The sequence below is a fragment of the Magnolia sinica genome, chromosome 14, assembly GCF_029962835.1.
Source record: "Magnolia sinica isolate HGM2019 chromosome 14, MsV1, whole genome shotgun sequence".
Taxonomy (NCBI): Eukaryota; Viridiplantae; Streptophyta; class Magnoliopsida; order Magnoliales; family Magnoliaceae; genus Magnolia; species Magnolia sinica.
This window is the reverse complement of record NC_080586.1, coordinates 43335462-43479640: the sequence shown is the minus strand read 5'-3', so window position 1 is coordinate 43479640 and position 144179 is coordinate 43335462. Positions and strand designations below refer to the sequence as shown.

The following is a 144179-nucleotide window of genomic DNA, read 5'->3' as shown; positions in this document are numbered from 1 at the left end:
TGTCTGAATGTGGGAGTAAACAAGAAAAGGTGGTAGCGCACAAGCTCTCTTCGAACAGGAGCGCACAAAGCCTCCTTGAGAAGTGGCGCAGGGGGTCTTTCCTTCAGACAGGAGCCCATAAAGCCTCCTTGAGAAGTGGTGCAGGGTTTCTCTTTAGGCATGAGCACACAAAGCCTTGAGAAGTGGCGCAGGAGCTTCTCTTCAGATAGGAGCGCACAAAGTCTCCTTGAGAAGTGGCGCAGGGGGCTTGGTATTAGGATAAGAGTCCCCTTGAAGTGGTGCACAAAGCTTGGTATTAGGACAAGAGTCCCCTTGAAGTGGTGCACAAAGCTTGGTTTTAGGACAAGAGTCCCCTTGAAGTGATGCACAACCAAACTTCTTCAAGACAAGAGGCCACTTGAAGTGGCGCACAACAAAACTTCTTCAAGACAAGAGGCGCACAAAACTATTTTCTCTCCACTCAAAACGGCGCACAAGCTTAGAGCGCATAACCCATTTCCTGAGGAGGGGCGAACAACACTCTCCAACTTCTCTCCTCCTCTAAATGAGGAGAGGGGTGCAGTATTTGTAGACCTCTCACATGTGTGAGAGGGCTATTTGCGCACAACCTTATAGATCTTCCGTGGGGCGCACAAAGCTCCTTCTTATGACAAAAAGCCACTCAAAGTGGCACACAGCCCATCTCTTCTTAGGACAAGAGACCAGTGCACAACCCTTGCTTCATTCTCTAAGATAAAAACCAACGCACAACCCTCTCTTCTTTCCTTAAGACAAGAGCCAACGCACAACCCTCTCTTCATTCAGACAACGCACATCCTTCCTTTATACAAGGTGGCACACATCCATTTCTTCATTCCAGATGACACACAAGCTATCTTCATTCCAGATGGCGCACAAGCTATCTTCAAGAGGAGGGGCGCGCAACAGAGATGTAGACCGGTTTACTCATCCAAAGGTGCACCACAGGAGGGTTTCAACAAGAGAGCTTCTTCAGTGCTATGAGATTTTAACTGGGACAAAACTTAAGGCGCACCACTGGTATTCATGCAGGAAGCCTTCAACTCGTGAAATAGAAAGATAGAATATATTTATTTTTGTGCCTCAATAGAGAGTGAGGGCTTGGAGCTCTTCGATATTCTTATTATTTATAGAATTTTGAGGCAGTAGCTAAAGAGAGATCTTCGTAACCACTCATCACGACTACTGGTGTGGAAATAATCATCTGGGCTTGTAGATAGTTATGGTATGTTATGAGATGCCATCTGTGCCAGTCGTTTGTAGTAGGATAGACATTGGTTGCTCACACATCTTGCTCTTATTATGCGAATGAGAATTCTTATCATAATGGAGTTGGTGAATGTTATCTCTTTCTTTGCACTAACACGTACAATGCATTGTGAAACTCGTTCAACTTGGCATTGTTGTTACATAGCTTCTTAAGCAGTTCTAGTTGTAAGGACTTATTCTATGTGATTTATGGTGCATTGGCTAAATCCGTCACTAGTAATAACCATATTTTGATCGACACCCACTTTTAGTCATTAAGTTGAAATTTCACACGTGGCGTAATAGGTTTACCATGGTTATGCATGCAGAAACTTTGCAAAGCTAAGAAATGAAGGCTATGTCCTAGAGGGGGTGATTAGGGCCAATAAAAATTTTCACCTTTTAAAACATAATTGTCTACCTTAAACTAATTTCGAATTAAACTAAACAAGACAATTTAACTCTAAGGCTTCTTAACACCCCGTACTTTTCGGTATGGAGTTATTACTATGAGAACCAAATTTAGTATAAACACAACCTGATGTATCTGAATGTTTAGCCCCATTCTAGCTTGATTTGACGGTTGGGAGTAATCTCTGTCCATAGACCAACCTATCCATCCGTTAATTTTCAAGATGGGCCATCATGTCATCCCAAAATCAAATCATACACCATCAATCTTCGGTCGTAAATTGTGAGATCTACCGTCAACTACATCCTTGACAATCCGGTGATCAATCCAAACCTAAAACCATGCAATCCAGCTAATAAATACCTAGGTAACTGTCTAATCTAACCTAAGATTCTCTTAGGGACCCTAAGTGTCACTAATGACCAAGTTAAATATGGATATGACCATTAGAATGATCGTTAACGACAATATAGCTCAAAATTCACTAAGTGTGGCCCACCTAAACCTTGGATTTTCCTGAACTTTGGTTTGATGTCCTAATAGGACCCATATAGTTTGATGGACGGAGAAAATATAATATGATCACCATGTTGAACCCCACCCTACATGGTGTGTGTACATAGCAGGTGTAGACCTGCGCTGCACCGAACCCGAAAGCCCGGTCAAATGGAGTCTGACCCGACCATACCTGAACAAGGAAGGGAATTTGACCGTACTGGCCTCGATGTATGGTCAAATTCCTTAAAGGGATTCAACCTTTCAAATATTCCAAGGGTGGCTTTTTGACAAGCTTTGAAAAAAATTCAGACCAAAATGCCCTTGTCTTTGGATCAGTAGTTGTATGGTTTAGAGTGCGGAAGAAGTTACATGTTTTTTCAACAGAAGCCTTTTTAAGCATGGGTAAGGCCTAACTCGTGGGGCCTGCATTGATGTATGTGTATAATCCACGCCGCCCATCCTTTTTGCTTGTCATTTTAGGGCTAAGGCTCAAATATCAGCTGTAAACACCCCACCCAGGCTAGCAACTTGATAAAGCATGGATGATCCTTAGGAACTGAACCTAAACCCCACACCCTACATAAAACCATGGCCGCTTCCCAAACCTGATCCAAACCCTAGACAAACCTGAGTCATTCCATTACCCTAAACCCTAACTTAACTGAAGCCATCACCCAAGCCAAAGCTTGCCTAAACCTTTACCTAAAATCAATTCATTTTTCAAGCCATCTTTGGGTCATAGTCAAGCTAGTTTTGAGCCAAATATTCAAAACGGGCTTTGGGCCACTCTCAGGACTCGAAATAAGCCCATTGGCTAAACCTCAGAGACAACCACATGGAAGCGGTAATTGGATTACCACCAGAGGTAATCCGATTACCACCCCCTCTCAAAAAATGTGCGCGAAGCCAGCTGACTGAGTTTCGGATAAGAACAGTCAAAGGCGATAATCCAATTACTGTCAGTGGTAATCCGATTATCGCCTCCTCTCAATAGATGTGCCCAGAGCTACAACTATTTCTCTCTTCGAAAATCAACTCTGCCTAGACCTCTTTGACCCTAAAATTCTTACTATTTACCATTTTACCAAGCCCTTCAACTTTTAAGAAAGTGCCACGTGGCATCTCCCTTCCCTCCACCAATCTTATGCTGCCACATCAACATTTAATCCTTAAAATTACCTAAAGACCACCCCAGAAGGTTATAAATACCTCCCCTACTCTCTTCATTTCAACCAACCAAAACCAACAACAACCACAAAAAAAACCAAGAGTGAGAGAGAAAGTGAGTGAGAGTGAGAGGGTGTGCTTGAGTTCTCAAGCTCCCCATCTTTTTAGCCCCATCCAGCCATCTCTTAGCCTCCCAGTCCTATTTAGGCCAATCATTCTCAACCATGGTGCACCTAAACATCCAAGTCATTTCAAGTGCAAGCCAAAGATCACACAATCATCACTAGCATTTATATTATATCAATCCCATCATTACTTCCCTTCTCAACCCCCCTGCTTCTCTAGGTTGCCATTGAATGTATGCTCTGTGACTTTTCAGAACTCTAGATCTTATTACATGAAAGACTCATGGTAGCCTAGTCGTCTTACATGTCATTCTAACATCATCATCTTTTCTTAAATCCCATTTCTAGACATTCTCTGGATGTATGCTCTGTGGCTTGCTAAAATTTCGGACCCTACCACATCAGAAATCTAAGTTTGCCTAATCTCATTTTAATACTTTGCATCCTATCATTTTTATCTCCTATGATCAGCTTACCATACAAAGTAGAGATCGTACGCCTGTACGGGGTAGTGAGGGTGCCTAATACCTTCACTCTCTATAACTAAGGTCCCTTACTCAGAATCCCAAGTCGCAGATCAGGAATCAACTTAAAGAAAGGGAGTCCCCGGGTTCTCTGGCTTTTATTCTATAGGTTCTAGCCGACTACGGGATTTTGAGTTAATTGGCTAGCGACGATTCCAAGTCTACTGCATAATCAATTCGAATCAGCCCACACAACCCCAAAACAAACATAAATCAGTGTGGGCGCAGATTTCGAGCGTTTACAAAATGGCGACTCCTCTAGGGATTGCTAACTCGCACTAGCTGAGACCCAACTCGAAAAAGTTTGGTAATCTAATCTTAGGGGATATTCTACATGTAAATATTTGCATTCATACCTTGCATAAAAAAATAAAAAAATAAAGATGAGGATCGATCTTTAACTTGCACCCATTTAAGGCTTCTGTTCACCCCATGCTTACCCAATCCAAAGTTGCCATGACAAACCAAAAAGAAGAAACCATTGCGCCTAAAAGGTACCCCTCGGATCACTTGAGCTCATGGCTAGTAATACTACAACCACCTCATCTATGGATGAAATAGCCCAATATCTTAAGGTTTTGCAGGACCTTCATGCCCAACGTATTCAAAGAGGTGTTGCCCAAATTATAAATTTATCATTGCCTAGTTCCCCAATCATTTCAACTTTCCAGCATCCTCCCGACAATGGGAGTCACCTTCAAGGCCAATTTTTCCCAGCAATGAATCCTTTCCATCAGCCTCTCACTAATGAGAACTGCCACCAAAATCAACTTCCCGCAACCAGGAATCTTAACCAATTTCAACATCCTCTTCCTAGTATGAGATTTGGTCAATTCCAAAGGGCAAAACCCCTCTCATCTGGTCCCTCTGAAATCGAAGAGCTCCAAGAGAAATTGCGAGAGATGCAGAGGAAGCTACGGAAACAATAGAGGGTAGATCTCATATCCACCAAATTCAGGGATCTTTGTCCCTTCCCTGATGCAAATGTACCTCAAGACTTTGAGGTACCAAAATTCAAAAGATATGATGGTACAGGGTATCCCATGGACCACTTAAGAGCATTTTGTGGAGAACTTAATGATGTGGCAGGTAATGATGGAGTGTTGATCCGTCTGTTTCAAAAATCCTTGAAAGGCGATGTGTTAGATTGGTACACATCATTAAACTAACAATGAATCAAAACTTGGGAAAAACTTTCCCAAGCATTCATCAACTTTTTCGTGTACAATCTTAATGTAGCACCTAAAAGGGCAATCTTGCGCATCAAGGCAGAGGAATGACGAGTCATTATCAACTTACATTGGACGATGGCAGGCTATGGCCGCCAGAATGAAAACACCCATTAACGACGAGGAGGAAATCTCCATGATCGTCCATTCGACAAACCTGAGTATCTTTGGATACCTCATCTCATATCCATATGCCAACTTTACCCAACTCATCCGTATCGGGGAATAAGTCGAAGCTGGGATAAGGGACGGAATGATCTCCCCTTGGTGGCCTCATCAGGCCTCCCCAGTACAACGGATAGTGGAAGGAAGGCCTACTAGATATGAGAACAGTAACAGAAGTGTTCCTACGCATCCATCTCATCAGGAACCCCTACCAACAATATTATTCAGGGAGAATCATCTTGTCATCCAGTCCAATGCATCCATTCAATCACTGCCAGTCCAACACCAAAACTCCCAATTCTACAAGGGGCGCACCCACCTAGTCCAATCTCTGCGCCCTTAAATATGCAAGGGGCACACCAACCTAGTCCAATCTTTGTGCCCTTACATATGCAAGGGGCATCTTCAACCAATCAAATCTCCATGGCCCCAAGTCTACAAGAGGCACACCTAGTTAGTTCATTCCATGCACCCTCAGTTTTGCAAGGGGCATCACCTGTCTATCCACCCCCAACTCCAACCGTCATACTCCAAGAAAATGCCCCTTCCCCGATCAACATACCGCATGCCCTAACAAAATTAGGGCCCAAGTTCAATCATGTGATGACTTTCAGGAAGGACATTCTGTTACTCAAAGCAATTTCCCTAGCTCTGCTCAGTCTTCAATCCTTCAAGAAGAGGGTTTAAGATGAGTGGTTCCCGCCTCTAGGAGAGAGGTCGAGGGAGAGATTAATGTCAAGATCATGATTAGTCCCAAATCATCAACCATCACTTTTCAGGTCTTCGACATCACAGCTTCATTTCATATGCTCCCTAATCGATCTTGGATTCACAGAGTCAATGTTATCTCTTTGACTCTTCACCAAAAGGTCAAGTACATTTTCAAAGACAAGGAACTAACCATTCTAAATGATCTCAGACAAACTTTTCTGTTAGAAGCAACCAACCATCAAGAGCTACATATCCCGATTATAGACATACAATGCTCTGGTGAGGACATCCCATACCTACTCTCAAGATTGAGACTATGAATTACATTCTTCTTACATGTCCCATCGGATCAAACTATGTCTTCCTTTCAGTTAAGCGCCAACATTTTTATTATTATCAGCTCGAATATCAAGAGAATGCAGGCATGAGAGGACTAAAATATAAGCCTCCTATGGGTGAGATAGCAAAGCACAGATGTATCGAAGGAGGGTAAAGTTGGTAAGAGGAAGATGATCCCTTCATCCACACATCAATCAAATCCATCAGAGAAGGGATCATCTATCCAGTTAGTAGGCCGAGATCCACCATGGAGGATCAAATGAGTGGAATGGGCCTAACTGAGCTGTTTGAAAATGACTCGGGCAAGGGGCAAGAATTTCTCCTGATTGACTGGACCATAGTTTAGATCCCACCTGAGCTCGAAGAATCCAAAGAGTCATAATGCATTGGGGATGCGCTAAAAAAAGTGACATCCAACACCAACTCAAAGCCCAATCGAGAATTCATTAGACGTTTGGGCACAACGATGAGGGCCCACCTACTGATCCATCTGGCCTTGCCTCCTAAGGGAAGGGAATGCAGGGTAGTAGCTGGTTCACAGTCTGATAGCACAATAAAAAAAAAATAATGTTTGGTTCCCTAAGCCGAATCAGGCAATCCTTGGTTCACAGCGCCATCTTGCTTAGGTCCCTTTAAGAAAAAAAATAGAAAATTTCAAAAAGCCAAAAACACTACATATTTCTAAAATGACAAAAAATTCAGATACTTGTCAAAATCCTTTAAAAAAAAATTAGAAAATTTCAAAAAGCCAAAAATGTTAGATATTTCCAAAATGCCAAAAATTCAGATACTTGTTGAAATCCAAAAAAATAAAAAATTTCTCAAAACACAAAAACATTAGAAAATCTTTAAAAAATCAGAAGTAATAAGGTGCCAAGTTTGTCTGTTAAAACACTTGAGTATGAAGTCAACTCATATGATTTCGATCTAGAGTTAGACTTTAAACTCATGGGTTTGGATGAAGCATAGGATGCAGAAAATGATGATCCGACTCTCGAGCTAGAGGATTCCCTCAGAAAGTTCGAAACCAAGGCCAATGTCATTATGGACAATTTTGAAATTGAGAACTTGGGATCCCCCAAGCTCCTTAGAAAGTACACATCAAGAGATCCTTACCTCTTAAATACAAGCAGACGATGATAGAATTCCTGAGGCTCGGGGCTATCCAACTTTGGGTTCTCCTATGAAGCCTTACTCAGATCAAATGAAGAACTAATCATACACCATCTTCTATGAAGCGTAAAGTCAAGCCCATCAAGCAAAGCTGTCAAGATCATGTCTGAAGTCCACGATGGAGTCCACAACTTGCACATAAATGAACATGCAATGTCCAAGAAGAACTTGTGACTAAGCTGTTACTGATGAACAATTGAGATAAGCTATTGTAGCATGTCAGGAAGTGCTTTAAGTATCTAAAGCTTGTAGAACGGATCCATGTGCATGCTTTGAATCTTTATAACATGGCAACACCATAGCCCCTTTCATTATGGGGTGTGGACATCATCGAAAGAATGAACCCAAAGGCATCCAATCACTACCAGAAAAGGGGTAAAGTTGTAGCTAAAGACCTATGGCTATGGTTATCGTCCATAGCACAACTGTGGCAATTGGTACTGTAGCCATACGTCTAAAAACTATGGCTACGGATTCAATCTGTAGCCATAGACACCAATGGCTATAGATATAATCCGTAGCCACACTTTCTGTAGCAAAATGTACATACAACTACGAATAATATTTGTAGCTAAAAATATGATTACATCCGTAGTTATAGGCCGAAGTTAGAAATGGCTATGGTTTTCAGACATATGTCTATGACTAATATCTGTAGCCATTTCCTTTTTAAAAAAATAATAATAATGCCATCTCCTACCATTGTTAGTATATGCCCTATAGATCTACTCATCTAAAAATTCCAGATTCAACAATAAAAGAAACCAGTGCATGCACAACAAAGAATACATGAGCAATGCTTTTATGTAGAGAGTACCAAAAGCTCAAGCTTCTCTTTAGTAGCTTCGCAAGCTCATAAGACTTAAATTCTCTCCCAAAGCATAAGCTCAGGTCCGGAGGCGTCTTTCCATCCTGAAACATGATAGCAAAAAAAAAAAGTTTAAAAGGCAAGGAAAACTACATTTATACTATGTTCTGCATGCCTTCATACCACTTGCATTTGCACTATAATGGAAGTACTTCCAAGTTTCTTATCCATTCCCCTCCCATGTTGTTGTTGCCCACCAAAAAGAAAAAGAGCAATGTATTGATTCATGAGAAGATGAAGCTGTAACAACCTTTAAAAAAAAAAAAAAAGAACTTTTAAAATAAAATAGCCATCCATAACAAAGAAACAAAAGAAGGGAAGTGTATTTATTGCCTTTTCTTGCAATGAATCACTATGGTTGTATTTTCTTATGTTCGAGTTTATATATGTAGCTTCCATTCACTAAAAAAATGAATTTGACTACATGATAGTGAGTTTTGTTTAGCCCCATAGGAACCCACTCTAGATGCGTCTAAGTCGTTCATCAAGTGGACCACATGTGTTTACTGAATGTAGACATTACATTCATTCCGTTCCTTTTAAACCGTCCACTACTTCATTGATGAGTCCCTAAACCTATTGCTTTGAAAATGTGTCATCTAACCAAAGTGATTATGTGGAATCATAAGCATTCCGCCATGTGGCCTATCAAATCGATGTTTTAAGATGATGGGTATGCCTAATTTTTCTTTCCTTGGTGTAAATTGTCCATTTCTCCCCAATCTAGCAATGAGCTCATCTACAAAAAGGTGCAACTCTTTTAAATGTCAATCTAGAAATTGGCAAATTAATAGCCCTTTCTTTAGATGCTCATTTAAAAATCGCCAAGGATATCCAATCCAATTGTGATTGGGGTGTATACAAACAATAGCTTAATCATTGCAACTAACCCAAACCATAATCAAAGAGAGAGATCACCAACCTAACAGCCGCATTGAAACCGATTGCAACCATCAGTGTCCATAGATCCAAGTTCATACTACCAAAGAAAAAAAAAGGATTAGAAAGGTGAATTTGGGTCTGGAAGAATTCAAGAACCACTAAAAAAATTACATTAAATGCGAATGGGTTGGAAATGTATGAGTAGCTCACCAGATAGAGATAGCATCAACAATTATTTCTAGCTTATTTTTCAAGGAACCCACTAAAAGGATCACTGCAGTATAGTACCAGAATTCCAAGCTATAACCAAATTGACAATGTCTTAGCGAACAATTACAGGATCACAAAGATATAAATTAAGAACACAAATTAGGAACACAAAGATATAAATTTACAAATAAATAAATGATAAAGAAAGCACTATCTGCTAATACAACACTTTGATTGGAACTTCATATGTATGTAAAATGAAACATAGGCTACCCACCTAATAGTAAATATTAAGATGTAAACTGTAAGTGTCACTACAAGGAAATAGGGCAAATCCGACACTGGAGGGAATATTTTGCCAACGCTATTTAATGTCGGGTGCTGGCAAAACATTCCATAATGTCGGGTGCTGGCAAAACATTCCATATAAATACAACATGAGAAAACCCTAACCCATATTTTTGGCAATTTTGTCCCCGCCCTGACTCTCTACTTCTCTCCCCACCCCCATCTCTCTCTCTCTCTCTCTCTCTCTCTCTCTCTCTCTCTCTCTCTCTCTCTCCATGGCTACCGCTTCAGTAACTCCCATTTTCTCCATTCTGAAAATCTCTTCTTCTTCTTCCAAACCCCTCTCAATCCCTTCAAATCCCCCCGAAATCTCCTGCTAATGGCATCAAAATCTCCCCTGCAGACGAGAATTTCTCAAGGGTCTCCATACTTCCCATCGTACCCTCAATCGCCAAAGATCAAGAGGTCGAGGTCGGCTCTTACCTGCATCCCTCACTGTCCGATCCATCTTTCGTTCTCTTCAAGGCCACTCCAAAGGATACTCCCGCTCTTCATGCAGGTACCGGCATTTCCTTCTTCCCTCCTTTTCCCTACATTTCATCATAAGGTCAATTTGGTAATTTATTGTGATTAAGACCGTCCAAATATTGGGCCACTTTGTGGATGGTGCGTTAGCCCAGGAATGAAATCGATTGGATAATCTTGATCCCTACCGTCAGATTTCGACTATGGAATTAGGATTCTTGGTGATTTTATTTTAATCACCCAGGGCGACATCCATCGATTGGGCAGTGGGGCTTGTCTGATCAGTGTGGTTTTTAGATGATGGTCCATCCACAGTTGGGCCTGCAATTTAGGTGGTCTGGATTGAAGTGAATGTATGCATTTTGTATCATTGATGTGTTTCTTATGTCACTTATTTTCAATGTGTAGTGTGCTCACACCTTAGTTGAGTATTCTTCACTCCTCCATCACATATGAGGTTACCTTGTTTGATTGCATCTGTCAAACTGGTGGACCTATATTTGCACGGAGCATGAAGCGAAGAAGCAATGGATTTGGGTGTGGAAGTGTCAATTTCAAAATGGTAGTGAGTATAAATAGCTAGGACACTTGAGCAGAGTCTGAGTATGAATCACTATCCAAAGTGGAAGTGGAACTTGCTTAGAAGGATTGTCCAACTATAAACCCCAGGTTTCCCACCATGCATGGACCATGGTTCAAAATTTCCACTGATTGGAGGATTAGGTACAGCCAACGAGCATAACCTACAAGTGAATAGTGAAAGCTAAATGGGCAACAATGCACATTATACCCTAAAAAAAAGTCTATTAAGTGGGCGGTTGTGTGTGTGTGTTGGTTCCTTCATTGTTTTATAAGCTTAAGGATCGAACAAAATCTCAGGTGGAAGTCCCCATCTTGAGGGAGGGAGCAAGGGAGGGTGAAGTGGGCGGTTAGAATCGTCTAGTCCATTGCATACATATGGTCTTTATATGTTTGTGCTTCACAACTTTCCTAATTCAAAATTTCTTTGTTAATATATGTGCAGACATGATTTTTAAAATTTTTAAGTTTATGACTTTCTGGCTTTTTATATGACGTTTGTGTTTATATGAATGAATTTTCCTTTGACACTGTTTATTGATTTGATAATGTGTCAGAAACTAGGAAGTATTCCTTGTAGTTTTTCATTTGGTTGTGCTAACTTAAATTTGAATTATCCAGTTTTCTGCATCAGTTTTGGTCGATTTGTAATTATTGAGGTCATTTTCTATAGCCTGGATTATCATAGTTCAGCTGGAGTAGTGAAAATGAAAGAAGATGAAAAAAATGGATGGTGATGGTGCACTTTATTACAAACTTATCGTAAATGATGTTGACATGATTCAAGAGGCTGATATAGGTGTTGGTACCATGCACGTTTGTTGTTCCTGCAGGCTAGCGTCCCATATATCTTCCAAACTATAAGTCACATGTCATATATTTGGGTCATGCTCATACTATAGGATCTTGGCAGCTCTACGACTAGGAGTAACAAAATCACTAACACTTAGGTTGGTTGCACCAAATATCATGATATTTGGTGTGACCAGACACACCCTTAATATTTTTCAGAATCAATATTTCCTTTGAAGTGGCTTCAAAGAAACAAGTTCTGTTTTAGTTGCTATGTTCTTACAAAATCATATATGTTTATCAACTTATTTTCTACATCTATACGATAGGTGTATCTCAAGTTTTTTTTGGAGCCCACTCAAATGGATATACACGAATTCCCCATTATCAACAAAATTATAGGTGGTGTACTCCTACCGAGAACATGTTCCAACCTGATGGATAGACCATATTTATTTTTAGGACAAGGTATGTTTACAATGGATTGATTTTTTTTTCTATTGATTTGTCTAGACATGGCATACAGTCAACCTGATTGCCGAAATGAGAATTAGATGGTCATGATCGTAAAAAGAAATGGACCCAATCATTTATATATAATAGCTTACCAGCCATCTAAGAGACTCTGGAATGAAAAATAGACCCAAGAGTAGAATTAAGCATGGAACAAGTCCTGCATGTGGAAACCCAAATTAGTCCCTTCTCACATTAGCCTTTTCCGGTACTTTAGCTGCAACCAAACTGACGATATCATAGTCTGTCTGTATCTTTTTACCAGGATTCCTCTCATTTCATGATTTACAAAGATAATCAAATGTCACAAATTTTATTGGGAAGTACAAGAACTACCAGTGAGTGCCAATGTGTGCCATGTTACGACCACCCCCACCACAAATGCAACGGATAGCCCAGAACAGATCATGAGCTACGGAATAGATGAATAATGAGTAAATGTGATTTGAATGGTTTGGATGAACATGTGAATCAGATTGTTAGATTAGTTCAATGAAGTAGAAATGACCCAGTTGCATTCCTTTCAAGTCCAGACTGAAACAACAAAAAATGCAATCTAGAATGTAGTTTTAAATTTGGCCATTTCAAGGAACTTGAACATATGATCGCAATTCAATTTAATAGTGTATCCAAACGCAAGCTTAACTACTGACCCACTATTTCTCTCTTTTTCTTTTCTTTTTTCTTTTTTCTTTTTTTTTTTTTACGATTTTCACTGTTGTATCTTCTTCTTTGAGTTCTTTTATATCAGTTAACATGTTGCAAATAGTTCTTTATGCCATTGACAAAAGTCGCGTCTCTGTGTTTTGTGCTTACTCTATGCTATTTGACTATTCATGTATTATTTACACCCAGATCCATAGCTCAATTGGCAGACTGAGTGGAGATACCTCGTTTCAACACTTGAGGTCTTGGTATCGATCCCTAGTGGGGGTGGCTAACATGGAGTGTGTGTACTGACATGGGTGTGTACTAACAAGCTAACCATAAAAATAAAAAATAAATAAATAAGACTATTCATGTATTATCTCGATTGTATTTTGAAAGTTTTAAGTTTGTTGTTTATTTCATGCAGGAACCTGCATCAAAGATACAAGACAAGATTTTATTTATGATTAATAATATTTCAGCTTCAAATATGGATGTGAAAGCAAAAGAATTTACTGATGTCCTGAAAGAGCAGTACTATCCATGGTTTGCTCAGTATAAGGTGATGAAAAGGTGAGAAAAATCTTATGAATAACCTTTAGTTTTATCAGTTGATTTTTACTTTACTAGGACATTATATTTGACAGAGTAAGCATTGAGCCAAATTTTCATAAGCTGTACTTGAAGTTCTTGGAGAAAGTTAAGTCAAGATTGTTGAATAAGGAGATTGTCAATGCTACTAATTATGAGAATTGCAAGGTGCCTTAGCAAAACTTTTTTGTTACCCCTGGTTGTCATTGTCACCATACACATTTTCCAATCTCCAATGGACACGGACGAATGAGGTCCAGCCAAAGCTTCTACAAGGGACCTTCAAGTACTTGGAATGCAGTTTTGTCATCAGGAATGTCGAATAGCAATTCAAATACACTGAGGTGAATTCGACTCCATTCTTCACAAATTGTATTTTATCGATTTTTAGCCTTCAATATGTTAGGATGAGATGTTTTATTGTGATTTGCACTTTTTGTGTTGGGACTATTGTTCTTGCAAACTGCCATGTACATGGTCCATAGTTTTAAAGGTTTGATTTGAATTACTAGTAATATATTAATGTTCAAATGTTTCCAAGCCCACAAACATGCATGAGGCATCCCACCTATGTGCACATGTATTAGTGGCCAGTTGTGATACTCGATCCAGGTGGGTCTCACTATGTAGGTACCCTGGCCTAAAAATAGGCTGCTCCACTCATCATGTGGGCTGCAATTTTAGAAACAATTGGAAAACTTTGAAAGCTTAATGAAGTTATTTCTATTATGTCCATTTCTGCCTAACATTGTGTCCCTACCCGATCGATGTACCGGCCTGATTTTTGGGGTAGATCATCTTCGCAATGGGATCCACTTCTAAGCTATCTTATCACACACACACACACACACACACACACACACACATATATAGAATTGATCATTAATCATTAAGAACTAAAATCTACACTTGTGTCACTTGTAAATTTATGTAGGAAAAATTTGGAGGCCTATTCTATAAAAGAGTTTAGATATCTCTCTTATCAATGCCTTACTATGGACAGTGAACAGCAACCATTACGGTTAAATCCTGCTAAAGTCTATGAGGTTATAGCTGCAATTTGCTCAGAGATCTCTTCACTAAATGTGAATCTTATGACAATGTCATCCAGATTAACTAACCGCAGTGGAAAGCCTTCCATGGATGTTGCAGTCAGTGTCCTTATCAAGCTTGTAATTGACATGTATGTTAACCAGATTTATGGCCGTGGGATACTTATTTCCTTAAAAAATCTTTGTACAGTGGTAAAAAACTTTGAGAAACTGATGAACATCTTCAGATTTCTTCCAGTCTTCATCACTTGGCACGTATGCATACATTTTATTGCACGCCGCAAGTTCAGGGAATGCAACTTTAAATTCTAAAGTCGTATCCAACATTTCATAAGTGGAATTCTAGCGAGTGCAGACATTCAACTTCAACTGCTGCTTAGATTTCAAATCCAAAAGTTGGATTACATCATTCCACGTACTCAGTCTTGAAGGTGAACCCCCTTATATATTTAACGACATCTCGTATGTTGGCAATCGTTAAATCAATTACTTTCAGCCCTTTTTGCATAATCAAGTTGAGTATTTGAGCATAACATCTAACTTGGAATATTTTACCTTTGAAGAATAAATTTTCGGCAGCCTTGAATTGAGTACAATAGAAAGAAACCAAAGTATCATTGGACGAGGCATTATTTAAAGTAATTGAAGAAATTTTCTTTTTAATGCCCCACTTAACAAGACAGTTGTAAATACAATTGGACAGTACCACACCGGTATGAGGAGGAATGTAGCGAAAGTTTAAAATCCTCTTTTGTAGTTTCCAATCCACATTAACGAAGTGTGTGGTCAATGACATATATCCCTTTCTCTGATTCAAGGTAGTCCACATATTCGAAGTCAAACATATTCTGGATACGAATGTCAGGAAAGCTTTCAAGTTAGCTTTCTCAATAGCATACATCTTCATGCACTATCTTTTCATATTAATATGAGAGACCTCACATCTGGGATTTAGAATTTTATAAAATCCCATGAAAATCTTACTTTCTACTATGTTAAATGGCTTCTCATTAACTATCACCAACCTCACAAACTACTCTTTCAATTTATCTGGATCATAGTTATATGTTAAGAGTGCAACTTGAGAGTCGTCATCTTCAGAAATGGTAAATGAAAGCAGTTGCTAGACTCTACCCTTCAATTTTTTTGATCTCTTCATACATTTATCAAGATGCCTCTGATAGTGAGTTGTAGAAGAACCAGAATGCTTGCTGTAAAGATTTTTATAAAACTTCAATCTAATCTTGACTTTACCATTTGGTTGCTTTATCTCATTAAAAGATTCCGATATCGCCAATCTTTTTTTCTCTTTTAGTGAACCTGAAGCTGTTTCAAACCTGTTTTCTAATTTTTCTTCATCCACAACAAAAAGATATGTGATTGACGCACCTGGGTCAGGAGTACTTGGGTTTTCTTGTCACGCCCCAAACTCAGAAACCGAGCTCACAGAATTTTCGATCACCGAATCCAGCGCCGACAACCACCGTAGTACCCCATTCTCGGCTCTCAGCACCCATATGCCAGGTTTCGATCCCGGTATCATACAAGAAGGATTTTCAGCCTGAATTTCTTTTCTTGTAAAAGAGCATAACCACAAGCATAACCAAGTCACAAAACAACATCACCACATATCCACTATAATAAATCATTGAGTACAATGCAGAAAGGGAAATACAAGATGATTAAAAAGCTCCAAAATAATTTTCCTGCGCTCCTGCCTCAGCACTGCTACAATCTAACATCACCTACACACAATGGTCGTGCATAAGCTTATGAAATGTTTAGAGGGTGTGTGCATGTGTGCGTAGTGCATGTACCAAGCTTACAATGTCACAACAAGTGGAAATACTGGTAAGTCCAAGATATCACCGAGGTCTAGTACACTCCACACTGGCTGCCGCCTCCTTAGTCGCACAACCTAGTGAGTGGAAGAGACCTCACTACCCACCTGACCAGTAATCTGTCAATACCTACCTGGTTCGTCGATAGCGGACCCAAGCTAGTCAAACTCAGCCTAACTTACAACCACCTCACTCAGGCGAATGAGGCCACACCCCCTTCCAACCGACCACAACATAGTGGGAGATGTGGCCTATTAGTATTCGACACTCATGCACTCATGTATCCACTCAGTCTAGATGTTGGAGCATCTCCTGGTACCAAAAAGGTTCTGGAATTTTCACCCAAGGACATCATATGTGTCCACGGTGCTAGAACCAAGTATTTCTGGTATCCAATCCGACCATCCACGATGTGCCTATGGAGGCCACGACCCTAATGTCGCTAGGGCGTACAATAATCATATCACACAAATGCGAGATGCATGAGTCATACCATCTAGTCATGCATCAGTCCTGCACGTACTGCGAGATCATGTGGGGCACTCTGTCTCACAAGGAGTCCCATAAATGTCTCAGCCCAATGGCATATGCTATGATCAATCATTCCTCATAACAGGCATACAAATGATGTGTATGGGCATGTATCATGATGTAATATTAATCATGTTTTCGGTGTGTCCTACTAGACTAAGCAAACTAGCATGATTATGAGATGGAACAGACAATAACTGGTATATCACATACAAGGCATAGGAGTGGAACGATAAGCCCCATTAGGCATGAAGCAGTCTATATGGTACGGCCCATATTAGACTATCATAACCTATTCAAGGTACTAATGTATCATGTATCCTAAGGCAGGGTCCATTGAAAGGATGGTCGATCTAACCCCACGAATCGAGATAAGCTTCAATGGTGGATGTACCAAATCTGATGGCACATATTCTTCCATCTACGGCAAGAGGTGATGATGTAATAAATAGTGGAAAGCCTAGGCGCCATACTTACATCAAGAATGGGCCTCATGGGTGAGTCAAATGGGCATACAATAAGGTGGGCTCTGTGGTTTGGGTAATCCTATGAGGTATGGCAAAAGGCACCATTATCAATGGGGGCCCAATAGTTTGGGTTAGCCCAATGGGTATCACCAACGTATGTGGGGGCCCAACGGTTTGGGTTAGCCCACTAGGGTAAGGGTGGAAATGGACTTAACTATGGTCCCTAGGGAGGTTTACAATGTGGACATTTAACCACTGTTGCTCCTAAGGTGCGGTCTATTTGGGATTGGAATCCGAATCACAACGGGGTCCACGGCCCTCCAATCACCTAGAAAATAGGTGGATAACGTGTATAGTACATACATCAAGGCGGGCCTCATGAGGCAGCCCATGGCTGGGCGTATAACACATACATCATGATGGGCCTGCATAAGGCGGCCCATAGTCTATCTAATAAATGGATAGTGAGCATATAACCCACACATCATGGTGGGACTCATACCTCACCACAGGCCTCATACAATCACAATGGGCCTCATACAATCACAATGGTCCTCATCTCATGGGCCTTACACAATCATAAGGGTCCTCATACCATCACAATGGGCCTTACACAAGCATAAGGGTCCTCATACCATCACAATGGGCCTTATACAATCATAATGGGGCTCATACCATCACAATGGGCCTGACACAATCATAATGGGCCTCATACCTTCACAATGGGCCTCATCTCATGGGCTTGCACTTCACAATGGGCATCACGGTGGGCCTACACATCAGTGGGCCTCAGGGTGGGCCTACACATACCGCTGGTGGGCCTCACATGCAGCAGGTGGGCCCTGCACATCCAGCAGGTAGGCCACACAGATGAACGGTGTAGATATAACACATACATCACTATTAGGTCCCACTGTCCAGCTGGATGGTGTGGACACCACACGTACAAGGTGGGTCCCATGTCCAAATGGAGGGTGAGGATAAGACACATATATCATGGTGGGTCCCACCGTCCCAGCTGGACAGTGTGGACACCACACGTGCATGGTGGGGTCCCACGTCTAGATGGATGGCGTGGATAAAACATTTACATTACGGTGGGGTTCACGTACAGTGGATTGGATGATGTGGATAAAACACTCACGTCATCGGCCCCACATCCTACGGACGGACGGTGCAGATGAAACACATACCTCAGGTGGGTCCGCATGTGTGGCCCACCAGCTTGATACAAGTTGATATTTGAATTTTCCCATTGTCTAGAACCCATCGTCAAGAGGGTCTGGATGCAACACGTACATTAAGTGGGGTCCACATATGTAGCCCACTAGCTTTGGAATCAAAGCTGATATAGGGTGTTGCCGCTGGACAGCCAGCAGGGTGGCCCTACTTGGACGACGGTGTGGATGGGATACACGCATGGTAGGGTCTACGGATCAAGCTGGTATTTATGTTTTCCTGCGCCCAAGCTGGCCTGAAAACGACCGGCAAGGATGGCAGCAGGGTGGGTCCCCAATTTGAACAGCGGATGCGGTCCGCTAAATGGACAGTGTGGATAAAATACTTACATCATGGTGGGCCGCAAATAGGGAAGTGAGAAGGAGAGAGAGAGAGAGAGAGAGAGAGAGAGAGAGAGAGAGACATGTGATGGAGGGCTCTGCCACTATGAGCCCTCTTAGGATTACAAAACATACATCAGCTTGGGTCGTAATTCTTATGGGCCCACAAATATAAATCAATGGCGGAAATCCATTTCTCACCAAATTAAAAGCAAGGTCTAAATGACCTTCTTATAATAGGAAAATAAACATCATGATGGGGTCTATGGAGAATGGCCTCATCATGGGATAAACATATGAATTATTGTGGGCCATCAGCCACACCTAGGGTCCAAAGTGAGATCCATACCATCAATCGGTATGCCCCACTTGGCCCATCATCAAAATCACAAATCTAGTCCTATAAACACCCCCTGATAGTCCTCTTCTTAGGTCCTTGGAATCCTTGGCTCCTAAGCTCTCTCTTTGATGGAGGATGGTGAAGGTTGAAGGGTTAGATTGAGAGTTTTGGGGTACGAAGTGAGCCATACACCTGGTTAATATTCTCTTTTTGGAGCTTAGATGGTCAATCTCTCCTTGGGTTGCTTGGGGAATGGGTAGAGAAAGAGAGAGAGGATGGTTGTAAGGGAGATGGGATGGAGTGATGGGTGTGAGTGACTTGAGAGTTGACTTAAGGGTAGGTTACTTGTATTGGGGAGAAAGAAAGCATGGCTAGTGATGGGATGTGTACTTGACGAGTACTTGATTGATTAATGTGATAGATTGAGTAGAGATTCTCTTGGGATTCGCAATGCGCAGCGTTTCCTCGAAATATACGCAAGCCCACAACTCTTTACTTAAGTATCGATTGGTGTGTAAGACACGGTATTGAAACCGCAGCGACGGGCGGTCGCTCGGGTACAAGTTTCGAGTTGAGCCTACTTAGATCTAGGGGATGCAACTTAGAGTCGCGCGTAAACGCTCTCTACAGGTCGTGAGTCACTGAAATTGACAGGGAGGATAGTAAGAGTCTAAGGAATGGTACAGACTAGGATACAGGCCTTACAACTCTCCCTTCCTAATAAAAATTTTATCCTTGAAATTTACACTAACACGCAATTAGACATAACTCATAAGGGAAGAAGAAACATAGCATCATATATAATCAGAGACAGCATACAAGATATAACATATACTCAATCATCGAAGAGATAAGGATAGCGTTCGTGAATCTCAATCTCGCGCTCCCAAGACGCCTTATCTACACTATGATGACCCCACTGAACCTTCACCAAGGGAATGACCTTGGTCCGGATGACCTGCTCCTTTCGATCAAGGATACAAACTGGCTGCTCAATGTAAGAAGTGTCCTCATGAACCTCCAGCGCCTGCCAATCAATAACAGGAACGATGTCTGACCCACACTTTCGCAATATAAATACATGGAAAACGTTGTGGATGCTAGACAATTGAGGTGGTAAGGTAAGCTTATAGGCCACGACACTAATGCACCCAGTGATCTCGAAAGGTCCTATGAATCTCGAGGCAAGCTTACCCTTCGCTCCAAAATAAACCACACTCTTCATGAGTGAGACCTTAAGATACACATGGTCCCCAATGACAAACTCTAATGAATGACGCCGGCGATCAGCAAAACTCTTCTGTCGACTCTAAGCTATGCGCATCCTCTGCCTGATGATATTGATGACCTTTGATATCTACTGCACAAGCTCAAGACCTAGGAGATGCTGCTTTCCAACCTCGATCCAACAACTTGGAGATCTGCACGGTCTGCTATATAATGCCTCGAAAGGAGCCATGCCAATGGTCGCCTAATAGTTGTTATTATACATGAACTTAGTCAAACGCAGATGCTCATCCCAACTACCCAAGAAGTCAATCACACAGGCCTGAAACATATCCTCAAGGATCTGGTTGACCCTCTCGGTCTGCCCATCGTTCTATGGATGATACGCGGTACTGAGCTGCAAAACACATCTCATCACCTTCTGAAAACTCCTCCAAAACTGAAACGTGAATCTCGGGTCTCTGTCAGAAATGATCGAAACTGTAACGACGTGCAATCTCACAGTCTCCTCGATGAATATCCTAGCAAGCCTGTTCAAATGTCAAGTCGCAAGAATCGTGAGAAAGTACGCCAACTTCGTTAGAAGATCAACGACAACCCAGATGACATCATGACCACACTGAGTCCTCGGTAAACCTATGATAAAATCTATGGATACATGCTCCCACTTCCATAATGGGACGCTCAACGGCTGTAATGGACTTAGGGGTCTCTGATGCTCGGCCTTGACATGTTGGCACGTGTCACACTCAGCCACAAAACTGACAATCTGGCGCTTCATCCCCGCCCAAAAATACTGCCTCCTTATATCGCGGTACATATTCGTGGAGCTCGGGTGAATAGTAAATCTCAATCGGTGTGCCTCGGTCATCAAATCTTTGGGCAACTCTGGACGTCTGGGACACACAATCTGCCTTTGAAACAAAGTCCACCATCAGAACCAATCTGCCAATCCGACTGCTCCTCAGATGCAGCCTCTGCTCGATAATCCTGTAACGACTCATCTTTCTACTGAGCATCAATCACCCTTGTGATAAGAGAGGGTTAAATCGACAGGCTTGATAGTTATACGATAGTAAACTGCAGACCAAACTCAAAGTCATACTTTGCTATATCCTCGAGCATCCTCCACTCCTGGACCATCATATGTGCCACCAGGCCTAGTGACTGATGGCTAAGAGCATCACCACATTCAACTTGTCAGGGTGGTACTGAAGATCAAAATCATAGTCCTTCAGGAGTTCCATCCAGCATCTGTCTCATGTTCAACTCCGACTGAGAGAAGAGATACTTCAAGCTCTTGCGGTCAGAGAAGAGCTCGAACTTAACCCCGTAAAGATAGTACCTCCACACCTTCAGTGCAAAGACCACTGCAGCTAACTCTAGATCATGTGTAGGGTAGTTCTATTCATGAACCTTAAGCTGGCAAGACACGAAGGCCATTGGTTTCCCATGCTGCATCAGGACAGCACCCAAACCAATATGCGAGGCATTGGTAAAAACCACGAATCCATCACTCCCAGAGGGAAGAGTGAGGATAGGTGTGGACGTCAGACGGTCCTTCAACTCTTCGAATGCTACTCACATGCGTCGCTCCAGATGAACTCAGCATCGTTCTGTGTCAACCTGTAATGGGGCTGCGATACGGGAGAACCCCTCAATGAAACGCCGGTAGTAGCCCGTCAAATCAAGGAAACTACGGATCTTAGACACATTTGTGGGCTGGCCCCACTGACGCACAACATCAATCTTCGAGGGGTCCACTATGATGCCTTACCTCGTCACCACGTGACCGAGAAACTTCACCTCCTCCTGCTAAAACTCGCACTTCTCAAGCTTCGCATAGAGCTGATGTGTGTGAAGGGTATGCAAGGTAATCTTCAAATGATGCTCATGCTCCTGACGAGTCCTTGAATATATCAAAATATTGTCGATGAACACCACAACAAACTGATTGAGATATGGATGGAAAACCTTATTCATCAACTGCATGAATGTCCTGAGCGCATTGGTCAGTCCAAAGGACATGACATGGAACTCAAAATGACCATAGCGCGTCCTGAATGCTGTCTTTGGGATATCCTCCTCTCAGACCCGAACTTGAAGATAACTAGACCGCAAGTCCATCTTCGAAAAAAATTACGCCTCCTGCAGCTGATCAAACAAATCATCAATCCTTAGGAGCGGGTACTCGTTCTTAATTATAACCATGTTGAGCTCGCGGTAATCTACGCAAAGCCTCAATGAGCCATCCTTCTTCTTCACGAAGCGTACCAATGCTCCCTATGGCAAACTGCTCGGATGGATAAAGCCTAGCTCTCACAACTCGTCCAACTGCTTCTGTAATTCCCACAACTCTAATGGTGCCATGTGATACGGGGCCTTTGAGATAGGCGCAGTACTGGGCACGAGGTTAATCTGAAACTCGGTGTGTCGGCCGAGTGGTAAACCCGAAATCTCCTGGAACACATCGAGAAAACCACAAACAATTGACAGCTAGTCGATACTCAAAGCAACTAACTCCCCAATGGCACACGATAATAGGCAAGAAAGCTGCTCTCCTCTAGGCTCCGCCACAAACTGGAACTGCGACATGCCGATATAAAAAACATGACTGTCCACGTGGAGCAGTGCAATATGGCATGGTACTCAGCAAGCCAATCCATGCCCAGGATGACATCGAACTCAAACATCGGCAATACAAATAGATCGGCAGGTAAAAAAGTATCCCCAATCAAAATAGGGAAAGACGAACAAAATCGGCCTAATACTTTAGTCTTCCCCTAGGGCGTCAATACTAACAAACCCTCAAGAGCAGACTCTAATGGCAAACTAGTCAATTGGCAAAAATCCTCGGCCATAAAGGAATGAGATGCACTGGAGTCAAACAATTCATGTGTTATGCATGTAGAAACAAGGAGAGTACCCTCGACGACCCCTTCGAATGACTAAGAGTCCTGCTGGGCGGCGTTGAATCTACCCTAGGCCTGTTGGAGAGGTGTGTGTCCCCTCTGAGATCTCTGCTACTACTGCTCCACTATGGTGGTCTAAATTGCTACCTCTGCTACTATGGGGGAGGTCTCAGAGGCTGGTGTTGTTGCTGCTGTGGATGGGGACACTCATGCCTACGATGTCTTGTCTTACCGCATCCAAAGCAAGCACATGGGAACGGTCCTAAAGGTGGTGCTGGGGGTGTCATTGGTGCTCAGAATACTGGGCGGGTCGTGCATCGCTGCCGTGGATGATGATGGTGCTGCTGGGAGCCATCGGAGGGCGCCTTCCTCTTTCGGTCTCCCCTGTCGTCACAAACCCTCTGCAAATCAGCCCAATTCACCTCGTAAATATGGGCCCTCTGCACTAGTTGCTCAAACGTCAGGAGTATGTGTTCGACAAGACGACTCCTGAGGCCAGAGCGTAAGTCATTCTCAAAACGGTGGGCCTTCTGTCCCTCATCATCAACTAAATATGTTGCGTATCTGGACAGCGCGACAAAATGAGCCTCATATTGTGCCATGGTCATATCTCCCTACACTAGAGTCTCGAACTCCAGTGCACGCAGCTGATAAATGTGGTCGTGGAAAAACTTTCGGTCAAACCAGTCAACAAAATCCTCCCACGTCCACAAAAAATCAGGCCTAGTAGCACAGGCGACGGAGGCCCAGCAATGCTCGGCCTCACCCTCGAGCAAATACACTGCCAAAGGGACTCACTGTTGGGTCGTACATCACATGGTCTCAAACATCTTCTCCACCTAGGAGCGCCATCTCTTTGCCATCGATGGATCAGGCTCTCCCTGGAATCGCGAGGGATAGAGTAGAAGTTGCTCTGGGGTCTCAGCGGGGCACATGCCCTGCCTATGGAGGGTGACTGTCATAGCCTAATGCATCTGCTACAACTGGTCAGTACTAACTGATACAGTAGGGGCTGCGCTGGTCTCGAACAGAGGCATAAGATCTGTAGGAATCTCGGGTGGGGGAACAAGCGGCTCAGGTGGGGGAAAGGTGTAAGTGCTATGATTTTATGCTCCTTTGGTTGTCAAATTTTGTGGTGTCAAAACATTAATCTATGTCTTGTGTAGCTCAATGGTATATATGATCAAGACATTGCATCACCACTCTAAACACTTTGCTTCAAGTTAAGAACGAAGAACTACTTCAATCTTTTTCAAGAAATGCAAGTACAAGATACAAAGAAGTGATCTTGTTCAAGACCCAAGTCAAGTGAAATTCAAGCTACAAGAAGTACAACTCCAGATTAAGTGTAATATAAGCCCTAGAAGATCTCAAGCTCAATGTTACATCAAGAATAGAGATCTTAAGCTTCATAATCTTCCAAGGTCATCTATCATCTGAAGAAATGGTATTTCAATGTCCATACTTCATGTTCCAGGTATGAAAGACTATAGATTGACCATAGGGTAGGTCATTTTGAATACATAATTCAAATTGAATCACTTTATAAGTATTTGATCTGTTCTAAGACTAGTCCTGGACCTTGTTCGACTAGTCCTAGCACTGGCTCAACCAGTCCTAGATAATTCAGGACCAGTCCTAAGTTTGTTGCAATTGTTCAAATTTTTTTGTTCATCTACGACCTGTCCTGGACTCTGTTCGACCGATCGTGTGAATAGTGTCGACTAGTCATTCAACCAGTCCTAGTTCTTCGACTCAAACTACAGCAACCAATCTTTGAGACCAATGACCAGCCGTGGGTATTTTACGACCAGTCGTAGAGGTCCTACGACTGGTCGTAGTCGTAGACACCCTACGACCGGTCGTGTAACTGTCTGATTCAATCCCGTTTAAAAATTTAAAAATCTGTTTCATCTATGACCAGTCGTAGGGTTCCCAAGACTAGTCGTAGACGTGATTTTTGCATCTATAAATAGACGACGAATTTCAGAATTTGATAATTCAATTCAAGGAAAATCAAGGCATCACTCTGAGATAAGTTTGTGTTTATTTTAAGCTACGTTGTGCATATTTAAAATTCTCTTTTGTTAGCTTATTTAATTTGATTTTGTTTTTATATTCCAATCTAAATTGAAAAGAGGAATTATTATATTCCTTCTTCTTGGAATCAAAATCAAATATAGTTAGCCCAACTGGTTTAATTTAAAATCAATTAAAACCTAGAACCATTTCAAAGTGAGTATTGGACATTTAACTTCTACATTTGAACTTCTACTCCTATTGGTTCTTCTAGGCTGCTACAAAGGAGAAATCCAAGTATTTTACATTTATTGTAAATTCCATTATTTTGGTTTTGTTTGAGGTTAAGCCAGAAAAATCTCATTGTGTTGGTTATCTGAGGAGAGCTAGAAACTCAAAAAGTGGGGTTTTTGAATTGTGTAAGCCCATTTGAAAGACACAATTGTGAAGGTTTTAGGTGAACCTGTGAAGCCTATTTTGATAGTGAACGCTGATATCCCCTGTGTGAGGATATTAGGAGTGGCGTAGTTGTGTGGCTGTTATTTAACAGTTGGTGTACACACAGGCAAACCACTATAATTTCTTATGTCTTGTGGTTTGAATGTTCGTTTAATTTTTCCTATCTTTTATCATTCAGAATTGTGGAATGTTTGTGTAGATGTGAATGTTATAATATTTACATTTCAAGTACAGTGGGGAATGTTGTAATAATTTAGATTTAAATTCTTGCAATTTATTTCAATTCATTGTTATTTATTCATTCCTTTTCTATTTGAGTTCTTGATACAAAGAACGTTCTAAAAATAAGGTTGTCATGCCATAAACCCTTGGTTTTTATGGTGTAAGGTTGTCCTTAGAACAACATTTGTATCAACCTCTCAATTCTTGATTATTGAGGTTTCTTTTCATTTTCAGCATTGTGAATTGATTTCTTTTAATTGGCTATCATATTCTTGGCCTTTTTAAGTGGTATCAGAGCCTAATAGCTCATTTTTAATTCTTTATTCTTGGATTCATTTCCTAAGCTAACGACCTAAGCTATATATAAGATGTCAAATTTTGATAGCCTTTCAGTCACTAGGCCTCCACCATTTGATGGCTCCAACTATGCCTATTGGAAAGCCAGGATGAGGATTTTCCTCAAATCAATGGATGAGAGTGTGTGGCAACCCACAGTGACTGAATGGATCCCACCTACCACTGAAGTGACTGGTATCGATGGTTCAAAATCGAAAAGAGTAATACCGTATTTCTCATGGACCACTCTTCAGAAAAATGAGAGTAGTACCAATGCAAAAGCACTAAATGCAATCACCTGCGCACTATCACCGGATGAGTTCAAAAGAATTATATCCTGTGATACTACAAAGTAAGCTTGGGATATTTTAGAAATGACACACGACGGTACATCAATTGTCAAGAAATCTAAAGTCCAACTCCTCACAACCAAATTTGAGGAAATCCATATGGAAGAAAATGAAATGTTTATGGACTTTTATATAAGATTGAATGACATTGTAAACTCTATATGGGGTCTTGGCGATAAAATCCCAGAAAGTAAAGTGTGTGCAAAGATACTACGCTCTCTTCCTAAACGGTTCAACTCTAAGATAACCGCGATCCAGGAACTTCGTGATACGAACAATATGAGGGTAGAAGAACTAGTTGAGTCTTCACAAACTTATAAGTTAAACTTTAAAGCTCCTAAAGGTAAATCTATCGTTCTTAAATCTTCTAAATATATTTCTCAAGAAAATTCTGATTTAGAAAATTCTGATTTAGAAAATTCTGAAGATGATATGACGCTTTTAGCAAAAAAGTTTTACAAGATCTTCAAAAGTAAAAACAGGGTTGATTTTCAAAAATCAAATGATAAGAAAAGATCTAAAACTAAAACCTGAAAATCTTTAAAAGATAGTCAATGTTACAACTGCCAAGAATATGGGCATTTGGCAAACAAGTGTCCTAAAAGGGACAAACCTAAAAAAGAAGAGCATGTTGGCTACTTGGGATGAATCCTCTGATTCTGAAGCTACTTCTGAATCAGAAGATTCTAAAAACGAGTTGGGTAATGAAGTTAAAGCCCTTATGACTCTAGCCAAATTCACTTTTTCAGATAACGATGATTCAACAAGTGAAGAAAATCTGAATAGTGACTGTGAAAATGAAGATGATCTTCACGATGCCTACAATGCCTTATACAAGGAAAGTTGTAAAATTGTTGTCAAACTTAAACTATAATAAGAAAAATTTTCAAAGCTTAAAGACAATTTTGATTCACTTGTTTTAGAAAAATCCCATAGTTCAGATTGTTTTGAAAAGACTAAACGCGATTTAGAATTCAAAACCTCCTTGATTGAAAAACCTAAATCTGAAAATGATAAACTTAAGCATGAAAACTCTTCACTTTTGAGTTTAAAGGATACATGGAGGTATGCCCAAGGAGATCCAAAGTTTGAAAAACTTCTATCCGGATGTAGAAAATGTGGTGACAGATCCAAAGCTTGTATTCTAAATAGAAGAATACTCCTCCTAAGTTTGTGAAAGGAGAAACCTCTAACTCAAAAGGGAAAAGTATTAATCAAAGTTTTTCTAAAAATGATAAAACTTTTCAAAAACCTAAAAGTAATTATGTCAACTATAAAACTCAAAACCAAAACCCTTTAGCTGAAAAAAATAGTTGATTTGCTTAAAGAGCTCTTAAAATCTAACTCAGTGGGTCACTCGTACATCAATTACAAATACAAGAAGACCAACTATACTCCTAAACCCAAAACAGTTATGAAATGGGTTCCTAAGGTTACTTGCTTGGTTTCCCACACTGCTTTCAAAGCTACAAGCCATTCAAAGTGGTACCTTGATAGTGGGTGCTCCAGGCATATAATAAGGCGACAAGGCTTTATTCACCGATCTTAGTGATACGACTGACGGGTCAGTCACATTTGGTGATGGTAGCAACTGTAAGATTATTGGCCAAGGTACGGTTTAACTCTATAACCTTCCCTTATTTAAGAATGTTTTATATATTAAGGGACTAAAACACAACCTGCTAAGCGTATCTCAAATATGTGATAACAATCATAGTGAAATATTTTCTAACCAAGGTTGTGAAATTCTAAATAATAAGGGTTTAGTAATATTAACTGGCTGCAGACCTTCTGAAAACTGTTATATTGTTAGTGAATCCAGCTCATCTTGTCAAACGTGTTACATGGTCCACACCAATGAGACTGATTTGTGGCATAAACGTCTTACACATGTACACTACCGTAATTTGTATAGACTGAGCAAAAGAGAACTAATAAGAGGTCTACCTAAAATACAGAAAGTAAACAAAATATATGGCGAATGCCAAATTGGCAAACAAATAAGGAGTTCTCACAAAAAGGTGAACTCTAATGCCACATCGAGACCACTTGAGCTTCTCCATATGGATCTTATAGGACCAATCAGGACGGAGACTCGAGGTGGGAAAAATACATTCTAGTGATCGTGGATGATTATACCAAATTTACATGGGTAGTCTTCTTAAGGGACAAATCAAAAACCCTTGATGAAGTAAAAAGAGTGCTCAAACGGATTCAAACTGAAAAAGGTTCTCAAGTCGGTAAAATCCGTAGTGATCATGGATTTGAATTTGAGAATAGCAGTTTTGAGAAATTCTATAGTGATCAGGGAATATCGCATGAATTCTCTGCTCCCAAAACACCACAACAAAATGGAATTGTGGAGAGGAAATATAGAGTGCTTCAAGAAATGGAAAATGTAATGTTGAATAGTATGAAGCTCCCTAGAAATCTTTGGACTGAAACTGTAAATATTGCGTGCTATATTATTAACTGATTTTATACATGTAAATCTAATAATAAAACTACTTATGAACTTTGGTTTGATAAGAAGCCTACTGTCAGCAAGTGCTATATTTTACATGACCGAGAAAATCTGAGAAAATTTGACACAAAAAGTGATGAAGGGATCTTTTTAGGATATTCTTTAAACAATCGTGCATATCATGTTCTAAACAACAGGACCGGTGTGATTCAAGAGTCAATTAATGTGGTCATTGATGATCACTTGAATACACATGCCCCTAGTTCAGATAATGATGAAGTTCTTTTGATTGACAAACCAGATACTTCATTAAGTCAAAATAATTCTGAACAGAGGACTGTTAAAGATCATCCAACTACTCAAATTCTTAGAAACCCTCTCACTGCTATGCACACTCGTAGACAACTAAAAGACATATGTAATTACGTGTGCTTCACATCCCAGATTGAACCGGTAAATATAAAAGAAGCTCTTTTTGACGAAAACTGGATAGTAGCTATGCAAGAAGAACTTAATCAGTTTGTTCAAAATGATGCCCGGTACCTTGTTCCTAGACCTATAGATAAACATATTATTGGAACAAAGTGAATTTTCAAAAATAAGTCTGATGAACTTGGTAATATTATTCGAAACAAGGCAAGACTGATTGTACAAGGGTACACTCAAATAGAAGGCATTGATTACGATGAAACTTTTGCCCCAGTTGCTCACCTAGAGTCAATCAGACTTTTTATATCCATTGCATGCTTTAGAAAGTTTAAAATTTATTAAATGGATGCAAAGAGTGCCTTTTTGAATAGTGATTTACGTGAAGAAGTGTATGTTGAACAACCTGCAGGGTTTAAAGACCCTAAATTAACTAATCATGTATACCGTCTTAAAAAAGCTCTATATGGTCTAAAACAAGCTCCCAAGGCATGGTACGAAAAATTGACTAAGTTTTTGCTAAGTTATAATTTTAAAATGGGTAGTATCGATAAGACGCTCTTTGTTAAGAAACATAACGATGATATCTTAATGATTCAAATCTATGTTGATGATATTATTTATGGATCAACATGTACTAACATGACTGTTGAGTTTGCAGATTTAATGAAATCTAAGTTCGAAATGAGCATGGTTGGGGAATTAATTTATTTCCTAGGGTTGCAAGTAAAACAACAACTTGATAGTATTTTTATTTCTCAAACCAAGTATGCCTTGAACTTGATTAAAAGGTTCAAATTTGAGAATGGTAAGAATTTTGATACTCCTATGAGTACAACTTTAAAACTTTCAAAGGATTTTACAAGTAAAGATGTGGATCCTAAACTGTATAGAAGTATGGTTGGTAGTCTACTTTATTTAACTGCTAGTAGACCTGATATTGCTTTAAGTGTTGGTATTTGCGCTAGGTATCAGTCTAACCCTAAAGAGTCACATCTAACCACGGTTAAGTGGATTATGAGATATGCCACAAGTACTGCTAAACTGGGTCTCTAGTATCCATATGATTCTAGTGTTCAATTGGCTGGGTACTCTGATGCTGATTGGGGTGGTAACATCGATGATAAGAAATCAACCAGTGGTGGTTGTTTTTATATTGGAAATTGTTTAGTTTCTTAGTTTAGCAAGAAAGAAAGTTCTATATCGCTCTCAACTGCTGAGGCTGAATACATCGCAGTAGGAAATGCATGTACTCAGCTTGTTTGGATGAAACGTATGTTAAGCGATTATGGAATTGCACAAGAATCAATGATATTATATTGTGATAATTCTGGTGCGATAAATATTTCAAAAAATCTAATCCAACATTCACGTATTAAGCACATTGACATCAGGTATCATTATATTTATGAATTAGTGGAAGAAAAGATAATATCTTTGGAATACATTCCAACTGAGACTTAACTTGCTGACATTTTCACTAAACCGCTCGACAAAAGCAGGTTTAATAAATTAAAATTTGATCTTGGTATGTGCATTTAAAATTAATTATTCATGCATGTATGTATCATAGTGTATATATATTTGATACTTTATGTATTTAAATTATAAATTTTTATAATAAATACTTTTTTTTTCCTGTACACGACCAGTCGTGGATGTGCTCGATCGGTCGTGGTACGACCGGTTGAGGATAGCCCAAGACCGGTCGTGGAGCGCGTTGGGTCTTTTAAATTTTGGGAAAATATCTCATCTTCCTCATTTCCTATTCCCTCTCCAACGAGCCAACGCCCGACCAGTCGAAGCCACCGACTTAGATCTCCAAGGTTAGTGCGTCATTTGTGTTTTTCTTGTAGATTCTAGTTTATACCACTTCATTTTCACTCTTGGAGTAATCTATTTGATCTTTCATTGTAATTTTGGGATTTCCTTGTGAAAAATCTGATCTAACAAAACCCCACTCTACATCCTTTGCATCTTTTTGTTCCCTTAACTTTCTTGTTGCAAATGGACTTTAGAGGGAAAAAGAAAACAACACGTGGTGCTTCCTCTTCTAGGTCGAATTTAACTCGGCGCCATCTTCGATCTCCTGAAGATGATCCCTCATATGTGCGGGATTTGCGTATGCGCAATGTCATTGTTGAACGTCCTGTTGATCTTAATCATATTGCTCATTTTGGTATCCTACCTCTACTCCAAGCTATAAGATGGGATAACATCTTACATTGGGGTGGGCCTGCATTCCAATCTATTGCACAGGCCATGTTTACATGTCTTTCTGGCTTTTCTTCTGAGAATTTATCCTTTAAGATTGATGCTAGAGAAGGGTCATTTGATGTAGATCGTCATTTGATATTTGGTCTAATGGATATTCCTATTAATGATGAGGGTATTCCTATTCATACTTTAACTAAAAAACCCTCTGAATCAGAGAAACGTATGCTAACGAGAGATCTTTGTAATTTGAATGTGTAATGGACTCATAAAGGTAATGCGCTCCCCGCAAGGTATTTGTTACCCAGATACAGGGTGCTCCATAGAATATTTATTTTAAATATGTATCCGCGTTCTGGTAATAAAACAGAGCTAACATCTTTTATGGTTCGGGTCTTGCATTCTATCATTTCTGGTACTAAAGTTTGTCTACCTTCCTTGATATGTCATTCCATTATTCAGTTTCGTCTCCATCCAAGTCATAGTGATATTCCATTTGCCTATCCTATGACTATTTTAGCTAATCATATGCTAGTAGCTATGCCTGTTGGAGAGGCTCTTATCCATCATCTCATTTTCAACAATTCTAATATAAACAAGATGAAATTGGGATTAGCTCCTGGCCAAGTGGATGTTGATGGAAGTGGAGCTGAAGCTGGGAATGAAGAAGATGTTGGTGATCTTCCTCCTGATGACATTAACATGGATGACATTTTTTATGAGATAGAATCTAACTCTGGAAATGATCTAGATTATGCGTCATCTGAGTTTGATGCACGCTTACGTGATCTGGAAGAGAAGGTAGAAAATATGAATGTTGCCCATGATTTAAGGTTTAAATATATGCACAAGTATCTCAGGCGTATAAACAAGGGCCTTCATCAACTTGAACCTTCTATTCCTGCTTCTTCTTCAGGATCTGATTAAGTGATTATATTGGTCTGTATAAACTTTATTACTTTTTACTTTTGGTGTTGTGTGAACCTTAAGTTTTTGTTTGAACTAGCTTATGTTGTGTGGACTTTTTAACATGCTTATATCTTGACTAGTTCATACATTTCTTACTCTCCTGCTAATTATCCTTTTGATTTCTTCCTTTGTCATATTGTGACAAAAAGGGGGAGAAGATTTCCAGTATTGATTGGAATGGAATATGTATTGAAGGGTAGTAGCATTAAATTTTTTATATGTGTGCTACTCAGGGGGAGTAAATAAGTAAGGAAGAATTTATGCTAGTTAATGACAACTGGTGCATGATTCTTTAACCAAACTGGTGCATGATTCTTTATTGAGCATGTTGTGCTTCTCTTATTTTTATTAGAGTGTGTTTTGTCACAAATTTGACAAAAGGGGACATTGTAAGTGCTATGGTTTTATGCTCCTTTGGTTGTCAAATTTTGTGATGTCAAAACATCAATCTATGTCTTGTGTAGTTCATTGGTATATATGATCAAAACATTGCATCACCGCTCTAAATACTTTGCTTCAAGTCAAGAACGAACAACTATTTCAATCCATTTCAAGAAATGCAAGTACAAGCTACAAAGAAGTGATCTTGTTTAAGACCCAAGTCAAGTGAAATTCAAGCTACAGGAAGTACAACTCAAGATTAAGTGTAATATAAGCTCTAGAAGATCTCAAGCTCAATGTTACATCAAGAATAGAGATCTCAAGCTTCACAATCTTGCAAGGTCATCTAAAGAAATGGTATTTCAATGTCCATACTTCATGTTCCAGGTAGAAAAGACCATAGATTGACCCTAGGGTAGGTTATTTTGAATACATAATTCAAATTGAATCACTTTATAAGTATTTGGTCTGTTTTAAGACTAGTCCTAGACCTTGTTCGACTAGTCCTAGCACTGGCCAGTCCTAGAAAATTCAGGACCAGTCCTAAGTTTGTGGCAATTGTTCAGAATTTTCTGTTAATCTATGACCAGTCCTAGACTCTGTTCAACCGGTCGTGTGAACAGTGTCAACTAGTCATTCGACCAGTCCTAGTTCTTCGACTCAAACTACAACAACCAATCTTTGAGTCATACGACCAGTCGTGGGTATTTTACGACCAGTTGTGGACACCCTACGACCGGTCGTGTAACTGTCTGATTCAATCCCGTTTAAAAATTCAAAAATCCGTTTCATTTATGACTAGTCGTAGGGTTCCTAAGACCAGTCGTAGACGTGATTTTTGCATCTATAAATAGACGATGAATTTCAGAGTTTGATAATTCAATTCAAGGAAAATCAAGGCATCACTCTGAGATAAGTTTGTGTTTATTTTAAGCTACATTGTGCATATTTAAAATTCTCTTTTGTTAGCTTATTTAATTTGATTTTGTTTCTATATTCCAATCTAAATTGAAAAGAGGAATTATTGTATTCCTTCTTCTTGGAATCAAAATCAAATATAGCTAGCCCAACTGGTTTAATTTAAAATCAATTAGAACCTAGAACCATTTCAAAGTGAGTATAAGACATTTAACTTCTACATTTGAACTTCTACTCCGATTAGTTCTTCTGGGCTGCTACAAAGGAGAAATACAGGTATGTTACATTTATTGTAAATTCCATTATTTTAGTTTTGTTTGAGGTTAAGCCAAAAAAATCTCATTGTGTTGGTTATCTGAAAAGAGCTAGAAAACTTAGAAAGTGGGGTTTTTGAATTGTGTAAGCCCATTTGAAAGACACAATTGTGAAGGTTTTAGGTGAACCTGTGAAGCCTATTTTGATAGTGAACGTTGATATCCCCTGTGTGAGGATATTAGGAGTGGAGTAGCTGTGTGGCTATTGTTTAATAGTAGGTATACACACAGGCGAACCACTATAATTTCTTGTGCCTTGTGGTTTGAATGTTCGTTTAATTTTTCCTATCTTTTATCATTCAGAATTGTGGAATGTTTGTGTGGATGTGAATGTTATAATATTTACATTACAAGTACAGTGGGGAATGTTGTAATAATTTAGATTTAAATTCTTGCAATTTATTTCAATTCATTGTTATTTATTCATTCCTTTCTGTTTGAGTTCTTGATACAGAGAACGTTCTAGAAATAAGGTTGTCCTGCCATAAACCCTTGGTTTTTATGATGTAAGGTTGTCCTTAGAACAGCATTTGTATCAACCTCTTAATTCTTGATTATTGAGGTTGCTTTTCATTTTTAGCATTACAAATTGATTTCTTTTAATTGGCTATCATATTCTTTTATTCCGCTATTAAAGCTTAAATTTGGCATAGTCCTATTCACCCCCCACCCCAAGGACATATAGCTTGGCCTTTTCACAAGGGAACTGTGGGTGGTGGAGCGGGAGCCGCTCAGGTGCCTTGGGTGCCTCGCCTAGGTAGCATGGTCTACAGAAAAGAACAAAGGCGTCTATCAATCTTGAGAACCCTCAAAGGCTCAGATGTTAAGGAATTAAATCAGAAGGTTACACACTCAAGTCCTAATTGTCATAAGCTCATAGCAGACAAGTGATGTTGTTCTCAGTTATTCCCAAGTTATGCTCTGATACGAACTTTTGTCATGCCCCAAATTCAGAAACTTGGCTCACAGAATTCCCAATCGCCGAATCCGGCACCAATAGCCTCTGTAGTACCCCATTCTCGGCTCCTGGCACCCATATGCCAGGTTTCGATCCTGGGATCATACAAGGAGGATTTCAGCCTGATTTTTTTTTGTAAAGGAGCATAACCACAGGCATAACCAAGTCACAAAACAACATCACCACATATCCACTATAATAAATCATTGAGTACAATATGGAAAGGGAAATACAAGATGATAAAAAAGCTCCAAAATATTCTGCCTGTGGTCCTACCTTAGTGCTACTGCGATCCAACATTACCTGCACGCAACGGTCGTGCATAAGCTTACGAAAAGCTTAGAGGGTGTGTGCGTGTGTGTGCAATGCATGTACCAAGCATACATTATCAGAGTAAGCAGAAATACTGGCAAGTCCATGAATACTGTCAGCCATACCAAGGCTATGCAATACAAGGCCTACATAGCCAAATGTCATATGCAAGATGCAACACATGCATGTTAGTCCTCATCAAGTACATATATCAATACAGTTCATCTCTAGGATATCACTGGGGTCTAGTACACTCCACACAGGTTGTAGCCTTCCTAGCCGCACAACCCAGTGAGTAGAAGAGAGACCTCACTACCCGCCTGACCAATAGTCTGCTAATACCTACCTGGCTCGTCAATAGTGGACCCATTTACGAGCTGGTCAAACTCAGCCTAGCTTAAAACTCCCTTACTCGGGCGGATGAGGACACACTCCCTTCCAACCGACTACAACAGAGAGGGAGACGTAGCCTACTAGTATTCGGCACTTGTGCGCTCATGTATCTAATTGATCTAGATGTGCCTGTGGAGGCCACAGCCTTAATGTCGCTAGGGCGTACAATGATCGTGTCACAAAAATGCAAGATGCATGAGTTATACTATCCAATCATGCATCAATCATGTGCGTACCGTGCGATCATGTGGGGCACTCTGTCTCATAAGGAGTCTCATAAATGTCTCAGCCCAATGGCATATGCTATGATCAATCATCCCTCATAACAGGCATAAAATGATGCATATGGGCATGTATCATGATGTAATATTAAGCATGTTCTCAATGTGTCCTACTAGACTAAGTAAGCTAGCATGATTATCAGATGGAGCAAACAATAACCGATATATCACATACAAGGCGTAAGAGCGGAACGATAAGCCCCAGTAGGCATGAAGCAGTCTATATGGTACGGCCCATGTTAGACTATCATAACCTATTCAAGGCACTAATGTCTCATGTATCCTAAGGCAGGGTCCACCAAAAGGACGGTGGATCTAACCCACGAATCGAGATAAGCTTCAACGGTGGATGTACCAAATCTAATGGCACATATTCTTCCATCTACAACAAGAGGTGATGATGTACTAAATAGTGGAAAGCCTAGGCGCCATACTTACATCAAGAACGAGCCTCATGGGTGAGTCAAACGGGCATACAACAAGGTGGGCTCCGTGATTTGGGTAATCCTATGAGGTATGGCGGAAAGCAGCATTATCAATGGGGCCCCAACGGTTTGGGTTAGCCCAATGGGTATGGGTTAGCCCACTAGGGTAAGGGTGGAAATGGACTTAACAATGGGCCTAAGGAGGTTTACAACGTGGACATTTAACCACCGTTGCTTCTAAGCTGCGGTCTATTTGGGATTGGAATCGGAATCATAACGAGGTCCACGGCCCTCCAATCACCTAGAAATTGGGTGGACAGCGTGGATAGTACATACATCAAGGCGGGCCTCACGAGGCAACCCATGGTGGGGCGTATAACACATACATCATGATGGGCTGCATACGATGGCCCATAGTCCGTCTAATAAATGGATAGTGAGCATACAACCCACACATCATGGTGGGCCTCATACCTCACCATGGGCCTCATACAGTCACAATGGTCCTCATCTCATGGGCCTTACACAATCACAAGGGTCCTCATACCATCGTAATGGGCCTTACACAATCATAAGGGTCCTCATACCATCACAATGGGCCTTACACAATCATAATGGACCTCGTACCATCACAATGGGCCTCATCTCATGGGCCTACACTTCACAATTGGCGTCATGGTGGGCCTGCACATTAGTGCGCCTCAGGGTGGGCCTACACATACTACTGGTGGGCCTCACATGCAACAAGTGGGCCCTGCACGTCCAGCAAGTTGGCCACATAGATGGACAATGTAGATACACATACATCATCGTTGGGTCCCACCGTCCTAGCCAGACGGTGTGGACACCACACGTGCAGGGTGGGTCCCACGTCCAGATGGATGATGAGGATAAAACACACAAATCACGGTGGGTTCCACCATCCCAGCTCGACGATGTGGACACCACATGTGCAGGGTGGGGTCCCACATCCAGATGGACAGTGTGGATAAAACACTTTCATTATGGTGGGGTCCACATCCAGTGGACTGGACGGCGTGGATAAAACACTCACGTCATCGGCCCCACACCCTATGGATGGATGGTGCAGATGAAACACATGCCTTAGGTGGGTCCACACGTGTGGCCCAACAGCTTGATACAAGCTGATATTTGAACTTTCCCTTTGACCAGGCCCCACCGTCTGGATAGTCTAGATGCAACACGTACATTAGGTGTGGTCCACGTAGGTGGCCCACCAGCTTTGGAATCAAAGCTGATATTTGTATTTTCCATTCAACCAAGTCTGTCCAAAACGGACAACCAAGGTGCTACCACTGGGCGGCCAGCAGGGTGGCCCTACTTGGCAGTAAGGTGTGGATGGGATACACTCACAGTGGGGTCCACAGATCAAGCTGGTATTTGTGTTTTCCTGCGCCAAGGCCGGCTCGAAAACGGCCAACAAGAATGGCAGCAGGGTGGGTCCCGGTTTGGATAGCGGATGTGGTCTGCTAAATGGACAGCGTGGATAAAATACTTGCATCATGGTGGGCCGCAAACAGGGAAGAGAGAGGGAGAGAGAAAGAGAGAGAGAGAGAGAGAGAGACGTGTGATGGAGGGCTCCGCCACTATGAGCCCTCCTAGGATTACAAAACATACATCAGCTTGGGTCGCAATTCTTGTGGGCCCACAAATATAAATTAATGGTGGAAATCCCTTTCTCACCAAATTAAAAGCAAGGTCTAGATGACCTTCTTACAATAGGAAAATAAACATTATGATGGGGTCCATGGAGAATGGCCCCATCATGAGATAAACATATGAATCATGGTGGGCCATCAGCCACACCTAGGGTCCAAAGTGGGATCCATACCATCAATTGGTTGGCCCCACTTGGCCCATCATAAAAATCACAAATCTAGTCCTATAAACACCCACTGATGGTCTTCTTCTTTAGCTCCTTGGAATCCTTGGCTTCTAAGCTCTCTCTTTGATGGAGGATGATGAAGGTTGAAGGGTTGGATTGAGAGTTTTGGGGTAGGAAGTGGGCCACACACTTGGCTAATCTTCTCTTTTTTGAGCTTGGACGGTTACTCTCTCCTTGGGTTGCTTGGGGAATGGGTAGAGAGAGAGAGAGAGAGAGAGAGAGAGAGGATGGTTGTAAGGGAGATGGGATGGAGTGATGGCTGTGAGTGACATGAGAGTTGACTTAGGGGTAGGTTGCTTGTCTTGGGGAGAAAGAAAGCATGGCTACTGATGGGATGTGTACTTGACTAGTACTTGATTGATTAATGTAATAGATTGGGTAGAGATTCTCTCGGGATTCACAATGCGTAGCGTTTCCTCAAAATATAGGGGGCCCACAACTCCTAGCCTAGGTATCGCATCGGTGCATAAGACGCGGCGTTAAAACCGCAGCGACGGCGTGGTCACTAGGGTACAAGTTTCAAGTTGAGCCGACTCAGATCTATGAGATGTGACTTAGGTTCGTGCGCAAACACTGTCTATAGGTTGCGGGTCGTCGAAATTCGATGAGGAGAATCACAGAGTCTAAGGAACGGTACAGACTAGGATACGGGCCTTACATTTCTTCAGTAGTCATCTAAAAATCAAAAGATAACAAGGGTAGGGTAAGATCAGGGATTTTATAGGTTGAAGTAATTAGTCAATCGCATTTATACATATATATAAATATATAATACAAATAATATCAGGCCCCTCCATAAACTGTAAGACATAAGTGTTTTAAATAGTCTCCTAATAAATAAATCTACTGGGATACATACATATACATAACTATAAATTGTCCATAATTGTTTCAAATTTTGTTTACTAATTATGTGTAAATATCTTATTCCTACTTGTCTCTATCTAGAAGTGTTAATTGTCTCTATCCCATTCAGTAACATACCATGTACTGTCCCCATACAATTTACACGCGAGCTCCCTATATTCTCCAGATATATGTAAAATTCAATACTAATTAGTTGTCACACTCACATGTAATCCATTACACATGTAGTGGAAACCAACTAGTAAAGAACCACATATCCGGAGAAAGTATAGGGAAACACTACCGAAACTTTAACTGCATGTAAATTGAATGATGACAACCTAAGTACATGGTATGGTACTGAACTGTCCAAAACAAGACAATTTAGGAATCCATAAAGAACAAGTATTTTTAGTGGAATAATTGTACTTGTTCAATATAAATTCCTAAATGGGGGTATATTGTTAAACCACTAGGTGGCCTAAATATTAATTAACAACATCAGATGCCAAATAATCATAAGCGTCAATATTTAAAGAACAATTATCAAAATATATAAGAAACAGTTTATCCATACAACTACAAGTCTACAAAAAAAAAAAAAAAAATTAAGAACAAATAAGAAGATAATGCATATTATACTAGGCAAGTTAAGTTATAGCATTTTAGTAGGAAAGTTAAGTAAATGTATTTACTCTATACAAGTACAACTACTAGTCTACAAGATTACAACTAAAAAATTTAATACATCTAAGTTAATTTTTAATATTCTCCTTATCCTACTCTAGATCAGATCCATAACTTTCGTCATCCAAACTCGAGATGGTGGTAGTATCCTCTCCAATATGATCATTAACCTCCCCTGAATCAGAAGGTGGGGAGACTGTTTTCACCATGCTCTTGTATAGATTCAACTAATTTTTTCAAACTATTTTTATGAGCTTATTTATACGGAATACCCAAGTTCTTGTAGAATGAGACGAGTTTGGAAATAAACTTTGATGGCTTCTTGCTTGTCGAGCTCGGTCCTACTTCTGCGTCATGTTGTCGAGTACCACATCATTGATATCTTAATGCATCTATCTCTTCCTTGCTTAACTTTAAGGCTAATTATAATTGATCTTCTTCCAGTCTTCTAAATCTAGCTTCATTCTTCTCTTCCTCTTCCCTACTTGTTCTCTTCACCCTTTCTATTTCAGAATCTTCGTTGATTAGAAAGGGTTTGTTATTATATATCCTATGGCTAGTTGTATTCGGTGTGGGAGAGGGGGTAAAAGGCTTCTTGTTGGAGTCTATAAGAGCCTGGTATAAAAATCGTATCTCCTCTGATGCTTTACGATATGGTTTTGCAACTCCCCCCTGACCTGATAAGTGTAGTCTAAGCCGATTTGTTTTGTTAACAAATCTGGCCCTACATAATTTACATTGGATTTTCATTCTTCCAGAGTTTGGGGAGTACACTTGGGATCCATAATCCCAAATATCGGTGGATGAATCATCTGAAGACATTGCTGCACACCATTTAGAAATAAAGCAGAATTCCCTAAGGCTTCTTTTAGCTTTCAATTCTCTAAGGCTTCTTTTGGTTAAAGAAATGACTAGAGTTCCCAAATCACTATAACTTAGAGTGCTCCCTAGTTTCTTAAACATAAATGGATAGTGCAATCAATCAAAATGTGGACTGTCCATTACTCTACAACACACTCCACGGGCCACCTTAACAAAATACACGAACATGATGATTCCATCCATCCAAAACCGTAAGTTACCCATGATGTGGCCCCAACAAAAGAATGTTCAAATTGTTGCATGGAGCTTTATTCCATAATCAATCTTTATAGGCCATCTCAAAGTCTATTGATTGGTTGACTAAAATAGCAAACTTTTGCCAGTTTTTTCATCGTGACCGATGAAGTATGAGCTAGACATAAAGGACGGTTCAGATATATTGATCAGACTATCCACACGTCAATATGCAACTTGGACTATGAGCATGATAAGTGATCACTAATAAGTAATAATGCTCCAAAAGCACCATCAGAAACTGGTTCAGTGACCCCAACCCCAACATAACCCAACACGACCCCCTGACTACAATAAATCTATAAGTTAAATAAATAAATAATAAGTTAAACACCTACCTCGGAGCAATTGGGAGAGAGAGAGAGAGAGAGAGAGAGAGAGAGAGATCAGGCCGAGTTGGGATTGGGCGCGGGTTCGCTGGGAGAGATTGGGAGAGAGAGAAAGAGAGATAGAGACTAGTGGAGTGCTGGCAGTGCGGGCGTGCGGGCAGCGTGCTGGAAGCCTAAACTAGTGGTCCGATGGAGTGCTAGTCGGGCGGGCGTGCGGGCAACAACTGGGTGGGGTAGTACAGAGCATGGTTAAAATTTTTAAATTTATTAACCAAGTCGAGTCAAGTCGAGTCGAGTTGAAATGCACCATGCTCGAACTTGACTCAAACTCAACTCAAGCTTCACAAAATTGGCTTGACTCAACCCGAATCGGCCATTCAAGCCAAGTCAATCCGTGATGACTCGAGCCGAGTTGAGCAAGCTTTTCAAGCTAGACTCATGTACAACCCTACATGAAATTATGTACAAGTTGAACACATGGTAAATAAGTACTTAAATTAAACAGTCCAAGTTATGGTAACCATTGTATATGTATCATTAAAAAAAATTAAAAAAATAATAATAAAAAGGAAGAAGCTTATTTGATTATCTTACTATCGAATCGGTGGACATTTATTCGACTGTAAAAACATAAATTATCCAAGGGTCCTATTTCCACAAAAAAGTATCCATGAATCGGATCTTAAAATTGTTCAACCAAATTTGATTTTACGAATGTGAATTGGAAACAATGGAGTGGATAATCTAGTCAATTTTATTTGTGTTAATAAATGTCATGTGTACACCTTCTTAGTTCCTGAGTATCAAGTGTCATACGCAGCAGGAGTATCATATAACTCCTTTGTGTTGTGAGTGTTGGAAGTAGATTACGTACTGAGTAAACTCTGTGGGGCCCACCATGATTTGTGTAATTTATCCACTCCGTCCATCCATTTTACCAGATAATTATTTTAGGGCTTGAGTCAAAAAATGAAGCATATTCAATACTCAAGTGGACCAAACCACAGGAGCGTGTGTGCATCGAACATCTACCACAGAAGTTTTGGGTCAAGCTGATGTTTTTGTTTTACCTTCATCCATGTCTGTGTGATCTTATGAACTGGTTGGATGAGAAATAAACATCATTGTGGACCCTAGGAAGGTTTCAACAGTGGAAATCATTATTCCCACTATTTCCCGTAGTGTGGTCCACTTGAACTTTATATATGCTTCAATGTTGGGATCAACCCCTAAAATGAGTTGACGAAACAGATGGACGGATTGGATAAACCACATACATTTATGGTGGGCCCAACACAGTTTACTCAGTACGATAAAAGCGTACTGAACGCAATCCAATTTCGAGAATGTTTGCTGCCCCTTTTGAAGAAACCTTTTCATCTCATTCAAAATTTGAAAATTAAGAGGGAGGTGGGCGGACTGGAATCCTCTGCAACATCTGTTTTAAAAACACTCAAGCTTGTGTGGCCCACCATTTCTAATTATGAAATCCACTCCATCAATCAGGTTCAATCTTTGATGTTAGGACCTAAGGCTACAAATTAGCTAGAACAACAAGTCAGGTGGGCCACACGAACGCAGAGAGTGTGTATTTTACTCAACTGCGTAGACGAATCCGGTTCCAAGTGGGCATGGCAGATAAGGACTGGGAGCTCTGCAATGATGATGGCTTTGTCTACAAGAAGAGAAAAAAAGGAAGAATCATCTTCCGCTACGACTGCGATCAATCTAGAGGTGGAGGGGACCCGACATTGAAGGGAGCAGAAGAAAAAGGTTCTGGAAAGGGTGAGAGAGCAGTATAGGAGAGAGATCCAACAATGGGAAGGACTGTCTGCCAATCTTCAATAGCTGAAGGACAAGAGAAGACAAGCAGAGGTGTTGCTTTTGCTACTGCCGCTTCCATCCGAAGAAATGTCTGCTTTGCAGCAGGTCAGGGAGAAGGAAGGGGACAATTTTCGGCAGTTGATTGTGGATGACCTCCTGTCGCAGGTGATGATATCCCCACACAATTTGTTATTAGGTTTTCCGTGCTTTCCTTTCTTCCATTTTTTTTTCTTTATTAAAATTTAGGTCAAATATTTCAACAAACTCGTGATATTCTATGATTAATAGTCTAATTTGGTGGAATTGGTGAGGACGGAATTGTTGTGATCTTTATTATTTTAAAGGCCTCGCCTAATAGGTTCCATAAGTCTTAGGGTTTTTAGCGTACAATTGGGTCCATGGCTGGCTGATAGCATGTTGTCCCATTTCCCTATTGGTTGTTGGTTTTTATATTTCCCAGCTTACTAATTCCTTAGGGCCTGTTTGGGAGTGTGGATTTGAAACCCCCTGGATTTGAAATAAACTTTAATTTGATATTGTGTTTGGCACCCTAGATTCGAATCAACTTTAATCAAAAGTAGTTATACATGATATATTTACAGGGGTTTAAATTTAATATCTAAATCAACTTTAATTTATCTAGTTAGTGAAAGTATGCAATGTTTGATATAATGGTTGTAATAAGCCTGCTGAAATATATACTTTAGCCGAAAATGATGAAATTCCAAGTCTCGAATGGGCCACAAGCATAAGATCATGCCCGAGTGACTAACCAATGATTTTTAACTATTGATTTACATAGACAATGTTTGGATTGTGCTGATCACCGTATTAAAGTAATTATAGTGATGTAATTGATAATCTAATTGTTTTGGGAGATCATTAGTGGGCCATTTTCCCAACAGATTAATAGTCTAGTGACACACATGTTACATATGCAACTCTTGGAAGGATTTTTGAAGTAATCCAAGCTTTCAAAATAGATTTCAAACCCCCTCTTTGAGGGGATTTGAAACCCTCAATTACTTTATGGTGCCAAACAACCAAGGGATTTGAAATCTTCTCAAATCCCCCCAAATCCATGTTGCCAAACGACCCTTTGTTTTTACACAAAACATATTCGGTTTACATTTGTTTGTTGTTTCTTCAATGTTTATTTACTTTTTTACATTTCATAGGAGTTCCATTTTTCTGTTTTTCCTGAAAATCTTGCTTCTGCTTTCAACTTGGAAATGAAAAACATAGAGAATTTAAATAGAAATTTAGGGGTTGTTTGGATGCCTATAAAGTTTTAAATTATAAATACTGTAAATTTGAAAAGAGTTTCAGGTGTAAACTATTTACATACTATTTTATTTAGTTTTTAAGTGGTAATTTGTTTACAGTTAAACAAAATATGTGGTTGGCTAACTCATAGAGTGTTTACAATGTTTAAAGTAGGTATTCACACTACATAACGCTTAGGGTGGTAAATCCCGCCAAAATGGGCAAATCACATAAAAATGACTTCATATTTTTTTTGGGGCCTCAACAGGGCATCGAAGCATGCATGCATTGGAAAGATTGGATGTCCTCCACCCATTGCAGTGGGCCCTAAATGCAATCTGAAAGTTTTTAATGGTGGATGTCCCAACCTTTCCTCTCATGCGGTGGTCCATTTGAGAATCAATCAAGCTGTTTTTTTGGGGCCATATGAGAGCATCAAGGAAAACACATGATGGACAAATTGGATACACAATACACACTATGGTGTGCCCCACACATCACAAGTGTATATTAACCATTGTATTCTATTATATATAACATCGTTTTAGCTGGAAAGACTTTTTCTGTAATATGAAACATGGTTTCTTACCAGGTTTCAAATTACAACTAAAAGTTATAATGCGTTTATGGATTGAAAAGCCTTTGCAATTGCAAGCAAATGCCCTATTCAACTTGAGGCAAATGCTCCTACAATCTGATTACGTGATCTATTTACAACAAACATCCAAGCAACCCTTGGATTATTTCTAGAAAAGTTTCTTTAGTGTGCTAACCAAACAAAATGTTTTAATTATTTCCCAAGAAATATTAAGCCAACTCTAACATTCCCGTGAAAACATAAAAACCAGGAACTTGATTCCCCAGCAACCAAACAGTAGGCTTTTAGCAATATCAAGGTTATTATTTTTAAAACCAATCGCCTCTAATTCGACATAAATTCATGAGAAGCGAACTCAGTATGTGGTGGACAACTAATGATCTCTAATGTCTACTAAATAATATTTTAAACCAATTTTAAGCAATATCAAATGTTAGAATGTAGTTGCTTATGTACGTAAAATGTAGAAGATAAAATTAAAGTAGAGCCCAATTAATTTGAAGCAAACATATGTTTCCAGTGGTAAGTGGTTTGCTAAGCCACGGGCATTTTGGTTCCTAAAATTATATCATGCATATGCATGAACTTGTGATGATGTCTCTTGTTCATATAAATGGGACCCATCGTTTGTTGATCTGGAATAGTGCCTATCATTGACTAGGGATGCTCAAACATCTTGTGATTTCTTTCTAACCATCTTTTAGCTTAGGAGAATTTTTTGCCATATCCCATCTGTAGTAGAGCAAACCAAATCCGTAGTCAACCCATCTCTCTCTCTCTCTCTCTTGGTGGGAAAACCAAAGCATAGCTCCCTTTGGTTCGCACAACCAAAAAGTTATTCTATGAGTCTCTTGGAAGATGAAAAAAAAAAAACATGAGATTGTATTTTTAGAGGTTTGGTAGTGTACGAGAGATACAGGGTTTTTTTTTGGTCGACCAAAGTTGTCTAACAATATTGAAATGAAAGGAAATGCTAGGCGAATGGAGGAAAAATACCATGACACATATCATAAGAATAAAAGAGATGTACATAGTTACTCTAATTATCGTGGGTTAAACTTAAGAGCCATACTTGAAACTTTGGAAAAAGAAGTGATTGAGTAAAGCCTAAAGCATGAGATAATGTATCAAAAAATTAGTATGGTTTCATGGTGAGGTCTTCAGCTAAAGCTATTTTTATACTTATACAATTGACGGGAAATATAGCGAAAGGATGAACCATCTCTATATGGTCTTTATTGACTTCGAGAAAGCTTGGAATAAGGGTCCCTAGAGAGTTAGTCCGGTGGGTGTGGGAGAAAGAAGTTTCAAGAGAATATTTTAACATGATTAAGGACATGTGAGAGAGTGGTAACAAATGTGAGGACCACTAGTAGAGGGATAAGTGAATTCTCAATTATTGTAGGCTTGTACCATGGGTTGGCATTAAAAGCCCATAGTGCATGTTGTTTGTAGATGATGTAATTTTGATTGACAAGATGTAGAAGGGCATAGACACAAGGTTAGAGTTATGGTTGATTTAGAATCTAAAGGATTTAAAATTATTCAGACTAAAACAAAGTATATAGAATATAATTTTAACAATAATAGGAGTGAGAGTGAGGAATTAGTTAAGATTGCTTACTAAGAAATTTTCCAAAATGACCACTTTCTATATCTTGGGTTGATAATTCATAGGAGTGGACAGATTGAGGATTTGTCCATAGAATTCAAACAAGGTGGAAGAAATGACATTATGCCTCGGGAGTTTTAGGTGATCCTTGTGTACCATTCAAACTCTGAAAGGAAAATTTTTATTGAATAACCATAAGAGCAATTGTGTTTTATGGGAGAGAATGCTTGGCGGTTAAGGAACATGGTCATTAGATGTGTCGTTGAAATGAGGGTGTTGAGATAGATGGTTGGTAGTAGAAGGATATAAATAAAAATAAATGCTTTCAAGGGAGCTCAAGGAGTAAATAGAGTTAGATGATTTGGTCATATGCACTCAAGGTATTCTATATCAGTAATGGTGGTCATAACAGTAACCATCATTACCAATATGGGTATCGGCTGTAACCGATGATACGGGGGCGTAACGATTGTTACGACTACCATAACGGTTGAAAATTTTCTTTTGCCTGAAAAATTCTGAAAAAATATTTAGAAAATTAAGAATAATGTAAACATTCCAAATACGTATTCATTTTTTGTTTTGAACATGTTTATGGTAGTGTAACAATCCACTCTTTGGCAAGAGTGTTGTATCAAGCTGTCTAGTGAATTTGTGAATATGATTATATGTATCTAATGTTTACATATCACAATCGAGCATTCAAACTAGAAATAAGAATAAAGGCATAAATACTACTTTTTCATTTTTTTTTGTAAGGCCATCGGAGCTTCTATTCGCTCAAATCACCTCAATCTATGATTTTAATATTAAAAACTATAGTAAAAGTGGTTTAAATCTATTGTAAAATGATCTATAAAAGTTTTTGGAATGAGAAAAGTAAAAAAAAAAAATTAAAAATTAAAAATTAAAAAAAAATAAAAATATTAAAAAATTTTAAAATATTTAAAATATTTTTTAAAAAAAAAAGAGAAAATTGATTTAAATAAAAAAGAAGTGGCCGTTTTTCGACCATTACCCTGTAATAGTCATTATGCCCCGTAATGGCCTTTATGGCCACCATAACGGCCGATACGGTCCTAAAAAACCAACTACCTCGTTTCACCCCTATATCGCATAATGGTGATGGTTGTTACCTATACGTATCGTCCTTTACGGGCGTATCGTAACGAATTCGAAATACCTTGTATGCAATAAGGATCAAAAACTGAGCCAATTAAGAGTTGGTACAAATTGAAGGCTCTAACAAGACAAGTTGAAGGCCTGAAAATATGAAGGTGGTCATATCAAGAAAAGACTCAACGGCCTATGATATAACAAAATTTATGGCTTCGATAGACTGGAACGGTGGAAGAGGTTTTATGTAGTCAACCCCAATTAGTTAGGATACAACTTAGATGATGATGATGAATTAAAATACCCAAATACTACACAATTGTGCATTGTAGTGTAGTAGCAACACTTCACCTCTCTTAGAAAAAGTTGCCTCTTGGAATCTTGCGCAACACATTTTTTTTTCTTTCTTTGTTTGTTTTTTTTTTTTTTCCCTTCTCCTTTGTTTTTAAAACATCTAGCTGATTGGGTGAGTGACTCGGTCAAGTCATGCTGAGTCCTATCTAGTTGGCTGATTTTTTGAGCTGACTCAATGAGTCCTAGCAAGACCTGACCAAGTCATGCTACTCAGCGAGTTCCCATGATATTCGGCTTCCGCTGAGTTGAGTTGTATCAGCCACATTTTGAATCGAGTGACCGTCTGTTAGAACTATGGTTTGGGCCATGACAATGAGTGTGGGGGCCAACAACTTACTGTTACCAACTGCTTTCTTTTGCCCCCTTCATTTTCATCCGGTTACCATGGTAAGTAGGGTGGAAAAATGAAATTCAGACCACATCACAGATCTGGATAATCAGCTATTGTTCACATTGTACGAAATCGTTCATCATCAATCTTTCTGAATTCTTTGTTTTGTTGTTGATTTCTGCCTTACAGGCAGAAAGCTCAAGAAGCAATTCTTCAGGACCTGTTAAACCAATGCGATGCAGCTGAAGCCTCATGTAAGGTGCAAGAAGAATGCCAGAAGCAATCTTTCATTCAACTTCCAATTTGGGCCACACCAAGGGCTCTCTTCGCCTCTTTATCAGAGGTTGACGACCAAGAAAAAAATTATAACAGCTACAATGCCTGAATGTCTTACCTCAATTAATCTTGAGCTATATAACATTTTACTCACTCGATCATATATTCTGCACTGCAATATAGGTGCCACTCTTAGGTGTTGTTCCTCCCTTTGCTTTCGGCTCTTTTAAAATAAGGGGGAAAAAAAAAAACAATAATCTAGCATTGGGTGCTGTGAGAGGTTTTGAGAACTGGAGGTGAAATCGGAACAAAGCATGAAAAACAACAAAAATTGCAAAACAAAATATCTTGGGGATCTTACAAAACATGCAGTGGATCTTAGAAGCTAACCATTTCCTGGAGATGTAAAAAAATAAAGTTTGGGGGATTATACGACTGATGATCTAGAACACATGCTGAGGATGAATTTCATAAATTGATCAGATAAAAGAGCTTAAAAAGGAGAACTTGGGTACATAGTACTCGATAGGGATTTAAAAACAACTACCCTTTTCATGGCTTAATTAAACAGAACCACCAACAAAATAAAATAAAATAAATGGGGTTTGATTTCAGCACCTACATTTTTTATGTCATCTTTATTTCACAACTTTGTGTTAGATTGAAGTCATTGCTGTCAGCCTTTTCCTTGAAAATGACAAAGATGCCCATGATCAGTGGTAACAACAATTTCTTCAAGACAACACACGGTCCACCTCACGTGTGGACCGGTGCTTTCAGATGATGGGGATCCCTGTTTTGAAGGTTGATCTACCTGATGAATGGCTCAGATTTGAAGGTATTCCGTCATCTTCTTTAAAGGGGAATTTTCATCATTTTGAAATAGAAGGCTGGCTACCATCTGACAGAAAGTGGTAAAGCAAAGATGTCATTAAAAAACGTTGGTGCCGAAATCTAACCCCAACTAAAAATCCCTACTAGTGACAGTAACAGCAACTATAAGCCTATAAGCATAGTAGCTGTTACATCAACCCATGATGGTGTTATAGATTGAAGACAGAAGAGTCTGTTTTGGCATGTTGCAGAATGCAATTCTAGAGAATGTGTACAGAAGCACATAGATACAATACATGAAATGCATTTTGATGCTAGTTTCTGCCCCAATGTGTAGCAATGCAGCAACTAGCAGATATAACTACATACAACAAAATGCAAACGGGTGTAGATAATGCCTATTTGTGGGTTGAGCTGACCTCTTCTATCACTTAATGACTCTGAAATCACAGGTGAGCTCACCAATAAACGTTACTGCCTGGAATTTAGAATTTAGAAAATGGTGGACACTAGCAGGTGCTGAACAAACACCGCTCTCTGATTTCGTTCTTCGTCAGCCTGTTGTCCTCTTGCTCCATTTGGAGTAGTTGGCTCCCTGTTGCATTCAAACAAAGCATCAGCCGCAGACAAGGGACTGGCAAACTGCTCATTTAATGACAACCCAAATGCACACAACTAATAAGTTATATATAGAACTGTGTTATCACATCAAAGCCAAGTAGTTCAGTAAGCCCAACTACAATTTTACCAGCCACTCTTCACAACCAACATGCACGTCGACCCTAGCACTTGCCATTCATTGGGAGTGACTATGTTCTGGTGTCAAGTCAACACAAGAGATGCCCTAAATATGAATGGATTTCATGACTGATGTTCGATAATAAAATGCAATGATTGGCATTTTCTCATCATTCCAAGGACTGTTGTTTAAAAAGTTAAACAGAATCACAAGTCATCATGCAGTGGATTACACATCATAGTTCAAAAACCTGAAAACTCAACTTGATTCAATGTTCATCAGGTTGGGTTGGCTCGAAGACTCAAACTCAATATTTAATTATCATAAATTGAAAATAGTAAGGAAAGGAGGGCTTGCCCCCAAGTTCATTGAAGGAAAGGAGAACTATACACCCATTTGGGCGGGCACCGACAAAAAAGAACCGGGCCTCGCCTATCATATAAGCAAAGAAAGAAGACGATCGCCAAACCCAAAAGACGCAAAACCAGGGGGTTAGGAAGACCTGACGGACCCCAGCCCCACCTTATCAAGGAACACCAAACCTCAAATCTCTTGGGGCAACGACGAGGAGCAGGCGAAAGAGGGAGGATTGAGAAGCACTCCCAAGTTTAGCTAATCCATCCGCCGGGGCATTACCTTCTCTAAGGATGTGCTGAAAACTAAGCCGCCCGAGGTTCCCCAATTTTGCAATCCTCGAGCTCCAATTCCGCCATGTCCAAGAAGGGTTGGAGGAATTGTTGAGAATGTCCACAACTAATCTGGAATCCGATTCCACAAGAATTCTAAACAGCCCCTTAGCAAAACAGAGGACGAGACCATCCCAAACCGCTCTGAATTCAGCTAGGTTGTTGGAGCCGGCACCGTAACCTACTGCAAAGGCAAAGATCACATTCCCGCTTTCAGACCTACAGCTCCCCCCACCTCCTGACGGACCAAGATTGCCTCTCGAGGATCCATCCACATTAAGTTTTGCCCATCCATACGGTGGCCGGGTCCACCTGATAATCTGAGTCGGGCATCTGGGCGGGACAAAGTGGGCGATCCTCAAAGCTTGGAGGGTCAGCTCGTCCGTATGATTTGCAGGTGTGGCCAAGGAGAGAGATTTACCAATATGATGCAGCCACCAGCGAACCCGGCCCACAACTACAGCTGTTGAGATGCTACGGCCCTCGAATCTAGCCTTGTTCCTGGACTTCCAGATTTCCCACAACACCAAGCAGGAGACCAAGTTACGGATAGACGAAAGACACCCACCCACGACATTCGACATCCACCATTGATTCATTTTAGCTTCAATGGACGTGGCCTGCAATGACGGCACCCCGAAGATTGTACTGAAATGAGCCGAAGTGTGGGCCGTGTTGAGGCACAAAAAATATCTTAATCTCATTACATGACTATTGCATTAGCAGAGGAATTCCATTGAACAGATCTCTCTCAAGGTTGTGCGCTCATGACAGTATAGAAGCCTTGTGAAGTGTTGCTCCATGATAGAAGAGGTGGTGCGCTCCACATTCTGAAGTAGAAGAATGGATGGACATCATCTGATGTGGAAGAATGGACAGGCGTCATCTGATGTAAAAGAATGGATGAGCATCATCTGATATGGAGGGGTGCATAGGCGTCATTTGGCAAGAAGAAGGGATGGACGTTGTCTTATATAAAGGAAGAAGTGGGTGATCACCACTATTTAAGGAGTTGATGTGTGTAGCAAAGAGGGACGGACATTGTCTTAGGAGAGAAGTGGTGGTGATCACCACTGTTTAAGAGCCCGGGAGGCCTATAAATACCCCCTCCCACTCCTCATTCGGCGAGATGGAAGCCAGGAGGGGGTTTTCCGCACAACTCCCAAGGAGTTGCGTGCTAGGGGAGTTGCGCGCAACTCAAGGAGAAATGGCCTTTGCGCCATTATTTGTGGAGAAGAATGGAGTTGTGCCACTCTTCATGGCCCTTGTCCTGAAGGAATTCTCTTCTACGCCACCTTGAGTGGAGCCTTGTCTTAATCCCAAGAGAGTTGCACGCCACTTTTAGTGGAGAGAATGCGCCCCTTCTCAAGGAGTTCTATGAGCTCTTGTCCTAATAAGGAGTTGCGCGGAAATGAAGGAGGGAGTTGCGCGCTTCCGCACAAGTCATGGAGAAGTGTTGTACACTTGTCTTGAAGTATGGCCTCATGCGCCACTTCTCATGGGACTATGTCCTAATGGAGGGTTCATGCGCCACCATTTGTGGAAAACAAGAAGAGTTGTGCGGACTCTTGTCCTAAGGGAAAGGAGTTGTGCCGTTTGAAGTGAAGGAAGGGAGAGAAAGTCACGCGGGACCTCGTCCTAATACCTGGTTTGCGCGCTACTCTCATGGAGCATTGTCTTGAAGGTTGGCTTTTGTGCGCCACTTCTTAAGGAGATGTCCTGAAGCCAGACTTTTGTGTGCCAATTCTCATGGAACATGTCCTGAAGCCAGACTCTTGTGCACCACTTCTAATGCACACTTGTCCTAATGCATGGCATTTGTGCCATTTCTCCTGGAAGAACCTCTTGTGCCATTTCATGTAGAGAGGGAGGTGCACACTCCACTTTCATATGCCACTTCTCATCTGTAAGAGGGTTGCGCGCCCCACCTTTGAATGAGTTGTGTGTACACCCATGAAAGTGAAGAATCACAGAGGAGACGGAAGAATAGAGTATGATGGAAGACCCGCACAACTCAATGTGGACCAAATCAAGGGCTTCAAGTCCGCACAACTCATCTCCCCTGGAGATATGATTAAAAAGCGTCAAAATGTTGCTGAAATTTCCATTAGATCGCCTTCTCTTTCATTCGTTGCATTGATTGATTGTACTCTGTTTTCAGAATCAAGGGAAATATGAGGATGTAAAAGAACTCAGACTAAATAAAATACTCTGCGATATTTGTTCTCTCATGCTTTCTTTGTTATCGTTGAATGAATTCCCCCAAATCAAATGCTTTTCGTTTCTGGTCGAAACAAAATGGCAACTCCACTGTGGAATTATTATTCAGTGATAACTTAGAAAATATTCACAGTACATTTATCACTTTTTGGGGTTGTATAAACGCCAAAATGGCGACTCTCGACGGGAACATCCTCCCCTTCATCTCTAAAACAAATTACAATTTTTCTTTAATCAAAATAACTAACATTCTGTTTCGAATAACAGGTATACCGCAATGACTTTTCTCCCGACTAACGTGGTTGTCTGCTTCGCACCTAATGGATTACCAGTAGATTTCATCGGACAATACAAGATTGCTACTACAGAAAGTATCAGGAAAGGCTCAATCAATTGTGATCAAAGACAGGCAATGCCATTCAATCTTCTTTCACAAGGAGTACCATCCTGCCGAGCATTGTCAACAAGTCTATCATGTGCAATCCTAAGAAGAGCAGTAGCATTGGAGATCATCACTGATCACGGGACTGCATTTAAGAACAGAGGAATGAAGAAACTATGCCAAAAGTTCGATATCCAGCATTCATTCTTGATACCCTACTATCCGTTGGCTAATGGGTTGGTTGGAGCATTCAATGGCTGGAGTATTCAATAAGACGATTATAAAGATATTGAAGAAAACAATTGCAGGAAATAAGTGCAACTGGGATGAGAAGTTGTAAGAAGCTCTATGGACCTATCGGATTATTTATTATACGACTATGAAAGCAACGCCATATTCTTCGGTTTATGGAGTCGAAGTTGTTATCTCTATTGAAACGCAAGCTGCATCGCCCAGAATAGCAGTATATCAGTCAATTATTGATCATGAAAATGCCAAGATCAGAAAGATTAAGCATCATTCCTTCAACAAAAGTGATATAGTGTTGATGCTGAAAAGACCGATAGTGGTCATTCGTAAGACTAGGGGCAAGTTCGACCTTAAATAGGATGGCCCATACATAATATCAGAAGCATAATATCAGAAGAATAATATCGGAAGCATAATATCAGAACAATAATATCAGAAGCATCATATCGGAGGAATAATATCGGAAGCATAATATCAAAAGTATACATAGTATCGGCTGATAGATCACGATGGGCAAAGCATAAGTATACCGGTCAATGCCCGTTTCATAAAAATATATATCATCCTTGACTGTACGTGAAGTTTTAATTCAGAAGATTTATAACATAATTCTTCTCAATCAAAAGGGGGCAGACATAAGCATTCAAAGGTAAGAACTTTGTATTTCTTTTTAATATTATATTTATCTTTGAATACTAATGAAATGAAGGTCTTCAAAGCATATTAAATCCAAGCAAGTCAATATAAAGTGCCAATGATTATTGCCATATCGCCAAATGCAAATCGCCAATGACTATTGCCGAATCGCCAAAACTGTTATTATTATCATATCTTGCTAGCACAAGGCCATTTAAATTTATCGAAAGAAATAGCACCGCTAGGCTCATACACTATCTTAACTGTAAAATTTTGTTTCATATCATCAGCAAATGCGGTATATTAATTTCGATTTATTATCCCAGCGAGGCCGATTCATCATTTGCAGGTGGCAAAATAATCTAAAGCTACGAAGCCAAACAGGTATAAGGCTTATTATTATGGGCGATGGTGATATGGCAATAAGAGTTGCGTGGACTCTTGTCCTAAGGGAAAGGAGTTGTGCCATTTGAAGTGGAGGAAGGGAGAGAAAGTTGCGTGGGACCTCATCCTAATACCTAGTTTGTGCGCTACTCTCATGGAGCATTATCTTGAAGGTTGGCTTTTGTGCGCCACTTCTTAGGGAGACATGTCCTGAAGCCAGACTTTTGTGCGCCACTTCTCATGGAACATGTCCTAAAGCCAGACTCTTGTGCGCCACTTCTCATGCACACTTGTCCTAATGCATGGCTTTATGCGCCTCTTCTTGTGGACCTTTGTCCTAAGAGAAGCTCCATGCGCCATTTTGTGTGGAAGGCTTGTCCTGATGACAGGCTTTAGGCGCCACTTTGCAAGGAATATTGTCCTGATGCATGTCTTCTGCGCCACCTTGCATGGACATTGTCCTAATGCACGGCATTTGTGCCATTTCTCCTGGAAGAACCTCTTGTACCATGTCATGTAGAGAGGGAAGTGCACACTCCACTTTCATATGCCACTTCTCATCTGTAAGAGGGTTGCGTGCCCCACCTTTGCATGAGTTGTGTGTACACCCATGAAAGTGAAGAATCACAGAGGAGACGGAAGAATAGAGCATGATGGAAGACCCGCACAACTCAGTTTGGACCAAAGCAAGGGCTTCAAGTCCGCACAACTCATCTCCCCTGGAGATATGATTAAAAAGCGTCAAAATGCTGCCGAAATTTCCATTAGATCGCCTTCTCTTTCAGTCATTGCATTGATTGATTGTACTCTGTTTTCATAATCAAGGGAAATATGAGGATGTAAAAGAACTTAGACTGAATAAAATACTCTGTGATATCTGTTCTTTCATGCTTTCTTTATTATCATTGAATGAATTCCCCTAAATCAAATGCTTTTCGTTTCTGGTCGAAACAGGCCGTGAGAGCACTATGCATGAAAAGGCGGGGCAACGTCTCAACATTAGGCCTACGATGAGGGTCAACGTCACAGCAAATGCACCTAGAGACAAGAAGGATTCCCTTGACCTAGACACTTGCATTTAGAGGGATGGCCCTATGAAGCAGACGCCAGACAAATACAGAGATTTTGGGCGGCAGCTTGCTATGCCAGATCCTACTCGACCAAGGATGCTGAGGGCCAATCGATCTATAGAAGGCCCAAGCAGACTTGACCGAGAAGCGGCCTGAGGGGTCCAGGGGCCAGAAACAAGTATCCAATTCATCAGAAATGGCAAAACCACCCTGGAAGATAGCGTCTACAACTTCCAGGAGTAGAAGAGTAAGCACCAAGGATGGAGGGAGGGGACCGGCAGGCCCAAGGAAATCCTTAACTAGTAAGTTCAGGAGCTAGTTTGGAATGGGCTGACTAGTGATCCTAACGAGCGGCCCTAGGCCGGTCCAGTTATCCTACCAAAGGTTACAACTACCACGACCCATTGCCCACTGAATCTTGTCGTCCAATGCTTGAAAGGATTCCTTGATTTTCTTCCATAGAGGGGAGGGAAGGGCAGCCGCACCATGCCTTGCAAGAGGAGATATGTCCCTGCCATATTTAGCCGTCATTAGCTCGACCCAAGGCAAGCTATGGCTGCCGCTCTTCACCATCCAGGCTAGCTTCATGCGGAAAGCTTCCATCACCTCTCTAAGGGAGCGGATCCCGAGCCCACCTTCCTGCCGAAGCTTGGAAATTGTCTTCCAACCGACCCAATGAAGCTTCTTAACACCTTCAGCCCACCCCCAAAGAAAATTAGCGAACATCATCTCAAGCGTTTTAATAAGAGATAGCGGCACTTGAGTAGCAGATAACATATGATATGGGATGTTACTAAGCACATGTCTAATCAGCGTCGCCCAGCCTCCTTGAGATAGGAGCCTAGATTTCCACCCGCCTGTTTCGACCAGAAACGAAATGCATTTGATTCAAGGGAGATATCTCACTTAATATTAACAAAAGATAGAACCAAGAGAATAATCATCAATTTTATTCATTCTGAGTTCATTACATCCTTTTAATCCTTTGATTCTGAGACAGTATTTCTTAGAAAATACAAAATGTAAGTATCGAATTGGCTCAAATATAAATTTCGGCAGCATTCTGTCTCATATTGATCGTATCTCCAGGGGAGATGAGTTGTGCGAACTTCCTATGCATTCCATCCTTTATTGGCATGATAAAGGAGTGCTTGGATCCTTTTGACACATCTGAAATAGGACAAGGACCTGGAAAATTTCGACATAGCCGTTGCCTCAAAGAATATCCGCGCAACTCGAGAAAGTTGCGCGGGTTAAGGAGTTGCGGAGTAGCGCGACCCGCGCTCTCAACACTCTGCCCCCCTTCTCCTTCTCTCTGTCTCCAGTACCTGTCAGAGGCATTGGTCTTCTGAGCTTCCAATCCTCCAAATGGGGGGGTAAGGGGGGTATTTATAGGCTTTCGCACGTGTGAGTCCTCGAATCTTATGTCGTGGACCCCACTTTGCATCCTCAATTCCTCCTTCAACAAGAATTGTGCGACCCGGAGCAACTTAGGTGAGTTACGCAGACCCGCGTAACTTGGGTCCCGCGCAACTCAAGTGACTTGTGCGGCCTAGCGCAACTCAGTTTGTCCTCACTCATATGATCCGTTCTTCATTCCTTTCACCAATTTTCCTTTTTGAGGCTTCTTCCTTTAACCATTTTTTTTTTACCCCAACAGATGCCCCCTTGATCCAAAATTTGACTCCTCTAAGTCAACTTGAAGGATCAACTTCTCCTCGCAGATCCTCAGTTACGCGGGACCGCACAACTCCCACCCGCGCAACTCGCCGTTAGCGCCTATAAATATTAGCCTGCCCAATCATTCCTCACTTCAGAAATTTTCTCTTCTAGCGAACCCCTCTTGCGCGCAACTTGCGCGCGTAACTCGTCCGCGCTAGTCTCCAGCACTTAGCGCTAAAAACTTCTGTTCCGAAACTCTGCCGAAATTTTCAACTTTTTCCAGACTTAGCCAATTCCTTTAAATTCTTCAACCATGGCACGTACCAAGAGGACCTTTCGCCTTATAGAAGCGCCGACAGATCAACCTTCTCATGCAAACCTCCCCGACTCTTCTCAAACTCCTGAACCCTCACCAACTCCTACAGTCCCTGTACCTTCATCCGCAACCCAAGTAACCACTTCTTCCCATCCAGTATGTGAAGAACCTCAACGAAAATGAGTCAAAGTAACCAAAAAACAGCCTGCATATATAAAGGAACCAGTCTTGCCCATTCTTGACTTCTCTAGCAGAATCAAAACATTATCTTGGCCAATTTGTCAGGCGGTCATTTCTGGCGAAATATCAGGACCTCCAAAGCAAAGTTGGGAGGTTGATTGGGAGGCCTGGCTGAAGCTAACAACTAACTTGCGTACTGATATTGTCCGATCCCCCGGCAAGAGAAGATACACCACCACCAACACTTTCGCAAAAGAAGCGGAAGAAATCAAAGCGTCAACAATTTCAAGAGAAGATCGAAGAGCATAAGAGGAGGAAGCTCCAGAATAATTGGGTCACCGTGAAGGCTCAAGACGATTATATAAAATTCAACAGCCCTCTCAGGAATGAATTAATAACGATCCCACTAAACATTCGACAGCATCAGTCTATTCTTCGAAGTGAGCCGATGTATCGAACGACAGAAAGCCGCATGATGTATACACCCAATTGGTCAATACAAGAACCCAGAATGATGGAGGGTATTCTTTCAGAGAGAGGATCAAAGCAACAAGTTGGCGAAGTGCATCTAATGTGATTTTTGATTCCATGCTACAATCCTCGTGCATTGTTTTCTACAATTTTTCATGAGACAATACGCCAATGCTTCAGGGAGAGAAAGTGATTGATGGGGACATCCCGCGCACACGCGCACGCACGTCGGGCCCTCCTACGCACGTACGCCAGAAGGACCCCACCGTCGATCTGGATTAATGATGACGTCCAGGGAGGGCCTCCTAGTTAGAAGACGAAGTTTTAGTTCAAGAGAGTGGACCCGATATTCAAGAAAAGCCTATCACGGGATCTCATGATCGTGGCCCACTCGTCGGATTAATTTCATATTTTAAGTTTTGTTTATTGTTATTATTTAAAACATCGTGAACGCTTTAGATTTCTTTATTTGGTTTTTATTTGAGTTTACTCCATCGCCAAGCAATAGGTTGCGCACATGACGCGAGTTTTAGGTTATAGGGTTTTCTTATAAATAGGCACCCCTTGTAGCTTTTTTTTATTGATAGAAGATTAATAAAAATTCTACGTTTTCCTACTCTCTGAGTTGTGAAGCCTAATTGGGTGCGAAGCCCTCCCTTTATCGAAGGGTTAACAACCGTGGTACGAAGCCACATCTATCCCGATTCGCCCCCATCCATCGTCATCTCTACTACTCATCTTCTACCATCCCTTCTTCTCATGTCACCCCATCATCTACACTTCGAATCAATCATCTATTGCAGCAATTCTCCTCCCCACAGCAGAATTTCAAAATATAGCCCTACAGGAGGGCTAAAACTTCGGCGGAGCACCACGCACAAACCATACATCGGATCGAGCTGAGATTTAGGGGTTTTGGAGTCCATCCCTGGCCGACCAGAGCCAAGGTGGCCTTTTTCTGAATAGTGGGCCCCGCACATGTGTGGCCGAGATCACACGCACGTGCGCCTAAGCCATTGTTGTTGTCCACGCGTGTGGTACTTCTCTGGTTCGTGTCTCCTCTCTTTCACTCCGCTTTCACTCAAAATTAATAAACCTAACTCTAAATTACTCAAATCTCCAATTTTATGCCCATTTTCTTACCCTAGGGTTCCTTGATTCGAAGTTGGTGAATCCCTTGGATTAGGGACTAATTATTATACACGTGTGGATGATTATTTCTTATTTTTGAGTATCGTTTGGTTCATAATTTTTATTGATCCATCCCTATCATGTGTAGCCCTAAACCCGCATAGATTCCCCTTAATTGAATGTTTGGACTTCCATGTGGGATATGGAATTTGTGTAATTGTTTCTGAACTAACGTGATCTTAAGCCTGAAATCTCGCATATCATATTTAATTTTCATGTCCTGCATCAGACATTATGTGGGACTGAAGAATTTCGCACGCGCGGCTTTTTAACATCTCGCAAGTATTATACAGATTGGGCCAAAGCCATTCTCACCAAACATTCTACAACGCTGATGGAGGTTGGCCTTTATGGGGCAATCGAGGCTACTTTTGAATACTTCTACAAAGATCATATGGTCTATAAGGGGTTTCTTAGCTACTGGTGTCCTACCACGAATTCTTTCCATCTACCTCTTGATGAAGTCAGTATCACCTTGTGGGACCTTTATAGAATGGCAAGCCTTCCCATAACAGGTCGCTTCTATGACGAGTATGTTCCCACCAATGAAGAATTCTCACACTTTTCCTCTTCTAAAAGAAAAGCATTGGTGTCGGACGCTTCAGTTGAACTTTTCAGAGAGATGTCCAAATTCCCCGATACCGGAAAGATTCCACATCTCCTTTGGCTAGCTCATTTCTCTCAAGAGCTACGGTACAATCCCTTTCCTTTCACGGTACTTTTATGCATTTATTATTAACATTGTTCTCATTCATATCTTTCTTCCTCTGACAGGTTCAAGAATAGCCATTCAGATGAATTGGAAAATGCTCGGCGCAAGATAAGGAACCCATCAGAATTCTCATCCAAAGGTGAGTTGGTGGCCTTTTTGGCATATTGGCCAAGTGTAGTCGTGCTGCCATGTTCTAGGTGGGCGGATGCTATCAGACCATCCGTATTCGTCGTTGCAGGAGGATTGGAAGAAGGGCGAAAATATTCATTAGCACCTCCCGTTCTTTGTTCATTATACCAAGCCTTTGGAGATGCTGCTACTCATTGCCAAAATCCATCTGTCGGAGCTAGTTCAGCATTCACCCCATGGCATTACTTTTCGGGATGGCTGGGCATATACTTCCCATGGACATATGACGATCCGGAAAAAGCTTACGTTCATCCCTCACGACTCCCCTTATGTCATTATCAATGGAGGATAATGCCAAAACGAATGTACAAATGGGTGATCGATACCATTGAGTCAACAAATACTATTCACTTCTACCAGTTCTCGTTCGCTCAATACATCGTAGATCATGAAGCTGTTGATGATGACAACCTCCCGCTAGCAAAACGAGCCTTCTTTTTATCGATTCGGTCCAATAGCTTGCCTCTGCGAGAGGGTAGCGAGTTTTGGAGGGAGCCATACTACCCTAATCGGTTTGCGCAACAGTTCGGATATGACCAAACTATCCCTGAGCATTCCGAAGAAGTGACTCGCAGCACGTGAAGTTAAGGTGTTGGGCCCTACAACTGGGGTTTAATCTGGAGGCCCGAATCAATTCAAAATTCATTATTCCAGGCTTTGGCTGTTTTATTCGCACGACTTACCCATGGATGTGATGGTGGGCGCACCAAGCATTTCTCATTCGCCGATGTCTGCCAATAGATTGACTAATATGGATTCCCACTCCTCGAGTCAGAAAACGTGATATGATAGAAGGGGTAGGCTACATTGTTGAACGCGATCGCGCCCCAGCTCCCGGCGAAGCTTGCATAAATATTTCTATGGAGGAGCACATTTGTGAAGCCAAACCCACCAACACTCTTGAAGGTTGGATTGCCCACAGGTTCCCATTAACACTTTTCAAGTCCCAAAGAAAATCTACAAACAGAGAAAATGCTCCCATGGATGTCACCGAAACATCTCATATTCCTGCCTCTACAGATCCTACCCCCACTCCCGAGATCATCGGGCCTTCAGAACCCCGAGAAGTGCCTTCATCTGCTCCACCACCTCCTCCTTACAGAGATTCTTCATCACCCGTGACTAGATCATAGACGCAGGTGAGATCTTCCATGTCCCTGATGACCACTACCGTAGAAGACCTTGCTTCTACTGGAAAGAAGCAATCAGCACGGAAAGGAAAGCAAGTGGTTATCGAAGAATCTTCTCTGAAGTCATCACCGTCTTCATCATCCGCTGAAGGGGAAGACGAAGAATCCTCTTCTAACAACTCGGCTTCCACTAATCAGGGGTCGTCCTTTAGTGACTCAGAAGAAGAGGGTGAGCTCATTGCAGACGTGGGAGAGACCAAAGAAAAGGAAGTAGCGGAAGAAGGAGAAGTGGAGGCGGAAGTAGACATAGGCGAAGACGATGGAATTGGCGTAGCTACCGAAATTAATGAAAAAATCCCACAAGAAAACATCCTCCTGGATACTGCTACAGGTGCTGAAGAAGAACCTCTAGACTACGGGGAATATGATGATATAGCTGTGGCTGACTTGACTATGTAATTTAGCAGCAACTATTCTCCTCTCCCACGTGCGGCACCTCTAGATTCTCCAACTATTGTTGTGGCATCTCCAGAGATTCTTCCAGCTCCCACAGATGTAGCTCAGGCTGTCCTTCCGGCCTCAGCTTCTGGCAAGCGCTCTGCTAAGAAAATGAGGAAATCCCTCAAATTTCCTACCAAAACTAGCAGAGCAGCTCATGGGATAATTTTCCAAACAGAGTCTGTCAATGCTACAACCCCCACTACCGTGGCATCAAGCACCGAGACCAGAGCACCGTCTTTTGCCAATATGGTTCCAAATTTACCCGAACCATCTGCTCCCCAAGAAGAGAGGCAACCTGCAGAAGCAGCGATTCTTGCTCCGGCACCTTCAATAGTTGCTGGTATGTTTAACTTTATTTCTTTATTCTATACTAATTCACCTGCAATCCATACCTTAACCTGTGTATTTTATTTGTGTTTTTATAGTCTACGCCTTCAATAGTGGCTCTACAAGTTCAAATTTTGTCGCCACTGTGTCGAATATCATATCCCTAGAAAAGATCTCTCCTCCTGAGCTATCTCTATTGCAGAGCTCAATATCAGCGACTGTCTACATCTTCAAAGACCCATCCTAATGGTCCGATTTGGAGATAGTGTTGTCTTCTCTGGATAATGCAGCACGAATTGCCAAGATTGATATTTCCCCTCTGTGCGACTCTTTATCCCATTTCTGTGGGACTTTCCGCAAACTAGGAGATGCCCAAAACATGGTCGTCACACCTGAAATTCTTGCTCGACAACAAGAATTATTGCAGCTTAAAGAGAACGTTTCTAAGGCAATAACGAGTGTTTCTAGTTATGACAAGGAATTCCATTCCTTAGAAGAGCAAAGGCTACCAGGCATTTCTCGGTGACTATAACAGAGAAGATTGCAAACCTCAAGCAACAAATTCTGGACTTGGAGGCTCAGCAGCGCGAAATGGACTCAAGAACTAGCCAACTCGAGGCTAATATTGAGATCAATAGGCGGATAGCCAATCTGGAATAGCTGGAGGTATCGAAGGGGAAGGAAGCAATTATTTCCTTGGAACAAAAGCTTATTGATGTTCCGAACCAGGCCAGGCTTATTATTGATGCTAAAATTGAGAATGCGACCGCTGAGGTTCAACTAAGAGACGACCTACGCTGATATATGCTTGCTCTAGGAATTTCAGAGGACATGAATTTTCTTTTGGTATTTATCATGGCTATTTTTATTTTTATTTTTTGCGTTTATTACTTTTTTTTTCCTTCTGCTATCACAAACAAACTTTGATGAATCATGAATACTATGAATGAATATCATGAATGGATATTATGTCTGAATATCATAGATGCATACCTGATCAATCAATTCTTTCAATTACATTATTCATTATTATTATTATTATTATTATTATTATTATTATTATTTATTATTTTTCCTTTATCAGCATCACTTTTTTTTTAGTATATAGGGTGGTCTATATGGTGTTATCTCGTATAAGCAGTACTAAGTTCCAGTTTCAGTCAGTAGCACACACAGTTTAAGCCAGAAAGTAGTTGGAGCAATCACAGTTTAGACTCATTAGTTGGAGTTGGTCTTACATGAATGGCCGATGTAACTCTCTAGAGTTCACGGGGCTTATCATTGCTGGGGAGTTCACAAACCATGATCCATCAGAGGGGCCCAGTGAAGCTACCGGGCCATGAACTCGATAGGATTTACGCACAGGGTTGGCCACAGTAACTCTCTAGAGTTCACGGGGCGCGCAAGGCTACCGTCAGGTACCAAATCCAAGGCCACCAGTCCATCAATGATGGATCTCTTGCTTCAGAGACTTTCCCTCATGCGTTACTATTGAAATCAAACCAGGGATCTAGGGAGTCATCCTGCTTCACAGACTCACTTTTCCTTCATCCGCAAGGTCAAACCAATTCACAAGGGAGCACTCTCTGGCCAGCCACGTGACGTTGCCTGAAGCTATACAGATGGCATAGGTCACTGCCCGCATGGGTGCTCATGATGCTCTTTTCGGGCTTTTTAAAGCCACAGGCAACACTGCTACCCGTATAGTTCTGCCATATCGCCCTCGCTAAATAAAGATAAGCCTTATACACATTTGGCTTCTCGTTGTCGCAATTCCCCTACTGCCACCTGTAAAAGGTAAATTGGCCTTGCTGGAATAATGAATCGAAATTAATATACCGCATTTGCTGATGATAATGAAGCGAAATTTTACAGTTAAGATAGTATATCAGCCTGGCGGTGCTATTGATTTCGATAAATTTAAACGGCCTGATACTTAGCAAGATAGTGTGGTAGTAGTAGCAGCTTTGGCAGCAACTTCGGCAATGGGCGCTGGTGCTTCAACAATGATCATTTGGCGATTGGCGATTGGCTATGATCATTGGCGATAATCATTAACGCACCTGAAAACCTGCATTCCATTTATATAGAAAGGGAAATACATTCTATGAATTTTTTATTTTTATTTTTTTTACCTATCTTGCCCCCTTTTGGTTTTGAAGGTATAGTGTCGCTACCTTTTGAAACCAAAACCACTGTCGCCCCTCATATTGGCTTATCTTTTAGAAGCCCGCTAACAGGAAATGCTTTACGTGGCAATTCCCGATCTTATCTTCATTCGTCTATCATTGGGCAGCTTCAAATGCAGATGCCCCCAGAACTTTTCTTCTAACTGATAAATTGCGCCCCAGTTCATTACTTTGGCACTCAACAAAAGATATGTCCCTAGCCATTGCTACTGACAATCCTCTGACAGACATCAAATTCGTTGTTGCCTTTTGTTGTTGCTCATCATCCTTTTTCGGGACTATTTCTCCTTGTCTTATCATTGTTTGCAGTATATTTTTCAGTATAAAGCAATCTTCCGTTTGATGCCTCAAACAGCGATGATAATGACAGTAATTCCTTTCTTTCGTCATTACAGCTTCCTTTGGATATCTTGGTGAGGGCAACCTACTGGTTCCGGTAGCCAATAACTGCCCCATCATTGGCAACACGTCCTCTCTCAAATGCATACTCTCTGTGTGAGTCATATGGCCACGGTCGCTTGTCATTCTTATAGTCCCTTCGCCGATCTGAGTCTTCTCTTCCTCTCATTTCTCTCTTGTCACAGAAGGTGTTTTTCTTTTTCTCCTGATCAACAGCATTTACCATTGCCCTGTTCGGCCCTCTTCTTTCGACTCTAGCTTGGAAGGCTGGCATCTTTTTAGTCATCAATTCCAATGCATGCGCTTTGGTTGCCAGGTCTCGAAAAGTCCTTATGTTGGCACTGGTGAGTCCGAATGCTATCCCTGTGTCCATGGAGCTTAGACACATTTTCACCTGCTCCCTCTTCAGGTAATTGCCGACATGATACCCCTAAAGTTTTCCACCTGTTGATGATTCTCCACAGACTCATTTTCCTTCTGTCTTACAGATGCTAACTCTGCAATACTAACATCATGGTCCGATGAGAAGAAATTTGACATAAACGCGTCCTGCATCTGTTCCTAGGTCTGTATTGATTCCGAGGCCAGGCTTGAATACCACCAGAATGCTTTGCCTGTTAAGGAAGACACAATATTGGGGAATAGCGGAGAAATTTCCCATAGACGTGATGAAATGCATCAAATGTTCGTCAGGGGATCTGTCTCCACTAAATTTCTGAAACTCAGGGTGTTTGAAATTAGCAGGGAAAGGTACGTCTTCTACTTCCCTCGGATATGACGTTCGATACTGGAACCTTCCTGCACTGTCACGTTCCCTTTCTATTCTGACGGCTTCCACAACCACTTGGCATACTTCTTCCTGAGTTCTAATTTTTGTCACAGGGATGGATCCATGAGAACCTACTCTAGGCGGCCGAGAACCTTCAGATTGTTGTTCCTGTTCATGCATGGTAGCCATCATTGGAGGTAATATTATTTGGGCTACATTGTGTGCAAGGGTAGCCAGGGCTTCCCGAAGATTCTTACACTCATCCATCAATGTCTTTTGTGCTTGAGCCATTTCTTCCAATTTATCTTCAGCGATAGGCGGGAGGTCTTTACTCGTTCCGGCCATACATACTATAGCTTCTTTATTCCCTGACAAGGCCGTCTTCAGCGGTAAGAATTGGTTGGCGTGACGGGACTTATTGGAAAAGGAGTCTGATTTGACCCTTCCGTGCTCTCGTAGGATTCAACTGATTGCGTCATAATGCAAGGCGAAAGGCTTCGAGGCGTCGCATAAATCGGCGGATTCTCCATGTTTGATTTACCCTATTGTTGTCTAGTCCATCAAACATTTGTAGCAGGTAGGGCTGGGAGCTCTTGGCGTGAGGGCGAAGATGAAGATTTCCCTGGATATATTGCTGGAGGAGCCAGTTCGGGATTTTTCCTTGCCGCATTTCGGGTAATGGGTCCCCTAGTTCTTGGTATTGATGGACTTATCCTGACTGCGACTCTCGATCTCCGACGCGTCACTACTATCTAATCGTTCTCATTTTCTTGCACTATTGGGGAGACTGTTACAACCCCAACAATAACCGGAAATTTGCCTTTCCTGCTCAATACAAGCTGCTCTTGTTGGTTCCGAGGTTGGTCAACGGCATGCTCCACCACGAATCTTATCATTATGAAATAGGAAATCATCTCTTTTGCTAAGATCGCCATGTCTTTTGTACTCTAGAACTCGAATATGTACGTCCCTTGTAAATTTTTTCTGTCAAAGAACACATATAATATTGGTCAGTATTTATTCATAAACATATTCTATCTCGGAGATGAAAGGAAGGATGTTCCCTCTAAGAGTCGCCATTTTAGCGCCTTATAAGACGCCAAACAGTGATGAAATTCTCTAAGTCGTTCTTGAGTCAATGCTAAGCAAGATAAATACTCCCCAGCAGAGTCGCCATTTTGTTTCAACCAGAAACGAAATGCATTTGATTCAGGGGAGATATCTCACTTAATATTAACAAAAGATAGAACCAAGAGAATAATCATCAATTTTATTCATTCTGAGTTCATTACATCCTTTTAATCCTTTGATTCCAAGACAGAATTTCTTAGAAAATACAAAATGTAAGTATCGAATTGGCTCAAATATAAATTTTGGCAGCATTTTGGCTCATATTGATCGTATCTCCAGGGGAGATGAGTTGTGCAGACTTCCTGTGCATTCCATCCTTTATTGGCATAATAAAGGAGTGCTTGGATCCTTTTGACGCATCTGAAATAGCACAAGGACCTGGAAAATTTTGACATAACCGCTGCCTCAAAGAATATCCCCGCAACTTGAGAAAGTCGCGCGGGTCGAGGAGTTACACGGGCCCACGCAACTCTCTTGGAGTAAGGCGACCCACGCTCTCGGCACTCTGCCCCCCTTCTCCTTCTCTCTGTCTCCAATATCTGTCAAAGGCACTAGTCTTCTGAGCTTCCAATCCTCCAAATGAGGGGATAGGGGGGTATTTATAGGCTTTCGCACATGCGAGTCCTCAAATCTTGTGCCGTGGACCCCACTTCGCATCCTCAATTCCTCCTTCGACGAGAATTGTGCGACCCAGCGCAACTTAGGTGAGTTACGCGGACCCGCGCAACTTGGGTCCAACGCAACTCAAGTGACTTGTGCGGCATAGCACAACTCAGTTTGTCCTCACTTATATGATCCATTCTTCATTCCTTTCACCAATTTTCCTTTTTGAAGCTTCTTCCTTTAACCTTTTTTTTTTGTACCCCAACACCGCCAATTCGACCTTTGACCTCGTCCAGGAGGGAACGAAAATCAGCCGCCTTCACTTTGCCTAGGTAAAGGGGCACGCCGAGATAAGTGATAGGAAGGGGGCCCTTCGAAATCCCCAATAATCGCTCAATATTTCTAACTCTGCTTGCCGGGAGCTTCTCAGAACATAGGAAAGAGCTCTTTATGAAGTTGATTTTCTGCTCTGACGAGATTTGCAAACGATGAAGGAAGTTTTTAGCAACCTGAATGGAGGCACGACTACCGTTGAGCAAAAGGAGGGTATCGTCCACAAAGAGGAGGTGAGAAGGGGACGAGCAACCCCTTCGAAGCTTGAAAGGGTGACATGCCACCGACTGCACAAGATCCTTGAAGCCTCGGCTAAGAACCTCAGCCGCAATCACAAAGAGCTCAGGAGAAATAGGGTCACCTTGTCGAAGCCCTCTAGAAGAAGGAAAATAGCCAGCTGCCTCTCCATTGATCAGAACCGAAAACCAATTATTTCTCCAACAAGACTCCAGAAGAGCAATGCTCGCATCATTGAAGCCAAAACACTTTAGAACCCGCTGTAGGAAATTCCAGTCAACCTGGTCATAAGCCTTCTCTAAATCAAGCTTCAACATTAAGTTTCCGCCATGAACCTTCCTGTTAAGGTCCCAAACCAATTCCTAGGCAAGCGCAACATTCTCCGCAATGGAGTAGCCAGAAACGAACGCCCCTTACTCCGACGAAATGATATTTGGAAGGAGTAGGCTGAGTCTTGTAGCAAGCATTTTTTAGAACACTTTGTAGACTACATTACAAAGACTTATGGCTCTAAAGTCACCGAATGTAGCAGCCGCTGCCCCTTTTGGGACGAGAGAAATAAGAAACGAGCAGAAGGCCCTAGGCAGGGGCCCTCCTTGAAACCAGAACAAAGCAGCCTTGTGGAGATCAGCCCCACAATGGCCCAGCATGACACAAAGAACGCGGCAGGGAAACCATCCGGCCTAGGGGCCCCACCCTTCGGCATAGACGAGAGTGCTTGTTGGATTTCCTGAATCAAGGGCAGGGCTAAAAGGCTGGCGTTATCTTGGGCTGAGATCAGGCTTGGAATGATTGAAGAGAAGTCAGAATGGAGGGACTGGTCAGCCTTAAACTCCGATTGGAAAATTTTAATCGCTTCTAATTTGATTACCGCTAGGTCTGAAATTTGCTGACCCTGATCGTCCAGGATATAGCTGATGCCAGCCCATTTGATTTCATCATTAGCTAGCGCATGGAAGAACTTAGTGTTCCTGTCTCCCTCCTTGAGCCATGAATTACGGGACTTTTGCTTCCAAAATACCTCTTACAAGAGCTCCGCTTGGGCCAGCTGGAGGCGCGCTTAATCCAATTCTTGCCCCAGGTCCACTTCTGGGTCATTCTGCCACTGGACGTCCAGCGTGTCCAGCCTGGAAGCTGCCTGCTGGACCATTGCAAAGATGTTGCCAAACACATTCTTGTTCCAGGCTTTTAGGGCCTGCTTCACTCGCCTGAGCTTGAGCTGAATGTTGATCATCGGTTGCAACGAGAGATCCTCTTCCCACGCTTGACGAACCACCTCCTAGAAGCCTTCATGGAAGGTCGACATTCGCTGGAACCTAAAAGGTTTTGGACCTGTTTGGGGTCGGCTGGGAAATGCTAACCGCAGCGGGGCATGGTCGGAACTTGCTCTCGGGAGATGTTCCACTCTGAATTGCTGGAACTAGCTCAATCAATCTGCATTAATGAGAGCCCTGTCAAGCCTCGCCCATCTTCTCGAGGTTCCAGACTGGTTGTTGGACCAAGTGAACCTGTTCCCTGAGAATCCTGCATCGCAAAGGTTAGCCCTGTTCATAGCTTCACAGAAATATGAGGAACTTGGCTGGTCCTGGGTACGGTACCCCCTCCGTTCCTGGGGAGATGTCACCGCGTTGAAATCTCTGCAGAGTGCCCACAGACCGCTGATGCTTCTGCTAGTGGATGCCAGATCCTCCCACAGCAATCGTCTTAGGATCCTGCTATATTTTGCATATACAACTGAAAAAACTACAGAACTGGGGAGATTAGGGATGTTAACCTTCAAGGAAATCATCTGAGATGATGCAGCCATCACAGAGGTGTTTAGATGGGTGTTGATGAACACCCAGATTTCACCTCCCTCCTCTGAATTAGAGAAAGAAGAATGGAATCCTAGCTTCAGGCCGATACCTATCTTCTGATATCTGGTAACATTAGTTCTAGGATAGCCACTATCCAAGGATTGAATTTGCTGATCAACCTGGTTAGAGTCCTGATTGTGGCGGAGTTTCCCACTCCTCGGACATTCCACACAAGGATGTTTTCCATCAGTTACATAGCCAGAGTTGACGGCCCTCCATTGAAGTTTGCGAAGTCTGCCAAACCATTCTCCCTCTTCCATATTTCTGATATCTTTTCTGAAGTTTTTCTTCTTTCGCCAAACTTGGACCCGAGTGGTCTGCTGGGCTATGTCACTCTGAGGTTCAACAAACGCAGGATGGTGGCTGTCAAGCTCCTGCTGATCGCTTATCAGATTCTGGTTGTTGTTATCTGTAGGGGCTGGAATCTGTTCCTCAGGCTGAGGGATATGGAGGGAGAGATCACCTTGACTCCCACTCCTCTCGACTATTCCTTTCGCTAGGCAGTCGCGATCCAGCTAAGAGGTTCGGTTTGTATTAACAGATAGAGAAGGTTCGGCTTCGAGATTCCTTCTGCCCGTATACTGAATGTTGGCCACAGAGAAACTGCTATCTGGATCTGCACGGACAGACTTTCCTTGACCATCTTGGAATCTGAATGGGGAATTGCCTACCGACCTGGATTTGCCATACTCCTAGGGCCACTTCCGAGGTCCAATTCGCCAATTACCATTCACCGCTGAAAGGTCATAGAGGTCCCCATTCCTGCCTGAATGACTCACAGGAAAGTAAGGGGAGATGTCCACTTCCAGTTCACAGCGATGGCTAGCGGATTCTACACCTCCCGGGTGTGATGATGGGGAATTCCTCTTAAACCGGGGCAAGGGCAGGAGCCTTGTCCGTGAAGCAGGCGGCCTAAGTGACCTGAGCCGTGGGAGGAGAGAGATCATCACGAGCCGAGGGGCCCGCTTCCTCATCTGGGGGAGGGATGCTCCTCGCCCGGGCTGATTGGCCATTCTGCGCCTCACCAGGCCAGAGGGGTTGAGATGAACCAGCAGGCAAGCATTCTGGGTCCCCAGCCAAGATCAACAGCGACCCAAAAAGGTGGTCCATTCTCTCCTGGATCACAGGTCTCTTGTAGAGATGAGCTTCGCAATTTACCACTGAGCTGTGTACTTGGGGACATTCCATTCCTGATAGGCGAACCTAATTGTTCCACTCGCAGCCGGGACGGCTCTAGCGAGCCACTGTGAAACCGCCGGTCGATCTGTTTCAAACTGCAAGCATCCTGCAGGTCACAGTCAGGGCTATTGTTCTGCCCGTTAAAGGGAATTATGTCATGTGAGGTTGTGGCCTCCCGGATAGCCTCCCCTTGATGCTGCAACTCAGGGGATTCGCTCCTGACATCTAGGAGCCGAGGGCTAGAAGGAAAGGTGCTTACGGCATTTCGTCGAACATGTGAAGTGCAAGCGAGAGCATCTGACAGAAATTCCAACACAGGCCCCAACTCCATCTGCGACTCCGCATTAGATACCCCACCAAGGGACTCCTCCCCTGACACTGACCCTTCGACCAAATGGGGCAAATCCCCTTCACCTGAACCCTCCCAATCTTCTAGAAGATGATCCGATTCTAGTTTAGCCGATATCACATACACTCTGTCAGCAACATAGAGCTTGATGGGCTTGTTGATATCCTGATTTTGATCCTGGCAAACATCTGAAAGATCCCGAACTTGGCGTTCGTATCAATCTGCAGGACCTCCCCGAAGGCATTACCAAGGTCCACAATGACAGATTCCAACCAAGCATGGGCTGGAATACCAAATAATCTGATCCAACTTCCATCTCCAGCTGGATTGAATGATGGAGACCAGGGACCCAGACTCACTAGGCCCATAGAAGCCACCAGATCTGCGTCCGCGAGGAAATCCGACAGCTCGGATTTAGTTTTAAATACTATGAGGAAGTGGGTCCAGGAAAGCTGCGCAATGTCCACTAAGGATGAAGCAAAACAAGATTTACAGAGCACGTCAGTCAGCTGGAGGATTGAGATCGATGCAGATGACGCCGTACCAACCAGCCCAAGCTGAAGATCTTTGAGCTTCTTAACCACCAAGTTAGAGTCGGCTACAGTGGCTGCTACCTCTCCAGACGTCCGAGAAGGGGATCTATGGAAGGTTCTCTGCTGCTGAATTGTAGGTTTCTCCCAACCCCTATGAAAGGACCTCGGGCCCCTGCCTTGGGGAGACCCCTCCTCCTCCACATGGACTTTTGGCGCTTGGGCCGGGATTCCTTTTGGGGAAGATCGCCGCTCCGGTCTCGGTTTAGCATCCTTAACCGAGACGATCCTCCCATGGATTCACTGTCCATCCAGCACCTCTTTCGCAGCCCAAGCATCGTCTTCATACATGAATCGGACAAACGCGTATCCCCTGAATTTGCTGGTGCCTGGGAAATGGGGAAGAAAAACCTCTGCAATCCTACCATAGCGTTGAAAGATTCTGAAGAGGTCCACGGTGGAGCAGCTAAATGGGAGATTTCCTACAAACAAAGTTCTCCGATATCCTGCATCTGCCTAGCGTCCCTTTCTCGAGGGGGCCCTGCCCCTCGAGCACCCTCTCATGGCACCCTAGCTTCATCGCCCAAGCTTCGTCGCCCAAGACCTCTCCTTTCCTGATTACCTCTCCTTCATCGCCCAAGCTTCATCGAAAATAGTAGGTTGTTAATAGATATTTAAAATAGATATGTATAATTGATATAAACCTTAACTCAAAGCAGCAACTCTGTTGATACCATTCTGGTTAGGGTTGTAGCTTCTGTAACTGAGATTAGGGGTTTGAATCTCACTCCCAACATATTTAATTTTTAATAAAATCCCGCAACTTAAGCCGAGTGACTCAGTTCGAGTCATGCCGAGTCAACCAAGCCATCAAGTTGACTCGATTAGTCTCTCTAAGTCGGTCAAGTAAGGCCTAGTACTGAGTTTCCCAAAGACTTAGCTCGAAATCTCACCAAGTCAGAGTTGACTCAGCCAAGTTTTGAGTCCAGTCAGCGAGTTTTAGAACTGTGTAAAGCTGTCCTAGTCAGACCTAACTAAACCACTGGGCATTCTAAAAGACTCAAATTACAGCAGGTCAAATGTTTCCATACACTAAAAAATGCACGCCAAAACTAGAAGTTTCATGGTCTGATTTGGCATTGCATAATTTGTGGGGTGTCCGGTGAATCCAGTTCAAGGGTTCGGTTTGTCATCACATCATTGAATGTAAAGCCGCGATGGTTTTTCTGAGTTACCAAATTGATTCATTTGGTCTGTGAGTATGGTTCATTTGTAAATCTGATTCTTCTAATTCAACAGTTGGTTTGATCAGTTCATGGGAGATAAACACAATGCACGCTCAAGTCCCACATTCGTAGGGAAAGAAGTTCAACATCTCCACAAATGAAAATAAAATGTCCAACAGATCTAATGAATCCACAAAGTTAGAGTGGTTCAGAGAACCTAAACGAGCTAACTATGGATGGAATCGATTGGAGATGGTTTGAAAGAAAAAATCTCATCTGAAAGGGCAGATATCAGAATTTCAATCCTAAAGCTCTTATTCATATTAACTTATTCTAATCACCAATGGTACACCACAGGAGTTCAGAAGATAAATGATGCATGGCACCCTCATCCTTCACAAATATACATGAAAGAATGTTCCATGCAGTACAAGCTCAAATGGTCAGAAATCAGATTGTTGTCTGCAATTTCACTCCAAATTAGAATATTTGGAAAGCAACAAATTCATCACTGGCACAGATTGGGCAATTGATCTCAATAATCAGACCCATATCCATACATTGCACACAATCTTGTTTTTTAAAACTCTGCAGTGGAGAGATAATTGGCTCTGTATCAATGGAATCTCATTATGGGATCCCAACTTCCAAAAGTATTCCTAGCATTCTTCCTAGCTTCTATTGTTTCAAGTCTTAAACTGTATGCCATTTTATTATGAATGCTGTATCAGAACAAAACAATTTAAGCCAGCATCTTTGGAATATGTCACAAATGAGGGCAGCACAATTTACTATGTGAAAGAGGGACCATATCTGTAGTCCAGAAATTTGGAACTCAACTGTATGATCAAAAGGAAAACTATATATATATATATATATATATATATATATATATATATATATATATATATATATATATCCTTTTGATCATACAGTTATGCAGGTGCTAATATGTCCTCTCAAGATGCAATTAGTTGTTGAAAGGAGGATGGAAGTACCTTTGAACTTCTGAAGAAAATGAATCAACCATTGCATTAACGACAGAGCTTGTGTCTTGGTTAACTGTGGTGGCATGTGGAGGAGCCAAACCATAGAGAAAAGGTGAGAGAAGTGGATCAGGAGCAGAATCAGGAGCATTCCCCCTACCATTAGTGGAAGCTACTCCAAGAAAAGAACTAAGCTCTCGCAGATCCTTGCCAACCACTGCTGCACCCATTCTTTGAGATTTCCTCCTTCGCTGCTCAGAATGAAATGCCCAAAGAGTTTAAATATGTATGTTATAGTGCAGAAGATCTATAAAATAACAGTCCACTCTACATATGCAAGTGATACCTTTAACAAATGCGAATGCTGCACTGTGAAATGTCCAATCATATCCTTTCCTAAATTTCCTGCACACACAGGACAAACCTGCAAATAGCAATATAATAATGACGATCTGAGATAATGACTACTATGATTCTCAAATCTATACTATAATGGATTCCTAAATACCAACACCACAATTGAATACAAATATGTAAAACCTACATAGTTATGCATAATTTGATATTGCCAATTTTCTAATACATGGCATCTGCATGTAAAACTTTTAGGTTTTTGAGCAACATGGCTCATGCATAATTGATCGGATGTAATTTTATATTTGGTTATCTGCAGGGTCTATACTCTAGACCTGCTTCGTTTCCCCTAAACCGTGGCTTGATAATCTGATCTCTGTGGTTACTCGCTCTTCCCTACGTGAATAGATTACAGTATATCTCTAGAACTAGAACAAGCAAATTGGCATTGTTGAAGTACCGTGAGTAGTTGATAGGGAAGAACGGAGGTGATCCATACATGCAGCACATATTTGATATTGCCAATTTTCTAATACATGGCATCTGTATGTAAAACTTTTGGGTTTTTGAGCAACATGGCTCATGCATAATTGATAGGATGTAATTTTATATTTGGTTATCTGCAGGGTCTATACTCTAGACCTGCTTCATTTCCCCTAAACCGTGGCTCAATAATCTGATCTCTGTGGTTACTTGCTCCTCCCTACCTGAATAGATTAGTGTATATCTCTAGAACAAGCAAATTGGCATTGTTGAAGTACTATGAGTAGTTGATAGAGAAGAATGGAGGTGACCCATACATGCAGCACCTAACATGATTGAATCTATCCCAAGTCCATTGGATACGTTGATGGACCATGATGATACCCCCCTCATGGTATCAGAGCAGTAATTGATATGGTACCTGTTGGAGTGAAAAAGTCCCTTGATATACATTGATACACCACACTCTGACAGCTTACACTTTTTGAGTAAATGGTTGTTTGACATGGTATCAAAGAGAAAGGTCTTATGTTTGAATCTTGAGTGCAGCAAATATGCCTTGCTAATATATTATTCTCCCACAGGGAGTCAGGAAAAATCAGGTCCGGCCCAGGGACTGGGAAATCAAGCCCAGCCTATTTCTAGTGTGAGCGTCCCTCCACCCTCGTCAGTATGTTCCCGTGCGGAGTTCCCACCTAGCCCGTGCGTGGGGGTGTTGGAGTGAAAAAGTCCCTTGAAGTTCCCACCCCGCACGTGCAGGGGGTGTTGGAGTGAAAAAGTCCCTTGATATACATTGATATACCACACTCTGACAGCTTAAGCTTTTAGAGTAAATGGTTATTTGACATGGTATCAGAGCATAAATCCAGGCATTCCGCATCCAACAGGTTGAGAGGCGACACGTCATCTTGTTGACGTCAGTGTTGTACGAATGCATGGACTCCATTTGAGCTAAAAGTTTAGGGGTTTGATAGATATTGATTTTAGAAGATTTGCAATGATTTTTTCAGAATTATTTGGACCTCCATTCATGGTGTTTTGGGCAAAATAAAGAAATTCGAAAATCGGGCCCATCTTCCATTTTTCTTCGATCTACCTTAAATTGGTAAGCTTTTCTTAGATTTCTTTGCTCAAAATGGACCGAAATCTTCCTCCCATGCTACTCATGGAGGATTTTTTTACCTAAGATCCATGTTTGGGAGGGTTTTAACCTCAAATGGATGTGCGGTTGGGCTGTTTTTCACTCGGATGGGCCGTTTTTTAATGGGTTTCGTGTTATTTTGGATGATTGCTATTTATTTGAGGTTTATTTCTTATTCCCTTGAAGGATTGAGTGAGATAGAGTTGTTTGAATCAATCCTTCTTACAAGAAGTCTCCTATGGCTGACAAATGGCCGTCATCTATTGGCATGGGGTCTCTTGAATCCAACCCCTTGCAGATTACCTCCACTAAGTTGAATGGTGACAACTATTTTCAATGGGCACAATCTGTAAAAGTGTTCTTAGGAGCCCGTGAAAAGTTGTCGTATATTTTGGATGATCCCCCAAGCTCTACAGATGCTACCTACAAGTCTTGGACAAAAGAGAATTATCAAGTTATTGCATGGTTGTTGAATAGTATGGATTCCTTGATTAGCCACTCATTGATGTTTTTATCCTTGGCCAAAGGCATTTGGGATACGTTTTATGATATGTTCTCAAAGTCTCAGAATTTTTCACGGATATTCCAGCTTATTCAAGAAATTAGTCGGTTCCAACAAAACTTAATATCATTAAAAGATTTTATTCGACACTTCGGGGCATGTGGGATGAGTTAGACTTGTATCAGCCTCTTTCTTCCAAATGTAAAGAGGATCATGAACATGCTCATAAGTAACGGGATGATAATCGTATCATGCAGTTCCTAGCTGGGTTGAATTCCAATTATCTTCATGTTCGATATTAGGTTGTTATGCAGGATCCTTTTCCCCCATTGACGACAGTCTATACCATGTGTCAGCGCGCTACTGTCTCCGCTCTTCCTTCTCGTTCATTTGTGCCACCAGAGCATTCAACACATCTTGCTGACGATCAGTCCTCTCTTGGCCTTCGGGTACCATCCTTGAGTTCAAGGCGCATTTTTAGTTATGGTGGTCGTGGTAGAGGCCGCGAGGGAGATCGCAGTCGTGGCGGTTGTAATCTTCGTAGTCGTGGTGGACGTGGACGAGGGCGTAATGGTTCCCGCATTTTTTCGAATTGCGGAGGAACTAATCACACTGCTGATTACTGTTGGCAGATCCATGGTCGTCTTACGTATGCCGCTGTTTTTATTGCTTCTGCACTTGCTCCTGAGATAGTCCTCCACCCTGAAAGCTGAGCAGTCTACTTCAGGGAGTCTCTTATCATTTCTTAGGCTGCATATGATGCCCTTATGCGGCTTCATGTTTGTAATATTCCTGAGCCATCTCACGCAGCTTCGGCCCAGCCAGGTACTGTTCTTCTTGCGTCATCCTCTCCTACCTCCTGGGTCATAGACTCTGGAGCTTCCTCCCATATGACTAGTAAGTCTCAATTCTTTTCCTCATATTCACCTTCTCCCCACATTCAGTATGTCACAGTCGCAGATGGAACCCAAACTCCCATCTCTGGGATTGGTTCCATCCATCTTTCTTCTTCCTTATCTTTGTCCTCAGTCTTGCATTTCCTCATTTTCCATTAAACTTAATGTCTGTTAGCTCTCTTACTAAATCATTAAATTGTTCCATTATCTTCTTCCCTTCTTATGATTTGTTCCAAGACCTACAAACGAAGAGAGTGATTGGTGGGGTCATGAACAAGGAGGCGTTTATCTTCTCAATAATATACCCATTGCCGCTTCTAATACCCTTTCTCTAGATCGAGAGTCCATGACACGGTGGCACTGCCGCTAAGGCCACCCATCCATAGCTAGATTGAGAATTTTGCTTTCCTCATTTGTCACTAAACCGTTATGCTGTGATATTTGTGAATTGTCTAAACATCATCGTGCTACATTTCCTCTTAGCTCTTCTGGGAGGAAATCTCAACCTTTTGTTCTGGTTCACTCGGATGTCTGGGGACCAGCTCCGATTACCTCTACCTTTGGATTTATATATTTTGTTACATTTATTGATGATTATTCACACATGACTTGGATTTATCTTTTGAAATGTCAAAGTAAAGTGTTTGACGCGTTTAAAGTGTTTTATCATGATGTGCACTCAATTTCAATGTTCCATCAAAACCCTCCACTCTGATAATGGGGGGGAAAACATGTCTACTACCTTTTTGTCCTTCTTACAAGAACATGGTATTTTGTCTAGGATGTCGTGTACTCGCACACCTTAACAAAATGGTATCGCATGAAAGAATCGTCATCTTCTTGAAGTTGCTCGCACCCTTTTTCTTGGTATGCATCTACCTAAACTTTTTTAGAGTGATGCTCTTCTAACTGCTACTTTTCTTATTAATCGTATACCTTCACGTATCCTGTCTTACAAATCTTCATTTACTATATTGCATCCTCATGATAATCCATTTCCACTACCACCTAAAGTTTCTGGTTGCACACACTATATTCAAATTTTGGATGGAAACAATAATAAACTTAGCCCCACGGCAATTAAATGTGTTTTCTTAGGGTATACTCAGAGTCAGAAAGGGTATAAATGTTTTGACTCATTGACTCGCAAGAATTATATCCATGCCGATGTAACCTTCTTTGATAATATTTCTTTTTTCTTAGCTCCAGGCCGATCCCTCTGTGATCCTCTTGCGAGTCATGGGGAGTACGACTCTTATCCTCTTCCTCTTTCCACTAGTGATTACGGGGAAACTCCTCTCCCCTCCGTTCAGCATCCTGCTGGTGATTTGGGTGACCCCTAAGCCTCTACGGTTGTATCATCGTCGAGATAAATCTTCACACGCTCAGCTATCCACCCTTCCACTCACTTTGGATGTTGGCTCAGGTGACTCTCCTACCTCAAGTTTAGATCTCCCCATTGCCTTGCGCAAAGGGTCATGGTCTTGTACTCAACAATACCTTGTTTCTTTCCCTTCCTTTCTCTTCTTTTCTTTCTTTTGTTTCTACAAGGCGAAATCCTAAATTATTCAAAGGTTGATCTACACCAATCACCTTTATTCTTTGTTCAAGCACCATATGGTGGGCAGTGTTTTAAATAGCTTACGCTATATAGTGTTAGCTTATGCTATGTAGTGTAGCTTAGCCTTAACACTACGTAACTCATAAAAATAGCTTAAGTCATGTGTAACCTATGCAATATGCTACAAAGACTACACTACATGCTACATAACTCACATTACAAGTAATTTTTCACAACCATTGTTGTCAAATGGCATATGAGATCATATGGGACCTGTTATGGGTAAAAATATTGGCCAAGGAGAAAGGGCCAGCTCGGACATTTGTACTCGTTGTGTGATCAGCTTCGTGCCAGTCATGACCAAGGAGCTCCTCAATGGCCCAAAAGCAGTGACCCACCACTGGGGAAACAGCTTATAACATCAGAAGATGAAGTATCTCCACTTCCATTAGATGTCGAGCCCTTCCACGGCCCCATCCATTTTCGAGCTGTTGTTCGAATCATCTCTTAGTAGAGGCTTCCGGGGTAAGACTCCAAGTTGCTACACTTAGGGAAGCCCTATACCGTACGATAAAATGAAGAGAATGGAAGCCCTATATCGTACGATAAGATGAAGAGAATGGAAGCCCTATACCGTACGATAAGATGAAGAGAATGGTCATCCTCGATTTCACCTATATTCTACTAAGGAATGGAGCTCGGTCTCAGTGTTCGGATACGGCATCCAAGGATAGGTTAGCAAGTCAACGATCTACTTAATGTTAAGGAAAAACTCGACCACGGCTTACTAGAGAATCCAGGTCGGTAAACTACTCCTTAGGATAGCTATATAGGCCACCTCGGATGCTCGGCCTCGGCCTCTTACTACATGTTTCCTCTGACTCCGACTACTCAGATCTTATCGAAGAGATCTGCCCGAGATCTCAACCGAAGATCTAGAAAGATAACCGCGACTGCCCTAAGTGCCCACAGGATGTGCGAGAAGAAATGAGGGTCATATTTTAAAAAAAAAAATGTGAAAACAAAAGATGAATGACATGCACAGGAGAGGGAGATTAAGGAGTTGGGGGGGCCATCATATGTAGGCGACGAGTATGTAGTTGATCTCGATGACGATGATGATCCCGAATATAGACGCACAGTTCAAGAGTCCATACGGGATCAGTGGAAGAGGGATCAAGAGTTGGGACACGAGTAGGCCTAGATTTGAGGGGTCTATCCATGAGCGTGGTGGGGAGAGTGGAGCAGGGGGGAGTGTGACAGGGGATAGTGGAGCAGAGGGAGAGTTCTAGGGGTGGTGGAGGGGAGGGTAGTAGGCGGGAAGGATTATTGGGCATGGGCAAGAGTAGTAGCATGCGGGTGTTGGATTTACCTTCAAATCTGAGGATGTACAAAGAGACAGGAGGGACACAAAAGAAATTAAAGAACATGTTTAGTGGAGGGGATATGAGGAAGAAAGTTGGAAAGTTTATAGTGAAGTCTTTTATCTACAATCAAATCCTCGCGAATGCCGCACCAAGCCAACACTTCAAGAACATGATAAGTGAACTGCAGCGCGGGGGTGAGGGTGTGTAACCGCCCACGCCCTTTGAGATCATGGGGAAGTATTTAGATGATGAATATACAAAGATGAAGACATACATACATGGATTCATATAAGCAGTCATGGGAGATGTACGGCTGCACCGTCATGTGTGGCAGTTGGACCGGACCAACAAAGATGTAGGTCATAAATTTTATGGTCTATTGTAGGGGACAGGCACTGTTCCTAAAGTCTGTAGATGCAAGTAATAAGATTAAAGATTCGAACTACATTTACAAACTAATGCACAATGTCATGCAAGATGTTGGGAGGGGAAACATTGTACGGTTTGTTACAAACAATGGGAGTGCATTTGTCAAGGCAAAGAAGGATATTCAGAACAAGTATCATATGTATTGAACTCCCTACGCAGCCCATTGCATCGATCTCACGCTGGAGGCGATCGGGGATGGGCCGTTGGTGAAGATCGTTATTAGTGACACACGGCTCATCACAAACTTCATATACAACCACACCTGGTTATTAACTGTGATGCGCAAGAGGTGTGGTGGGAATATAATTTGCCTTGAGGTGACGCAGTTCGCCACAAATTTTATCACCTTAAGTAGCTTCCTCAGATACAAACATGGGTTAAGAGAGCTTTTCGCTTCTAATGATTACAAAGAATGGAAAAAGGGTGAAGAGAGTAACATAGAGAATTGAGGAGCTGGTGCTAACAAATACATTTTGGGATCGCATGTGTAGTGTAGTGGGTATTTTAGAGCCCATTTATGTGGTATTGAGGATAGTGGATAATGAGACAAATTCGTCGATGGGGTCATTGTATCCGTCCATATAGCTGATGAAAAAGGCCATTAAGGTTAAAGCTACCAATGCATATAAGTGGGTGCATGCAATAATAAACGACCGTTGGGAAATGACGCTTTCCCACCCACTACATCAGGCCGGTAAGTACTTATATGATATATATTTTTTTTCCATATGCAATAATAGACGACGGCTATACTGATGTGTAGATGTTGGTTTTTAGTGTATTTCCTGAATCTCAGATACCACTACAGCCAGAATCTCTACGAAGACAATACATTAAAGAGGGCAGTACATGAGGTGTACAATCACTTATTCCCCAACTATACAGGGAAAGGTACCTTCGGTAGTGAAGTAAATATGTTCTGCACTTACATTCACCTTATCTTCATCTCAACCATTCCACACTTGACATGGTTATTATACGGCATCAACAAATTGTTAGATTCCACGACGCAGTAGGAATGTTTGGGTGCCCCCTGCGGTGAAGTCAAGGAACACCATGATGGCATGTGAGTTACTATGGTAAACTTAAATTTCATATTATTTTGGAAAATCTAAAACTAATGAAAGAATTTTACGATACGCAGGCGAATGGTGGTCCATGTACGGGACTGACTGCGAGGTTTTACAACGATTGGTTGTCATGTGCTTGCACAAACGATATTCTCGTCACCCTATGAAAGGAATTGGAATACATTCTCCCTCATCCCCACAAATAAGCGCAATAGACTAAGGTATGAGAGGCTTCAAAAACTAGTGTATTGTCACTACAATATGAAGTTACGAGAGAGGCTGCTCCATGCAAAAGGAAGAAGAAAAGCGCAGGAAGACCCAATGGAGCTGATGACGGTCGGACATCATGTATATGTTGAGGATGAGGTAGACCTGGTTTACCAGTGAGTTAGACCAAATGACTTGGATACCTCGAATGGGCGACCAGAGCCACATGTTGCGGCGGAGACAGTGACACAAGGGATTTGTGTTGACGCACATGTGGAGCAGCAGAAGTCTCTTGATGCGGCATTCGAACCATTGACAAGGAATTCAGAGGGTAGCCTGCGACAGTCACTATCACGCGGGACACGTGGCGGGGAGACATTGTCTGACACTGAGACTAAGTTAGAGAGTGATGTGGGGGATGGGTCTAGTGATGGTGATGACAACGATAAGGGTGATGATAACTCTGATGACAGTAACGATGATGGTGCTGATGGCGACAAGGATGGTGGTGGCGAGGGTGGGAGTCAGGATTAAAGGACTGTTAGCCATTTCACTGGAGAGGAGGATTTCGATCATACCATGCAGGACCCTAACCATGGTTCTCGTCCAGGAGAACCACGACCCCATCTTATCTGCAATAAGACATACGAGCGTCAAAGCTTACTGAAGAAAAAGTCGACTTAAAAGCTTTCATATTAGATTTTGAGCTGCTGGTAAAATGCATGAGAGACACAGGCGTTCGTGACAAGCGGGGTGGCTCTAAATTTGGATCACAAAAGAGGGAGGGGAGCTCGAGTTACAGGCCACAACATGGATATGGATCACAAACACAGGAAAGTAGCTCAAGTTCTATGCCACAGTATGGGTATGGATAGGAACCTAGTGGATACGCAGTGACTCCAGCAGTTACGGCACGTTTTTCAACTATGGTAAGGAGTTCACTTTTGCATATGGGTAGGGATATGAGCTACATTATGGATATGGCCGGAAATATGGATACCAAGGAGCTTCATATGTGCCCTTCCCAGATCCATATTAGCCACAGACTGTGACGATTTTGCAGTACCCACTGATGGGCGTATTAATTGAGTTCGGAGAGGATGTGTACTAACATTATGTCAAGGAATATCTTAATTGGTACCACCTTACTATGACCTGAGTACAATATTGTCGATTTGTGGAGCAGTACTATTCCCAGCCCCGTCGAGATGAAGACGATGATTACGAGCCACCGTGCAACTCTATGTGGGTCTAAGCCACAATCAATCCACATCATTGATATGTATATTTCTCAATTTTTACTTTTTTGCTTTTCAATGAATTGGTTGTGTTTTCATACATGTCTTTGATACATTTATAAATGTCATGCATTCAATTTAAATATAGTTGCATTAGTTCAGTTAAACATCGCATAGGTTAGTACCCAATACAAAGGAAACTTATTATGTGCACCTTTTTTTGAGATGTTATGATTTAAAAGTGTCTATTAAGATCGTTTTAATAATCCTTGAAGTTTCATTGAAAAATTCAACCATTTTCCCAATGTTTCCCCTCGTTTCCCAAAAAGTGTGATAAATTATGCGATACAAATAATATATCTCGTGCGATAACTGATACATATCTGTATCCCAAGGGTGTGATACATAGTGCGATACCGATATTTCGAACACTGAGTAGCCCCATGACTGGGTAGATGTTGTACAATATTATCGGCGAAAAAATCACGATAAAAGTTATAATATCGCATGATTTTTAGTGATATTGTGCGATATGTAGGAATATCGGCCGATATTTAGCGATATATCGATCAATACCAACTATTTCTTGATTTTTTTCCCCCTAAATATCTTTCGGATGGTTTCTTATCGCTAGAATGTGATGCCGATAGTATCAACATTACGAACATTGTGTGCAAGTGCATGTTTTGACAAGTGGGGAGTATAATCCAGGCCATCAAAATTGGTGAGAGCTTCGATAATCCTCTGGTTATTGCATTGTTTTTCCTTTCTTATCAAGTGGAATCTCTATTATTGGATTGGGTGTCTTTGGGCATGATTTAGTCCTAGGTTTGATATAACAGCGTACAGTTGACGATTCTTGTTCGTTAGCTACACCAACCATTGAGCATCTATGGCCAGATTTGACAATCAAGTATGCATGTTGTAGTCATCTATGGTGGGATTTGGTGTTTTAAGTCTGCGTGTGGAAGTTGTGGATGTCATCTTCTAAGGAAGATTCCCACCCTCCCCCCCCCCCCTGTTTTTTATGGGATTTTTGTATTAAAATTTTAATTTATGATTCTTAATAGTTTTCTAGGTTTTTTAATGGATTTTTTCTTATGGGTTCTTTTATCTTCCATGGAAGCCAAGAGTTATCACCCAAGGGAAAAAAAAAAAGAGTGTTCTAGGGAAGAGATCTTCCATCTGGATTTCCACTTCCATACATGCAAATTACCCTAAGAAACAAACTTTTTTTTTTCAAGTATGATCTAATGAAAGTTTATAGATGTATAATGGGGAAGTTTCTTTTGCTACTTAATTTCATTATAGAAAGTGGTTAGATTATATGATCGAATGAATGGGTGCATCTTTCCCGGGCCAGAATTCGGCAATTTATCAAAAACTGTTTTTCCATGAGTCAAGATAACTAGGGGAAAAAAAGAAGAAGAAAGAAACACTAAACAATTTACATACCGCATTTTTTACATCAAAGCAATGCTCTTCCTGTAGATGGATACGGAGGACAGGAACTTCAATATCCACGTAACAAAACGGGCATGGGAAGCAAGAACATATGTCATCATCTCCTTCAAAATCATCCATGCTCAAATGTGTTTCTGTTGGATATTGAAGAACAGTCAGGTTGAATAATAAATTACAACAAAGATGGGAAATTAAACGGAAACATCCATTAAATAAGATGATTCAAGCACTAGTATTTACATATGGATACGACTCTAATGTGAATAGATGTCACTCAATTGGTTCTTTTAAGAAAGCTTAATGATAACATTCCAAGGCAGGAGCCCTTACTATTTTGGTTCTAAAATAATTTTCTACAAATATTTCACATTAATCCAAAATGAGCACATAGACAAAAAAAAAAAAAAAAAAAAAAAAAAAAAAAAAAGAAGAAGAAGATAGGAGGAAAAACTTCATGAATTTTCGTTTATAATCCCAAAAGGGCCCTTATCAGTCCTTTGGAGGAATAGCATGACTCTGAAAGCAATCTGGCCTACATAACTTGGACATGCGTGTTGATGGTTGGTCCCTCTTAACTCCCAGGACAAGGATTATGGGGCCACAGTACACGAATGCAATTCATTTGGGGGGTCCAAGAGAATTAGGAAGCTAAGTAATGCAAAGCAGTACATATGGCTATGAGAAGATGCAAATTGATGTTTGAGGATGGATGATATTTTGCTTTAAAATTTGTCTTTATTCTCCAGAAGTGAGGAGAAATTTGTTTTTTGTGTCTAAACTTAATTGAAATGGTTATACTTCTAAATATGTTTTTTAAGAGTAACTATTAAGTTTACGAAATCATTTGGAACTTCTTAAAAATTGGCTGATGGTTATATTTATTATCTATTAAAATATCCTCGGATGCTAATTTAGTCATTATGCCAATGTCTTTTTTATGGGTGCTTCAACTTCCATTGGAAATCCTTCTAAAAAGACATCCCTCAGTTTTGAATCCCATTCTTGATAACATCTCTGTCTCGGTCATATAAATGTGAAAAGAATTCAATGATTGATAAAAGATGGCTCCTATCAAATCTCAGTATAGAATCCTATCCAACCTATGAATCATCTCTACATTTCTTATTTGGGCAAACCTTTTAATGTAAAGTTATGGATACTTCATAAGCTTCATTGATTATAATTCTAGAAACAGCTTCATATAATTGTTGCAAAACAAGTATGGGGCATTGAGAAATCCATAAGGTTTCAGACTGAAAATAAGAAGCATGTTGGTCGTGAGCCAAGATTTTAAACACGGATCAAGGTATCTCTTTGGAGCTTTAGAGGATTATTTTGAAGATCATGGAATTCTCGCCTGCTGAAGAGCACCATACACTCCAAAACAAAATAATGTCGCAAAGTGATGGAATAACACCCTCCTTAATATGGTAAGAACTATGATAAGTTACACCCTGCACAATTTGTTTTGGGGATGTCCTTTTTAGTATGAAAATCACACCAGGACAGAAACCTCTGTCATGATCAGTGTTCGCATTGTCGACGAAATGTCGATAATATCGCCGATAATATCGGTGTCGCTAGTCTAGCGACACCGAAACCCCCATTTTTCGTTTCTCTCTGGATTATCGGCGATATCTTCGATAATCTTTGATTTTTTCCGACAAAATAGGTAAAAATGGAAAATTAAATCTTTGATTTCGGTAATACCTGGTTTATGGTTGATCGGAACTCGGAAGCAAAGAATTTCATGGGCAGCAATCGACAGCGCTCGTCTCGTGTGACTCGCAGACACATGATTTCGGCGAAAAATCAGAGATTTTGGCGAAAAATCAGAGATTTAGGGAGATTGCTTGAAACCTCGTCGAAAATCGCCCTTCTTCGCTGGAAAACCTTCTTCGCAGACGAAACCCTTTTTTTTTTCTTTTGATTTTTTTTTTTTTTTTTTTTTGCTTTTATGCTTCAGCGGAAGCAAACAGGCGCACGGTGCGCTTCAGCGTACTGAGTAAACTTTCTGGGCCCACCGTGAATGTATATGATTTATCCACGCCATCCATTCATTTTTCTAGTTTATTTTAGGGGTAAATCCAAAAATTAAAGCATATCCACAGCTCCAGTGGACCACACCACAAGAAACAATAAGAATAATGATTATCACCGTTGAAACCTTCTTAGGCCCCACAGTGATGTTTATTTGTCATCAAACCTTTTTTTAAATATAAAAAGGCATGGATGAAGGGTTAAAATAAATATCAGCTTGATTCAAAATTTCTGTGGCCACCAAGAAGTTTTTAATGATATGCGTTCAATTCACAAAGTTTCTTGTGGTGTGGTCCATTGAAGATTTGAATCTGGTTCATTTTTTATATCACACACTAAAACAAGCCTTCATATATAATGGACGGTGCAGATGTAAGGTACATAGTTCATAATGGGCCCCACAGTTAGGGTTCCATCAGAAGCGGATGGGCTACTGTACCTCACACCAGCTATATAGCTGCTGTAGGTACGTGTCGTGCGAAGACCAGCGCTGACGCTCCTCGTGTTCGAGTTGTACGAACGGTTCAAAGGAGATCAAAGTTACGTTGGCCCCACAGTGATGTATTTAATATATCTACACCGTTAATCTGTTTTTAGAGTTCATTTTAGAGCATTATCCAAAAAATGAATCATATCCAAAGATTATATGGACCGCACCATAGATAGCAGCAGAGATAATGATTTTTACCGTTAAACAATTTGTAGGGCCCACTATAACGTTTATTTTGCATCCAATCTGTTCGTAAAAATACAAACATCTGAATGAAGTGGAAAAACAATTTTCATACTGATCCAAAACTTTTGTGACCTCAAAAAGAATTTCAATGGTAGACGTTCAATCCCCCACTCGTTTTTGCAGTGTGGTCCACTTCATAGTTATTTGTCTTATTTTTCGTCTAAAGGCTTAAGGCGAGCTCTTCAAATGGATTAACGGTTTGGATATAACACACACCTCATGATCAGACCCATATCACTTGCTGATGTCAATAGCTGGTACGAGGTGCACCTGCCAATTCGCTCCGGACTGCGCCGGAACGAAGTGAATTGCACACTGAGTAAAATATAGGCCCATAGTAATTGTGTATTTGATCCAACTCAGTCCATCCATTTTATTAGATGATTTTAAGGCACAAGCCAAAAAATGAAGCATATCCAAAGCTTGGGTGGACCACACCACATGAAACTGTGTGAATTGAATGTTTACCATTGAAAAATTATTGGGGGCCACAAAAGTTTTGTATCAACATGATATTTCCTTTTTTTAATTCAACCATGTCCCTGTGATCTTATGAACAGTTTGGATGACAAATAAACATCACTGGGCCCTATGAAGATTTCAATGGTGGAAATTATTATTACCACTGTTTCATATGGTGTGGTCAACTTGAAACTTAAGATAAATTTATTTTGGTTATTATTAGAGTAATTTCTTATGGAAATGTATGCTTTTTTAGGCCCCATTAAATGAAAATTTATTATTTAATGCATTTTTTTACAAATTTTTAATTTCTAAATATACAAATATGTGTATTTAGGCATGTCTTGAAGTTTCATGAAAAAATTTCACTGTTATCATATTTTTCTCCGAATTTCCGGTTATCGGCGATATTATCGGCGATAACGATATTATATCTTTATCCCTGGCCAGCGAAACTTGTAACGATACCGACAACTCAAACGCTGGTCATGATTACATCTTCAGCCGTCAGGAAATTCTATCAAGTGAACCAAAGTTTTGAATGAAAGAAGGTTTATGCCTACCGCTTCCCAAAACCCAAGACCCTAAGCACAGTGGCTTCCCCCATACGGCAAAAGCCACAAGGCTCCTCATGGAGCTAGTGTGAATATCATGTATATGAGTTACTAGAATATTGTATATATGGGTTGTTAGCTATAAAATATCATGTATAGAGAAGCTCTAAATAAGCTTCCTTGTAGTCTTGTAGTGTGGTTATTTAAACCCACCTTTAGGTTGAAGAAAGTAAGAAATACAAAAGGAGTAATTCACTAGATTCTTGAATCATCATGGTATCAAAGCTGCAACTTTGAGCATCGATCCTTCAGTCCTCTGCCATCGCAGTCCTCATCGCAGCAGCAAGTCTAGAGATCTCCTCTCGTTGCTAACATCTCTACCGATCTTCATCAGATCCCAAATCTCTGCAACCATCTGCCCCAAATCGATTGTTGCCTAAAAACAGAGCACGTTATCCCAAAGCTCTGTTTTGTTCTAATTGCTGCCATCTCCTCCATCGTGCTCTATCAGCGTGCTCTGTCCCAAAGCTCTGTCAGCATGCTCGCTATCAAAACCCATCTCCAGATCCGGCGGCCAAACTCTACCATCTCCAGATCCAGCGGTCGTTGCTACCAGTCTCTGCCATCTCCAGATCCCGTGGCCCATACCTGCCACACGACCCCGAAAACCTCCAGATCCGCATCAGATTTGGCCCTACTCTCCATCGACAATTTGGTCCTGCTCATCAGATCCGGTCCTGCTTGCCCAGAAATCAATGGTACATTTCTTCTTCGTGGTTTTTCTTTCTTATGGCATCCATGAATCCCTCCGATAAGATCGAAACTATCCATGTTAGGTTAGATGGGAAAAAAATTTCCCTGTGGCAGTTTCAATTCAAGCATTTTTTTAGTAGGAAAGAGCCTCTACGGCCATGTGGATGGTTCGATGGGCAAACCAAATGATGAAAAAGAACTATCTTGGACCACAAATAATTCGAAGGTGGTCACATGGATCCTTAACAGTGTTGAGAGCAACATTGCAATTAACCTCACGTCCTTCGAGACTGCATCTGAAATATGTGTTTACTTAAAAATGAGTTATCAACAATCGAATCATGCCCGTCGCTATCAAGTAGAGTATGAGCTGTCAAAATTAGAACAAGGAGCTCTAAGTATACAAGATTTCTATTCTAAACTTACATCCCTTTGGCATGAGATTCAACTTATGGATCCAGTTATTCCCGCTGCGGCGGTTGAGACAGTAAAGATACTTCGCGACACAAGTAAATTGATGCAATTTCGGTATAAACTCCGTTCGGAGTTTGAACCAAATCGAGCCGCTCTGATGAACCGGCCTCAACTTCCATCTCTTAAGGCAACTCTATCTGATTTGATTGCAGAAGAAACACGTTTAAAAACCCTTGCTTCCATGAGAGAGGTTGATCCTGATGCTACCTTCATTACTCGCAATTTTTCAGGAAAGCCACGAGACATGTTGAAAGTTAAATGTTTAGAGTGTAATGGATTTGGTCATGTGGTTGCTCGTTGTCCCAACAAGAAAGCGAATATGAATTCCTCTGGACCAAGTTCTCTATTTTGTAGATACTGCAAACAAGAAGGACATGATATAGCCAATTGCCCGACTCGCCCTCCTCTACCTTCTCACTACCAGCGACGTGGACGAGCATTTCTGGCTTCCTCTACCGAGAAGCCCGACTCATCATCTATGGCCCCATCGGTGCAGCCTAATCTACTTTCCCCAAAACAAATTCAGCAAATCCTTCAAGCGATGGGTTCTTCAGGTTCGATAGGTAATATTGATCCTAGAAATCTTTGGTATATTGACTCAGGGGCATCTAATCATATGACTGAGGATCTTTCTTGTCTAACTGATTGTGTTCCATATAAGGGAGTGGGTTCCATCTGCACTGTGGCTGGGAATCATTTACCTATCTCTCATATCGGGTCCTTGAAAGTCTCACCTTCATCATCTCGCAATTTCTTCCTTCGCAAAGTGTTTTATGTTCCTAAATTATCTGCCAACTTGATTTTGGTTGCTCAACTACTGGAGAATAACTGTTTGGTTTTGTTTTCCATCTTCTCATGTTATTTCTTTTGATAATAAATGCTGGAAACTTTGACATAGTCGTTTAGGGCATCCAAATTCTAAAAACATGCTTTTCTATTTAGATCTGGTCTTTTGAATAATGAAATCAATATTAGTCCCATTTCCATTGATATGAACTGTGTTAGTTGCAAAGTGTGTAAATCTACTGAATTGCCCTTTTCATTGAGTAACACTCGTACTCAGAATCTGTTTGATCTCGTTCATACTGATGTTTAGGGTCCATCTCCCATCATGGCTCCTGGTGGTTCATTATATTACATCATCTTTGTGGATGACTTTTCAAGACACTTGGATTTATTTCATGAAACACGAGTCTAAAGCATTTTCATATTACAGACAATTTTCATCATATGTGGAGACCCAATTTGCAAAGAAAATTAAAGTTCTACGGTCTGACTCTGCGGGAGAATATATGTCTTCCGAGTTTAAGACTTTCTAAGTTCAAATGGAACTATACATCAATGAACGTGTCCTCGCACACCGGAGAAAAATGGAGTAGCAGAACGAAAGAGTCGGCACATTACTGAGGTAGCAACCACCATGATGGAGTATGCAAGTGTTTCGAAATTTCTTTGGGCTGAAGCAAAATCAACAGCTGTGTATCTGATCAATCGATTACCTTCCAGTGTTTTGGCCAACCAGACTCCCATGTTCTTCCTTCATGATAAAGATCCAGATTATAGTCGGTTACGAGTATTTGGATGCATTGCTTTTGTTCATCTTCCAGAACGAGAACGGGATAAACTCAGTCCCAGGGCAGCTAAATGTGTATTTCTTGGATATGGGAAGCATCAGAAACGGTATCGTTGTTATGATTCATTTTCTCATCATGTTCATGTGTCTAGACATGTCACATTCTTTGAAATTTTACTATCCTATAAAATTGTCCATGCATCTCCTTCAGTTACCATTGTTCCATCTTCCATTTCTCATGTCCTCTTTTGAAGAAAATCATTTTATGCTTCCTTCTCCCACTCCTCCTTTGCAGGTCTACCAACATCGTGTGAAGCGTATCTCTCTTGGGTCCTCTCCCTTAGCTGCTCCTACTTCCGATCAAGTGTCTTCTTCTCCTATAGCGCAGGTAACTGTCCCATCTTCCACTGAGATCCAATTACATCTTTCCAATCGTTCGTCTGTTCCTCCCTGTTGAATAGATCTTTTTGCCTCTCATCATGCCTTGTTTTCTGGATTAGATTCTTTGGTTGTCCCTACTTATTCTCAGGCATATACACAACCGTGTTGGGTAAAGGCCATGAATAATGAGATTCAGGCACTCGAGGAGAATGCTACTTGGACATTGGTTCCATTACCTGAGGGGAAGCAAGTGATAGGAAGCAAATGGGTATATACTGTGAAATTAAAATCTGATGGGAGCTTAGATCGATACAAAGCTCAACTCGTGGCCCAGGGCTATAAACAAGAGTATGGAGTTGATTATGATGAGTCATTTGCTCCAGTGGGAAAAATAAAAACGGTCCGTTCCTTGATAGCTAGAAGTGCTTCTAAAGGTTGGCAACTCAATCAACTCGATGTCAAGAATGCTTTCCTCCATGGAAATCTCAAAGAAGAAGTTTACTTGAAGCAACCTCCCGGTTACAAATCCAAGGATCCACGCTTAGTTTGCAAGCTATCTAAAGCTTTATATGGACACAAACAAGCACTAAGAGCATGGTTTGAAAAATTCCATAGGGTGTTAACCACGGCGGGATATTCTCAAAGCCAATATGACTCCTCACTGTTTATTCTCAAGTCTGATTCAGGTCTTCTTGCTTTATTGGTCTATGTTGATGATATTCTCATCATAGGAAGTGATACTCAAGGAATTGCCGATCTCAAATCATTACTTCACTCCTCATTTCATTCTATCAAAAAAAAAAAAAAAATCACTCTTCATTTCATATGAAGGATATGGGGCCGTTAATATATTTTTTGGGTCTTGAAATTTCTCGTAATACTCAAGGTTATCTCGTGAGTCAACGGAAGTATACCTATGATTTGATCAAGCTAGCAAACCTTACAGATAACAAGACCCATGAGACTCCTCTGGAATTGAATATCAAGTATGGGAAAGATGATGGAGACCTCTCCGATGTTACATCCTATAGGCAGCTGGTGGGGAGATTAGTCTATCTCACTATGTCTCGTCCCGATATCTCATATGCAGTTCATGTTGTTAGCCAGTTTGTTGAAGCACCTTGCACATTGCATATGACGGCAGTTCATCGCATTCATTGTTGTCAAATGCAATCGCGTATGCGCATATGCGGTCGCATATGCGCACACTATTGATCAAATCGCATATGCCATGATGGCATATGCGATCCTGACAAGTATGCCATGGCATACTTTTATATGCGACCAATATGCGATCGCATATGCGATCGCATATTTCCCAATAGCCAAGAGTAGAAGAATTTTTATTTTATTTTTTATTTTTTCAAATCGGAGAACTTTTGCCTATAAATAGGCACTCATATCCCCTCCATTTTCACTATTCTTTACTCCAAAGCTCTAAATCTCTTACTCTCTCTCTTACACCTCTCTCTCTTACTCTAATCTCCCTACAATTATTTCAATTATGTTTATTTTTGTATTTTATAAGTTGTACTTACTTTTTGTAAATTAAGTTGTAAGTTATAACTAGTAAGTTGTTTCAAGTTATCCATTTATCATTAAAATTTCTTTGTTCGAAGTTTATAATAATTAGTTATCTTTTAATGTAGCTTGTTGATTGTTTTGTTAAAATTTATATAATATAATATAAGTAATTAAATATATCACTTAATGAAACACTCAAACTATAATGAAATAAGTAAAATAACCCAATCCAATCATGTGTACTAATTATAAAAGTTTTTCCTCTTTTTTTAGGATTTTTTTTAATTTTTCTTTTCTTTTTTTTTTTCCAAATTTTTATTATTCAAAAAAAAATATGTCATGGCATATGCGATTGTGCGATCGCATGCGATCGCATATGCGATTTGACAACATTGATCGCATTATTCGATACCTTCGAGGTACCCTCAACCAAGCGCTTCTCTTTCCATCATCGCATGATCTACAATTATCTGCTTACTCTGATGCAGATTGGGCAAGTTGTCCCATTTCACGACAGTCCACCACTGGTTATTGTGTTTTCTTGGGACAATCATTGGTCAGTAAGAAATGTAAGAAGCAAACCACGGTATCTAGATCCAGCACAGAAGCCGAATTCCGTGCAATGGCAGAGGCAGAGGCATGTAGTGAAATTACTTGGTTCTGGGGATTGTTGACAAAACTTGGGATCCATTTGTCTGTCGCGACTCCATTATATGCTGACAATCTTAGTGCGATTCAGTTAACTTCGAATCCAGTATTTCACAAGCGCACTAAACACATTGAAGTTGACTGCCGCTTTGTGAGAGAAAAATACACAGCTGGAATCATTTCTCTTCCTCATGTGACATCAGAGCTGCAACTTGCTGATTTATTTACCAAAACTATGACCTCATCTCATCATAGGTTTCTTCGTGGCAAACTAATGTTGGTTCATTATCCCACATCAATTTGAGGGGAGATGTGAATATCATGTATATGAGTTACTAGAATATTGTATATATGCGTTGTTAGGTGTAAAATACCATGTATAGAGAAGCTCTAAATAAGCTTCCTTACATAGTCTTGTAGTATGTGGTTATTTAAACCCACCTTTGGGTTGAAGAAAGTAAGAAATACAAAAGGAGTAATTCACTAGATTCTTGAATTATCAGCTTGCAGCAAAAGCGCTTACCAGAGTGATCTTGATGCGGACATCAGACCATTCAAAGTATATCAACGCAGGAGACGTGCGTTACCCGTGCCAATGTGGTTAGATGACGGATACAGGTCAGGTCTCTAGAGGTTGAAGACTTTACACATGTGTTCGTGACATGTGTAAGTTATTTAAAGGAGACATTTGGACCGTTGGATCGCGAGGATGGTGTGATCGGATTGTTGGATCCTCATGGCCCACCTTCATTACGTCACCTTCACGGCGCTATCATAGGGGCCCATCAGGCATCTTAAATTTGAATTTAATTTAGGAACATTTAGTTTATTTAAGTTTTGAGACAGTTTGCGCACAATTTGTGCGAATTTCTTTTTTTTTTAAACTTTTTTAATAGGGATATTTTAGTAATTTCATGTAATTACGAATTTATAAAAGTTGCCCTAAGCCTAAAGCATGTTATGTTATGTTATGTTTATGGAAAAAAAAAAAAAGAGTTTTTTGCTTCTGACGATTTCGTCTTCGACTTCCAGTATTGGAAGAGGACGTTAGTCCAGGGAAGTGATTTCTCATCCTCTACTTTCTTCTCCTTCTTTCTTTTCTCAAGTTATTCTTTTTCTTTAACCCTATTATCTTCCTTTTCTCCTAAAATCTTTAGATCTAGAAGCCAATCTTGTTTCTTTTTATCTAAATCATTAGATCTCAAAAGATTTTATCCCCACGTAAAACCCATCACCCAAATCTAAATTTGAAGAACCACCAATTCTTTTCTGAATTTTCCAGATTTCTCAATCCAGGAAATTCCTATTTTTCTGGATTAGAAAATCCACTTGGATCGTTAGATGGACCTATTGCAAGACGAAAGTTCTATCTTTCACCAGATCCAACTAAATTCAGATTTTAAGATTCAATACTTCGCGTTTGTGATGGATGGCCATAATCAATGCTATATTAACCTTATTTCTTTCTTGCGTTTATGATGTATAAGCAAGCTGATATTTTATTTGTTTTTTTAAGATTGAATGAATCTGCCCCTTTCAAATACCATGCTCATTTAAGGTTGGATTAGGTCGTCCTACATCAATTATTGGTATCAAAGCCTAGGTTCTTGCATTGGGTCCTCTTAGATCGAGTTATTAAGAGTCTAGATTTTTATTTTTATATTTTATTATTATTTTTTCTTTTATTTCTTTCTAGGGTTTCATGCATAGCATACAGAGTTTAGATCTGAAATTTTTGTATTTGCATAGCATATAGAGTTTAGATCTGAAATTTTCAGATTTACATAGCATATAGAGTTTAGATCTGAAATTTTCAGATTTGCATTATAAAAAATAAAAATAAAAAAAGTCTAGATCTGAATTTTTCCACATTTGCATCATTGTAAAAGTTAGGATCATCGGTGTCCATAGTCTTGTATCAAAACAATCTCTTAGAGTTGTGTTTTAGGAAACCTAAGTTGAGTCTTATTGTGTATGCCCACTCGGACTGGTAGAGGATTTGATCTACACCCGATTTTCAATATGGAACAGTTGACTGAGATGATGAACACGATCAACCAACGTTTGGCTGCCATTGAAGCACAATCTAGGAACACGAATACCCGTATGGATCAGATAAAAGCATCCCTAAGAGAAATCTCCAACATTGGAGGGGATGAACAGTCTCACGTAGGGGGAGTAGTTGAGGAACGGGTAGAAAATTGTGGTAGAGGTCATGGAACACGTGGCCGAGGTGTAGGACGTGGAGGGACGCGATATCCGCAGCCCACTGTCGAGTATCAAGACAGTTATGATGCCGATGAGAGGGTCTTAAAGAGAGTTAAAGTAGATGCTCCTAGTTTTGATGGGCGTCTTCACCCAAAAGCATTCCTTGATTGGTTAGCAGACATGGACCATTATTTCGAATGGTATGAGATGTCTGAGAACCAACAAATGCTGTTTGCAAAGATGAAACTTGTGGGTCAAGCTAAATTATTTTGGACAAATACGGAGCGTAGGATCGAGAGATCAGGAGGTGTCCCAGTCGCGCATTGGGTAGAAATGGAGTTATTAAAGGAAAAATATCTTCCTCTCTCTTACCGTCAAAAGCTTCTAGATCAATGGCAAGCATTACGCAAAGGATCTATGTTGATTGCAGATTACATCGCAAGATTTGAGGAGTATATGGCAAGCATTACGCAAAGGATCTATGTCGGTTGCAGATTACATCGCAAGATTTGAGGAGTATATGATGCAGTGTGATATTCAAGAGGATCCCGTAGTGACATTGGCGCGTTTCAAGGTGGGTCTTCACATGGATCCGCAGCGCGAGCTTATGAACCATGCAGTGGGTGACTTGGATCAGGCTTACCAAGTTGTACAGGAGTTAGAGCTTTACTTAAAGTCTCCTGTCACGAGGCGCTTTAAGTCCCGAGACTCTACTGTTAGATCTGGTTTTCAGGGAACCAAACCTAACATTAGAAGTCAGCCTAGAGCGCAGGCTAGTGCACTGCCTAAGCCTAAAGATAATAAGGGCAAAGGTGTCCTTGGTGCCAATCCTGGCAGTGGTAGTCACTTGAGATGTTATGAGTGCAGAGGTACAGGTCATTTTGCATACCAGTGCACGGCAAAGACTCGCGGAAAAGCCTTAGTCATAGACAAGTCAAATGAAAATGCGGATGACATGGGTGATTATGAAGTTGAAGAATATCACCCAGAGATAGGTGCTAGTGATTATGAAGAAGAAGAACCAGAAACTGCACCACTAGCTGTAATTAGATGTGCTTTAGCGCAGGCCAAAGAGATTGATGATTGGCGCAGAAGCACAATTTTCTACACGTTTATCAAGAGTGGTGACAAAAATTGCAAAGTCATCATGGATAGTAATAGTTGCACCAACGTGGTCTCAGCTAGCACAGTCACTCGTTTGGGTTTGAAGCCCATCCCTCACCCTCAACCCTACAAGGTTTCTTGGGTTGACACATCTTCTATGCCTGTGTCCCAGCAGTGTTTAGTCCCCATCCAAATCGGTTTATATAAAGACATGTTGTGGTGTGATGTTTTACCTATGGATGTAGGTCACATCGTTTTAGGGAGGCCGTGGTTATACGATAGATATGTCACGATTTTTGGTCACTTGAACGTGTGTACATTCATGCATGAGGGCAAGAAAATCAAGATTAATCTGTTGCCACCCAAGAGCCACACAGACAAGGCTAGGGATGTGAAAACGAGTGAGTCAAGGAAGGATGTGAGGAAATCTATTCCAAAGTCTCTACATATCGTAAATGCAAAAGAGTTTGAGAAAGAGACAGAGGATGATTCGACGGTGTACGCCCTAATGGCTAGGGAAGTTACACCCGAGGTTCATATAGAGTTACCCCTGAGGTGACTTCGCTTCTTGAGGAGTACAGTGATCTATTCCCTGAGGATTTACCGGATGAGCTTCCACCTATGCGGGACATCCAGCATGCCATTGATCTCGTCCCGGGGTCTTCTTTACCGAACCTTCCTCATTACAGGATGAAACCTGCAGAGCATACAAAGTTGCATAGGCAGGTAAATGATCTCCTGCGAAAGGGTTTTATCCATGAGAGCATGAGTCTGTGTGTTGTACCAGCGTTATTAATGCCTAAGAAAGATGGTACGTGGCGGATGTGTGTGGATAGTAGGGTCATTAATAAGATCACGATCAAGTATTGGTTTCCGATACCGAGGCTTGATGATATGTTAAACATGATGGCCAGATCCACCATTTTTTCTAAGATAGAGTGGGTATCACCAGATACGCATACGCCCAGGAGATGAGTGGAAGACAGCCTTCAAGACGAAGGATGGGTTGTACGAGTGGTTGGTCATGCCCTTTGGCCTGACTAATGCACCCAATACTTTTATGCACGTGATGACCCAGGTTTTGAGACCCTTTATGGGGAAGTTCTTAGTGGTTTATTTTGATGACATACCCATATATAGTACCACTAAAGAGCTGCATCTTGACCACCTGAGGCAGGTCTGTAGTGTCCTGAGGGCGGAGAGGTTATGTGCGAACCTTAAGAAATGTTCGTTCCTGTCAGATAGGGTCGTCTTCTTAGGGTTCATAGTGTCGTCTGTAGGGATGCGAGCAGATCCAGAAAAAGTCAAGGCCATAGTTGACTGGCCTGCACCGCGGAACATACATGAAGTGAGAAGCTTTCATGGCTTAGCCACATTTTATCGTCGGTTCATTCAAGGGTTTAGCACTATTATGGCTCCCATTACTGATTGCATTAAAAAGGGAGAGTTCATATTGTCTACGGTCGCGGTTAAGGCATTCAAAGATTTTAAGGGCAAAATGATAGAGGCTCCCATCATGCGTCTTCCAGATTTTTCTAAAGTCTTTGAAGTAGCATGTGATGCTTCAGGCGTAGGTATAGGAGTACTAAGCCAAGAAGGTCATCCAGTTGCCTATTTCAATGAGAAACTGAATGAAGCAAAACAAAAGTATGCCACCTATGATAAAGAATTTTATGTGGTAGTGCAATCGCTACGTCATTGGCGTCATTATCTTCTACCGCAAGAATGTCTTGTTTTCTGATCACGAGGCTTTGAGGTATTTGAATTCCCAAAAGAAGCTTAACCCAAGGCATACCAAGTCGGCAGCGTTTCTTTAAGAATATTCAGCAAAACATGGAGCTGGGATCGAGAACAAACCAGCCGATGCCCTTAGTAGCAGAGTGACATTGCTCAACTCCTTGAGTATAGAAGTTGTCGGGTTTGAGCAATTGAAAGACGAGTATCCCATGTGTCGAGATTTTAGGGGAACATACGTATTACTCTTAGGTGCCCAGCATAGTTCGGGTGAGTTGGTGCTGAAAGATGGTTTCCTTTTCAAATGAGACCGACTTTGTATTCCCCGCACTTCCCTCCGAGATTTCCTTGTTTGGGAGCTTCATGCTGGAAGTATTGCTGGCCATTTTGGTCGAGATAAGACCATCGCCCTAGTGGAGGATCGATTTTATTGGCCAAGTCTCAAGCGAGACGTAGCCAAAATTTTAGGGCAATGTCAAACATGGCAACTGGCAAAACAGAAGAAGCAGAATATTGGATTGTACACGCCATTGCCAGTGCCACACGCATCATGGCAAGATATTAGTATGGATTTCGTGCTTGGACTTCCCAAGACAATTAAAAAGCACGATTCCATTTTTGTGGTCGTGGACCGTTTCTCAAAAATGGCCCACTTTCCCCCTTGTTCTAAAACTTCAGATGCGTCCAACATAGCTAAGATTTTCTTTGAGGGGGTGGTTCGATTACATGGTTTGCCTAAGACCATAGTGTCTGACAAGGAAGTCCGGTTTACTAGTTATTTTTAGAAGACATTATGGCATATGATGGGTACAAGACTCTAGTTCTCGTCTGCCTACCATCCTCAAGCTGATGGCCAAACTGAGGTTGTGAATCGAAGTCTCGGAAATCTACTACGATGTTTGGTGGGTGAACACATTAAAAATTGGGACTTAGTCCTACCAGTCGCCGAATTTACATATAACAGTTCAATTAATAGGTCTATGGGTATGAGTCCATTCGAGATTGTTAGTGGTTACAAACCTAGACTACCCATAGATTTGTTACCTATGTCAGTCACCCAGAGGACCTCAAAGTCAGCCGATGCATTTTCCCATCACATTAATGAGTTGCATGCAGAGATTAGGAGGCGGATAAATGCTAGTAATGAACAATACAAAATTTCAGCTGACTCACATCATAGAATTCAAGAATTTAATGAGGGTGATTATGTAATGGTTAGGATGAGGCCAGAATGGTTCCCACAAGGTACCGTTAAGAAGTTACAAGCACGCAGTGCTGAACCATTTAAGATTCTGAAAAAGATTGGGTCCAATGCGTATGTGATAGATCTTCCACCACGCATGGGATTAGTTCAACATTCAATGTGGAGGATCTAATGCCTTGTTCAAGCCATCCCATATACCCTAATTTTGTTCCAAACCATTGGCCAATTTCTGAATTTTCTTCCCAACCCATACCAACTATGCCGACTATACCTGAGAAAAGAGAAGAAATTGAAAGAATTGTCGATGAGAAAATTGTTTCCACTCTAGATGGTGGATTTCAGAGGCACTTGGTGAAGTGGAAGAACAGACCATCATCCAACTATAAATGGTTAACAGAAGCAAAGTTGCAGCGACTAGATCCAGATTTGTTAGAAGAGCACAAGAGTTATCTCACCGGAGTTGAGATCTTCTCAGCCGAGGGGAGTTGATGCGGACATCAGACCATTCAAAGTATATCAACGCAGGAGGCGTGTGTTACCCGTGCCAATGTGGTTAGATGATCGATACGGGTCAGGTCTCTAGAGGTTGAAGACCTTACACATGTGTTCGTGACATGTGCAAGTTGTTTAAAGGAGACAATTGGACCGTTGGATCGCGAGGATGTTGTGATCGGACCGTTGGATCGTCACAGCCCGCCTTCATTACATCACCTTCACGGCGCTATCATCGGGGCCCATCGGGCATCTTAAATTCGAATTTAGTTTAGGAACATTTGGTTTATTTAAGTTTTGAAACAGTTTGCAAACAATTTTTGTGCAAATTTTTTTTTTAAACTTTTTTTAGTAGGGGTATTTTGGTAATTTCATGTAATTACGAATTTATAAAGGTTGCCCTAAGCCTAAAGCATGTTATGTTATGTTTATGAGAAGAAAAAAAAACTTTTTACTTTTGACGATTTCGTCTTCGACTTCCATTGATTGAAAGAGGGCGTGAGGCCCAGGGAAGTGATTTCTCATCCTCTACTTCCTTCTCCTTCTTTCTTTTCTCAAGGTACTCTTTTTCTTTAACCCTATTATCTTCCTTTTCTTCTAAAATCTTTAGATCTAGAAGCCGATCTTGTTTCTTTTTATCTAAATCATTAGATCTCAAAAGATTTTCATCCCCACATAAAACCCATCACCCAAATCTAAATTTGAAGAACCACCAATTCTTTTCTGAATTTTCCAGATTTCCCAATCCAGGAAATTCCTATTTTTCTAGATTAGAAAATCCAATTGGATCGTTAGATGGACCTATTGCAAGACGAAAGTTCTATCTTTCGCCGGATCCAACTAAATTCAGATTTTAAGATTCAATACTTCGTGTTTGTGATGGATGGCCATAATCAATGCTATATTAACCTTATTTCTTTCTTGTGTTTATGATGTATAAGGCAGGCTGATATTTTATTTGTTTTTTTAAGATTACATGAATCTGCCCCTTTCAAATACCATGCTCATTTAAGGTTGGATTAGGCCGTCCTACATCAGATCTACAATGGGTCCTGCACCCAGCTAAGCTCTAGACACTCTCGGGTTTCACCATGTGGCAGAACTAAAGCGATTTGCCTGCCTCAACAGCATTTAACTCAGCCTCACCAACGTCGAGGCTGCCAATCCAGCCTCCATGGACCCCCTACGAGCTTCAGCTTGGGCTTCGAAAGCAAATCCAAAGACTGTTGAAAGTGCTACCACGTGTCCCTTAGGGGATTGACCACTTTTTGTTTGGACTTCCAAAACAAATCCAAAGACGGTTGAATGTGCTGCCACGTGTCCATCAGGGGATTGACTAATCCCCACTGGGCTTTCTCACTTCTCTTCCCTTTTTTCTGACAGGAAAGCCTCCGGCAAAACCGGGCCAATAGCCCTTGGCCATGTTAATGGCCAACATTGTGAATATCCTAACCTGCTATGGTAGGTAAAATCAAGAACATGGTGTATCAATTCTAGTTGGATCCGCACGATCCAAATAGGGTAATCCCTCTTGGGTACATAACCATGACATGAAAGTAAAGGGAAACCCTTCCCACTCAAGGGAGCTCTTCCAGCACCTACTAAGGGCTGCCATGTGAACCTATCTTGTTGGCAACCCAACAAGTTCATTTGGGGGTTGCACACAAGTAGTCCCACCTTTTAGAGGCACCATTGCCTCTTGCTCGCAATAGAGCGCTGCAAATACCCTTTTAGGTGACCCAAAGAGTAAATTCACACTTGCCTCTTCCTGGAACCCACATGAAGCATCCCTTGGGGAGATTCAATGCAAATCAAAGCTGCAAACAACTACGGGCCTTTATACCTCCCCTTTCCTTTCATTTTGCTTTATTAAGGAAATTGCCCTTCCCTAAAATAAGATCCCATAGAATGCATGTCATGTCTTCTTCTTTAAGGAGTTTCCTTCTCGGGGACAAGTAACAAACATTGCAGTCTATGTCCAGGATGTATCTCCTCTATCGTAAGCAGAAGGGATATCTTCAGCCAACAAGCTAAGGACATCATGCCCACATCAGCAATCAGGACTACTAGCTTCTGGATCTCAACAGGTCACCCTTTATCCCCGTGCATGAATGTTTACTAGGATGTGTCCATCCTATGAAATATTGTCGATTTGTCATCTTCTTCATTGTCACAACAAGGACCATTTAACAGCGTGGAACCCAGCATATACACCATATAGTCATATACATAGTGCAAACCCTTTGCTAGCAACATGATTCCTTTGTCATGGTTCTTGCCAAATAGTGTGCAATCTGTGCACTTCAATTCCATAGTGTTATTACACTCACAGAAGCTCCTGCCAGAGCGTATAGTAGGGTGCAATGCTTGCAGTTAACCTAGTACTAATCCACCATTTTGGTGTTCCAACCATCTATCTTGGGCCTAAGACCAAAGCAGCAGGCAATTAACACTACAACTTGCAGGCTATGGCCTATATACTCCAAGATTTCGCAGAGGGTTTGATTCACAACAGTCAATAGTTCTTTTCTCATAGGACACCCCTGCCGAAAGGTCCTTGTCCCTTCTTTGCATCCTACAAAACCTGGGCACTTGAGGCGAATGTGTTGGCCATGAAACCTAGCACTATGGTGTTCTAATCATATGCACTGGGCCCAACCCGAGAAACATGTAGTTGACACTCCGATCCTTAACATGCTGCAAAAGGTTTGGTTGCAATGCCCTGTCTATGGGGCTATGTTTCTTCGGTGAGTCCTATACATCCTGTGGACTCTTGCATGCACGAAGCATCTAACCATCCAAGTTTGCATGCACACATACGTGCATCTCACCACATGACCCATGCATTTTTTATTTTTTTTAAAACCATGCGGCCACAAAATGCAATACTGTCCAGCCTCTGAAGTAGCCACTGAGTCCTACATGCTTCGTGAGTACTCAGAGAGTGTCTACTTGGACACTCCAGAACCTTAGCACCATTGCGCTTTAATCCAAAAAGATTATATAATTTTGAACAGTCAATAGTGTCAATCCTTTTTTGTCCCACCAATGTTTAAACCCTTTTGTTGAACACCATGGACTTCATAGATTCTGTCACAGAGGGTTAGCCATGACATTCATGACCTGCGCTATTCCACAGAAATGCAACAGTATGAACACAAAACTCATAATATGTGGCCACCCACAAGGTTGCACCGATATGCACATGTCTCACCTAGGTCCTGATTATTCATCGATCATCTTTGGGGCTTGAAACCCTTGAAGATACTTGACAACACATAATCATCAACATCAGTACACACATTGTCCCTCTCTTGTCCTACACAAAAGATGTACTTTGGTTTTCCCTTTCAATCAAGGATTTCTCCGTGGCATGTAATTTGACAACTTTTTGTATGTCATAACAAAGAATTTATTATCCCAACAAATCAAGAAACCCTCTAAAGTAGGAGTTTGTGCAAATCCATGTGTTGATTCCTCACATTGTACATGCCTATATCCCAAGCAGATCAATATATGAAATTTGGTCACAGTCCTGGACACACAATGTATGCTACAATGAAAGTGGTTTCTAGAACTCCATTTGAGATATGGATTTGGTGAAAACCTAGATTGTGACAATGGAGACTTGGGGGAAGCCTTCACATGCACTCATAAGTTAAAATTGATGACATATGTATGTTACTTATTCAAAGACCCAAAGGGAACGAAAGGATACTTGATGAGGACATCCGAGCACCATTGAAATTATACCAGAGAGCTTTGGCCCACAATTCCAGCATCTCTATGATTGGATGATCATTCTATGGGTCCCGGATTGAGTACGTAGCCATGTTTTGAAGACCCTACATGCATATTTATGCATCTTTAAAGGCCCCACACTGGGAAGATGCATGTGGGCTGTATATAAGAGCTTATTGGACACATCTGGTCCGTTGGATTCATTGGATACACTTATTGGACCATTGGATCAAGACTGTGGACCCATTGGACACAATGGAGTTATTGGGATGGCTTAGTTTAGTTATTTGGTTTAGCTATTTTAGGTATTTTCGTTTATTTTATGCTTTAGTTGAAATAAGGGTGTTTGAGTCAAATTTTATGCAATAGGGATATTTTTGTAAAAAACATTCCAATTAGACTATTAAAGGGTGGGCGTGTGAAGCCTCGGGGATTATTATGTATTGAAATAAAAAATTCTCTTTTTGCTTTGAGTGAAGAAAATCTCACGTGATTGGAGTTGGTGTGAAGCCATTGGAGTGATTCCAATTTAGCTCTCGTATTCTCTTCCTTTAAGATTTTCTCCTCACTTTTCTCTTCTTCTATTTCTCTCTATTTCTTTTTCTCCTTCTGTTTTCCCCAAAACCCATCCCCACTATCTCCAAAACCACCTAAACCTAGACCCTACCCAAACCGTACAACTGTACCAACGCCTAGGATAAGTGATTCCCTTCGAATCAAAATTAATCCCCATGCTAGATGGAAGTTCTACCTTCCATAGGTCCTAATTGATTAATGTCTTACAAGATCTCAATGCGGGATTATTGTTTGGTTCGAACTTAAGCATATTTAATACTTGAATTCTTCAAATTTGTGATAGATTAGCTTTATTTTGCGCATTGATTTCTCTAATTAATCCATAATTTGATTTTATTGCTTCATCTTAAGATAGACCATCCGTCCTGCATCCATACTACACCCACGCTCGACCGCTAGAGAGTTCTTTAGTAGGGTTCCTGTTTTCCTGGAGGATGACTTCATCCTTGACAGCCTTGGTTCTAGCAAGCTTGATCTTAGATTAATAGGGAATTGAGTATCCTTAGACTGTCCCACTGGTTCCACAGTTTGTCAAAAATGAAAGTGATATGCAAGAGACTGGTAGTCTATTGCCATTGAGTAAAGCAGGAGCTCACCAAGAACCAAAACACGGTGTCTATCTCAGAGAGGCTTTCACTGTGGTTGCAGATGAATTGGATCGGATTTCAATGATCAATAATGAGGTTATCAATAGCCAGAATATGCAAAGGTGGATGGATGCTATGAAATTCGGATTGGGACCACTGTATACCAATGATGTCGGGACTTGTGCAGATCACCTCAAAGCACGAAATCGATTGGATGTTAACGGATTACAAACGAAAAGAGACATGCATTATACTCAGAAAGAAGATACTGATTATGAGGAAATGTTTTTACTGGTAGGCTGGTGAACTCCCTCCAAATCTATTAGCAACAATTGGGCAATACAATTATGAGAGTTGACAGATGGATGTAAAGAGATCATTTCTAAATGGAATGCTATATGAGGACATCTATATGGAACAACCTATTGGGTTGCTCCAACTAGTTCAGGAATGCGAGGTGCGTATGTCAGATAGGTCTATGGTCTCAAATAGGTTTCTTGTAATTAGAATGTTCGTCTTTTAGAGAGTGAAATAACATATAATGATATCACTCAAAACCAAAAGAACCATGCGTACAATGATATCACTCAAAACCAAAAGAACCATGCGTACATCGCATGTGCAGTGAGATTAAAATTGTGTTCCTCATAGTATGCATAAATGTCATACTCATAATTGGAACTGACATGGGTTTAACCTCACATACTGAAGTATGGCTCCCAACAAACTTCAACATGAAGGACTTCATAGAGGTGTCCAAGGTTTTATAAAGAAAATTGCTTTGTGATAAGGAAATCGAGAATAGTAGGACTTCCCCAAACTGCAAATGTAGATAAGATCTTAAAGAATATTCCATGCAAGAGGCAAAAAATGGAGAATTACCTTTCCAGCATAGTGTTTGCCTTTTCAAGGTTCAAAGTCCTAGATCTCCAAAGGACAAATTGAAAAAGGAAAAGGATCCCATATGCCTTTTGTTGTTGAAAGTCTCATATATGCAATGTTGTTTCAAGATCCAACATTTGTTTGTACTGGGAGTCGTCAGAAGGAACTGAGTAACCCAGCGCATGAGGACTGGACAACCATCAAGCACATAATGAAAAAGGCGATTGAAAATATAAACTACTTTCTTATCTATCGAGGCTCGAACCTATTAATCGTCAGATATACAGATTGAGATTTCCAGACTCACAAGGATGCTAAGAATCCATCAATTGTTATGTTTTCAGTTAGAGGATATTGCATCAGTTGGCAGTGTAAAGCTGAAACAAATTGTAGACTTCACAAAGTGGAATATAGTCCAGCCAAAAGCAGTTAGGCTATGGAATTTCACTTGGGAAGTACAAGTTGTCCCAACATCTTCTTCTCCTATCAAAATATATTACAGTAATATTAGTGCAATGTAGAAGTGTCAGAAGCCTTCAAAATCACAAAGGGGCAAAGTTCATTTAGAGGAAATACCATATCATGGGGGGTTTTGTGAAAAGAAATGATGTGGAACTGTAGAGCTTATCCACGGATAGCCTTGCAAATTGGTGGCATGTTGAGGACACGAGGCTATGGATTATTGCAAGTTGGCTTTAGGGAAGTGGGAAATGTTGGGCCTAATACTTTGAAAGGTAATGGGACTTATACTTTGAAAGGTAAGTATACATGAAACTTACAATTTCAGAGATCTTATTCACATTTAAGGGGCACTTATTGTCGAGTGAAGATCATTAAGTTAGATCTGTTAGGCATGTAATCCTTGCACGGGTTATTATGAACATTTTTTTCTAATAATAAGCTACAGACAGTATATTATATGTATTACCCTTCAAAAATTAAAGAAAAAAAAAAGTATATTAGATGTATTAAATCATTGTCGTCGCCGTCATCATCATCATCATCATCATCTTACCTTTCAAACAATTTAGGGTTGGCTTTTAAATAGTAGATTGCCAAACGATATACAATTGGTTGCCCACTAGATATCAACCATCCTCTTTTATCCGGGTTCTTGGAACTAGCCATTGCAGAGACGCATTGACCCACTAAATGACAACTTGGTCCCACCAAGTATCAATCTCTAGCACAAACTATTACATGCATGCCCCAAAGGGCGGACAAGCAAAGTATGTTCATGGAGGTGTAGTTGTTAGGCAAACCACTCCCATGCCAACACAACCCAACACTCACTGCCTAACTATTGCACATTATCAAGAAGTGAAACTTGCAAACATTTAAGGTCTCTTGCATTCAATACTAGACAAGCTCACTAAGAAGGATTGATAGCCTGCCTACCAAATCTGCAAATAATTGGTGGTGAATGGTTCTCACATGATTGATGGTGTCATATCTAGCATACACGGAAGATTCTTAATCTCTGGTGCAGCCCTAGGAACCACCACAATCTCCTCATATTATTTTTGGCACCAATAAATCAGCAAAAGTTGTGTGAAGCCATCAAAACTATGTGTTTGACAATTTTGGAAAAAGGTTCAATTGATGTTTTCTAGCGTCTAAAAGAAGTAACATATTTTCTTGGCTTGCATCTTTTCCAAAGGGGACAAGAAAGTCACAAGATTCTTTGATAACTAGAAGATACTTGTGGAGGAACTAACTGATTGTACAAAGAACAGCTTAGCAATTTTGGATGCTTGAGTGTGGAAATGCCAAAGTGGTTATGTAGAGTGCGATGGGGCATGTGTACATATCAGGCGTATTTTGGTCATTGTGATATAAGGCCATTCCTATCTAAATCCTAGGGATCTTATGACCCACCTTATTCAAGTCTCTTATCACCTCTAAAGATCCTAGCATAAAAGAGAGGTTGATGCAAGACAACCAACCACATGATCTAAAAGCTCGAATTGATAGAGCATGGCGAATCAATCCCTTTATCTCATAGCTCAATCCCCACATCCCATGGGTTAGGTCCTCGACCGAATTCCCCTTGTGGGCCCCACATCACATGGTTTCCGCCTCACACGGGCCGCCCACCCCGAGTGTGCCCCTGTATCCCACGGGCCACCCCACTTGAGCCCAGTGTGAAAATGCCCCTGCATTAATCACTCTCGGTGAGAAGTCTTGAACCTGAGATCTCCCGCTCTAACACCACTTTGATGAAAGACAACTAACCACTTGCTTTAAAAGCTCAAATTGATAGAGTGTGGTGAATCAATCCTTTTATCTCATAGCCCAAGCCCCACATCCCATGGATTAGGTCTTCGGTCGAACCCCCTCGTGGGCCTCATATCACTTGGGTTCCGCCTCACATGAGCCAGTTGCCTCTCACGGGCCGCCAACCTCGAGTGTACCCCTGTATTAGAGGTTATATCCTCTAGACCATAGCAAAGAGGGATTTGGAAGAGACTATGGTTTTAAGATGCGGGATGCTTTATGAGATTTGCAAGAAAGTTATATTTAGTCCTTTCTTCATCCTTCTCCCTTCAAGGTAAGTTATATTCTTCCATGTTTGATTTACCATTCAAGCTTACCTATATGTGGGTGGGCATGCATGAGTGCGTATTGGATATTTGCATGTGTCATGCATGTATGTGCATGTGTATGCGTGTAGGTGTAAGCACATGGGCATGCTTGCATGGGCATGCACACTTTGCACAAATCTCTACTACATAAAAAGAGCGAGTTTCACCATTTGGTGAAATTCCCTCCATGTCCTGTAAGTGCACTTTCAGTAAATGTAGATGTATGTCTCTTGAATCACGTGTAAGAAAGCCACATCTGAGCATGGAATAATCCACACATCAGGTGATCCACAATCCATAAATTATCTGCCGAAGGAACCATGGGATTAATCTTTTTTTGAAAGGCAAGACCATGGGATTAATCATGAAGAGAGATGAATAATGTTAGCAAGTTGTTCTCGTCCATCCACTTTTATTGCAATATGAGGATCAACTGATAAGTGGGATGAGCTGATTTTTTCTTCAAAGCACTGTTTAATTCATGACCTGAATGATGGAGAGTTTAGATCTTGCATCTCATATCACAATGTGAAGTTCTTTTGCATGTATGTGTGCTACCCTTCGTGTGTGTGTATCTCTTTCGTGTTTGTTTTGATAGAGAAAAGAAAGTCATTGGAAAGATAGTTATTTGATACTTGCAACCTATGACGCTTGATATACTGGCACGTGAAAATTGTACATGTGGCATAGATTAACTCAAATTATACCAACTAAATTGAGGAACACAATGTCTCCAAGTCATAGACAAAATATGATATCAGTTGAAACAACATAACCTCTGATTCGTGGACATTTGTCTGTTGAAATAGAAACATTGGATATTTTTCATCTTTAATCGTTCAAATTTTCAAGCATGTTTTCTAGCAACTCATGGTTTCAAGTATATTTTCCGGTGCCCAGATTTGCCAATGAATTGTCAAACCATCAATCATTGTTCACAACCCACCTATTCCATTCGCCAAAGTGAATGTTTGTCGGCCCAATATTTATCATGTAGATCTCACATATCCAGACCATCCTCCTTGACCAAATTGTGCAATACTTCTATAGTCAGGTTGGCACTTCACCTGAGAGTTTCTCAGTATATCCAAGGTTCATTCATTCCTGTCAGAGCTGATGACATGTTTTTCACTACAAATTAAGGACCATTAGGCAGACAACAGCACAAGAGAGCGTCAAAAGACGCAAATCCTAATAGTGAGCAGTCATGGATTACTAAAGTGGCAGATGAGACCACAAGAGATGGCCAAAAGACACAAATCCTAATAGGGAGCAGTCATCATTGTCATCTTGGTTTAGTGATCGCGAAATTACTTAGGGTTGTCCTAATTTGCCAGGATGTGTAACTGGAGCAAACGGAAACTGGGGTACATAACCGGGAATAGGAGCCATCTGAAATTGATCCATCCTATGACAGCTAGGAAAGTGAGATCTGATTGTGATGTCATGCCTCCATTCTACGCAGACCAACATTATTTGCAGATTGTTATTTTTGAAAACTGCAAAAGAAATATGGGATATGGTTGCCAAGGCATATGTTGAACGTGATGACTTGGCTCATGTCTACCAGCTTCACCGCAAAACTACACATGTGCAACAGCAAGAGGTGTCTACTCTAGAGTCTTTTGCTCCAATGAGATCAAAATGGGAAGAATTTGGTCACTGTTAGCCCCTTGCTCTTCGTGCTGAAGAGAGAGAAACAAATAGAATGGTAGAGTATTTTTGAATTTCTGGCAGGACTTCATCCTGACTTTAAGTAAAAACGGGTGTAAGTTCTCAGAAGGGAGCCATTAGCGTTGACAGTATGCGCTTACAACTATCAGTGGCTTTGATAATATTGGCTTGTAACTACATTCAAAGAGAGGTCTAATGCAAGACCAATGTATGAGGCCAATCAATGAGTGGAGATCAAAAAGCAAATTAAGTTAATTAATTAAAAATCACAAACACGCTAAAATCATCACACATCTCAAAATTCTAAGAAGTTATGAATAGTTCAAGCCTAGGTTAACAAGCAACATTCTCCATGAACATTAAATACGTGAAACGGGGATCTAATGGATGTACGGAAATCCAAATAGCATAGGAATAGGTCTATTTTACGAGGAAAAACCTAATATTACCTAGGGCTTGCTTGATCAAGATGTAGGTAAATCTGGGGTTAGGGAAATTTGGGAAAAAGATGAAATTAGGGCTAAATTGGATGAATTGGTTAAGGGGATTGAAGGATTTAGATATTGGTAAAGGGGAATTAAGGTTTTGGATGAGAGGAAGTTAGGGATTTTGAGTCAATTAAGGAAATTAGAGATTTAGGGTTTGGGAATTTGGGGAAATTGGGGGATTAAAGAATCTAGGGTTAGGGTTAGGGTTAGGTAGGAATGAAGGGGTTTTGATGTGAGGGTAGCAGGATGCCAAAGGGTAAAGAGATGGGACCATACGGCCATCCCAATGGGTTCACACATGTGGCCATACAGTCACATATGTGGGCTAGGTAAGGATGGGTTTTAGATTCTACGGTTCGGCTTGTGGGGAAAGATGTAAAGGAGAAGAATGGGAAGGGGTTTAATGGGTTTTGGAGAAAGGAGGAAGAAAGAGAGAAGAAACTGTACGAGGTACCTTGATTGTTGATGAAGAGAAGCGAATATGGAAATAGAAGGAAGCCTCACATTTCGTTGATGAAGATAGGCCTCGCACCGATCTTCCTTCCAAATCATATGGAAGATATCCTCACATCTCATAAAGATTAGAGAGAAAACAAGAGTTTTTCTTTTCTTTCTTCAATGAACATAAGCATACTAGAGAGGTCACATGCACCTCTCTTTATATAGTCACATAAAATTTTCAAAATTACAAAAAAGTCCCCTATCTCATGTACTTTTAACGAATTAACCCTACTCTAAGAAAACACATAATACCTCTCACAAATAGTCCAAAACACAAACCAATTTGAAAAATAAATCCTAAGATAGTCCTAAGCTTATGTATCATCCACCCGGCCACACAAGTGGCCACGGTCACGATTCGACAGTGAAGATGGTCCTAATCACGATCCAATGATCAGAATGAGATGTCGATGAAAATCAATAGTCCAATGCTCCTTTGGAAGATGTCACGAAGATGTATGCCCACTAGCGGGCCCCATGTATGGGTCGTCCAACCACAAAGACACCAGTGCTCTCCTCCTCACGTACACTCGAACGGGCATGCAGATGTCCTCATCAAGGTCAAACTGAACAATGCATAGGTTCAAGAGCATTGTTCCAAAACTTGTTGACTTGACCTAGAACTCAGCGGAGTCAACTTGACTTAGTGAGATTTTGAGCCTAGTTGTATGGAAACTCAGTATTGGAAGTGACTCGGCCTCGAGTCGACTCAATAACTCGGTTGACTCGACAACTTGTCATGACTCAAACCAAGTCACTTGGTTTATAAAGGGTGGGGTTTATACAAAATCAATAAGCAAGGAGGAAGAATCAAACACCTATCCTCTCTCAAGCTAAGCAACACTCCTAACCAATAGGGCACATCCACAACTATTGTCACATGTTATATTTTTTATTAATGATATTATGTATAATCGCTTTAAATATTTATTAACGTTCCTTATAATTTTATTTGAGGTTCTGCTAGCCTCCCCACCTTCATGGGGAGGTTAGCAACATCCCCAAACCTTGTAAATGGCACACAGGGTGACCCAACGTTGATCTAAACCATTCATTCATTCATACAACTAGGAGCAAGCAATGGTGCAAGAATCATGCCGATTGGATGATCCTAATCCTTTGAATGGGGCCATTTGTTACAACCATCCACTGTTTACAAGTCATACATCATAAGGTTAGAATCATCAAATCAAATTGTTACTTTAGAATCATAAGAAATGAAAAATGGGATCTATCTACTAGATGTTTCAAGATGATGATTGGAACTTGTTTTTTCACCTATCAATCTTGACGTCCAATTACATTCTATTGATCAGAAGCTTAGGATCACCTGATTGGCATGATTTTTGCACCATGGCTTGCTACTAGTTGTATGAATGAAGGAATGATTTGGATTGATAATAGGTCACCCCATGTGCCATTTAAGAGGTTTGGGAACTTCAGCAATGTCCCCATGAAGGTAGGGATGTTAGCAAAACCTTTTTATTTTTAATAATTAAACATCGAGTTGAGTCTTTGAGTCAACCCACCTAGCTAGAAATCAAGTCAAGTCAAGTCAAGTCTTGGGTTTTGAACCATGTTCAATAGAGATCAGCCTAGGAAAAAAGTACTTGATACACACAATCAACAAGAAGGGCAGAGAGAGCAATGCCTCAATATGTGGAGACTCTGCCAAACTTTAATCCCATTGGCAACTAGGGGGCCTAAAATATCTGTCCTGCAATGGTTTGGTGGAATATCCAAGAAGATGTATAATTGAAAAAAATAAAAATAAAAGCCACTACCAACTGATAATTCAGATCACAAAACCCAACTAGAAGATCCAATTCAAAAAATGTCGGCAAAGATGATAATTCAAACACAAACCCACAAAAAACTCTCCTTCTGACCCGAAAATCACCAAAAAAAAAAAATCTCGACCCAACTGATAAAATGAACTAAAAGCCCCTTCTACAAATAAAAATAAAAATAAAAATAAAAATAAAAATAAAATAAAATAAAATAATCTAGAGAGAGATTAGGAACTGATTTTCAACTCAAACCCAAACCGAATATTACTGCTTAAGAAGATAAACACTTTCCCCATATAAATATCACTTCAAATTGAGACTTTTTCGCTTTCGTCAAAGTAGGAAAACCTTGTAAAAGAACACAAAATTAAAAGAACACCAAAAGAAAAAGAAAAGAGGAAATAAAAACAGAAAGAGGTTCTGAGAGACCTGCGTTGTGTCGTGCGGCTTGCATAGCAGAATGTTGGTTGGCAGATTGAACTCTGCAAGCCCAAAAGCCCACGTCCATCCTCTCTCTCCTTTCTCAACAGTTGGGAGTCTGCCAACGGCTCTGCCCGGACGCCTTTTATGTTTTTTCACTCATACAATATGTATGGAAGAGGACGCGGATCGCGGTGACACAACCACCACGGACGGACGGGGATTGGGTACCGTCGAGGCCGCTGTGACCCACGCAACGGAACTACTAAAGTGACGTCACCAAGTTCTGTGAGTCCCACCGTGATGCATGTGTTATATCCACACTGTTCATCCATTTGGAGATATTATTTTAGGGCAGGGGTCAAAGAATGAGGCAAATACAAAGTTGTAGTGGACTCCGCTACAGAAAACAGTGGATAGAATAACCTCTACAGTTGAAACCTTCCTAATTTCTACCGTGATGTTTATTTAAAATCCAACATATTCATAAGTTAGCAAAGACATTAAATAAAATAAAATAAAAACACAAATATCAACTTTATCCAAAACTTTTGTGCCCCTTATAATTTTTTAACGGTGGGCATTACTTTCTCCACTGTTTTCTGCAGTGGGTCCAGTAGAACTTTGAATCCAACTCATTCTTTGAATGACGTTGTTGATACAAAGCATAAGTCATGATGAGACACATATAACTTAGTTACGTACGCGTCAGTAGCAAATCTGGCTACTAAACCTGTCAGTGGCTAATCCGACCCTTTGCCCAAAGGGTAGCGGATTAGGTGTTACCCTGATAATACTTTAGTAAATTTCAGTGGGTATTACCCTTACTGTGTGGGCCACATTGATAAATTTGTTATATATCCACACCACTCATCCGTTTTTTCAGCTCAATTTAGGACGTTATCCAAAAAATTAAGCATATCAAAATATTCATTAGGCAATATCACCTGAAAAAGTAGTGAATGACTATTAAAACCGTTTTGTAAGCCATAAAAGTTGTAGATCGAGCTAATCTTTGTATTTTCTCATCATCCATCCAGTTCTTTTTAACCTCATCAAGGGGTTAATGGGTTGGATGGCAAATAAACATTATGATCTAGAAGCTTTTGATGTTGGGCGTTCAATCACCACCATTTCCTGAGGTGTACTATACACTCCGAATTCAATCCGTAAGTTCTTGACCTCGTCCTAAAATGGGCTTGCAAAAACGGATGTACGGCAGGATATTCAACCCATTGTCAAGGTGGGCCCACAGTAGGAGTAACACAGATGTTATTGGGCTCCGCAACCAAAGCAGAGTTGATTAGGTGCGCGCCAGCCTCACCAAAGATGGTGTGGCCGTTGACATGGGACCACCTAGTGCATCTCTTCTATATCCATGTCATCCATCCGTTTTACAGGATCAATTTGAGGCCCTTGGCACCCGCCATCATCCAGGTTTATATAAACTTATCATTAAGTTGAGTGCAAATAAATGACACAAATATATCAAATATATTACAGTGGGCCTTATGAAGTTTTATTAATAGTAGTGTGTCCAGTCACTATTGTTTTCTATAATATGAATCACCTCAGGCGTGGATCTTCTTCATTTTTAAGCTCATGCCTCAAAATGATCCCAAAGAACAGATAAACGAAGTGAAACAAAGTGGATATATGATAAATACATTAAGGTGAGCCCCACAGTAAGGGTTGCACTATCTTGGGTGAGGTCGTGGCCACACCTAATCCACTCTAGGAACTGGTTGGACGCGGAGTGGGTACCACCTCAGCCCTTCCTAAGCTAGGGCGTGGATTGGGTACTACCCCCAATGGGACCTACCTAGAGACGGGTGGTCTTGTTAGAAGCTCAATAGAGTCCACCATGATATATGTGTTTTATCCATGCTATTCATTCATTTCGACAGATCAGTTTAGTATGTGAGTCCAAAAAAGAGGCTGGTGGAAAGGCTTGAGTGGACCATACCACGAGAAGCAAGCAGTGGTGATAATGACCCCCCTCCTTTCCCATTGAAACCTTCTTAAGACCCACCATGGTGTTTATTTGCCATCTATGTGTTTCCCACATCTAAAGGGAAAACATAAATTTCAGCTTGATCCAAAATTTTTGTGGCCCCAAGAGGTTTTAAGTAGTAGGCGTTCAATCTCCGCTCTTTCTATAGTGTGGTCTACTCAAGCCTTCAATTTGCCTCCTTTTTTGGGCTCATGCCCTAAAATGATTTGACAAAAAGAATGGATGGCTTGGATAAAATACATATATCATGGTTAGCCCCACGGAGTCACTGACTGGATCATCCATCTCTAGGTAGATCCTAGTTGGGGTAGTACCCAATCCATGCCCCCTAAGCTAGGGACGGACAAAGGCTCTGAGGGGCCACCATGATGTATGAGTTTTATCCACACTATTCATCCATTTTTCTATATCATTTTGTAGTACAAGCTAAAAAAATCGAAGCAATCCAAGGCTTGGGTGGACTACACTAAGGATTAAATGCCTACAGTTGAAAACTTTTTGGGTAACATAAGTTTTGGAACAAGCTGATTTTTTATTTTCCCTCCATCCATGTCCATGTGACCTTATAAATAGTTTGGATGGCAATTAACCATCATGGTGGGCTATAGGAAGGTTTGAAAGGTGGGTGTCACTGCACAACAAACCTCTGGGTTGACCTAATGTGACATGACGGGATTTGATTAGGCCATGTGCCACATAAAGCATGTTTGAAAGTTGTCAGGTCCAGTATATACTCGACCTAGCCCCCATCTCGACAGTGACCCATGCGCTAATCTAATCCCACCACATGGGGTCACCACTCAATTCGCATCCGCATAAAAGTTTAAGACATGGGGTTATTAAGGATACTAACTTTTTAGGGCCCACCATGATGTATGTGTTTTATTCACAGCGCCCATTTTTTTTGCCAACTCATTTTAGAGCATGATTCCAAAAATGAGGCAAATCCAAAACTTAAGTGGACCACATCATAACAAATTGTGGGGATAATGACGCCCACCATTAAAACCTTCCTAAGGCCCACCATGATGTTTATTTGCCATCCAACTTGTTCACAATGCCATACAGACCTACATGAAGGGAAAACATAAGTATCAGCTTGATCTGAAACTTTTGTGGCTCCTAAGAAGGTTTTAATGGCACACGTTCAATCACCACTATTTCTCATTGTAGTCCAATTCAGCTTTAGATCTGCCTCCCCGATTGGGTAAAACTACTTGATGAGTCCCGATCTAATAAGATCTATCCACATGTGTGTGTGTGTGTGTCCCTTAGTAAACTCAGTGAATCCCTTGTTAACATGTGCACGAATCAACAGCTCCAAAAGGAATCTCCTAGGTATGCCTACTTTCAATGACTTTTGAATGGACCTCGTAAGAAGCGCTAAAGCTGACCAAACAGGATTGTGACTCTTACACCTCCTTAGGTTTAAGAATTGATCATCTTTCATGCATCATCTAGTCCTTAATCATCAATTGATCACCCCTCATGTTTAAGAATTGATCATCTTTCATGCATCATCTAGTCCTTAATCATCAATTGATCATAGTCTAGACTAATGGGCCTAGACTATTGATTTGATCTTGATCCTACTGATGTAGGTGTCCAAAAGTCTAACCTTGAATCCTATATCCATTGCACACATATACTCCTATATGGAGTAAGCGAAGAAGTTATACAAACACTAAGTTGGTCCCAAAGGTGGAGAGTTTTGTTCTTGACCCAAGCTAGTCCACTCATACATGATGCTCGTATATCTCATTGAAATGCATATTGGAATTTCCTATGGGGCTTTTTTGAGGTGCACTTAATTAATTGGGATTAAAATTGTAAGCCAAAAAATGAAGGGGTTCTTAGCTTTGCTCCTTTGGAGATCTTTGTTAAAGGCCGCCTTCTTAAGAAACTTTGGAAAATAGTTCGTAAGGAAGAAGCCTTTTGGTAAAGCGGGCCCAGGCTAAATATATAAGATCACATTCCATTTGGCGCATTTAACTCCCCACAAATGCATCTTGGGCCTGGAGATGTATTCTTAATGTCTATGACATTGCAAAAATCATATCAGATATTCATTGGGAAATGGCCTCTCTACCTAATTTTGGAATGATCCCTAGCTAAGAGCTTGTTGTCACGCCCCAAACTCGGAAATCGGACTCACAGAATTTCCGATCGCTGAATCCGGCGCGGACAGCCTCTGTAGTACCCCATTCTTGGCTTCTAACACCCATATGTCAGATTCCAATCCTGGAATCCTACAAGGAGAATTTTATATATGAATTTGTTTTGTAAGGAAGTATAACCACAAGCATAACCAACTTGCAAAACAACATCACCACCTATCTACTAATAAAAATCATTCGAGTACAATGTTAGAAGGGAAATACATATATGAAACAAAAACTCCAAAGCTCTAGCACACGCTCCTGCCTCAATGCTGTTGCGACCTAATGTCACCTGCACGCAACGGTCATGCATAAGCTTACAAGAAGCTTAGAGGGTGGTGTATGTGTGTACAATGCACGTGCCAAGCATATAAATATCAGAGTAAGCGGAAAATACTGACAAGTCCATAATCGTTCGAGTACAAGGACGTAATAAACCAAATGTCATATGCCGAGGATGCAATGCAGATCGGCTATGTAATGCGAAGCCATGGTAAGACAAATGTCATATGTTGAGGATGCAATGCAATATGCAAATCCTGATGAGTTTACGAATACCATCAGTCTTATCTAGGCCATACAATACAGAAACATAGTAAACTAAATGTCATATGCAGAGGATGCAGTACAGTATATAATGCAAAAGAAAAGATAAAGCTGGAGTGTGTAGTTAGGATGATAGTACGTGGTATCGCAAGCTGTGGGGTTCATCACAAGGGACTTCCATCCAAACCAGTCTCATACTGAAATTTAGATAGTTAGACTCAATGTGGTAAACTCCTGATCTCATGTTGGTCACGTGCCCAACTGAAATCATGGCCATTGCGAAGGTACACATAATGATTTTAAAATGGCCAAGCTATATGTCCTAGAGGGGGGGTGAATAGGACTATGCCAAATTAAAAATAAATACAGCGAAATATGAAACAAGGAATAGATAGCACTATACACCAATCACAGTATAGGAATGAAAAACAACCCAATATAGAGAAATATAAACAAAAATTGTTCTAAGGACAACCTTACACTAAAAACCAAAGTTTATGGTAGGACAACCTTATTTCTAGAACAAATAGAGAAATTGAAGCTCAACGTAATAATAAAGAAATAGTAAAAATATAATGCTCAAAACGTAAATCTAAATTATTACAACATTCCCCACTGTGCTTAAAATGAAATGATTACAACATTCACATTCACACATACATTCCACAATTCTGAATGATAAAAGATAGAAAATATAAATCACACATTTACAACACAAAGAATTATAGTGGTTCGCCTGTGTGTTCACTAACTGTTAAACAACAGCCGCACAGAATGTTACTCCACTCCTAATATCCTCACATAGGGGATATTAGCATTCACTATCAAATAGGTTTTCACAGGTTCACCCAAAACCTTCACAATTGTGTCTTTTTCAAAGGGCTTACACAATTCAAAAACCCTCACTTCTGAGTTTTCTGGCTCTCCTCAGATAACCAACAACTTTGAGATTTTTCTAGCTTAACCTCAATAAAACCAAATAATGTAAATTACACAAATTGTAAAATACCTGATTTTTTCCTTTGTTGTAGCAGCATAGAAGAACCAAGTCGGAGTAGAGATTTGAATGTCAAAGTTCAATGTCCAATACTCACTTTATAATGGTTCTAGGTTCTAATAGATTTTAAATTAAAACAAAAGGGTTAGCTCTAATTGATTTTGATTCCAGAAAAAGGAAAACAACAATTCCTCTTTTTAGATTAGATTGGAATGCAAGAAACAAAATCAATTAACAAAGCTAAAGAAAGAGAATATTAAATATGCACACTTAGCTTAAATGGAGCACCAACTTATCTCTCAGAAGACCGAATTAAATTAACTTGAATTGCCTTTTTTCAATTTTCTAATTCTGAGATTCGTGCTCTATTTATTGGTGAGCAAATCACACCTTCGACTGGTCTAAGGACCTCTACGACTGGTCGTAGAACTAACAGATACTTGAAAATTTCGAGCGCGATAAGATTGACAGTTTTACGACTGGTCGTAGGTGGTCTACGACTGGTCGTGGGTCTCCTATGACTGGTCGTAGGCTCACACGACTAGTCGAAGCAAGTCGATTTTGAGCACTGTACATTGAGTCGTAGCTCTACAACAGGTTGAAGATGCAGTCGACACTGTACCTACTACTGGTCGAACAGTCCCTAGGACTAGTCGAAGTCTAACATAAAATTTTCAATTTTTGTAACAAACTTACGACTGATTCAAGAAATGTTTAGACAGATCGAAGCAGTGCTAGGACTAGTCGAACAAAGTCTAGGACTAGTCTTAGAACAGACCAAACTCACTTATATAAAATATATGAATTATGTATCCAAAATGGCCTACTCTAAAGGTCAACCTAAGGTCAGTCATACCTCAATAGTGAAGTAAGGAAATTTAACATAGGAGACAAGTGACCTTTGAAAGTAGCAAAGCTTGAATTCTTGATGGAGTTCAAACTTGAAAGCTTCTTGAGATCTTGAGGTAGAACTTAAAAGCTTCTTGAGATCTTAAGGTAGAACTTGAAAGCATCTTGAGATTCTTGACTTATGAACAGTGCTTGTCAACCTAAGTTGATCTTAAGTAGATCATTGTTCGTCACAGATGCAAGCTTCATAATAGTGTCTTTGGCACCACAAATTTGACAACATAAAGGGCTATAAATTATGGCACTTACAATCTCCCCATTTGTCAAATTAGTGACAAAACACACTTTCAAGATATGTTACATAACACAAAATATCTGATTAAAGAATCATGCACTAGTTGTTATATCTGATTAAAGAATCATGCACCAGTTGTTATCAACAGGCATCCTGCAGACTTGTAAATCAATATTCAGTCCACCTTTGCACACCTCTGCTCATGCTCCCCTTGAGTAACATACTCATAAAACACCATACAATACAATACTACTCCTTCTCATGACAACATCCATATCGATATACATATCTATAACATATCCATACTCTCCCTTTTTGTCACAATAGGACAAAGGAAGCACAAAATAGATGACTGAGGAGAACTAATCAATGAGAAATATGAGAGGTAACTAGTCAAGATATAAGAACATAGCATAAGTAACACACATAATTTATAGACTGAGCTAAGTTAAAACACTCAGAAATAGTTAGGAGTAATAAAGTCATTACAAACCAGTAATCTTAAAAATACTAATCTGACCCAGATAAAGGAGCAGGAATGGAAGGATCAAGTTGATGCAAGCCTTTGTTCAAGCGCTTAAGATATTTGGGCATATATTTGAACTGTAAATCATGGGCAACAGACATGTTTTCCATCTTAGCATTTAGACCCTCAACTTTATCAATGCACTCAGACGTGCATCAAATGAAGAAGGCTTATAATTTGGATCATTTGTAGAATCGGACTCAAGCTCTTCAAAAATATCATCCATGTTAATATCATCAGGAGGAAGATCACCAGCTTTTTCCTCATGTACAGCTTCTGCACCGCCAACACCATCACCTTGGCCAGGAAGGTAATCTAGTTTCATCTTATTGATATTGGAATTGTTAAATATCAGATGATGGATAGGGGCCTCTCCAACTGGCATGTCGACTGACATATGTGTAGCCAACACAGTCATCAAATATCCAAAAGGAATGTCACTATGACCAGGATGGAGACGAAACTGAATGATGAAATGACAAATCAAGGATGGTAAACAAATGTTAACACCTCTAACAACAAAATGAAGAATACGAACCATGAAGGACGTCAATTCAGATTTGTTACCTGAGCGAGGATACAAGTTAGACACAAAGATTTTGTGAAGAATTCTGTATTTGGGTAACAAATACCTTGAGGGAAGCGCATTCCCTTTATGCGTCCATTGTATATCCAAATATCCAAATTGCATAAGTCATTAGTCAGCATACATTTTTCAGCAATAGAGGGTTTATCATATAAAGTATGGATAGGAATACCCTCATCATTCACTGGAATATCCATAAGGGCTGAAATCAAATGTCGATCGACTTCAAATAGCCCTTCTCTTGTAGAGATAGAAAAAGTTAAATTTTTCAGTGAGAAAGCACATATGCATGCAAACATGGATTGGGCAATTGACCGGTATGCTGGCCCACCCCAAAGCAATAAGTTATTCCAACCTACAGATTGGAGCATAGAAAAAATATCAAACGGAGCAACATGATTAATATCTATTGGATGTTCAACAATAACATTACGCAATCTTATGTCCCGAACATAAGATGGATCGTCCTCAGGAGCCTTAAAATGACGCTTAGTGATAGGGGTTGATCCGAAAGAAGAACACGGACCACGGGACGTTGATTTTCTTCCTTTAGAAGCCATATGCAACAAAGATTTCAAGAATATAGAGAGTTGCAATAGATTGAGAAATGGGTTTTCACAAATCAGATTTTTCAAAAGAAAATCTTCAAATCTTAACTAAATTCGAAATAGACAACTTCAAGAGAGAAATAAAAGCAATCTAGACACAAATCTACAAGCAAAATGCAAATGGAGCACTAACCTTGAAGATTTTGGAAGATGGGTTCGACTAGTCGTGGGTCGGCTCGTTGGAGAGAGAAGTTGAAATGAAGAAGAAAGTGATTTCCCCCAAATTTTAAGTGACTCCATGCGATTCACGACTGGTCATGGATATACACGACCGGTCGTAGCATGACTGGTCGTGGATACTCACGACTGGTCGAGTACAGGCTAAAAAATCTGATTTTTGTAAATTTTTCAAGATTTGAAAACTAAACTAGCAAATATATACAATATGATACAAATAGGCATAATTAATCATTTTAAAATGCACATGCTGAGATCAAATTTTATTTTATTAAGCCTGCTTTTGTCGAGCGGTTTAGTGAAAATATCAGCACGTTGATTCTCTGTAGGAATATATTCCAAGGATATAACTTTTCTTCTACTAATTCCTGAATATAATGAAATCTAATATCAATGTGCTTAGTACGAGAATGCTGAATTGGATTTTTCAAAATATTTATGGCACTGGAATTATCACAATATAATAACATAGAATCCTGTTTAATTTCATAATCACTTAGCATACGTTTCATCCAAACAAGCTGTGTACACGCATTACCAGCTGTGATATATTCAGCTTCAGCTGTTGAAAGTGATATAGAACTTTGTTTTTTGCTAAACCAAGAAACTAAACAGTTTCCGATATAAAAACAACCACCACTGGTTGATTTTCGATCATCAAGATTACCAGCCCAGTCAGCATCCGAGTACCCAGCTAATTGAACACTAGTCTCATGTGGATACCAGAGACCGAGATTAACAGTACTTGCGACATATCGTATAATCCGCTTGACAGCAGTCAAGTGCGATTCTTTAGGATTAGATTGATATCTAGCGCAAATACCAACACTTAAAGCGATATCGGGTCTACTAGCAATTAAATACAATAGACTACCAATCATACTCCGATATAATTTTGGATCCACATTTTTACCTACAGAATCCTTTGAGAGTTTCAAGGTTGTACTCATAGAAGTATCAAAGTTCTTACCATTCTCAAATCCAAATCTCTTAATCAAGTTCATAGCATATTTAGATTGAGAAATGAACATTCCATCAGGTTTTTGTTTTACTTACAACCCGAGGAAATAATTCAATTCCCCAACCAAGCTCATTTCAAACTGAGATTTCATCAAATCTGCAAACTTAATAGTCATGTCAGTACAGGTAGATCCATAAATGATATCATCAATATAGATTTGTACTAATAAGATGTGATCCTTATGTTTTTTTAATAAACAGAGTTTTATCAACACATCCCATTTGAAAATTATGGCTTAATAGAAACTTTGTTAGTTTCTCGTACCATGCCCTAGGAGCTTGTTTTAAATCGTAAAGTACTTTTTTAAGATGATACACATGATCCGCATTTTTGGGGTCTTCAAAACCCATTGGTTGTTCAACATAAACTTTCTCATGAAGATCGCCATTTAAAAATGCACTTTTCACATCCATTTGGTAAATCTTAAACTTTCTAAAACACGCAATGGATATAAAGAGTCTGATTGATTCAAGACGTGCTACTGGTGCAAAGGTTTCATCATAGTCAATACCTTCAATTTGAGTGTAACCTTGTACCACTAGCCTAGCCTTATTTCTAATTATATTGCCAAGTTCGTCAGACTTATTTTTGAAAATCCATTTGGTTCCAATGATGTGTTTATCTTTAGGTCTAGGTACGAGATACCAAACATCATTTCTCACAAATTGGTTAAGTTCTTCTTGCATCGCAACAATCCAGTTTTCATCAGCAAGAGCTTCTTTTACGTTAGATGGTTCTATCTGGGATGTAAAACATACATAATTACATATATCCTCAAGTTGTCTACGGGTACGAACACCAGTGAGAGGGTTTCCAAGAATCTGTGTGGTTGGATGATCTTTAATAATCCTTAGTTCAGAATCAGTCTGATTAGATGAAGTATCAGGTTTATCAATTATAAGAACTTCATCATTATCTGAACTTAAGACAGGTGTGCTTAAGTGATCATCAATGACCACATTGATGGACTCTTGTATCACACCGGTCCTTTTGTTCAGAACCCTATAAGCTCGACTGTTTAAAGAATATCCTAAAAAGATCCCATCATCACTCTTCGTATCAAACTTTCTCAGATTTTCACGATCTCGTAAAATATAGCATTTGCTGCTAAAAACTCGAAAGTATTTGATAGTAGGCTTTTTATCGAACCACATTTCGTAAGCCATTTTATTATTACCTTTACTCGTGTAAACCCGGTTAATAATATAGCAAGCTATATTGATTCCTTCGGCCCAAAGATTCTTAGAGAGCTTCATGCTGTTCAACATGACATTAGCCATTTCTTGAAGCACTCTATTTTTCCTTTCAACAATTCCATTTTGTTGTAGAGTTTTGGGCGCTGAGAATTCATGTAATATTCCCTGGTCGCTACAGAACTTCTCAAAACCGCTATTCTCAAATTCAGATCCATGATCACTATGAATCTTACTGACTTGAGAACATTTTTCAGTTTGAATCCTTTTGAGAACCTTTTTAACTTCTTCAAGGGTTTTTGATTTGTTCGTTAGGAAGACAACCCATGTATATCTGGTAAAGTCATCTACTATTACCAAGATATATTTTTTGCCACCTCGACTTTCCGTCCTAGTAGGTCCTACTAGGTCCATATGGAGAAGCTCGAGTGGTCTTTATGTGGTATTGAAATTCACCTTTTTGTATGAGTTCCTTGTTTGTTTGCCAATCTGGTATTCACCACATATTTTATCTAATTTTTGCAGTTTGGGTAAACCTCTTATAAGTTTCTGTTTGCTCAATCTATATAGATTTCGGTAGTGTACATGTCCAAGACGTTTGTGCCATAAGTTAGTCTCGTCTGTATGGACCATGTAACACGATTGATTAGATGAGCTGGATTCGCTAACAATGTAGCAGTTTTCAGACGTTCTACGTCCAGTTAGTATTACTGAACCCTTGTTGTTTAGAATCTCACAGCTTTGATTAGAGAACTGTACACTATGGTTATTGTCTCATATTTGAGATATGTTAAGCAAGTTATGTTTAAGACCTTCAACATATAAAATATTTTTAAACAAAAGAAGGTTATAGAGTTGAACAGTACCTTGGCCCATAATCTTGCAGTTGCTGCCATCACCAAATGTGACTGAACCATCAGTCATATCTTTGAGATCGGTGAATAAACCTTTATCACCAGTCATATGCCTTGAGCATCCACTGTCTAGGTACCACTTTGAATGGCTTGTTGCTTTGAAAGTGGTGTGAGCAACCAAGCAGGCAACTTTAGGAACCCATTTCAGAACTGTTTTGGATTTAGGAGTATAGTTGGTCTTCTTCTGACTGATGTTGTAAGAATGACTTACTGAGTTAGATTTTAAGAGCTCCTTGAGTAAATTTACTATCTTTTCAGCAAGAGGGTTTCGGTTTTGATTTTTAAAGTTGACATGGCTGCTTTTAAATTTTTGAAAAGTTTTTATATTTTTAGAAAAACCTTAATAAGTACTTTTCCCTTTTGAGTTTAAGGACTCTCCTTTCACAAACTTGGGAGGAGTATACTTTTGATTAGGAGTTGTATTCTTATCATAGCCCAATCCGGATCGATCGCCACTTTTTCTTGATCTGGATAATAGTTTTTCTAACTTTGGATCTCCTTGGGCATTCCTCCATGTATCCTTTAAACTCAGAAGAGAAGATACTTCATTTTTAAGTATCTCATTTTCAGATTTCAGATTTTCAATTAGCAAGGTTTTGACTTCTAAATCGCATTTTGATTTTTCAAAACAATCTGAAATTTGGGATTTTTCTAAAATTGGGATTTTTCTAAAACAAGTGATTCAAAACATTCTTTGAGTTTAGAAAACTTTTCTTTTTGAATTTAAGTTTGATAGCAATTTTACAACTTTCCTTGTATAGGGCATTATAAGCATCTTGAAGATCATCTTCATTTTCATAATCACTATTTAGATTTTCTTCGCTAGTTAAATCATCATGATTTGAAAAAGTGAATTTGGCTAGAGTCATAAGGGCTTTAACTTCACTGCTCAACTCGGTTTTAGAATCTTCCGATTCAAAAGAAGCTTCAGAATCAGATGATTCATCCCAAGTAGCCAACATTCCATTTCTTTTTGTTTTGTCCTTTTTAGGACATTTGTTTGCTAAGTGCCCATACTCTTGGTAGTTGTAACATTGACTATCTTTCAAAGACTTCCAATTTTAAGATCTAAGTTTAGATCTTTTCTTATCATTTGATTTTTAAAAATCTACCCTTTTCTTGTTTTTGAAAATCTTGTAAAATTTCTTTGCTAAAAGAGCCATATCGTCTTCAGAATTTTCTAAATCCGAGTTTTCTTGAGAAATACCTTTAGAAGATTTGAGAGCAATGGATTTACTTTTAGGAGCTTTAAAGTTTAACTCATAGGTTTATAAAGAACCAACTAGTTCTTCTACCCTCATATTATCCGTATCACGAAGTTCCTAGATTGCGGTTACCTTAGAGTTGAACCGTTCAGAAAGTGAGCGTAGTATCTTTGCACGCACTCTACTTTCTAGGATTTTATCTCCAAGACCCCACATTGAGTTCACAATGTTATTTAATTTAGTGTAAAAGTCCATAAACATTTCATTTTCCTCCATATGAATTTCTTCAAATTTGGTTGTGAGGAGTTGGACTTTAGATTTTTTGACAATTGTAGTACCCTCGTGTGTCATTTCTAATATATCCCAGGCTTATTTTGTAGTATCACAGGATATGATTCTTTTGAACTCATTTAGTGATAGTGCACAAGTAATTGCATTTAGTGCTTTTGCAATGACACTACTCTCATTTTTCTGAAGGGTGGTCCATGAGAAATATGGTGTTACTCTCATTGATTTTGAACCATCAATATCAGTTACTTCAGTGGTAGGTGGGTTCCATTCAGTCACTGTGGCTTGCCACACACTCTCATCTATTGATTTAAGGAAGATCCTCATCCTGGCTTTCCAATAGGCATAATTGGAGCCATTAAAGGGTGCAGGCCTAGTGACTGATAGGCTATCAAAAGTTGACATCTTATATATAGCTTAGATCGTTAGCTCAGGAATTAAATCCAAATAAAAAGCAATAAGAGTGAACTATTAGGCTCTGATACCACTTGAAATGACCAAGCTATATGTCCTAGAGGGAGGGGGGGGGGGGGGGTGAATAGGACTATGCCAAATTAAAAATAAATACAGCAGAATATGAAACAAGGAATAGATATCACTATACACCAATCACAGTATATGAGTGGAAAGCAACCTAATATAGAGAAATATAAACAAAAATTGTTCTAAGGACAACCTTATACCAAAAACCAAAGTTTATAGTAGGACAACTTTATTTCTAGAACAAATAGAGAAACTGAAGCTCAACATAATAATAAAGAGATAACAAAAATATAATGCTGAAATGTAAATCTAAATTATTACAACATTCCCCACTGTGCTTGAAATGAAATGATTACAACATTCACATTCACACATACATTCCACAATTCTGAATGATAAAAGATAGGAAATATAAATCACATATCCACAACACAATGAATTATAGTGGTTCGCCTGTGTGTTTACCAACTGTTAAACAACAGCCACACAGAATGCTACTCCATTCTTAATTTCCTCACACAGGGGATATTAGCGTTCACTATCAAATAAGTTTTCACAGGTTCACCCAAAACCTTCACAATTGTGCCTTTTTCAAAGGGCTTACACAATTCAAAAACCCTCACTTCTGAGTTTTCTGGCTCTCCTTAGAGATAACCAACAACTTTGAGATTTTTCTGACTTAACATCAAATAAAACCAAACAATGTAAATTACACAAATTGTAAAATACCTGATTTTCTCCTTTGTTGTAGCAGCATAGAAGAACCAAGTCGGAGTAGAGATTTGAATGTCAAAGTTCAATGTCCAATACTCACTTTATAATGGTTCTAGGTTCTAATAGATTTTAAATTAAAACAAAAGGGCTAGCTCTAATTGATTTTGATTCCAGAAAAAGGAAAACAACAATTACTCTTTTCAGATTAGATTAGAATGCAAGAAACAAAATCAATTAACAAAGCTAAAGAAAGAGAATATTAAATATGCACACTTAGTTTAAATAGTGCACCGACTTATCTCTCAGAAGACCGAATTAAATTAACTTGAATTGCCTTTTTTCGATTTTCTAATTCTGAGATTTTTGCTCTATTTGTAGGTGAGCAAATCATACCTTCGACTGGTCTAAGGACCTCTACGACTGGTCATAGAACCAACAGATATTTGAAAATTTCGGGCGCAATAAGATTAACAGTTTTACGACTGGTCGTAGGTGGTCTACGACTGGTCGTGGGTCTCCTACGACTGGTCGTAGGCTCACACGACTAGTCGAAGCAAGTCGATTTTGAGCGCTGTACATTGAGTCGTAGCTCTACGACACGTCGAAGATGCAGTCGACACTGTACTTACGATTGGTCGAACAGTCCCCAAGACTAGTCGAAGCCTAATAGAAAATTTTCAATTTTTGTAACAAACTTACGACTGATCTAGGAAATGTTTAGACAGGTCGAAGCAGTGCTAGGACTAGTCGAATAAAGTCCAGGACTAGTCTTAGAACAGACTAAACTCACTTATATAAAACATAGGAATTATGTATCCAAAATGACCTACTCTAAAGGTCAACCTAAGGTCAGTCATACCTCAATAGTGAAGTAAGGACATTGAACATAGGAGACAAGTGACCTTTGAAAGTAGCAAAGCTTGAAGTCTTGATGACGTTCAAACTTGAAAGCTTTTTGAGATCTTGAGGTAGAACTTGAAAGCATCTTGAGATTCTTGACTTGTGAACAGTGCTTGTCAACCTAAGTTGATCTTGAGTAGAGCATTGTTCTTCATAGATGCAAGCTTCATAATAGTGTCTTTGGCACCACAAATTTGACAACACAAAGGGCTATAAATTATGACACTTACAGATTTAACTATGCACCACTAGCCTGAGTGGATAGTGAATGAATGAATGAATGAATGAGTCAAATGTTGAGTACGCAAATCCTACTCAGTAAGTCTACATATCAGTACTGTACATCTCTGTGATATCACTGGGGTCTAGTACACTCTACACCAAATTGCCGCCCAAACTGGACGCACAACCTTGCAAGTAGAAATGACCTCATTACCCACCTAGCCAGTAGTCTGTCAATATCTACCCGGCTCGTCGATAGTGGACCCATTTATGAGCTAGTCAAACTCAGCCTAACCTTGCTCCCTACCCTTAGGCGGATAAGACCATACCCCATTCCAACCAACCACGACACAGTGGGAGACGTGACTTATTGGTATTCGGTACTCAGATGCTCATATATCCACCGTTGGAGCATCCCCTGGCCACAAGGGTTTAAGGACTTTCACCCATGGATATCCAAAGTGTCCATATGTTAAGTCCCAAACATTTTCGGTGTCCCATCTGTTCATCCACGATATGTTTGTGGAGGCCACAACCCTGATATCGCTAAAGCGTCAAGTGATCATGTCACACAAGTGCAAGATGCATGAGTCATACCATCCAATCATGCATCAAACCTACGCGTACCGCACGATCATGTGGGGTAACACTGTCTCACAGGGAGTCTCATAATTATCTCAGCCTAGTGGCATATGATATGATCAATAATTCCTCACAACAGGCATACAAATGATACATGTGGACATGTATCATGATGTAATACTAAGTATATTCTCAGTGTGTCCTACTAGATTAAGTACATTAGCATGATTATCAGATAAAAACAATAATTAGCCTAAATACATGGTTGGATCCACAGAGAGACAGCGGATCTAGCCCAAACATTCAGATAGACTCTAAACAGTCGATATACCAAATATGATACCGCATATTCCTCTACCTACAACAAGGGGTGATGATGTACTAAACAATGAATATACCAATCTGATACCACATATTCTGCCATTTATGGCAAGGGGTGATGATGTACTAAACAATGGATGGCCTAGATGATACACTAATGTCAAGGGTGGACCTCATACTCGTCTCAACAAGGAGATGGACGGTGTGGATGATATGTACATGTTACGCGGTCCTAACAAATGGAGTACAAAGGTAAGATACATCTCTCGTGGTGAGTCAAGTGGGTATACAACGAGGTGAGTTCATAGGGTGAACAGTTGGGCTTTCTCAATCTCTTATTATGAATAATCTGGGCTTCCTTATGGGGCTCGATACATACACAAAGTGGGCTTGGTGGAGTTCATACATGTAGGACTATATGTCCTTCTAAGCAGATTGGGTAGCCCGCTTAACACCTAAATGGCCCTTAGGTAGGATCACTAAACTTGGGCAAAACACGTATCTAAGTAGGCCACGTTTCTATAGAAGGCTCGGTATGAACATAAGTGCCTCTATAGTCATCAACGCTACTGCTACTAGGGACTATCAGAGGGGACCTTCCTCTTTCGGTCTCCTCTTTGATTATGGGCCCGTTGTGCATCGGCCCAATCTGCCTCATAAATCTAAGCCCGCTACATAACCTCCTCAAACGTCGGGAGCCTGTGTCTAACGACATAACTTCGAAGGACATGGCGTAAGCCGTTCTCGAAACGGCGAGCCTTTCACCCCTCATCATCAACAAGATACGTTGCGAATCTTGACAGCGCGATGAACCGAGCCTCATACTAGGACAAGAGTCTCAAACTCAAGTGCGCGCTGCTGTCGGACGTGGTTAGGGAAGAACTTCCGGTCGAACTGTTCCACAAAATCCTCCCATGTCCACTCAAACTCGTCACCTGCCACTCGGGAAACTAATGCCCACCAATGCTCAGCCTCGCCCTAAAGTAGAAATACTGCCAACGAAACCCGCTGCTCGGTCGTGCACCTCATAGTGTCAAATATCTTCTCCACCCGGGATTGTCATCTTTCTGCCATTGTCGAGTCAGGCTCTCCCTGGAAGCACGGGGGATCGAACCGCCTGAAGTCGCATAGAAGGGAGCTCACGCGCTCCTGCTCAGCCTATGCGGATGTCTCGGTGAGTCGTCTGCCCTACCTGTCATGCCCCAAACCTGGAAATCGGATTCACAGGAATCTCGATTGCCGAATCCGGTACCAACAGCCTCCATAGTACCCCATTCTTGGCTCCTAGTGTTCATACGGCAGATTTCGATCCTGGGATCCTAAAAGGAGGATTTTTTTGTTAGTTATTAGTACACACCCATGTCAGTACACGCACCCCATGTTAGCCCCAGCCTACGTCCAGCGTCCAGGGACACTGGACGGCGTGGGTAGTCACAGACATCATGGTGGGTCCCACATGGACGTGGCCCACCTAATTGGATCAATCAGATATTTATATTTTCCCCATGCCTAGCCTGTGGGTTATGGGATGTCAGGTGGGCCCACTTGATGGATAACATGGATAAGTTATATACTTCATGGTGGGGTCCACTCTGGTGGGCCACACGGCCAAATCAACTCAAAATGAAAGAGAGAGAGAGAAAGAAGCAACCACTTCTGATCTTCTCCTCCTTCTTTCGCCAAAGCATGCTAGAACCCCAATGGACGAACTTCAACGGTTGAGATGGATCATAGGTGGTGGAGATGAGAGTTAGGAAGGTGGGCCACACTAGCTTCTCCTCTTAGAAGCCATGGACATGGGTTACTTGGAGAGAGGAGCTTGAAAAATGAGAGAGAGAGATGAGAGAGAGAGGTGTAAGAGAAGTGATGGGAGAGAGGATGGTGAGGTGATGGGAAAGTTGACTTTTGGGATTGCCTTTGTGTACTTAGGAATGGGGAGAGTAATGGGTGTACTTTTGACAAATGAGGTGATTGATGTGATGGATTCTCTCGAGATTTGCAACGTGCGGCATTTTTCTCGAACGAAATGTAGGCCCACATCTCCTGGCCACGGTACTGCATCGGCGTGCAAGACGCGGCATCGGAACCGCGGCGACGGCGCGATCACACTGGTACAAGTCTCGGGTCGAGCCGACTCAGATACATAGGACACGCCTCAGAGTCGCGCACAAACACCGATAACCGATCATGGGTCACTGGAATTCAACCGGGATGATCGCGGAAGCCTACAGAACAATACGGGCTAGGATACGGGTCTTACAGCTCTCCCCACCAAATAAAAATTTCATCCTCAAAATTTACAAAATAGACAAGGGAAGAGGAAACATCATCAAGTATATATGTGAAGGCACAATCAATCTGCAAAGGGATAAAGATAGCGGTTTCTAATCTCAACCTCGCACCCCTAAGACTCATCATCGACCCTATGGTGACCCTACTAATCTTCGGATTATGCAGATCAGAGACGATTGAAACGGGAATAATATGCAGCCTCGTAATCTCAACAGTAGGGAGCTATATCAGAAAATCTCTAAGTTTTCCGAACATGGGAATCTAACCATTCTAAGTTCTCAACAATCATAGAGTGTAGGGTATCTATCAGCGGATATGTGATGTTATCCTCAAGTATTCCCAAGTTATGCTCTGATACCAACTTCTGTCACGCCCCAAACACAGAAATCGAATTCACAGGAATCCCGATCACCGAATCCAGTGCTGACAGCCTCTATAGTACCCCATTCTCGGCTCCTAGTGTCCATACACCAGATTCGATCTTGGGATCCTACAAGGAGGATTTTTTGTTAGCTTTTAGTACACACCCATGTTAGTACACGCACCCCATGTTAGCCCCAGCTTACGTTTAGCGTCCAAGGACGCTGGACGGCGTGGGTAGTCACAGACATCATGGTGGGTCCTACATGGACGTGGCCCACCTAATTGGATCAATCAGATATTTATGTTTTCCCCACGCCCAGCCTGTGGGTTATAGGATGTTAGGTGGGCCCACTTGATGGACAGTATAGATAAGTTGTATACTTCATGGTGGGGTCCACTCGGGTGGGCCACACGGCCAAATCAACTCAAAATGAAAGAGAGAGAGAAAGAAGCACCCACTTATGATCTTCTTCTCCTTCTTTTACCAAAGCATGCTAGAACCCCAATGGATAAACTTCAACGATTGAGATGGATCATGGGTGGTGGAGATGAGAGTTAGGAAGGTGGGCCACACTAGCTTCTCCTCTTAGAAGCCATGAACGTGGGTTGCTTGGAGAGAGGAGCTTGAAAAATGAGAGAGAGAGATGAGAGAGAGATGAGAGAGAGGTGTAAGAGAAGTGATGGGAGAGACGATGGTGAGGTGATGGGAAAGTTGACTTTTGGGATTGCCTTTGTGTACTTGGGAATGGGGAGAGTAATGTGTATACTTTTGACAAATGAGGTGATTGATGTAATGGATTCTCTCGGGATTTGCGACATGCGGCATTTTCCTCGAACTTAACGTGGGCCCACATCTCCTAGCTAGGGTACCACATCGGCGTGCAAGACGCAACATCGGAACCATGGCGACGGCACGGTCGCACTGGTACAAGTCTCGGGTCGAGCTGACTCAGATATACGGGACACGCCTTAGGGTCACGCGTAAACACCGATAACCGATCATGGATCGCCGAAATTCAACCGGTACGGGCTAGGATATGGGTCTTACACTGCCCCTGAAGGATGGCAGTCATGGCCTGAAGCATCTGATGGAGTTAATCTGCGCTCATAGATACGGTTGGGACCGCACTGGTCTCAGACGCGGGAGCCGCTTGGCTTGCTCTCTCAGGCGTCATGTCCTACAGTATGGAACAAGGGCCAACTATCCTTGAGCACTCTCGAATGCACACATGATAGGGAGCTATATCAGGAAGTTTTTAAGTTAGTCAAACTCAGGGACTTAATCATTGTAAGTTATCAACAATCATAGAGTGTAGGGTAGTTATCAACAGATATGTGATGTTATCCTCAAGTATTCCCAAGTTATGCCCTGATACCAACTTCTGTCATGCCCTAAACTCGGAAACCGGGCTCATAAAATTTTTGATCGCCGAATCTGGCACGCTAGCCTTTATAATACCCCATTCTCGGCTTTCAGTGCCCATACGCCAGATTTCGATCCTGGGATCCTACAAGGAGGATTTTTAATGTGATTTTTTTAAAGGAGCATAACCACAAGTGTACCCAAATCATAAAGGCAACATCATCATCACATATCCACTAATATGAACATTTAATTACAGTACTAAAAAGGGAAATACATGAACAACAAAATCTCCACGAGCTCAAAGCACGCTCCTACCTCAATGCTACTGCAACCTAATGTCACCTGCACATAACGGTCATGCATAAGCTTACAAAGAAGTTTAGAGGGTGGTGTATGTGTGTGCGTAAAGTATGTGCCAAGCATATAATATCAGCGTAAATGGAATACTGGCAAGTTTATAAGTCATAGAATATCAGAGTATGCAATGCAAATCGGCTACACAATGCGGAGTCATAGTGAGCTGGTATTCAATGCAGATCGGCTATGCATGTGATGAGGATGCAAAGCAATATGCGGTGTAAAACAATTGACAAAGCTAGAGTGTGAAGTCGGGATAATAGTATGTAGTATTGTAAGCTATGGGGTCCATCACAAGGGACTTTTATCTAAACCAGTCCCATATCTAAATTTGGATAGCTAGACTCAATATGGTAAACTCTAGATCTTAGGTTGGTCACGCGCCCAACCGAAATCCTAGCCATTGCAAGGTACATATAACGAATTAGTTGCACACCACCAGTCCGAGTGGATAGTGAATGAATGAATAAATTAATCAAATACTGAGTACACAACTCCTACTCAGTAAGTCCACATATTAGTACTGTACATCTCTGAGATCATCACCTGGGTCTAATACACTCTACGCCAGCTTGCCGCCCCTATCCGAGTGCATAACTCGGTAAGTGTAAGAGACCTCACTATCCGCCTGCCAACATTAGGCCCAACTCGTCGATAGCAGACCCATTCCTCAAGCTAGTCAAACTTAACCTAGACATTGTCCCCTCACTTAGGCTGGTAAGGTCACACCCTCTTCCAATTGACCACGACATAGTGGGAGACGCGACCTAACGGTATATAGCCCTCGTGCGCTCATGTATCTACTCGGTCTAGACGTTGGAGCATCCCTAGTACCAAGGGGTTTAGGAACTTTCACCCACTGACATATTAGATGCCCATATGCTAGAACCAAGTATTTTCGGTATCCAATCCCACCATCCCTGATGTTGCTAGTGTACACAGTAACCATATCACACAATGTAATATGCATGAGTCATACAATCCAATCATGCATCAATCCTGCGCGTACTGTACACTCATGTGGGGCCACTCCATGTCACAAGGAGTCCCATAATAAACCAGCCCAACAACACATGCTATGATCAGTCATTCCTCATAACAAGCACACATATGATACGTATGGGCATGTATCATGATGTAATAAAGTACACAGGCATGATTATCTGATATGGCAGGCAACAATAATCCATAATCAACCTTCACCGGCATGTCACATACCAAGAGTATAAACTAAACATCATGCTCATTTTACAACTATAGGAGTCCAAGTGGCATATCCCACGTTATACTAACATTAGCCTTCAAGGTACTGATATATCATATATTCCAAGACAGGGTCCACTGCAAGGATGGCAGATCTTATCCATACATCGAGATAGGCTCTATATAGTGGATATACTAAACCCGATACCACAAATTCTTCCATTTATGACAAGGGCGATAATGATGATGTATTAATGTAAAGGATGAGCCTCACACTCATCCTAAGAAGGTAGATGGACAGTGTGGTTGATGCGTATATAACACGAAGTCCTAGCAATCAATTATAAGGTAGGATACATCTCAAGGGGTGAGTCAAGCAAGTATACAACAAGTGCGCTTCCTCACTCTCTTTATCATGAACAACTAGGCTTTCCTATGAGGTCATGATATGAATATGAGGCGGGTCTTAGTAGGATCCACACATCCAGGACTATATAACCCTACAAATGGTCCTGCTCATCATCTAAGTGGGCCTTGAGTTTAGGTCACTAAGCTTGGGCAAACACATGTATCTAGGTGGACCACATTTGTTATGGAAGGCCTGGTGAGAATATAAGGAGGCTCCAAGGTTAGGGTAGTTCTATAAGGTATAGGGGAGAGCATCATTATCAATGGGGCCCAATATTTTAGGATAGCCCGATAATACATATGATGCGTATGGGCAAGAATCATAAGGTTATACTAAGCATGATCTATGGTAATGATGTACTCTCATATATATAGTGGCGGCCTAAATGCCATACTACATCAAGGATGAACCTCATGGGGTGAATCATTCTGCAGTGGGAGTCAAGATGATGACCCTAAGTATATTAAGTGGGCTTTCTCACCCACTCTATCATATGGTAAGTTAGGCTTTCTATGGGACCCGATACAAACAAGGTGAGTCTACAAGTTATGGTGATTCCTACAAGGGTGGTGGAGAGTACAAGCATGAATGAGGGCCCAATGGTTTAGGTTAGCCCTCTAGGGTAAGATGGGTAACACTTATGGGGGCCCAATAATTTGGGATAGCCCAATAAGGTAAGAGGGTCATGGGCTTAACAACGGGCCCTAGGGAGATGTACGACGGGGACATTTGACCACCGTTTATAATGTGAAAATTTAACCACCATTGCCCCCAAGGAGTGGCCCATTAGAATCTATCTTATAATGGGGTCCATGGTCCTAATACTTGTTAGGAATGGATGATCATCATAAATGTTATCACCTACATCATGGTGGAATCACACATCACAGTTGGGCCTCATCACATAGGCCTCGTATACACCACAATGGGCCTCATAATAAGGAACTCATATACGTCTCATTGGGCCTCACATAAGGGCCTCCCATGCATCACATTGGGCCTCATACAAGGGCCTTACATGTACATCACATTGGGCCACATCCCACGGGCCTCAATACATCACAATGGACCTCATACCTGGGCCGCATATACATCACAATGGGCCTCATTACATGGGCCGCATATACATCACAATGGGCCTCATTACATGCGCTGCATATACATCACATTGGGCCTCATTCATGGGCCGCATATACATCACATTAGGCCTCATTCATGGGCCTCATATACATCATATTGGGCCACATACCATGGGCCTCAATACATCACATTGGGCCTCATTCATAGGCCGCATATACATCACATTGGGCCTCATTACATGAGCCAAATATACATCACATTGGGCCTCATCCATGGGTCGCATATACATCACATTAGTCCTCATTCATGGGCCTCATATACATCATATTGGGCCACGTACCATGGGCCTCAAATTCATCACATTGGGCCTCATTCATGGGCCGCATATACATCACATTGGGCCTTATTCATGGGCCGCATATACATCACATTGGCCTCATTCATGTTCCTCATATACATCATATTGGGCCACATACCATGGGCCTCAAATACATCACATTGGGCCTCATTCATGGGCCACATATACATCATATTGGGCCACATACCATGAGCCTCAAATACATCCTATTGGGCCTCTACCTGGGCCTCAAATACATTAAGTGGGCCTTACATATAGTAGGTGAGTCCTACTCATACGACAGGTGGGCCCTGCATGTACAGTAGGTGAGCCCTGCGTCCAACAAAATGGACAGATGGTGAGGATATGAAACACATACATCATGGTGGGTCACACCGGCTAGGTGGACCGACGGCGTGGTATAAAACACATGCATTGAGGTGGGTCCCACCATCCAGACCACTAGACGGTATGGATGTAAGACACATGCATCACATGTGGGCCCATCTGATAGACAACACAGATAAAACACATAGCACATGTGGTCCACACAGATGGATGGTGTTGATAAAACCCATACATCATGGTCGGCCCTACACAGCACATCCAGATGGATAGTGCTAATATCCAATTCATACATCAAGGTGGGTCCCACATGCTGCCAAGAAGATGAACGGTATGGCTATAATACATACCTCATGGTCGGGTCCACAGAACTTGCGTCCATACAAATGGACGGTTTGAATATAACAGATACATCATGGTGGAGTCCCACTGTCTTAGGATGGATGGTGGACAGTGTGGATCATCAACGTGGGGTCCTTGTGATGGACAGCTGGATATAACAACACCTCATGATTCAAACCCCAGAGCTTGCTGACGTCAAACAACAGCTATGTGGCTACGTGGGACCCACCGTCTAGATGGACGGTTTGGATATAACACATGCCACGGTGGGGCCCACAGAACTTGCTGACATCAATACAGCAGCTATAAAGCTATTGTAAGGTACATCAACCAATCCACTTCCAAGCATGGTGGGTCCCACGTGTGGCCCACCTACTTACACGTAGCTAATATTTATGTTTTCACAGTCCAGGTCAGTGCGAGCAGACAAGCAGTGGCTTGTCTGCTGGACGCCAGTAAGGTGAGCCCCATGGATGGTACGACATGGATCATACATCACAGTGAGGCACACAATACATGGGAGAGAGAGAGAGAGAGAGAGAGAGAGAGAGAGAGACGTGCGGTGATGGAGGGAGCTCCGCCACTATGAGCTCCCTTCTATGATACAATACTTACATCAAGATGGGCCCCAAATCATGTGGACCCTAAATCAAAAATTAAGATTTAGTGCTATGAACACCCACCGATTTCACTCCTTCTTAGCTCCTTGGAATGCTAAGCTTCTAAGCTCTCTCTTTGATGGTGGATGATGAAGTTTGGATGGTTGGATGGTGAGATTTGGGGTAGGAAAGTGAGCCTTGATCTTGGGTTCTCTTTTCTCTCCTTAATCTTTTTCTCTCTTAGTTGCTTGGAAATGGTGGAGAATGAGATGAGATAAAGTGATGGATGGGATGAGAGGGACGGGTGGAGTAAGGAAGAGTTGACTTTGGGGATGGCTTATGTAAGAGAGGGATGGGTGTAATGGGTGGAGTGATGGATGGTGATGGGATGTGTACTTGACTAGTACTTGATTGATTGATGTGATGTTTGGGTAGAGATTCTCTTGGGATTCGCAATGCGTGGCATTTCTTCGAAATGTACGCAGGCCCATAACTCCTAGCCTGGGTATTGCATCGGTGCGCTAGATGCGGCGTTGGAACCACGGCGACGACGCAGTCGTAAGGGTACAAGTTTCAAGTTGAGCCGACTCAGATCTACGGAATGCGACTTAGGGTCGTGTGCAAACATTGTACACAAGTCGCGGGTTGCTAGAATTTGACAGGGAGGATCACAGGAGTTGGTAGAACGGTACGGTCTAGGATAAGGGTCTTATAGCCACTGTTGACAACCCCAAGTGTAGGGTTGCAATGTAGTAATAAGTAGTAATAATCTCGGTAAGACCGAGGTTGAATCCACAGGGACTAATCTCATGTGTATTCTGAATGTAACTAGAATCAAAATTAGAAGAAGATCTAAATCTAAATTGGGAATAAAATGAAGTAATTGTGAAGTGTTTAATTAAAAACTTAAGAATTCAAAGGTGGGAACTAGGGTTTCTAGGGATCCACTTCCAGCTATTAGGATGTTTCCTTATTTGATTCAAGGAACTCAATTGGAATTAGAGTCCTATCATATCCAATTGGAAGGTATATCAATAAGATCATATCTGAACTTACATTGACTTAATTCTCAATGGATGAGAGTTGTGAGGATTGGAAGTGATTCCATCATCTAACCATGCCCTAGAGACAATGACAAACAATAGGATATACCAATCCCACATAGAAGAATTGTGAAGGTTAAAAGAGATTTCATCACCCAACCATGCCGAAGGGACGATGGTAAACAACAAGATTTACTAACTTCACAATCTTAATTCAGAAAAAGAATATACTCAAAGCTATTGCAGATCCATTATAATTTGAGTCACAACAAACCATTAAAAACTAAAAGTATTTCTTTAATATCTAATTATAATCAAAGAAGCTCAACAAGAACAAGAATCAAACAAGAAAAATATCTCAATCATGCTACAAGCTTCACCCCTTAACCCTAGCTAAGAGATTTAGCCAACCATAGACATGATTGGATCTAAAATCCTCAAAAAAAGCATTAAAAACTACGAAGAATAGAAGAAGAAACTCTTAGATGATGGCTCCACCCCTTTGCTCTACTCCTCAAAACCCTAGATATTCTCAAGAGACTTAGGAAACCCATATTTATAGGCTAGTTTTCGTAAAATCATAAAATTGCAGCAATCACAAAATAACACCATTCACATATTCATCATGGGTTTCCTAAGTCTTTCGATCATTATCCCCACTGTTATTTGTGGTATGGTCCAGATGATCTTCCTATATGATTCATTTTCGGGAAATGCTCTAGAATGATCTCTACAAATAGGTGAATGGTGTAGATAGTTCAGCTAGGATGCCGGGTCCCACTTGATGTATATGAGGCCCACCTGATGCAACCCACTTGATGCATATGAGGCCCATATATTTTGGCCCATTTGATGTATGTGAGGCCCATATGATGAGGCCCGATGTGATGTATAGGCTCATGAGTGAGGTCCAATGTGATATATATATATATATATATATATATGTGGCCTTGTGTGAGGCCCAATGTGATGTAATTGTGGCCCATTCTTGAGTCCTGTTGTGATGTATAGGCCCATGAGTGAGGCCCAATGTGATATATATGTGGCCTTGTGTGAGGCCCAATGTGATGTAATTGTGGCCCATTCTTGAGGCCCAATGTGATGTATTTGTGGCCCGTTCGTAAGGCCCAATGTGATGTATTTGTGGCCCATCCGTTGAGGCCCGATGTGATGTATATTAGGCCCTTGTGTGAGGATGTGGGCCCACTATACGCTTGGCTCCATGTGGGCCACACCTTGGGAGCAATGGCGGTTAAATGTCCACATTGTAAATGGTGGTTAAATGTCCACCGTTGGGAATTATCCTAGGGCCCACCATGAAGCCCATCTCCCCATCCTCTCTTTTACCTAGCCTTGAGTAGAGTCCCACTATAATGTATGTGTTATTGATATGCTGATCATCCATTCTTCCAGATCTCATAGGGCCATGGGCCCCATTGAGGGTTAGATCCAAATCCCAAGTAGACCACACCATAGGAATAGTGGTGGTTAAACGTCCAACTGTTGAAAACCATACCTTGTAGGGCCCACTGTTATATCCAATTTTTCAATCCATCTTTCCTTATTGGGCTATCCCAAACCGTTGGGCCCCCATTGATGATGGTGCTTTTCACCATACCTTGTAGAATTATCCAAACCTTGTAACCCACTTTGTGCATGTATCGAGCTCCCATAGAAAAGCTCAGTTATTACATGATATAGAGATTTACGAAGCCCAATCATTCACCTAGTTAGCCTACCTTGTGAACTCCCATTATCGTATACTCACTTGATTCACTACGAGTGATGTATCCTACCTTTGTACCCCATTTGCCAGGACCTTGTGACATGTACACATCATCTACACTATGCAGCCCTTTGCTGAGACACGTGTGAGGTCCATCCTTGACATTAGTGTATCATCTAAACCATCCATTGCTTACTACACCATCACCCTTGCCGTAGATGGACGAATATGAGGTATCAAATTTGGTACATTCACCATTGAAGCTTATCTTGATTCATGGTTAGATCTACCATCCTTATAGGAGACCCCACCTAAGGAGGTATGATATGCTAGTACCTTGAGTAGATTATGATAGTCTAACATGGACCATTCCGTATAAACTTCCATATGTCCAGCGGGGCGTATCATTCAGCCCCTACACTTATAAGTGACATACTGGTTAAGACCGGTCATCGCTTGTTATATCTGATAATCATGCTAGTATACTTAGTCTAGTAAGACACATTGAGATCATGCTTAGTATTACACCATGCTACATGTCTATATGCATCATTTGTATGCATGTTATGAGGAATGGTTGATCATAGCATTGCCATTAGGCTGAGTTATTTATGGGACTCCTTAAGAGACGAAGTTGCCCCACATGATCGCACAGTACGTGCATGTTTGATGCATGACTAGATGGTATGACTCATGCATCTCACATCTGTGTGACATGATCACTTGGCGCCCTAGCGATATCAGGGCTGTGGCCTCCACAGGTTTATCGTGGATGGTCAGATGGGATACTGAAAATATTTAGTTCTAGCATCATGGGCACATAGGATGTCCTTGGGTGAGAGTCCCAGAATCCTCTTGGTACCGGAAGAGACTCTTACGTCTAGACCGAGTGGATACATGAGCGCTTGGGTGCCGAATACCAGTAGGTCGCGTCTCCCACTATGTTATGGTCGGTTGGAAGGGGGTGTTGCCATATTTGCCCGAGTGAGGGGGCTGTAAGCTAGGCTGAGTTTGACCAGCTCCCAAATGGGTCCGCTATCGATGAGCTGGGTAGGTATTGGTAGACTACTGGTTAGGCGAATAGTAAGGTATTTTCCACTCGCTGGTTGTGCGGCTAGGGAGGCGGTAGCCATTGTAGAGTGTATTAGACCTCGGTGATATCCCAGAGATGAGCCATACTGACATGTGGATGTACTGAGTATAGGGTTACGTACCCAATATTTGACTCATTCATTCATTCATTCACTATCCACTCGGGCTAATGGTGTGTAACTAGATCATTACGTGCACCTTCGCAATGGCCATAGTTTCAGTTGGGTACGCGACCAAACTGAGATCGGGAGTTTACCACATTGAGTTTATCTATCCAAATTTAGGTATGAAACTGGTTTGGATAGAAGTCCCTTGTGATAGACCCCATATCTTGCAATACTACGTACTATCATCCCAACTTCACACTCCAGATTGGTCAT

At 41.0% G+C, this 144179-nt stretch overlaps 1 protein-coding gene and 1 long non-coding RNA gene across 2 annotated transcripts; one reads left to right on the top strand and one right to left on the bottom strand.

The window, feature by feature from the left end:
- Positions 1 to 42752: 42752 nt before the first annotated feature.
- LOC131225109 (uncharacterized) lies at positions 42753 to 49373 on the top strand. Its single transcript, XR_009161209.1, has 2 exons — positions 42753 to 43748; positions 49050 to 49373. It is a non-coding gene; the product is annotated as an uncharacterized LOC131225109 (long non-coding RNA).
- A 762-nt stretch (positions 49374 to 50135) lies between these two features.
- On the bottom strand, positions 50136 to 114810 carry LOC131225108 (protein DEHYDRATION-INDUCED 19 homolog 6-like). The gene is made up of 5 exons (XM_058220535.1): positions 114655 to 114810; positions 85506 to 85648; positions 75149 to 75226; positions 74815 to 75053; positions 50136 to 50565 (listed from the first exon to the last, which is right to left on the bottom strand). The coding sequence occupies exons 1-5, from the start codon at positions 114731 to 114733 to the stop codon at positions 50463 to 50465; spliced, it is 642 nt and encodes a 213-aa protein (XP_058076518.1). The 5' UTR covers positions 114734 to 114810; the 3' UTR covers positions 50136 to 50462.
- Between the last annotated feature and the right edge of the window lie 29369 nt (positions 114811 to 144179).

Excerpts from the sequence above, each read along its gene's own strand:
- LOC131225108 (XM_058220535.1), bottom strand. The coding sequence starts at position 114,733 with ATGGACGTGGGCTTTTGGGCTTGCAGAGTTCAATCTGCCAACCAACAT. Across the intron at positions 75,054-75,148 it reads AGCATTCGCATTTGTTAAAG|CGAAGGAGGAAATCTCAAAG; the intron begins GTATCACTTGCA and ends CATTCTGAGCAG. Across the intron at positions 50,566-74,814 it reads TTTTCTTCAGAAGTTCAAAG|GGAGCCAACTACTCCAAATG; the intron begins GTACTTCCATCC and ends TGAATGCAACAG.